General features: G+C 39.2%; 2 protein-coding genes across 7 annotated transcripts; one reads left to right on the top strand and one right to left on the bottom strand.

Moving 5' to 3' along the window:
• The first annotated feature begins 10,558 nt into the window (after positions 1 to 10,558).
• Positions 10,559 to 101,654, top strand: DISP1 (dispatched RND transporter family member 1). Of its 6 annotated transcripts, none has more exons than XM_075749338.1 (9): positions 10,559 to 10,689; positions 66,161 to 66,697; positions 76,927 to 76,992; positions 84,711 to 84,740; positions 88,699 to 88,822; positions 90,070 to 90,197; positions 90,623 to 90,720; positions 92,856 to 92,953; positions 97,997 to 101,654. In XM_075749338.1, exons 2-9 carry the CDS (start codon positions 66,192 to 66,194, stop codon positions 101,633 to 101,635), a joined length of 4,689 nt encoding a protein of 1,562 aa, XP_075605453.1. In that variant the 5' UTR covers positions 10,559 to 10,689; positions 66,161 to 66,191; the 3' UTR covers positions 101,636 to 101,654. The 6 variants fall into 6 exon arrangements, with proteins under 6 accessions (XP_075605453.1, XP_075605455.1, XP_075605458.1 ...); XM_075749342.1 differs by lacking the exon at positions 10,559 to 10,689 and adding an exon at positions 10,827 to 11,059; XM_075749339.1 differs by lacking the exon at positions 10,559 to 10,689 and adding an exon at positions 59,803 to 59,966.
• Positions 101,655 to 132,607: 30,953 nt separating this feature from the next.
• On the bottom strand, positions 132,608 to 135,819 carry TLR5 (toll like receptor 5). Its single transcript, XM_010301313.2, has one exon. It carries the CDS (start codon positions 135,801 to 135,803, stop codon positions 133,218 to 133,220), a length of 2,586 nt encoding a protein of 861 aa, XP_010299615.2. The 5' UTR covers positions 135,804 to 135,819; the 3' UTR covers positions 132,608 to 133,217.
• Between the last annotated feature and the right edge of the window lie 8,360 nt (positions 135,820 to 144,179).

Consider the following 144,179-nt stretch of genomic DNA (forward strand, 5'->3'; position numbering starts at 1 on the left):
ATCCCTCTGCTGACAGTGAAATAGTGGTAACTTTTCTAACAAAAATCAGGCTCATGGCTGACCTTTTTTATTTGAAGCAACATGAAGCTACTTGCTGTCATTCCATCCTCTCACATTAAATGTGCTTTTCGCTGCCAGTGTTTTTTTAAATAGACACTGTATCTCCATATAGACCATTATGGCAGAGCTTAGATTAATTTTTGTTTATTACTGTGTGATATATTAATTATAAATAAAAATTACTACATTACAATTAAACATCAAAAGGCAACTTGAGATGGCAAAATCAGTAAAGCAAAAAAGTATGAATAGCTATATGAAATTCTCATTCAGTCCTCTGTTTTTGTGCAGCATGATAGACTTTAATTACAAGGTCATACACCACTTTTTTACAGAGGATTTATGCATGGAATAGTTAGGCGTTCAAGAGAGTATGGTCTATTTTCAGTGTGTTTTATATATCCGTGCAGCCTGTCCTCTTTTATTTGCTGTGCAACACCAAAACATAGTACAGAACGGGGACTCGTTCTTCTCCTCCTGGGTTCTTGGAGAGTGGGGTCAGGGAAGTATCTGAATGCTCTGCAGATACAACTTTTTACAACACAAAGACAAGAGTCAAGATTGTCAGCAGCGAGCTAACTTAGAGTATCCAGGTAGAAACATCACGGGACATTTAGCGTGTCACACTGTGGATAGTGTTCCTATTGCGTGCCTCTGTAGTGACTATGAATGGCCAACACTTCTGCCAAAGGATGGCAAGTGTTTCGAACCGGAGCTCAGCAAGCACGCATCGTGCAGCTACGAACTGCCAAAATTCACGCAGGGATCATATGGGAGCTGTAGGGCAGAGGCTGCCCTGGTGTCTAACTCCCTGTGTCACCTTTCAGATGCCTTTGTTATAAAACCATCTTTTCTTCTGTTTCATTACTTCTTCCAAGCTCTCCATGATGGAGGGTGGGGTCCTGCAGACAAAGCTTTCCTTGCCCTGCAATCCTGATCCGCTCCAAAGGCAGTGCTCCAAAGTCCTCTCTCTCCAACTGATAAGGAGGCATGAGTCATAGAGGGATAATGACATATTATCACAGTATATACTGTAACTTTTCCATTATTCAACGTAAGTAGGGGATTTAATGAAAAGCTGTAATGAAGAAACCTCCAAAGCATGTGTCTTAACTTTGAACTCTGCCACTCAGCTTTCTTTTAACCAAGTTCACTTTAAAGCACTCTTTTCGAAAAGACTAAGCATGCTGAGAAAAAGAAAAAAAAGTAATTATGTGGCTTGCCTATGTCCCTTCCACACATGAATCCTCTCTTCAGCTTGTATATTTGGATCCTGGGCAAATGTTCAGAGAGATAGCAAAAGCTGAATCAGTGACCATCTCTGTCAAATCTCAAGACTCTGAAAACCTCTAGTTCCTCTGTGATTTACAGCAGTGAAGGAAACAATGAGGTTTTTTTAACATGGACTACAGAAAAAACATTATTTGACTCCTACCCATGTTTTCAAACATTTGGAAGTCCTCTTCTTCCCCACATGGGACAAAATACTTCAGTGCTAACAGCAGATTATCAGCAACTGAAAATAAAGTTTTTTATAAGTGTCAGTGACCTTTATTACTGTATTGCAATCAGCATGACCTCCAATACAGTACATTAATTAGTAGGCAGCAAGTAAGTTGGTTTTGAGCTAAATCTATTGCAGTTTTATGAAAAACAGTTGAGCATCTCAGATTGGACTGGCATAACTAAAGAGAGAGCATGGTGCAAATGTAGAGAGGGTGTAAAGATCAGTGAAGCAAGAGAAACTGGCCCAGAGGCAGGAGCTGAGGCCATAAAGAAAAAGGTCATAGCAATAACTGCTGCCAAGGACATTGTCTCAGAAAGCTGACGGCAGGACTGCGTTGGCCGGGGTTTACTCCAGGCGATGTCTGTCAGGTTGCCATGGGCAGGGCAGTGCTGCGTCTGAAAAGGCGGGGACCGAAAGTAGTTGCAACGAGTTAATTTTCTTTATCAACTGCCTAAGATATAAAAGATGTCAGTTCCATTTCTTATCCCCTATACAGAGCTAGGCAGATATATGTAAGGAGGTGGAAGTGGTAATTGTTCTGAGGTAGTAATGAGGTCGTGTAATGAATTAAACCAAGGTGAACTTGGTTAATTGAAACATAGCCTGGAAGAAATTTTTTTAGACAGGAAATGGAGTAAGTGAGGTATGGCTATCCCAGAAATGCTGGCCAGACTTCAGAAAAAGTTGTAAAGGTTGGATTATGAGGAAGTTTCTCAAGCAACGAGAAGATTTTCATAAGTAAGTTAATTATATCCTGTATCATCTTGTCTGATGATCCTTTATGTTCATATGTATGATCGCTCCATATAATTTTCTGTCATCATGTAAGATGCCTATTGCAAAAAGCCCTTGAGTAGGAGGATGTTCCAGTTATTATTTGTCTTTTGTGTGTTTTCAGCTTGTGAATCCCTTGGAAGGAAACTTGTCACACTGTTTGGACTCAATGAACCCAGATACAAATAGCAGTAGAGGAATACTACAGGACACAGAACCAGATAAATAAGATCTATATCTTGCTGAGGAGAATGGAGAGGATGTGCTTCCTTAGGCTTTATTTAACTCTGCTGTTATGCTTTATGCCACAAAAGCTGATTTCAGCCCTGAACAATCTACCATTGGACCAAATTTGGCTCTGTAATCCTTTTTTCATGGTTTTCCTTAAATCTATTTGAAAGCTTTAGTAGAGCTTTGAGTGTGATTATTACTTTACGTGTCCTATTTATATGCACCAGTCCTCCTGTGCCATGTGTTCTGAAGTCTCTGCATTTAAGCTGTATTTTAAAGCTTTCTGTATTTAAGCTTGATTGTAAATTATATTTGAAAGTGACGAGAAGTGAAGACAACCTTAGGAGTTTAATTCCCCAAACTGATGAGGTGGAGGTGCAAAGGTGATGTAGATGCGTGGCCAGATTGTTCACTTTAGTATCACTTCTGGATACTGAAGAATCAGAAATCAACGTTGGTCTAGGCTTTGGGGCCAAACATCAGCCCCAGTTTTGGGGCCAAAATCAGGGTATTGTGTTAGTAGTACCTCCTGAGGAAGAATCTCAAGAAATAGAGGAGCACCTTAGGAAACAAAGGACTCTTGGGAATGTGAGTGATAGAAAACACCTCCAAAAAACCAAATTCTAAAATGCTTTTCTGACACCAGCTCCCTGAAACCCTCCAAAGTGCATTGCTTTGTTGCAACACTCCCATTTTTATTAGTGTTGTTGGCTCTTGGGTAATCCAGCTGAATAATGTAACGTAATTCCAATTATCCTGTACTAATTCCTGCCAGGAAGAAAATAACCTGGCCTGCTTTGTTACGCAGAGAGACAGGTTATTGATGGCTGTGGCAATGGTTATTGTACTGGATGTTTAGCCAATCGAAGGCACATCCCAGTGTTTCTTGAGGAAACACTGCATAGATGATCAACCAGGTGAAATTTTGTAACTAAGGATGGATGAAAATTGTGGTGAAGTTGAGTTTTTCTAGCAATAAAATTCTACAGAAAAGATGGGTGGGGTTTTTTTAAACATGTGGGGATAGAAGATTATGAACTTTGTCATTTTAAGATCACTTTGCATTGCTGAGGTCTGCCTGTAAATGAAGGGACTCCAAAAGTTGTTGAAACTGTCTGAGTCTGTATTTCAAGTTCTGGTTTGATAGTTTTACACATAATTTTAATTTTAGAGATGAATCAGGCACGAGCTCTTGCAATTTAGGTGCAACACAACTTCCCCAAAGGCCTGAAGTGCCAGCTTGTGCTAGTTTGTTCTTTAAAGTGAATGTCTACTTTGAAAAAGGGCATCTGTAAAAGTGGTAGTGTGGGTTTCCAAATTTTAGGCGTGTTATAACTGAATTTTAAAAGGGGACCTCAGCGCCTCAGCTTATTCTGAGATCTTCCACTTGAGCTTGAGTCTTGTTCATCAAATGCTAGTCATCTTTCTCTGCAATTCTCTTAAATGTGAACCTTCAATACACAAACCTATGTAACCGCATTTTATCGGGCTTGCGTAGGGGAGGGAGTAACTTGAGAGTAAAAGGGTAGCAGAGGAGGCTTCGCAGATGGGACCCTGCTTGAAACTTGAACCAGAGGTGAATGCAGCTCACCTGTCCTGCTCTAACACTGACTTCTTGCAGCTGTTTGCTGCTAAAGCAAAACTGCTCCATTTCTAAAACACAACAGCAGATTTGTGGCTGGTGTTTCCACATTGTTGCTTTTCAAGATTTATCTTAAATACGTTTTGTGGCTTCTGGTATTGTAAATGTCTTGTTACTACCTCACCACATAAGCTAGAGCCATAAGTCAGCCGTATGTGATGAAGCCTCTGTGCTCAAGGTAACCAGAAGCACTGGAACAGCTATCATTTTTAAGTACTCTTAACAGAAGATACCAAAATTAGTTACCTTTTATCTAATGAATGTTTTACTGTTTTGTCTTGGAGACGAAAAACAAAAAGGTGGAGAGAGGTCTGAGAGAAACGACATGGAGTCTGAGTGAAAAAAAACACCTTGGGGTACAGGGTGTTGAAGACAGTTAAGGATACAGTGAGTTTCTTTCAAAGTGCTTTTGCAAATATTAATGAAGTTTCAGAACATGGCCTGAAAAACATCTCAATGCCTAAATACTGAAGGCTGCCTTTCCAATATCTCTCTGATTAAAGTGACTTATAGGCTATGAATGAATCGTTATCAGGTAATGGCATAACACATCTCCTCCCTTTGCCCAGCACAGAGAGATTTTAATGAAAAAAGCAACACAACCACTGGAGAGAAAAAGGAGTTTTGTGAGAAAGTACATGGCCTCAGTGGCATCTACCGCTTTATTTAAGCTAAGGAGATAGTTGGAACTTCTGTCATCTGGTTCACATTTAACTGAAAATCTTATCTTCTGATCCATGGATCTTAGATCTGTTGTTAGCTGATCACTTCTGAATATGGAAAGCTTACTGCTTGGGGTAGTACAGTGCAATTCAATATCCTGGTACACCTAAGTCAGCCTGCAAAGTCTTCTCGAGTTCTGGGCAGTTGCAGATTTTCTTTTCATTCATCAGAGTAGCAGAATGGGAAAAAAAAAAAAAAAAAACCTTAGCTGACTGAAAACATGTAAAATTTACTTTTTAAAATATTCAGCAAAGCAAGTGGCTGAACACTAATAATAATGATTTTATTAATTCTTGCTCTCCACTATCTGTATTTTTTTGTAAACTAAAATGTCAGTCAGTATTCATAAGAAGGTAAATTGGCTTTATAGATCAACCAAGCTAATAAAAGAAGAATATACTTATCCTAGTTGATGTGCTGCTTCAGTAATCTGCTTGTGAGACACTGAGTATTGTCCTAAACTACTCTTTGTTACACTTTTTTGATTGCTTGTACACATGAAGAAAACGAGAAGAACATCTGGAAGAGCGGATAATGGAAAGTACTATGCAAGATGAGTTTTCTGGACAATACTTCTGAAGAGATGTCTAAATTATGCTTTTCCCTGACAGTTTCATGGTAGTTGAGAAAAAACATGTCCAAAATTTGGTTTTGCATGGGCCTGTGTGGTTTCTGGCTGGCTAAACGGAATGAACAAAATTCTCCAGTTGGTGAGTCGTCATTTGAAAATGCAAATCAGTGCTGCTCTGTTGCGTGCGCTAACCTTTTTTCCTCTTTTTTAAAAAAAGGTTATACTGATTGTGATGGTTTAGAGCACGAGGATTTTTTACAGGAGTACTATTACCCCCAAAAAGCTGTTTTCCTTCTGAACTAGTGAAAACCAAGTTTCAGAAATACAATCACCGAAAACAGTCGTTTCATTCATCTACGTGCACATCACCACTATAAACCACGACTGATTCTCGCAGGGAAGATTGGAAGCGACACAACCTCCAAGCAAAACTGGGAGCTCAGCCTATTTCTGCATAACAAGTGCTGTAAGTGGTCGAAAGCCGTGAATTTTGCATCGCTTTCTTGCAGGCCGCCAACTGTCTCGTTTCATCGGCATTTCTGTTTCTTCCTCATTTCAGAACTGGAGAGTTGAATTCACCTTTCAAGGCTTGCTGTATAAACCAGCGGTCAGCATCAATGAATGTTCCAGCTAAGATGGCACACTCCACAGGCCTGTCTGCACTGCTGGATGAAATATTGAAATTTAAATTATTTCCATCACACAGAACTGTTGTCTTGTGATAATTCTGTTGCATATTAAGTCCTGGGATTTGATAAAGTAATGCTGTGGTCAAAGCAGTGGAATTTATTCCCATTAGTCATTCTCTCATCTGTTTTCTTTGTGGCTTTTTTTTTTTTTTTTAATAATTTGACTCTTTCAGAATCATATGCCCACTGGAGAGACAACTCCTAGCTATGCTGTTCCTCGTTCACATTCTGAATTACATCTTTAAGTGAGGGCTCTGATTTTTTTCTTTCAGCTAGTGCCAATGCCAATAACACTGAGTGGGGGAGACTACTGTTCTGCATGTAGAACAATAAACCTTTGGCAAGAAACAACCATTTCCATCATCAATTTTGATGTTTCACTGCAAGGCAGCAAATGCCCTCTGTCCATTTGCTTGCAGAGCTGCTCTTACGGGCTTTCTCCTGATTTCATAATTAAGCGAAGCATAACAGAGAAGGCTCACCATCAGCCATTTCTGTCTGGGAGGCTCCATTTCCACCCTGTTCAGCTTTTGGCAGGTTGCCTCTCTTTGCTGCTTCTAGTTTGTACCTGCTGATACCTTTGTTGGCAAGTTGGGGGTAAAGGTGAGATCTGGAGGGAATCTTTCGGTGAAGGGCACCTGCTGTGAACCTGCTCTGTCAGCTCAGTCAGGTTCCACATGTTGAAAAATCAAATGGAGTTTTTTGCTTTACCTCTTTTTTGAAAGCAATTGAAAGGAGCTTTTTTCTCTTCCTGTGGCATCATTTTCTTGTATTTTGTCATCCATGAGCAATCATGAATATATGCAAACTATTGCTGATAATTGAAGAACGAGCCCACGGGGCCTCAGTGTAACTGCTTTGGTCACCCCAGGGCTCGAGGTTGCAATGTAGGCAGCACATTCCTGAGCCGACATCTCTTGTGTCTGGTCTGATGTGGCAGCAGTTCTATATGTACCTCCACTTCATTCCTGTGCTCCAGCAGCTGTAATTAGGGATCAAGTCCTGTTTTGCCAGGCGTTGCACAAATATGAAATAAAAGATGGTCTTTACCAGCAAGAACCTACTTTTAGTTCACAAGTGATGATAGCAGGTTGTGTGCTGAGAGGGAATGGGCAGCGCTCACGCCTCCGTATGAGCTGGCAAGGACAAAGCTGTCTTCAGTAGCACATGGCTTCCCCAAACCCCCGTGACCCATCTAGCTTTGGACTCGGGCAGTCTTCTGCAGCTTAAGGGATGACAGGTCATAACTGGCACTTTGCCCGCTGGCTGGAAGACGGATATTTTCTAGTTGTGGACAAAAAAAAAGAAAGAAAAAGAAATTCTGAACCCCAGGCTACTTCTTTGTAAAGCATTTAAAATATCTCTTCTGGAGAACAGCTAGCTGCTCTTTCAACAAACCTGCAAAGAGGAGCTCTACCATGACGTTATAAGAAGTCTGCGCTAAATGCTTTGACAAAAACTATGCACACTCCGAAATGAAATCTTATTTACTGTGGTGTTGTTAAAGTGCTAAATAAATAGACAAACTCAGAAGGGCTGGTAGGATGTGGGTGGGTGAATAAATGAGCTTTGATGCTAATGTCAGTCAATGCTAATTCCTATCCTTTGAAGAAAATGTGATAAACACAGCTGCCAGAAGTATGATCTGCAATTGCTCTAATTAAATTAAATTTTCACTGGAATTAAAGCAGCTGACACCTTGCATCATTTCTTTTTTAGCTGGACTAATTCAGAGAATAATGACTTTCCAATTATTTCATGAACTTGTAGGAAAGTAAGGTTTGTTCAATATGTATAAGGATCTGAGTATGCACAAAACTACCGTATGAAATTCTGTATTCATATTCCTTTTATTGTATTTGCTACTCAGGATGTGTATCAATTTAGAATCTGAGATCTTCAAGGTGGAATTATCTGTACTGGCTGCTAAACGCTTTCTTTATAGAAATATGGGGAGATTGTATAAGTCCCTCATAGCGTTTCAATGGTTATGAACTATTTAACTGCTAGTCATGGACTGCAGATGAGGAGGTCACTATAAAGACAGACATAAAGGGGGGAAAAGATAAGAAACTGAAGAGAAGTGATCTCTGGATAATCCCTCATTTTTTTGTCTCCTTGTTTCAAAACCCACCTTGCTCTTTTTTGTAGATGGATTGAAAGATCTGTCGCTCCAAGCTTTGCAATTTTTCTTTGCAAGTAAAATTTTGCTCGGGCTCTGATCTGGATGGCTACTGTCTTTTGGGAGAGCTGAAAATGAAGCAGAGTGATAGATTATTTCAGGGATTTTGTTGTTTTTTGGTTCTGGGAGGGTTTTTTGTGTATATGTCCACTATTTTCTGAAGCAATTCAATTAGCTACAGAGAACAGAGTAGCCAGAAGTAAATAATGGAGATATATATATATATATGTATGTTTGATTTGTGAGTGCTATTGATTTTAAGTAATGTAAGATACATCTATGTCAGAATTTAATAACATAAAATATAAATAGATATATCTCTAGATTTTATATATAGAAATATTTTATTAATTTACAAAGATACCTTCTATCAATGCCATCTGTGAATTTCCAAGATGTGTTTAATTAAGGCAAGGCAATCTGAGGAGAAATTCCATCAATTACAGCATCTCTTCCACGCGTGGACACTAGATGGCACTGAAAGACAGGAGCTGCGGTATAGAAACACAGGCCCTCAATTACTCCAGGTTCGGGTTCTGCAGTGGAGGATCATTGAAGCACAAATGATATCCTGTAGGTATATTTTGTGAAAAAAGAGAAGGTGTCACAGGAATTATAGAAACTGTATTACAGCACGATTAGAGATTAAGTGGCAGAATATGATATTAAGCGATCAGGCGTGGTAGCGAAAGTCCCTCTTGCAGCCAGAGGGGTTGAAGCTTTTTCCTCTTCCACTTACTCATCCTGCTTCGCAGACAGGATCTCTCCTCTACAACTCATGTGCTCGCTCCCGTTCACAGTTGTGTGCCTTGAGAGTAGCTCTAGTGCCAGACCTGACGGGGTCAAAAACATCAACTTCCACAGCATTTCATGCTCTGATCCTGCCTGTCTGACCAAACGCAAACTCGTGGGTTGATACAGGAGACACGCCACTGGCGTTTGGGATGAGGTCTGAGTTAGAAGTCAAGATTATAACGAGCCTTTAATAAAAACCATGTCAAGTGAACTCCAGAGGAAGAATGAAGAGGGAGGGAGGGAGTGGGTCCGTGTCTCTGACTCAGGCTTCAAACTCTGTCTTTCAAACCATCCACTGCCTGACCTGGGGCGTTTCTCATTCCTCAGAGACTTTTAGAGAACCAATTACCCTCGCGATGGCATTAAAGTGTGACAACCTGTCCCCTGCAAGGAATCACTGCAGATTATCCAATGTTTTATTCTGGTCTTAAAAATTATGAAGGTGTACTTTTATTCCAACTGCAAAAGCAAGCACTCAAAGGTTAGGAAACGCCACGTCTCTGAGCAACAAGGAAAACGTATTTCAGCCCCTTCTGTGCACTAAATGAGGCAGAGGTCCTTTGGGACAAAATGGTATGCAATCATATAATTAAAAACTAAAGCATACGCACAAGATAGCACAATTATGGCTCTAACAAGCTTTTCCTAGTAGTTCAGCACTGGATTTACCCATCTTGATAATATTATTTTATGTAATTTTATATTCCATATTAACTTTTTTAAAAGATCAAGGACAGTCCATTATGTGCATGGGGACGCTGCAGGGGCCAGAGAAGGTATCTGTGTTACAGCCTGGGACAAAACTGTCCCGGGGCCGCTGTGGCCCACGCTGTGGCCCTGGCTGAGGAGCTAGCCTGGGCCCCTCACCACACTCCTCTCCTCCGGTCGTTCCTGGCCTTCCTGCCATGTTCCCTGTCTCCCTGTGGGGCCACAGACCCTCTGTGACCACCTCAGGTTACAGGGAGACTGCTGAGACAGACAGGTTTAGTTTCCTTGCTTAATCCCTCCAGGAAAAAAAAAACCAAACCAACAAACCAACAGATTTTCCACTAGTAGCATTATGCTTATTTTCCTTGTAATTTTCTTACACTGAAGAGAACTGTTTCAATCCCAGATATAACTTTCCCTCTGCCTAAATCTCTTTCAAAAACTGTGTTAGGCTGCCGTTCTTTGGAGAGCTTTAGAAAATCTCCATTGGTAGCACCTCATGGGGCTCGGGCCCAGGACGGGGACTGGGACAGGCCCCCGGACGACCCCTTCGCCCGCACCGCCCTGCGGCCCCGCCACACTCAAGATGGCGGAAGGCAGGCGCCGGACCGGGCGCAGCGCTCAAGATGGCGCCTCTCCCCGCCCCTTTCCCCGCCCTCCCGGTGGTGACTTCCGGAGGGAGAGGGCGTCCGTCCCATGGTAACTGCGCCACGGTGGAGACGCCGCGGTCGCTGCTTGCTTCCTGCCGCCACCCGGGCCACAACAACGGGCAGCCGCCTCCGGGGTTCTGCCGCCAGCAGCCACCAGGTACGCACCGCCGGGCACGCCGGCAGCTTTCCTCGCCCGCCTCCGGTCGCGAGGTGAGAGGAGCTCGCTGGGGCGGGCGGGCCCCGCGGGGCGGTCTCTCCGCGCCGCCGCCGCTGAGGTGTGCGGCCCCCGCGGCGGGAGGGCGGTACCGGCCGCGTCAGCCCCAGCCGGCTCCGGCGGGCACCCAGCAGCCCGGCGCGGGCGGCGGCGGGGCCCCTCAGCGCGGTGCGGCAGGCAGCCCTCCCGCCCGCTGGGCTCGTTGCCGGGACCTCTCCCCTCCCGCTTTCAGCCCCTCGGGGCTGGCGGACGCGCCGCGGGTCCCCCGCTCGGTCTCCGTGCGGGAGGCGGCTCTCCCCACCTACGCTTTCGAGTAGGTCGGGCCGGCGGCTCGGGGGAGGCGGCTGTAGCGGGGGGACTAACCCCTTCGCCTGGGGGTAACGCTCCTGAGGGCGGGCGGGCGCGCCCCGGGGACCCGTACCCGCGGGGTACCGGCGTCTCTTCAGCGGGGGAGGGAAAGCTCTCGTTGAGGCGGAGCTGTGCAGGCGGTCATGGTTGCCCTCTCAGCCGCTGGGCAGCCAGCGGTGCCCTTGTGTCTTCTGAGCCTTATTTTAGAAGACTGTAAACACGAGTTAATTTTTTTTTTACGTTCACTTCTGAATTTTTGTGTTTATTTTAGTGGGAGCTGGGGCCTTTTTCATCAAAAGGTGTTCAGGCACTTAACTTTTTTTGTTCATTACGTGCTGAAGTATGATCAGCCTTTCATGTACTTTTAGTCTTTGTTCAGACATAAGCTGCTTGTAGTTGCTGAGTTTATTTGTTAGAAGCAAAGACTGTGAGAACATAAGGTCTACAGGCAGTGGTTTCTAAAGGGTACTCATATGGCACCCTTTGTCTTGGGAAATTAAGCAACAGTAACTCCTGACTTCTGTCTGCACAACCGGTATTCTGATGAGCTGCTTAAGCATTACTTCCATTGGTGATGGCAAATGCTGGAGACGTATTGGAGAGACCATTAAGGCAGAGGTCTGTCCAGAGATATGTACATTATGAGTAGTGCATGAGCCTCTCCAGTTTCTGGATCCAGTACAAGTAACCAGTTATCGTGTTGTCAGTGATGGTATCTGTAACCATTGCGGCTAGTTATCATTATCACTCTACTCTGCTTACAGAATGGCTTAGCTCCCTTGTGAAGGACAACTCGCCTGGTGGTTTCTTCCTATCTTTTTCCTAGTAGAGGAGGAGAGGACATTAGAAGTTTAATTGAAAACATTGCTGTGAGGAAGGCAATAGGACACTCCATCTGTGTTCTCAGCCTCTGGATAAGATTGTAAAATATGATTTTGCAGAATGGTTGATGGTTCATGTTGTACGTCAGCAAATGAGAGCCATCTCCCTTCAGGAGAGGGATGAAGAGCTGTAGTTACTCCAAGTGTATCTGTAGTGTGTGTGAATTTCAAATGAACAAAAATGTCTGATCAGAATTACAGGTAGCTCGTTATAGACTATCTTGCTTAGACATGCCTGTAAAATAGTAACAAACACTTAGGATAAGGCATTGAAATTGTCAATGGGCTTATAAATGTGCTCAGCTTTAAAAGTATTGACTGGTGGCATTGCAGGGTAGTAAAGGTGCAAGAAAGCAGTTGGTACAGATAGGAACTGGGAGGAAGATGTGATTTCTTAACTGGACAGAGGGGTGAGAGCCTGAAGCAAACAGCCTGTGGTGATGAAGGTCGAAGAGATCTGGTGTGAAACAGCCAAGGGGGGGAGCAATCTTTGGAGTGGGGAAATGTGTACTAGGAAAGTATAAATACTTAAAACATCCACACTTATAGAATCCTGTGGCACATACTTAAGTTTGTAATTGCTAAGTTGTTGACTCTAACAAATAATAATGCTTATAAACATTCAGAGTATGTTATAATGCTTACAACATTCACAAGTTTTATTTTACATGTATTTACGTTCATTTTACATTCAGAGTTAAAATGTGACTTGTGCTTCTTTAGTTTTCCAGTAGCACCCAGAAACTGCAACTAGTATTGGGGTGCTGCTGTGCTGAATGTACAAGTGAATTGAGATACAAATTAGAGGTAAACAAACATTCAGGGCTTTTTTTGCTTAAGTAGCTGTCTTTTGAATGATAAGCTTAAAGTAACAAAGCACAACAGCCTTTGACACTAGTATGCTGTTTAGGAATAGAATGGTTGAACTACACCATTATTATGGTATAAGATATTTTGGAAGTCATTAAATAGAAAGGAAAATCAAATTCTGCAGAAAGATTTATTTCCTCCTTTACAGCAAAGTGAGTAATATCCTGTAGTAATATAATAGCCTGGTTTGAGGACACAGTTACTTTGAGATTAGAAGCTTAAATGTGTACGTCAGTTAAAAGCAGATGGATTTTGAAATTGGGACCTGATACTATGTGGTGCAAAATATGGAAGACTGCATTAGGATGTGAGACTTTGTAGCATAACTCAGGAGGCTGTTTTTTGGGGGAGGCATTGTCTATATATAGGGAACAAAACACAAGGACTGGATTTTCCATTTTTTTAACCCGCTTTTGAACTCATTGTAGTGGAGTTAAGGTTGTTTGTGTATTGTATGGTGTGATAAATATGGTTGCAGTGGTGACTGCCTTCATGGAACCTGGGAGAGGGCAGTTTTGGTGGCTGGGCTTTCCTGTATATGGAGCAGTACCTTTTTTCTTCAGTTTGGTTGTCTTCTCTTGCTCAGTAATGCATGAGAGGCATGACTTCAGGATGAAGCACATTGTCTATTTTTCTGCAGACAGAATATTGCTGAGGAAGTAGGGGGTTTCCCTTCAGATGTTTTTTTTTTCTCACTCCTTTCTAAATCTGTTACCATTGCAGATTGCCAAGTCTATTGGAGAATGCAATGTGAAGCTATTTTTGACTGATCAGAGAATTACTGTAGCAGGAACAAAAGACATTGATGAGGAAGATCAGTCCCAAGGGGCCTGGAGAAGAAAGAGATGGAATTCAGATTAGTAGCCTCCAAAAAAATCTTGCTGTAGAATAGGTGAAAAATAAGACTATAAAAGAACAAAGGTAAAAAGAACATGTGAAAACACTTAGTTCTCGTAATGCTACCCTTTCCCATGAGGAGGCTTTTTGAATGGCTTTCATAGTAATGTTTCTCATATGTTGCCCATAGGTTTGAGCAGTAAGCTTTACTTTTCCTCTAAGCTTTTAACAGAAATGATTGATTTATTAGCTTTGATAGAAGTATAGAATTACTTTCAAACTTTAAAATACATAATAAGCACCTCAGATAATTAGCAAGCCTACAACTATCTCTCTTTAAAGTGATCAATGGCATTAATTTGGTTTGGTAACCATGGCCATTTTCTTGTTCAGCAACCATATGGTATTTCTGAGTTTAGTGTGACTTCCTGTGAGCAGTTTTTTACAAAGTCAGCTGGGCTTTGGTGTAAAGTACAGCAAAAATTAAACACTATGGGAAGGTGTGAAAATGTTCTTGGGGGGGGGGGTGTGTGTGTGAAGCAGGTTGCTTCCACTTTGGTGTAAGAGTGGATTGTAGCCTTTAAATCATATGTTCAGTGAGAGTGTAATGCTAAAATAGTCAAAACTTGTAACTACTGCTGGTTTGACACTGAAGTTTTTAATACAAATAACTATTAAGAAATCCATGTTTTGTTGTAAACAAATACTTTGTAGCTTTATTGTAGAAATGAGACCCCTGTTACAGTAACTTACCCTTTTAAGAGGATCTTTTTCTTGAGGTGTGATACACTAATGCTGCTGTTGCATGTGGTTTGATGTTAATAGAACAGCCACATGACATTTCCATCTGACTTCTGATTTTTGAGGTTTGCAGTAGTCAAAGCATCAATTTTATCTGTGACACAATTTTTGGAATACCAAATCCAACAAGTCAAGAGCTTTTGAGAAATGTTCTGGGCATCAAGGAGCACAGTCCAGCTGAGTTGGTGAAAGCTAGAATAACACAGAAGATTCCTTGGTTGGGAAGCCCAGAGCTGTGTGTGAAGCAGTTTTATAAAGGTGAAAGGTGGTTTGTTTTGTGTTGTTTTTTTTTTTTAAGCAGACTTTCACTCTCTGCTTATTAATAGCAGTTTAAATTGCTCTGCAGGAGATTCTCCAGCATGCAATATTAACAGAAATAAATCTGGCTAGGAGAGTTGTGGGAAAGGAGGAAAGGAGAACTGGTGTCAAATAGATATTTTCCTTCCCAGTTCACTAAAAAGTGGAAGCAATCAGGCCAGGTGAATGGGGCAAAGAAAAGCAAGGAAATAGGTGTTGGGAAATTGAGTGGGGTGAAGCCAGGGCTCATGGGAGACTAAAGGTTGCTTGTGGTGATGTAGGGTAGCATAGACCTTGCAAGAATAAGGTTTTCTGGGGAGAGAAGGTGGCATTGAGGAGAGACAGGGGAAGGAACTAGTTGGTATATAGGCAGGGAAGTGCCACTTGAAATTAAGTAGAAATATAATTGGTTTTGTGGAAACAGACAAACACAGCAGGATAAAACCATTCTTGTGTTGTCTGTAATACAAAATAACTCTTGTGCTATGTAGCACAAATTAATAAAAATTATTAAATTAAGCCATAACTATTAGCAGATGGATACTGTGGTTTAGTCTTGTATAATCTCTCCTTGTTAATGAACTTGACATGCAGATAAAATGGGAAGGAGATAGATCTGGCTTTAATAGGAGGAAATGTTTCCGTTTTCACTTGAAAACATGCTTCTGGGTGAAGCGTGCATGTTCAGCAATAGTGCTTTCTTGTGCAGAGCCATAGTGTTTAGAAATTAAACTATTATTCCTGGATTGTCAAGAATCTTTGCCCTGCTAGAGCTTTAATTCTTTATCTTCTGTCTTTATGTAACCAAGGATCGTCAAGGGCTGTAAAGAGCCTTGTTTTAGAGTTACTGGTATTTCTCTATGCTGTTGCTGTCCTTGCATGTGATAAGATGTGCCTGTTGGAGCTGTACCAAGGAGTAAATCTCATAGGCAGTAAGGTTTATTGCCACAGCTAATATTGTGTTTGTGGCTTGCTTTTCAAAAGTATCGCATTTGCTGTTTTCCTGAGTGTTGGAAGAAAGCATCAATGAGCATTGTTTCAGGTTTGAATATTTACGTACAGCATCATCATCATCCTGTAACTTGTACCTGTCTGATCAATGAGTATGCTTTAAAAATACTTTAGACATAAAATGACTAATAAATTAGTTCTTTCAATGCGCATCACTTTAAGGCTTCTTTACCAATGTCGTATTTAATTTTATGTGTAACAAGAATTTTTCTATGTTTTAGCTTAGGGAAGATGCTTTTGCCAGTGCTATGTGTTCAAGCTGCCTTTTGTGAAGTGCTTGTCTGTGATTAAATATTTATACGCAGGATGAAGCATCAGTAGTGAGATCTGAGAAGACACATTTTGTAAACACACAATCCATTCTACCTGGAATGTGAGTGGAATGATACAGCTCAGATTTCACTTGTGCTTCAAGGTAGTGCTGGAATTAAAGCTGGGGTTTGGGGTGGGGGTGGGGGGTGGGGTGGGAGTTTTTTTGAGGCTTCATCTGTGGTCTTCTGAGTTTTGAACTTTCCTATTAATTGTAGTGAGTGCTTGATACCTATAGACTTGGACTGAAGATGCTTCTAGACTTGATGTGAACTTAAAAGACTTAGGAATTTTCTTCCTTTTCTGTTTGCTGAAAGTAGTTGCTATGCTCAGCAATACAGCTGTTAAGATCCATTTCTAAAAGTAAAAATATTTAATATGGAAACACCCTTGTTGGGCAGCAGTTCTTGAAATTGCATGAAAACTAGGTGATGTGGAGGTATCTTTGGGTGGGAGGAAGGAAGAGGAGGATTCTGAGAACTAAGTAACTAATTAAAGATTGCTACAGTTATGATGTTTTGGGCTTAGAAGATTAGAGTACTATGCCACATAGTGTAAATATGTAAGTTAGTTAAAATATTTTCTTCAATACATATGCTGTTCAAAATAATTATATAAAGCTGAAGGGAATTTTTTGCTTCTTGGAATAAACTTTACCCTAGTCTTAAACATATGTTCTCACTTATTGTTGACAGCTTCTTTAATACCATAAAAAAAAACTACAGCAGGTATTGCAAGAATTCAGTAACTTAATCTTAACCCTTTGAAGTTAAATCATGTGAAATGTATATCATGCTGATACCTTTATAAAAACATAATAGAATTAAACCCTAAATCATTATTAAAAATAAGATCATTAATATAGTTTAGAACTCCCTCTGTGACAGTAAAGTCCAAGATCCTGAATAGACATAGAAATTTTGTGGGCCTGAATTATTCATCATGTATTTTCTTTGCCAGTGAAACTTTACGAAATGAAAAAGCAAAATTTGTATCAAGGTTTTTGGAGTATAGCATTTGTAAATGTATCATTGTGTAATAATGTTTATACATTAAGACGGCTGAAGAAAGTAGTGTTATAGTTGACTGTGAACTGTAACTGGCTTTTTTATGTGTAACTGCTTAACTATTGTGTCAGTAAACTGGTTTTCTCTGCTTAATCTGCTGTCAAGGAAAGCCACTTTAAGATCCACTGCAAACTCAGTACTTTGGCAACTTGTTCCCTGTTAAAAAAAGGTAAAGGTGGCATTAGTGGGAAAACAATTACTTGCTTTGTAAGCAGTGCTGCTGAGTTATGACTAAGTACATTGATTTACCTGGCCAACATAAACTCCAGATGGATTTTTTTTTCATGGCCTTTCCACAAGAGGGTCTCGTGGCTGTTTGTTATTGCTTTGGATGTAGTTGAGTTCTACAAACCTAACTGCTTCCTGGGGAAGCTGAGAATTTTAAATTACTTATTTGCAAATATATTTTGATCACTGATGTGTGACAGTAGATGGTATGGGGAGGCTTGTCCCTTTCTTCTTAGCTTTTCAAAATCTGTTACTTTGCATAGCTCTTCAACTTCTTTGTCACGGCTTTACCAGTAACATATACAATAAAGAAGTTATTGACTTTCACAAATATATTAATTTCTAATATTTTTTTCTGTCTAGGCAGGGGAAACTAGTATCTGTTTGCTTGTGCCAGACATGTTTTTGTATTTTCTTAAATTGGCATCTTTTCCTCTAACCCCAAAGGTGATTTGAATATACCGTTCAGAGTTCCTTGCTGTATTTAGAACTTAGGCTGCTAAATCTGTAAAACCCACAAACTGAAGCTGTAATAATGGGATTATGAGACACTGAGGCTTCCTCCTACTTTTGAGGTCCAACAGTAGTTAACAGAGCTCCCTCTTGTCTACCTTACCTTTCAGTATTGTGCTCTCCATTTCAGGGAAGAGTCCAGTGGTCACCACCTTGGTGTCAGAGGTTCCAAGTTAAAATGTAGTAGACTGGTAATAGTGGGTATGAATGATATCTCAAAATGATTATACTGCCTTGCTCTTCAAGAATTAATGCCAGCTCTTTTGTCAACCCTGTCATGTTGAGCTTCTTGTCCACCAACACCCCCAAGTCCTTCTTCTCAGGGCTGCTCTCAATTCATTCTCCGCCCAGCCTGTAGTTGTGCTTGAGATTGTCCTGACCCATGTGCAGGACCTTGCACTTGGCCATGTCCATGAGATTCACATGGGCCCACCTCTCAAGCCTGTCAAGGTCCCTCTGGATGGCATCCCTTCCCTCCAGCGTGTCGACCATACCACATGGCTTGGTTTCGTCAGCAAACTTGCTGAGGGTGCACTCGATCCCACTCTCCATGTCACCAACAGCTATGTTAAACAGCACTGGTCCCAATGCTGACCCCTGAGGAAGGCCGCTCATCGCTGATCTCCACTTGGACATCGAGCTGTTAACTGCAACTCTTTGAGTGTGACCATCCAGCCAGTTCCTTATCCACCAAGTGGTCTGTTCATCAAATCCATGTCTCCCCAATTTACGGACAAGGATGTTGTGTGGGACAGTGTCAATTGCTTTGCACATGTCCAGGTAGAATGACTGGGGCAGAGTAGAAAACAGAAATACAGTAAGCAAAAAAGACTGAACAAAGTAAATATTTTGGTAGCTCTTAAGATGGAGTTATCTTTTATGTGTGAGCTGCTTCTGGGTAGTCCTCCATGATTTACTATGTAGTGTAATAAACCACGGGCAAAACCAAGCACTTGTTATTGCATGGAGAAGGGCAGGTGGGGCTAGTGGGAACTGATGCAGCAATTTTGTTCCACTGCTTAGATTTTTCTTTCTCAGTTACCTTCTTTCAGCAAATTTAGACTTGTACAGACCAGCTTCCTGAGAATCTATAGTTTACAATATAGAGTAATTTTAGTTATAGATGTGGCTGCCATGTGCAGCAGCTGTGGTCTTACTATGAGCAATGTTCTAGGTTGGGATGACAGCACTTGTTTGGAAATACGAATCAGAACTTCCTACTACAGCATGCTAGCCCAGTGACATGGTCTTGCTTTCTGCTTGTATAGTCTTACACTGTGAACACATTATTTGCTAAGCCAGCAGAGAACTACTTGCTTAGGTTAGCTTTCTGGTTAGCAAGTTGAATGATCTCAACGCATGGTCAGATGTACATGGTACACCAGCGTGATTGGTACAACTCAACCAGAACAGGAGGCAAGAGACCTCATTTAGCACTACTGAGGTATTTGGTGATCAGTTAGAACATTTCCATCTCTAACGTAAGGCCTTGTTTTTCTGGTTTAGCAAACTGGAGTATTGATAACTTGAATGTGAGATGCTGCTGGGTGTTTACTAAATTAGGGTGCAGACAACTAATAAGAGCTGAGAGATGAAAATATTCTAAGAAATCAATTTATTCCAACCTTTTTTCAGAAAAATATTTTAAATTTCTAGTTTCATACTTTCATTAAAGTCTGGATTTCTTTCTACGAATTTGTCTCTAGAGAGGTTTTACTAAAGGGCTAGCTCTTCCTCTGTATCTGTTCAGGCATGTTTGATACTAAGGGCATCCTCTTTTGTTTACTGCAGTTAAGATAGTGTACCTCCAGAATAGTTTGTATGGTGATAAAAGTAAGGGGTTGGCCTGCTACTGAGTAAAGAAATGTAACATGATGCTGAGACAACTGTATATTTAGTGCACTTGTTGCTTCAGATTTATCTTTATTGCAGGAAAAGCTGCAATTATATCTGACCCCAGAAACAGAAATGTAGGAACTTTCCTTAAATAAGGAAAATAATGAAGAACACTTACAAAAGTGCTAACTTGAAAAGCAAGTGAAATTCAAACAGGGTTATTTTGCTTCACCTGATTCCTGGTCTCAGAACCATTATCAGTTTCCATGTAGACAGATAAAGTTCTTTAAATAGGGGGACAAGCCAAGCCAGTACCTGTATCTAAGAGAGGCAGGTAGAAAAGAACCGTTAGAGAACTGGAGACCACTTGCAAAAACATTGCAACAAATATATGTTAAATAAACATAAATGTGGATTTTCTCAAAATTCACAAGTAGTCAAATCTCCTTTCATGACTTGGTATCCAGTCTTGTTTGGGAGCAACAAATATGTTCTTAGTTTAACAAGCTATTCTAATGATATTATCTGTATGAAAAGCAAGGAAATGTTTCTGTAAATACCATAAAGTTGGTGAAAAACCTTAAATAGTTTTGTGGATCACTGTCAGACCAGAGAATGTCTAGACCAAATGGTCTCTGCAGGGTTCTGTCCCTAATTTTTACTTAAGTGAAACATTAAGGCTATGCAATATTAGCAGCAGATGGTACCAAGCTAAGAATTGCTGCAAGTGCATTGGAAAATGTGGTTAGGGTTCAGAATGATTTGAAGAAAGTGGAGAAGCAGTCTGGGGAAGAATATGCCTTTTGAGTAAGGACAAGGCTCAAGTTCCTCCATTTATTGATCATCTCTGTGTAAGTAGGCAATAGGGGAGTAGAATGAGTTTTGTGCAAAGGATCTGAGGATGTTGCAGTTAACAAACTGGATGTGATTGTTAACACAGATGTTGCAAACAAGTCAGATGTGCTGTGATATGTAAGCAGGATAACTTTCCATAAATCACATGAATCCTTCGTTCTAGGCTTAGGCATTCCACCTCAGGAAAAGCTAGAGTACTTTGACAGACCATACAGGAAAGAGAACAAATTCTTGAAAATGTAATTATTTTATTCACAGGAAGATTTAGAACTCTTTCCCTTAGAGAGCAGAAGACTACAGGAAGAAGAAAGAGTTGTCTTCAGGTAAGATATAAGCAGGAAGAGAGCATTTTTTACTCTAGCCACTCTGACAGCAGAACCACTGGTAATGTGCTTAAACTGCAACAAAGATGGTGTGAATGAGCACTAGAAAAAATTGTGAACCACTGGAATAGATTGCTTGGGAAAACTGGTATTGCCATTTTTAGAGTGCCTTGTAAGGCACAGATTAACGATGTCTAGACCGTGCTTTTCTCCTTCACTCCTGAGAGTGTGTATTAGCTGATTTATTGAGCTCCTTTCCAACCATTATTTTATAGTATTAAAAATCCTAGGAGGGTGTCTAAAAAGCAAGAGCACACAAATTAAAAAGGTATCAAAGCGGTTAATAGCATTGGGCCCATGTTAATCACTTTCTCATTTTGTGCTAATGGGTCTTGCTATCAAAATCGTACATCTGTGCTCCCTCATTTCCACTCCCTGCTCTTCAAAGAAAAGTAATATTGCATTGGGGGAGAGGGGGAAAATACTTTTATAAATCTTCTGGCTCACTTCCATTTCATGACTGTAAATATTTTCCAATTGATACACTAAGTGTATGCTGGTGGCTACAAACTTCCAGAATCATCTTTCTTCCCCAGCTTTGTATAAAATTGCTTTGGGGACAAGGGAGAAATTAGACTCTTCAAACCCCATGGTAAGTTTGATATGAGATTCTGAGATTTCAGACTGTTTTCTCATTATTCTGAGTTAGAATTAGGATATAAAACATTCCCTCATTAGCAGATACCAGCCTTCATCTTGCATGCCTTTTTTCCTAAAACTAGCAATTAAGAGGCATGAGGTCTGGTAGCAGGAACTTGAGCCTGGGAGACAGAACTGTCAGCATCTTAATCTTAGATATGATGTTGAGTTACAATTTGCTGAAGGGCTTGTTTAATTCCTGGCCCTGTTTTCCGCACAGAGAACATAATGCTGTAAGGATTAATTTTTGTCTGTAGCTACAGAGATGAAAACGCTGGCATGTATCTCTTTCTGCATTAAAAGTTAGTATGTAAGCCCAAGGTTTTCATTCATGTATTCCTAGCTTCTGTTTGACTTCTGCTACAGTATCTTCAGGTTAAAGAACAACCATTTAAAATTTTGATAGGTTAAAAATACCTATCACAGTAGAATGTACAGTGGTATTTTCCCTAGTCTTTGTATATGGAAAATGCAGCCTCTTGTTTTCTTCCTTTGCTTTTTTCCTTCCCTGCTACTGTAATGATAGCTCCTTTCTCAAAACTTCAGATGTATGGTATAGTTGTTTGACTCTAATTTATAAGGGTTCATGAAGTTTTCAGAATTTAAATTATATTGGAATCCCAGTTCTGTTTACTGCCTAGCTTTTCTAAGTGAGGAGGCAGCATCAGTATAAACTGACTTTTAGCATTGTTATAGCAATAGAACTATCCTATGGATTTCTTTAAGTTCCTTAAGAGCTTGGGGGCCATGGTAGTATGACTTCATTCTGGTTTGACAAGCCAGCAGTGTTGAAGAGTGAGAGGGTGTGTGGGGTCTTTAGGGCCATGAAATACCTTTTTTAAAACTGGTAGCATCAGACTGAAATCCCTGCAGGCTTCTTTCTGCAGGTGCAGGTTTGAAGCTAGGCCTCCACTGATGTTTACATTTAAATTTATTATTACAGTGTCACCCTACAGGGTTTATAGTTCTGTCAGTGAATTCTTTGTGAAATAACTGGCATCATCTTTTTTAAAAGGTTATGTTGAATTCTGGTTTCCACAGCACAAGTTGCCATGGATATGTCAGGTTCTTAATGTTTGTTTGCAGAGGAATGAGGTAGAGGAGGTTTATGCTAGCTCTTTTCAAATGAATGTTCTGCATCTAAATGATGCTGTTCTCATTGGGAGTTAACTGGTCAGGGAACGCAAATTCTACTGTCTGCTTTGGAAATGAATTAAGTTCACTTTGGAATGAATTAATGCAGGGATGTTAATGTGTATGTCTTTACTTTGTACTAGCTTGTTGGTTGTTCGGGTTGCTGTTTTCCCTCTACAGTAAAACGAGCCTGCTGATTTTGTGTGCCCTGGAGTACTTTGGGGTCCTGTCAATCAATGTTAAAATAGGTACACAATGTATGTATATGCATTATTGCAGTGCCCAGGAACTGAGGAATGCAGCATTGCCACTGCAAAACCTGGTGTATTTCATATATCTTCATGAAGCAAGGAAAGGTCCTAGAGTTCCCGTGATCTGGGATAAGGGGTTGGTGACTTTTGTCTGGGTAAGAGCTGGCCTAACAAAGAAATTAAACTATAAAACTCCTGCATGCATAGATAGTCTCTCCTGGACATTCAACTTACATAATACAACACTTGAAGTATGTTTCTTGTCAGTTCTCTGCCTTCTAAAACCGTCTGCTTTGCTCCTTCCTAACTGCTCATTTACTCTTCTCCTCTTCCAAAATAAGGATCACAAAGATGAATGTGTCTGTGTAACCCCTCAAATTTTGATTCAGAAATATGGACTGTTGACTTTTAAGCCCATGCAAACTACCTGCACAGCACACCAGACTGTTGTTAAGTAACCACTAGAAAAAGTATATAGTTAAAACAGAAGGCAAACATTAACTTGCTGCTTTCCCAGGTCACACTGGAAGAGGCATGTGCAGGCATGTTTGAAAGCTGAAGAAGATGAACCTTATCTTTGTTATAGTGAAGATACAAGTAGCCTAAATATTGTTCATGTCTCATTCTAAGCTGTGCTTAAGGGCAAGGTGAACAACTGCTGCTGGACACATGGTTAGGTTTTTTGTCTGAGAAGCCAAAAGTCAAGAGGTTGTAGTGGAAAAGAGTGAAAAGGTGAATGTCCTCATGTGGAAAGTGAAAGATGAGTAAAAAAAAAAAGAAAAATGTCTGTTAAAGAAGCAGCTCTATAAAAGATAGATGACCACTTCTAATGAGGCAAAAGAAGCAATTAAGTCATTTTCTTGGTAAAATTGAGCCTTGTGTATGTGCTGAAATAAACTTAATCCTGGAACTCCACAGCCGCAATGGCTCTGTCCCCTTCCACTTCATAATTGAAGGCTGGTTTCTGGAGCAGGGGAGAAGCCTGGACATGATTTTCTGTCTGTGTAGCACTATGCTGTGTACCAATAGCTTCCTATTCTAGCTCTACTGTCAACCTTGTTTTAAAGTTCTCACATGTAAAGCTTATTAAAGGTATTTTGACAGAAGTGTGATAGTCTTATACCTTGTGTGTTCCATAAACCTGAAGTGTCTCTACAAAGGAGTGTCTTGTGTAATTTTAAAATGTGTAAATGAAATACCCTCAGTGTGCTAATTTTAGCATAGTACATCTGAGCTGAGTTTCCAGAGGTAACAAGATGCTCTGAGTTTGGTATCCATAGCAGTAGCCAGAGGTATCTTTGAAGTGATAGGTACAGAGATAGATGTGTTATAAACTATACCTGTTAATAGAAGAGCTTGTTCATTGCTTGTATACATGTAGTGCGAAATATCTCAAATGATTCATGCAAGATAAATACCACTTAGCAGCCACTACCATTAAGATCTTAATTTTCCATTCAGAATCTGAAACACATTTGGTACTTTCTGCACCTGTTTGGCTGCAACAAAGGACCCAACTAAGCTGTATCTCCAAACATCCAGTCACAAGTGTTTGTCGGGGAGGGAGCCTTTATCTTGCAGAACAGTGAGGCAAGATGTAGTCTAGTTTTCTTTGACACAAGTTTAACTTCTTTGGGAAGAAAGTGGGCATGGATTGAAGAGGCTACTATCACAGGTCTAGGATTAAATGAAGTTGTGAGAGTAGTCACTGGAATAGCTGAGAAACACAGATTTCTAGCTTCTGGTTTTGAGGCCTGATAGGGTATGGCTCCCCTTGCTGGCTCTATTATAGCCCATATACCACAGATGTGTAAATTCAGCAGGATGTTATAAAATGACGGTGCTTGGGGATTAATGCCTTTTGCAGTCCATGCTTGTTTCATTATATTAGGTGTTGTCTTAACAACACTAAACTGTTTCTCTGCTGGTAATCACCAGTGACCAAACGCTCTTGGGTTAGTCTGTTTTTGTAGCAGTCCAAGCCTACTTTCCAAGTAGAATTCTAGGTAAAACCCACCTTGTATTTTTTTCTAATCATCCTGTATGTCTATTTTCCATACTTGGAAATTGTGCTGTAGGCAGAAAAGCCACTTGGGCTAGTGACAAGGGAAGAAAACCCAAAGCGCTATATACATCTGTTGGATTACCTCATTTTCCATCAATCTTCTTGGCCTGACCCAACAGCTAGCTTCCAAAGCTGATGCTGCCAGCCATCAAGATCCTACGCATTAATGGAGCAATCTCTATTAAATGTTTGCAGGTTAACCCTTAATGCAGAGTGAGAAAATGCCTCAGGTGCAGAGTGTCGGGGGGGAAAAAAAAAAAAAAGAGATACCAACTTGGAATGTTGTTCCCTTATTCCAAAAGAGGTGGCTGCTCCTGTGAGAGTGTGTCAACATGAAGGAAGTTGAGCAGCCACCTTGTTCTTAAGCTTTATTTGCCTCCATATCACTGTTCTAGAGCAGCTCATATATTAAGAGGTATATTTTGAACTAAACTAAGCAGATGAGGCATTAAAGTGAGAATGCTCAGTCTATGGGAAGTGTTAGGTTCTGCTTCACTGGGGAAGACTTAATATTTATCTGGTTTTCCCTCACAGTGTGTTCATATAAAAGATTCTGTATCTCATGTGAGAAATTGAAGCTTGTTCTAGAAGCCATAAAAATCAGGCTTAATATTCTGAATTTGAGACTTAATTCTTCTGTGTTGTTGTTTCTCGATAATCTACTTTTGTTGTGATTATTTTGCTATGAGAGAGGAATGAATGTGTATTATTGTTCAGTAGTTTCACTTTTGAGAAGCTTGTCCTAAACCATAGGTTAGGCTTAAAACTTAAAATCCCCTTTGTGTGCAGATGGGATGTGGGAGTTGTCTTAGAGCTCGTGATTTGCACTTCTATGCTGCTTTGTGCAAACAGTACTTGATAGTGGGAACTTCTCTCCAACTGTGTTGCAGAGATTTGTTATTCTTTATTTCTAGGGGTATTGCTTGAGTCATACGTTCTTTATTAATCTTCTGTGCTGAATGCCTGAAATAAGATAGGTAGGTATGCTCGGTTTAATAAATGAAGGCATTCTTATATCTTTGAAATTTCAAGAGGACCTCTTTGTTGGCTAGAGCTATGTATGTGACTATTCTGTAAGGCTGCCAGGTTTTGAGAAAATTCATACTGAGAAATGGTATTTTTATAGTTAGTTTCTTGAAGGGTGTGGTTGAATTCATGCTGCTCAGTCTTTTCTCATTTATATAGTTATTTTTCTTATATGGATAAACATTATCTCTTGATTCTCTCTTAAAGTGGTGAGGAGTAATAAGAAATTATTTTTACCATACTGTTTTCATTCACATTTAAATAGCTGAACTACTTAATTACATTCCCTGTTGATTTTAGGGATAGTTTAGCTGAAACTTTGAGAGAGAATTCTTTACTTCTGGTGCTCTTGATGTTATGTCCATCATCTGTAAGCCTCAAAGTTTTGACTAAGGCAGACACTTAAGTCCTTGGATGCCTTTTATGTTGGATTTTTTGTGAAACACAAGTGTAGTAGTCTAAACCATCCGTTTTTCCTGTATTATTTCTTTTTCCCCCTTTTGGGATTAACAGAAAAACATTTATCAGCTGTTAGTACTAGAATTCTATGTTCTAATTTCTTTTAAAAGGAACCTCTTAAATGTTTGAAATTAATTGAATTACTGTAAGCATGTGAAGTTTTTTTGTGAAACTCTGAAATAAGCATGTAAAAAGTTATTCTTTTCGATGTCTTGATATGCTAGCAAGGAGGATTTCTACACAGGGAGAGTTCTACATGCTTTTGAAAGCATGGCGAGAATGTCAGTGTTCATAAGTAAACTTGCACTTTCAAATAGAGTGGCAATGTGTTTAAAATTGATGTTACAAAGCCTACTTCCTGGGTGATTGATGATCCATAACCTTTAATCTCTTGCTATATATGTCTTTACATATCTTAGGGAATAAACAATTGATTTTTAAATGACTGAATCTCAACTTATGTTTTTGAGTTGGAATTCCCCTGTTGAGCAGGTTATTTGCTCTGTTTTATATGTTTCTGGCTGGTTAGCATGGATGTACATGTTAGGGATGAATACTGGAAAGTCTTTGCTAGGGATTTCTTAAGGTATGTACGGCTCTGGAAGTGCGCAGACAGCTTGCATGCTCTCCTGTCCTAGGAACAGTTGTTACACACAGACTGGCATTCTTGCAGACAAAGAAACTGTTAACTTTTCAGTTATAATGATCTTAAGAGAATGCTGTGAAATGTGAATATGTTACTAGAGTATTGTATGTATTTTAATGACTCATACTTAGCAAAAGACTCTGGCTTGCCTCAATCCTACATAGCTGTTGTTAAACTTTTATTTCTCTTCCCTGATATTTTAGACTTTTTAGCAGCTGTCATTAATCGTGTGGTTGAACAGTTTGAAGGCTAGTTGGAAACAGGTGGTGCGTGCTCTAAATATCTTTATACAGATGATGGTCAACAATGTTGTAATTGAAAGTGTAGATATTTTTTGTCAGCCTATGTTGATTTTGTTTTAGCAGAACTTTGATATTCTTTCCTGTGAAGAAGTATGTACTAAGTGTTCTAAAATTAGTTCAGGGGTAAATGTTCATTATAGATTGCTAAGCCTGTACAAAACAAGCATAGAATTTGCTGGCTTAATTGTAGAGGGTATGGATTAAACCAGCAGCAGAATGCCATGACTCTTAGCTGAAAGACAGCTTTGTATCAAGCATTTCATTTACTATTCTATGGTTCCCACCCAGAATATTCCTATGTTTGCTGAATGTGGCATGTGTATTAACTTAGAGATACACTTGTATAATACAGTGAAATCTTTTACAAGCAGACGCTTTGGAAAGCCTTAAACTTCAGGCAGGGTCTGTTACTGTGTACCTTATTTGGATAGTAAAAACATCCAGTTTGCAATAGCTTATCCTGTAGTGTAGCACTAGTTTTGGTTTTTAAATCTGTTTGCAAGTTGAACCTTGTAAACCTGCAGCTAAAAGTGCACAGTTCTGGGTGCGCTGTAATTGAAGACTTTAGAGAAGAACAATCAAATTGAGGCAACTAATTGGGCCTCCTTAATTAAATCTGTGGCTGGAACCCTCTTATAATTAAATCTTTTTAAAGTATTACCCATATCTCTGTACAATGTTGTACTGACTAATCTATTCAGTTGGGTAAATGAAGGTTGGTTCAGACCTTTCTCTTAAGCAAAGTCCCTAGACCATTAAGCGAGCTAAAACAAATTTAGACATTTGGTTTTCATTAGTGTTGTAACTGAAACAAAAACATTTTAATGACTGATCCCGGAGTATTTTGAAGTTTGTGCAATTTTGCTGGGAAGGTATTTAAACTGTAGTATCAGTTGCAAGTTGGCCATAGGCCAGTTTTTCAAAGCAGTTTCAAAGCAAGATGTTGGGTTTCCAGAGTGTTACAAAATGGGAAAACTTTGTGAGGGGAGAAGGTAGGTAGGGTAAAATTTGCACTGGTGAAAAGAAATTATCTGCTAAAAGGAGATAGTGACAATATTCATGCTGTGCTACAGTTTGCTGCTTTGTTAGAGCTGTTTCAGTTACTTGAGAAGAGATACAATTTTGAGCTTTAGTACTTATTCCTTGGTTAGTTGATACTTTATCTGTGCTTTTTAGATGAGTTTTTAGTATCTTAAACTTGCACAAAATGGGATACTACTTCTAAGGGAAAGAACTTATATGTTGCTTACAAGATCTAATTTTAAAAATATTTTTTGGGAAAATATTTGAGTTTTCATGGGAGAAGGTGGCAGTAAAATCTGACAATTAGCATGTGGACTTCTTTTTTTGACAAAGATTAATAAAACATTAATCTGTAGCTGTACGTTCATGGGAGAAGCTGGACACTGTTAGTGCTGTAGGATGAGGATTTCTTATTCTGTATCATGCTGTAGTCACAATAATGTCTCATGGAAAACCCACTGAAGTTGTTGAAATGTTCTGGGTGATCAGGGGTCAGTTGAGGAGCCAGGGACTGGATATCTAGGGCTTCGTCATGTCCAGACCGGATTCTTGTGCTTGCTGCTTAGTCTGGGTACACAGAGTATCAATAGTGGTATGTACCAGAGTTATCTTATCTTAGGTTTTGATGTTTTGTTGTTGGTTTTTTTTTCTTGTAGGTTATTTAGGGTTAAATGGCAATTAGAAAAAGACCAGATTACTTCATTTAGGCTATTAGAAATTGATCGTGATTTGAGCTAGAGCAAACTAGTACTTCGATCAAAAAAAGTACTGCTGGGATGGAATTACTGAATTGTCTGTCTGAACAGGTGTGGATTTTGATGGATCCATCTGCACAGTGTAACCTTAGTGAAGTGATTTAGCTGTAACTGATGAAAATAGTGTTCCTATAGAAATCCATCTGTCATAAGCAAGAAGCAGTGATGCGAGAGTGGCTGAAAATCTCAGTAGCTTCTGAGAGTTTCATCCTGATTTTGCAAGTGATGTTTATACTTGATTTTATGTATTCACCTTTTAGGAATAATGTTCTTATGTAGAATGTATATAGCCAAGCTGAACTTAAATTATTGCTGTATCTTTTGCAACTAATATGTTGTTGCATGTCTGTTCTATTATTTCTATTTACAGTATCTCCATATACCATATATACTTTTTTTACTGGCTTTCGAAGGATTCCGTAACTTCCTCTACTAAGTTTTGAACAGAAATATAGCATCTTACAACAGAAGTTTTACCAAAAGAGGTAAAGTGGTCCTCTGTCTATTTAGGAGAGTATGTTCAGTGCATGTCATGGAAACTGTATTTGAATGCCTGAATTAAAGCTTTTTACAAATGTGAAATAATGCAAAGTTGCTGCCCTTCTAGGAAGGATCTGAAAGGCAGTATGCCTTTCCTTTTCTCCCATATTCTGTCTCTGGGATGTTTCTTTTGTGGTTTCACTATTGGGATGTTCTAGCTGAATTGTCCTGCCTGTTAAAGCTTATAGGGAATAGATGCAATTCTGAGCCTGAATTAAAGGAATGGCCCATTTCTCATGTGTGTGGTGCTGAAAACATTGTGTACTTAGACCCACGTGTTCTGCATATAGAAATAATGGAACAGATGCAAATGCATGTTTACTTTGGTATCTTTAGCTACAGGTTAGAAATCCAATACCATAGTCGCATCTAAGTTGTCTTTGCTAGGCCATGTAATAGTTATCTGACCAAAGGATCATAATAGAGAGATTTTTACCAACTCCTGTGGTTAAACTGAAGATACCTTATTACTCTTTGGTAGCACCATAAGCCTGATACTAAAAGTAAACATTAGCTTGATGCTGGTACTAACATGAAAAGAAACATCAGATCTACCCTAGGGCATGAAAAACCTCTTATTAATAAGGGGAGAGCTGTCCACTACCCCTTTGCTGTATCAATTTATTCACTACTTGACTCTACCAGAATATTAAAACAGAGACAAGATAGAGGTGGCAGAAGAGGGACCATTAACAGTGAGCAGGATGAAAGCAGTTAAGTCCTTATTTGAACAAGGCCTGTCAGAATGCTGGGTATGTATAGGAGGAATGATGCTCTTGCAAGTATAGAGGAACAGAGGAAGTAGGAAGGAAGAGTGCACCATTAAAAAGCTGGAGAAGAAGCAAGTTAGAAAGAATGAAGAAAGTATATGGGATGTCTGGAGAGAAGTAGCAACAGAAAATAAAATCTGTCCTCGGTAGAGAGAGGCATTTAAGGAGTATAGAAATGGCTGTGTTGAACTTGACTTGTAATCTGGCTGCTTACTGTGTTGTCTCTGGTGTCAGCTACTGGCCAGAAACTTCAGGGACTGCAGAAGGTGTTGTGGTAGGTAGTTGGGAGACCCCTCTGCTGGGGCAGTCTTGCCTAATAGTTTAGGAGATGGCTCATCACGGCTAGGTTTTGCTGTTTAAATAGTTAAGGACCTAGTCGGTGCTAGTCATCCAAGCTCCTTTTAGCATAAAGGAAGAGAGACTCACACTTTTAAAATACTGTCTTTGAAAACGACATTAAGACAAATGTTTCGGCAAGCAGTTAAACACTTCCTGTTCTGGGGGTGAAGTTGTACACTGCTGCTAAGCCAGGGCAATAGCCTTGTCTCTGGACCAGCTCTGGCATGCATCAGGTCCACCTTTGAGTCAGCTCAGCTTGCCAGCTAGGGAGAAATATAACCTAGTATGAGGGGATTGGGGAAAGAATAGTTTTCTGTGACCTTTGCAAATAGAAGCAGCTCAGTTCAGGGGCTGAAGAGCATCAGGGCTGCTGGGGCAGGGATGGGGCTGGAATCTTCACCCTTAGAGAGGGTGAAGTTCTTTGTTAGGGTTTGAGCCAGAGACATGAAAAGCTTAATACTTTAAACATCAGATTTTTATGTCTCTTCCAATAGTCTTTCTGGTAATAGTATGAGCAGCTAAATGTTTCTATCAACCATAAAAACTTGTAGTGCACTAAATCTTGCTGTGTTCCACATTTAGCTTTATGTGGCAATGAATTCTAAAGGCTGATTACAAAGATACCAAGATGCCAAATGTAGATTTTTGTTGAATGTTCTCTTGTTGGTTGGACTTGATGATCTTAGAGGTCTTTTCCAACCTTAAAGATTGTATGATTCTATGATTGTCATGAGTGGACAACTTCTGTTGTATTTCTCTCCACTGTTAGGCTGCAAGTGGGAACAATATTCTTTCTAATGAGACTCCTGAGTGTGGAGCTCCAGGCAGAGCAACAACATCTAGCTGTAATAAGGCTTTGCTCTTTCTCCTGCTTTGTGATTCCCACATGCCAAATGCTTGGTGGCTTCATCCAGCTGCATCTTCCTCATAGGACATGAGTTGTGGGGAAGAAAATGAAGGTGCTGTATGCAAACAAGATGCAGGCAGCTGAGGAGGAAACAATGTAAGGTGGGAATATAACATACAAGTCTCATGAATTGTATCAGACTACTTAACTTTTTGAGACAATGAGGACAGAAATTCTCAATTCTAGTTAACTTGTCTGTGCAGTTATTCTCCATATAGTTTTTAGTGTAGTGCGTTCCTTTTCTTTGCAAAGTAAATAATTTCTGTAACTTCACTGTCTGTTGATACAGATGGGGGTTTTCCCTTTGCCATCTAGGAAAGTATTATAGTCAGAATGGCAAGAGTGTTTTACTAGGGAGAGTTAGGATGGAGGTTAGATGGAAATTCTGTGATTTGGAATCAGTTTCGTGGTGGTGAAGAATAAAAGCAGGGGCTTAGATGCTGCAACGCTGACAAGAACTTTCCTTTGAGAGAAGGACCTGAGGAATCACTGAGAGCAATGATGAAAAGGTCTCAGATGACTGTTGTGTTAAAGGTGCATTTTGCCAGTACAGTAACTGACTCTCTAAATAAGCTGATCAAACAAGCCATTAGTATCTCTAAAGAACTGAAAGCAGAGAAGTTGAATGAATTAGATTTAAAAGGCAGTTAAGTAAATGAGGATTCTCTTTACTGATTTTTTTCATTATTTTAATCATTTTTGTTTTAATGATTGTCATATGTGATCAGGTAATGACTCTGTTACAAAGCAGAACAATTAAATGAGTTAAAATATAGTGCAAACATAAGTGCATCCTACTGCAGAGCTGAAAACTTAATGAATGTCCTTGGTGGGTGGGATGGAAGTTGAGTAGAAGCTGTGGAGGATGAGATCCTGCCATAGAGGAAGGTGCATCTTTAAGATTGTATCAATGCCTAACTTAAACATTGATCATGTCCTTGGAAGCAAAATAATTTCCATGTGATTCATGGATTTGTTGAGTTGGGTTTTTTTCTTCCTTCTGTTTGCTCCATTGCTTGGATAAGTGATGGAGTGAAGTCTGGAGGTGAAGGTAGGAACATTAATTTGAAATCTACAGTTAAACCCTTTTTCATTTGACGAAAAGAAATTAGGATGATCAAACACTGGAACAGGTTGCCCAAAGAGCCTGACTGTATGCATCTGTGTTGATATACTACTGTGTGTTCTTTGTATATACCATGCCAATTTTGATCATTTAATTGCAAAGCAGTACTATGATAGGGAAAACATTATCCAACACTAACCACTTCTACAAACTTACTTCATAGTAATGCAAAAATTGCAGTTATTGGAAGTATGAGATGGTTTATAAGAAGTGTAATTTGTTTGGAGATCAGAAAATCTGGCTATATGGTTGTAGAATTAATGTTGTAGAAATGGGACCTGTGCCGTATCTGAAACTTACCTTAATGTATTATGGACTCCACATGTGAAACTTTACTCACACAATAAAAAACCCTTTAATAGTTATGAACTTACAGCTCAGATAACTACGGGGAACGTTTTCACTAGACGTTGTCCATCTTGTGGCAGTCATACTTTTTTTCTGAAGTACGATATTTTCTTGTTTTTAAAGACTGAGAAATACATTATCTTGGGGATGAATTCAGCACAATCATTCCTATATTTGTCACAGATTGTAAATACCTACAGTTGTATATAAAGCAGTGTATAATATTGTAGCTAGTTTCTACAAGAGAAGTGTCTTCATGAGCTACAGAAAGCAGTAATCCACTAATAAGTATGCTTCAGTACCATTGCTAATGATTTCTTGTAACTTGATAAATGCTGGAGAGAAGTGTGTAATTTCTGTACTTTCTGTACATTAATTTACATGTAATTTCTCTTACTGTAGGTGCATACCTGTCTAAAAACATGCAAATCAAACTAACCTGTCTCTCAAATCCTCAAGAAAAAGGACTTCTCTTCTGGAGCAAGGAGACTCTAGTTTTCTTTTTGTTATTGAGCATTCACTTTCAATGGTCAGCTACTGCCATTGATGACACTAAGGATTCCAGAAAGAAAATTTTAATGTGAATAAGCTGAGACATTAAGCAGAGATTAAACTAAAATTTCTTAAGCATTCTTGGTTCATGGAAAGTAGAGCAAATCAGCAAACTGTGAAACAGCAATCTTTCTGCCCTGAAGTTTTAAACTGGGAGTGGGAGTGCTGGAATGCCAGACTGCTGTCTCCACCCCGACTCCTCTGTTACTTTTTGAGACTTTGTACTGCACTTTTTCAAAGAAAGGTCATGAGTAGGAACATAGTCCTCGGCTGTTCCTGAGTGCTCAAAGTCCTCTATGAGGGGAGAGTGAGTGGAGTGATAAACTGCTTTCCCTCTTTCCATTACCTCATCCTTCCACCTCCTTGTTGTTTCAGTCTAAGCCAGTGTTGCAGACACTACTCTTTTTTTTTTTTTGTCTACTCTTATTGTAACCTGATGGGCAAATGGCATGTTTTGATGGTTTAGTGCAAGAAGCCTAGTTTTTGCTCATTTTCCGCTGTAAAATGAGCATGCACTTACAATGATGATGCTTAGCCTAACAATTACAAGAGAAAGTGATGTTTGTATTAGTCTTTTAATTTCTCAAAGCTGTATAAGTATCTTTTCATAGCTTGTTATGGGGCGGCAGGGGAATGCCAAACCACCTCACTACTTGTATTTGCTTTCTACCCCATCCAGCTTTGCTGCAGTCCATAAGAGCATGTTGTGCCTGGGGAAGGGAGCAGAGTTTCTCAAATGCATTTCAGCTCTGAGATATTTAGTGGCGACAGCTGCTTCCATCTGTGTTACATGTGCAGGAAGAGATGTTTAGCTGAACAGGCGGCATTCTCTTTTTATTGTGGTATGCATAATACTAGCATATGTTCTCAGTTTGCAAATATGAAGATCATGGCATGTTTTTTTCTGAAGCTCATTGAAAAAAATATGACTCAAAAAGAGTGTATATATTTGTATTTTAAAAACAAACAAACCCACCCTGGATCTTCTTGTGGTAATTTGAATGACCTATTTGGTCATCTATCAAAATTAGTTTTTGTTGTAAGAGACGGGTATATTATTTTCCTTTCTGTGTATTCCATCCTGCCTTCTGCCTAGATCTCCAGAGAAAGAGCCAGGGCTTTTGGCTTGTACTCCATTTCTGAGAGTGCACCTAGAAGCTATTTGCAATTGTCTGATATAATCTCAGGCAAAGTTTTGATTCATTGAGCCCCATGCATCTCAGTCCACAAAAATGTACTTTCAAAGAAAATTTATCTGTGTCGGAATTGGAGTTGACTTGGAAATCTTTGAGGGAGTCAGTGAACATGATGGAAGAGTTTATTAGGAATAATCAATGTTATATATGGATGGCACAGAACGGTGTTTTCTCTTGATTGTCTGCAAAAGCTTGGAGTTTGAAAGTAGGAAACTAGACTGAAGAAAAGCTGAGATGTTGGCACACATCGTATATCAACAGAAGTCTCTCCACACAGAATACTATATCGGACACCCTCTTTTGAATTCAACCAGGACTAGTTCAGGTGCCGTACTACCTAAGGTCAGCTAGAGAGAAGACAAACTGGATTTGCAGTACCCTGCACTCTGCACAGAAAGATTAGGAACCATGGCATAAATAATGTTTAAAACCATTCTAATTATGTTAAGATATTTTGAACCAGCAGCTAAGTTTTACCGCTTCCAAAGAAATATTTGTATATAGGCATAAATAATGTTAAAAAAATGAAAAGCAGACCTGCTGAAATACTGTCAGCCTGTTATGTTTCTTGTACAGATTATTTTTAAAAAAGATATTTTATTCAAATACTGTTTGAAGTACTGACTTTCCCCTTCTGCAATACTGTGTGTTCCAGTGATCAGTATAGACATGTCCCACTTTGAAGTGGTCTATACTTAATTACCTTGTTGAAATTCCAAGCAGAGCTCCACTTAGAAACTTACACTGACATTCCTTCCTGCCCTTGTGAGGCTAATGGGTTCAGACTGTTTATTTTCAATCCAGGTACAACTATTGCTTTTTAACTCTCTTCCAAACTTTAAGAAAAATTGGATTTCATAGAAAAAATAATTTGGAAAGTGTTAAATGGTGATATTCTGATACTGATAATGAGGAATTTTGTTCTTTCTTAAATATCCTTTGCAGAGATGTCATCTTGGCAAATGGGCACAAGTAGTGCAAGTACTAGCTAATTTTCCACCTCAAGTAAAGAACATACAAACATGAGATCATATTCCAGACATAAATCAGGTTTTAAGAGTATTAGAAATCTGCCATCAGCTTGCACACAAATATTTACTTTTTGATTATTTAAATTATACAGATTTGATTACATTTTGGGTACTAAGTACTTTATTTTCATATAGTAGGCAAGATCAGCATGATGCTTACAGTTCCACTGACTGCTAATTCATGTAGCTTTCTGCACCCAGCACAAAATGCATAGTAGAGGCCTTGATTGGAATATGCTTGGGAGTCTTCTGACCTAGTGGTAATCTTCAAGGTACGCTGACATAACTTCAGGCCATTCTTGAAGGCAAGTCTGCTCCCTTCCCATCACTCCAGAGGCTTTGACTGAGTAAAAGCTTTTTACTGTGGAGAAATGAAATTTCTGTTTAAAAAAAAAAAGTCACAACAAACCTTGTCGATGGTTAACTGCAATGGAAAGAGGCTCCTGTATGCCTAGAAATTCTTGAGTCTGAGACCGTCAGTTCTGAAATTAAGCCATCCATTCAATTTACGTAAGCAGTGAAAAAGTTGTCTGATATGTTTTTTTTAAGCAGATGCTGCCTGAAGCTGGCTATCAACTAACACTTTAGAAAGCTTAATTTCTCACTCCTAATCTCTAAGCTCTATTGTTATTTTCTGAACCATTCCACGTATAGTATACTTCATGTTTTGGTATCTCATAATTTCTCAATCCTTGCTTTCTTGTTAAAGCCATTTAAAAATTTCCTTCTTTTTAATACTCAGAATTATAAATATTTAAATAGGTACTTGTTGATAACAGTTTTGTTTGTGATGTCTGAAGTTAAAGACAGAGGGTAGATGCTGTCATCTTTCACTTTTGTTATAGAAGAGACTTGAAAATTTTTGCTTGAAGATACTGTAGATGAAATAATAAATCCATACCAGTTACTTTTTAGGGAGAAGAGGGATATGGCTTCTAATCTTGTTACGTAAAAAATGCATTTTGGTGTAGAAGTCCCAAGTTAAACATAGTTCTGACAAGAAGTCATCATCCAGGAAAAGTAGTAGTTAGATTTTTAATTGTTAGACAAACTAAAGTAGAGGGTTACTGGCAAAGCAGCGCAAAAGGAAAAAAATAGTGTTACCTGTTTGATAGAGGGGTTTGCAGGAAAATTTTAAGAACTTATAAAGATATTGAGCTAGTAGTAATAGCACACTCTGGCTAACAGGAGAGTGAAGTTACTTGTAGCTCTATGGTTGGCTTAAAGATAGTGAAAGGATATGGGACTCTGCTGTTGAAACACTATAGATATGACTGGTTTGGGTGAATGGTCAACGAAGTATGTGAAGACAATGCCTACAAGCCTACAGTCTCCTCCATTCAGAGAAAAGCTGTGCCATTTCTAGGGCTCCAGGTAGTCGCTGCTCAAAAACAATTCAAGTCTACAAAAACTCTGTAAGAAAGTTCATGGATGTCTCCCAGATGCTACCAACTATAAGGCTTTCAGGAAAGGAAAATGTCCATTTTATCTCACATTTCTGTGATGCCAGTCCCAGTAGCTCCGGGGCAGACATCAGGCATTTTCATAGTCAAAGAACTTTTTGTCTGCTCATCAAGACTGACAGATGAGGAAATTAATGTGACTGTCACTTCCAGGTAATTGAAATTATCCTTGCATCTTATCACTTTAGGTGACTTCTCCAAGACAGTGGCTTTCTTTCATAACCTACACAACATATAACAAACTGCTCTGGCAGTGGGGATGTCTGCTTCATCCCTACTGCCATTGATATCACCAGCCCATTAGTTAGGTGACCCAGCTGACACTTTGCTCAAACTCCTAAAGCAATATCCAGATATAAGAATGTCTGTACTGAACAGTTGTCAAAAGTCGAAGGTAGCTGAAGGCAGCAATGTTCTGCAGGGAGGCAAACTGCTATTGTCGGCCTGTTCAGATGGCAAATTCGGTTCATGTTACTGAGAGAATGTGTTACAAATAGAAGAATGGAGCCAAGAGCTGCTGTTAGGAGTGGACTGACATCAGAGTGTCAGTTCCAAGGCAGGACACGCAGCTCTCCTAGCTGTGTGGTGTAGCAGTACAGGGGAAACAACAGATACCATTTCTTCTTACATTTTTTGGGACAAAATGTGTAGATAACTGGTAATTTGACTTATCAGTTATATGTATCCATGTTTCTCTGTTCTGAGAGTTTATTAAAAGTTTTGTTTCTCTTTTCTTCCCCACAACTACAATGGCTTGTATGAGGGGAAGGAGAATCTGCCCTGACAGAGGAATTTCTAAAATTCATGTTATGCTTTTCCTATGCAAAAAGTATAACCAGTCAAGAGTGGGCAAAAGCTCATGCTAACACAAACAAGATGCTGAACTTGGATGCAGAATGTTGCACGTGACAGCAGTCTTTTCAACACATGCACACAAACAGTGAATCAGCAGTGCCTAGAGCAGACTACAACAGTGTCATGGGGTTTCTTAAAACTGCACATCATACAATAACATTTATGACTTAGAATGTCTCAGACAGTGTTTTAAGGCTATTTCTAGTGTGCAAAAAACACACACAAGTTTGCACATTAAAATGGTCAATATGTTTGCCATGTTAAGCCTTCTTAGGACAGTGAACTTCCATGTACAGCAGTTGAGACACAACCTCACTCCATATTCAGACCTTCCATTTTGGACACTAAGAGTATGTGTGTTTGCATTTATCTCTGTGCTGCCTCTATCTCTTGATGTGCTGGATTTGTTCTTCTGATACCTTTTACTTTTCAAGTAAAACAGCCATAAATGGCTGAAGACCCTAAATTTTTCTGCTTGCTTGGAATCAATTTTGGATTGCCTGGGATGAAGGAAGGCAAGTCAAATACTGCAAAACATTATTCCAAGCTGACAATGCCTGATAATCTTAATAGTCTCCAGTTGATTGAGCCAGCAAAATCCTTCCACAAATATTATGATTTATCTCAAATTGATAACAAAGGTAAGTCAACTTCTTACCTGTGCCAGGCTGCTTTGGGGATTTTTGCCTCCTTTTGTTTTTTGTTTTAAAGGAGGGAAGTTTTCTTTTTAATTGTTATTATTCCTACTCCATATCCTGGCCAATCTTTGGGCTCCAACGTGATGATGATGTTCAGTCTCTCTGCTCTCCTGTGATGTTACTCTGGTTCCTAGGCCAATTCATGCTCTTCAAGTCCTGTAACTTTCTTTTCAGGACCTTTTGTCCAAAAGGATTTACTTTCAAATGCACAACACTTCCAGCAGTGCTTGACTGAACCATTCCCATTAAGGGCAGCTTGAAGTCCTGCTTAGCCGTGTGTATTTGAGTTTTTATTCGTTTGATTTGAATCTCTACCCAGTTCCGACTTACTCTTGTGGCCTTATTGAGAGCCTGTCCTGTAGCTGGTGAGTTGGCGTACCAGTTCTGGTTTGTCTTCTGACCTCCCATCACAAATTCACAGCAGGTGTCTGAGTTTCTGGCTGGCAAGCCACATTTTGGGTGCTAAAAGGTGATATCCAACATGGTGTCTTATTTTGTTCTGTATAGGTAGTAATGTGGGGAGCCTCATGGAACGAGGTGCTCAGAATATGAGCTGCGCAAATAGAGGGTTTTAGCCCAGCCACTGCCACTAAGTGCCTAAACATAGTGTAGTGAAAACATGCCTGTAGTTAAAACCCTCTGATTCCTTCCTTGATAAGAGTCTGTTTGCAGCATAGCCTCCATTCAGTTTCCATGATATTTAGGATTTTTCATGTGTCAAAACTGCAGTGCTCAGCTATGTAACTCTCATTGTTTGGATTTTTTTCTATCTGCCTGAGACTTTATTGCTTTTAAAAATATTTTTTAAAGGAACACTTTCTATGGCACTTTAAAACATGTTCTGTTTGATTATATCCTGAATAATTAAGACAATTTGCTTATATTATCAATAACATTGGTATACAAGTTTTGATCTTTATTTCCTGTGGTGAATGCACTTTTATAAAGACATTTTAGAATAGTGTACTGAAAAACTGCTAAAGACTTATCTGATTCATTTTTTTCTAACTTTGGTGTTGGAAACACAAAATACGTAGATACCCAAATTGCATTCCAGCATGACCTGCTAGCAGGCAAGAGAATTTCCGCTTCAGTGCTGCAGTTCATTAAAGAGTTGTAAACAGAAATGCTGCAAAAGTGTATTGTGGGCATGTGACGAGAGATTTCTGATAACTTCAAGGCTGGCTCCCAAATGATCTTATTAATTCTTTGAGTAATCCGGGGAAAATCAGTAGGGTTTCTTTGACTTTTGCCCTCCGAGGTTGCAGCTTTTACAGCTTGGAGCAGCTATTAGTAACAATAGCTCTTGAAGTGTAATTTAAAAAACCCCAGGAAATGTGTTCCTGTTTTTCTTTCTGATGCAGTTACAACTGACAACTCCTCTTCCTTTAGCCCCTAATTCAGTGTGCTGCTGTTCCTGGAAACCTGTTTGGAATGTTATAATGAAGTTTTTTCACTTGCCTGAAGTACATCAAATGTAATGCATGAGCCTGGTTTCCAGCAGAGACTTCAATTCTGCATGCAGTCAGCTGTTTCTCATGAGTTGCACCATTGGCTGGATAAGGAAGGAAAGGGTTGCTTTGTGCAGGCTCTGGGAAGTTCATGATTTTAATTCTTCTGTATTAGGAAGGCTTCTGTTACAGTTGACAGCTCATTTGTGTTCACGGTAACCAGGACCAGAAAGTGACATCTCTTCTAGCTGTTAGTGACAGTTAAAAACATTGATTAAAATTTAGACTGTAGGAAATCTGGACATAAAGTGTCATGTTTTGTGGTGATGGATGGAAGAAAAGTGCAATAAGCATTTGCATCTTTTTCTTGTGAACACATTCTCTTTTTCTATCTAGCTTGACATTTATTTTTTTTAAGTTTCCCTTTGAGAATTATTTTCGGTCTTGCTCAGATCTTATTGTGAAGAGTAACACAGAGCTATTTCAAATTGCATTTCTCCTTATGCAGCACCTTTGAGTGGCATCATCCTGCCTAGAACTGGACTACCTCTTTCTGGGTGCCTTTTCAACTCCCGTTCCATTTTGCCTCTGCTCTCCAGAGTTGACATCATACAGTCTGTGTTCGAGAGGGCAAGATTCCTGAGAATATCAGACATTAACTGTTTTGAGAGGCTTGTATCTGTGGCCTGGTGTCTGGATGTTACTTATAGTTAATGGTTCTGTATATGTATATTATATATATAAACATTTTCCATTTAAAGACTGTTCCTTACTATGCAAATTAAACTTGACTGTTTTTTTTTTAAAACTGCTTTTCAACTTAAAGTAGGCATGCTTACCTTGCTATTCAGTGTTACCAACATATTTCTTTGACACATATCCATGTAACTTTGACACTATTGTAGTTTTCCAGTTTAGCTAGCTGCCCTGTCTCTACTTTTAAGTCAGATTTTGTTAAAGTATACCCTTTTAAATGAGATAAATGGGAAAGTACATAATTTGATGCAACAAAGAGTTTTAAAAAGTTTGATCTGGTCTTCAGTAGTATTTAACCTTTGGTTACTGCAGTTAGGGAATTATGAAAGGTTTAGATTTTATTGAGCTTTTTAAAATTTTCTGATAATCACTAGTTTTGAAGCCAGCAGCTGTGTTACTAGATGCATCAAACAAGTAGATAATATTATTGTGATTAAACTTATCTTTGGAAATATTTTCCATTGTTCGGTGTCTGTTAAGCCTAGTAATACCAAAGTCACATTATAACCCTAAAAAGTCATAATATTCAGTATAGCTGGTTAATATTATTTTCATTATCAGCTTTGAAAAAACACAAAATCCAGTAATGCTATTAGGAAGCATGGTTGTTTTCAGATGGTTTTTATAAGAAAAATCACCTTGTATAGCTTGCTCGTGAACTAGATAAATTTAGAATTCATATTTGACTTTTTTCTTACTAGTTTTCTTTCATTGTTTTTCAGAGACTGAAAGATAATAATGTCTTCACTTCTGATTTCAAGTGAAGACAAATACAAGTTAACTAATGTGTTGTATTTATATCCCGGGACCAGGCCATAGGAAACATATCACTCTGTTACATCTAGTATGTATAGTATGGCTGTTGACAGCTTGTCCTTTCTGCTTCTCACTTCTTCTAGTTAAAAGAATATAAGATCAATCTTATAAATAGTTTCTTAAATACTGTTAGAAACACATTAAAGTATGTGAGAAGTATTGCCAAATTATAGTTAGTAACCTATAACACACTTTGGTTTACCTGCTTTGTAAACAGGATTCATGATACTTGCAGGGTTTAGATAATCAGAGGAGGTACAGCATTTAAAGTGTTTCACAGTTGTCAGTCATTTTTAATTCTGGTACTCAGACTGATCACAGATCCCACTGCAGATGGGGTTGGGTAATGTGCTTTTATCCCTCCAGGAAGCATATAGGGCAGACCTCTAACTGTTCAGCTATGAGTTTTAAGTGGTAAAGAATTGTTCTTTTTTTTTCCTTGTGACTTGTAAGGCAGCTTTTATAAGTATAAAAATTTTAAGAAAAATAATTATCTAAAATTTTCCAGTATGCACTGTTATTTTTAAAGTTCTGCTTTCAAGGGTTTAAAGTTCTAGCACTAGTTTTCAGTGTTTTTCTTTTAGAAAGACAGGAGCTGTGGTAAATAGCTAGTGTTTGTTCAGTGGTCTTTTGACAGTTTAAGGTTGTTGACTGGCTTGATCTGAAATTGGTGATATATAACTGCATTGTAATTTACCAGTTGAGTAAGAATCATTTAGAAAAGGTTTTCTGAAATATGTTCTTGAAGTCAGTCTGTAAAAACAAAATAATTTTAATGATGACTTTGAGTATTCCAGTTTCTCACTAATCTCATGAACAAAATTTCTGATTTCATCTTCCAATTGTTTCCCTTAGGAGGATAAATAGCTTTGAAATAATCTTAGCCTAAATTGGAAAACTTGAGACATGCCTCATCAATGAGCTTTATGGTGCCTGACACTTCAGTGTTGTGGAAGGAGCAAATGCAGCGCAGGTCACTGCAATGATTAAAAGGTGAAACTGGTTAATGGAGTCTGTGGAACCTGTGTGCCCACAGAAACTTCTTGGTTATATGTTAAAACTGTCCTGCACATCTAAACTTCTTGCAATGATAAATAGTGTTTATGCAGGTAGGTATTCTACCCAGTAAGATTGCCTACAGGACAGATGCGGAGATTTCTCCTTTCCTATCTAGAGTGCTACTTCTAGAAATTAATCTTCTGAGTTTCTGGTTCTGCTGATTCAGAAGATTTTGTAACTAGGAAAACTTAGGAACAGGAGAGAGAACTATAAAAATAGGAGATGAGAAAGAAGCAAAGGTCAGTGTAAAAGACAGACAAATGGTGCTGTACCTGGAGCATAAGGAGAGGCAGTTATTGATAGACTGGCAGAGCTGTGCGAATTAGGTTTGGTAGTAACAACCATACATCTGAAGGTTTTCTTCTGGTTTTATGGAAAATATTACTTGTTCATCATTATTTTGCTGCCTTAGACTGAAAAGCAGATTTTGGCAGCCTCTGCTTTCTTTCCTCTTTACTGATTTGCCCATGTAGTGTTCAGAGTTGGATATTGAGGAACTGTAGCTCCCCGTTGTACAGAGAACTGGTTTTATTTTAAGTTTCATTATATTCCTCTGGCAATTACTACATATGCTTGTACAGGTTCTTAAGGAATTCTGGAATATATGAGGATGGTGATCTTATTTAGATTCTTATCCCCCAAGTTTTCAGCAGCCATAAGGGAGGGAAATCCAACTTTATCAGATGGAATATACACACAATGAAATGTTTGCTTTGATAACAAAAAGATGCTCAGTGCTTAAAAAGATTTTCTGGAAAGATTTCCTTCTAATTAAAATGCATAATTTTACAACTTTACAATAAAGAATACTGTAATATATTGATACTCTTATTCACAGCTTCAGCTAAGATGGCATGATCACCTGCTTTAGCAGGTTTTAATTAGCCTTCTGTCTGTTCTGTTGCAACAGAAGGAATAAATGTCCTGGCAACAGACTTCTGTTAAATAGGAGAATTTAACTCAGTGTGTGCTTACAAAAAGAAGAAAAGGAAAAATGCTTTTTTTTTTTTTCTCAGATTACTCCATAGTATCTTCTACGTTTACATCTCCTTTAGATTTACTGTAGCTTAATTTGTTAGACTATGAGTTTGATTTAATAAATAAATAGGATAAGGAACGTTTCTCTTGTAGATCACTTTGCTTAATGCATGTGATGCAAGCAAAGACCAAGCTGGCTTCCCCCTTCGATAGCCGTGGCTAAGCTGAGCCTGCAGAGACTCCAAAGCATTCACTAGCCATAAAACTGGCACTTGCTTTCCTTTTTCATGTTGTTTAATGTTTGCATTTTGTTTGTCTTTCCTTGGATTTTTTTGATTAAGCTTTTACTTTTACTGAATCCTTATCTACAATGACAGTTTAATTTTTTGGAAGATAAATTGAAGTGGCATATGCAGTAAAATAATTTTTCAATGGCTTAGTGCTAAATGTTTCTAGATATAGATGCAATTTAATCACATCTACTCTTTATGAAAAATGTTAATCTGCAGTTCTCTAAGGAATGTTTATTAATAACTTTAATGTTTATCATTGTACATGAGAAGGTATACATAATCTCTCTGTGTTAGAAAGACCCTTCAGTTTAAATTTATTAAAGATTACTTTACCCTGTCATGAACAAAGTGTCCCCTAAATCCAGTTCCCTCCCATGAAAGCGTGAGAATTTCTCCCGTACTTGGGGTCTGTGCAAATCATCTGCACTACAAAAGAACCCTGGCTCCTTCCATTTGAGGAATCTGGGAAGGGTAAATATTTAGAAGTGCTGGCATAACAAAAGCAGAGGTAGAAGGAAATTAAAGTTTGCAATCCAATGCTGAGACACATTTGGCTTAAACTGTAGGCAGAAAAAAGAAAAGCTTTTTAGTTAATTGATGAAAGGTTACGATTTTCATTTTTGGATTAAGGAATAAGCAGAACTGTCACATGTAGAATAAACTACCCAGTCTCACAGACAAGAAAAGGTAACCTTTTTAGTTCTTGTTAAATGTTTTTTGCTTTTTCTGTCAGACTGGACTAGTTGTTGTTCAGTTACTTTGACAGATCGCAGGAACTAATATTTCACTGAGCAAAGACTAGCACTGTTAAGTGAACAAGTCTTTTTATGGTAGACTACTGCTGGTATGAGAACTTCTTGAATGTAAGACTTAGAAGCTGTAGGTTGAATGAATATATGAAGTAGACTGAAATTAAGACCATGGCATAGAAATTGATTTCATTATAGAAAGCCCGGTGTTTAGGTTGCAAAGTATTTTGCTCTATAAAAGATTTTTTTTGTAGAATCTTAGAGAACTCTCAGCATCTGTTGTTTGCAACAGCTGTTTGATATTGAGCAGAAAGATTCGTCTGTCCTCAGAATAGCAAGAAAAATGTATTCTTTATCTTGATAAATTCATTTCAGGTTGAGTAACTCTTCAGATATTAAATCCAGTTTTCCTGGTGTATTTCACTTATCTTTGGGAGATTTTTGGCACTGTATTCAAATACCTAAACATGTATGTTCTAAAGACTGAAGTCTGTTTCTGCCAAAATTTGCCATGTGACTTACATAGAATCATAGAATATCCTGAGTTGGAAGGGACCCATAAGGATCATCGAGTCCAACTCCTGGCTCCACACAGACCAGCCGAATCAGAGCATATGACTGAGAGCGTTACCCAGACGCTTCTTGAACTCAGTCAAGCTCAGTGCTGTGACCACTTCCCTGGGGAGCCTGTTCCAGTGCCCGACCACATTCTCTGTGAAAACTTTTTCCTGATACCCAACCTAAACCTCCCCCGTTGCAGCTTCATTCTGTTCCCTTGTCACTGGTCACCAGAGGGAGAAGATCAGCGCCTGCCCCTTTGCTCCCCCTCATGAGGAAGCTGTAGGCTGTGATGAAGTCTCCCCTCAGTCTCCTCTTCCCTAGGCTGAACAAACCAAGGGACTTCAGCCTCTCCTCATACGTCTTTCCCTCTAGACCTTTCACCATCTTTGTTGCCCTCCTTTGGACACTCTCCAATAGTTTTATGTCCTTTTTGTACCATGGCGCCCAAAACTGCACGCAGTACTCGAGGTGAGGCCGCACCAGCGCAGTGTAGAGTGGGACAATCACTTCCCTAGACTGGCTAGCAATGCTGTGCGTGATGCACCCCAGGACATGGCTGGCCTTCCTGGCAGCCTGGGCACACTGTTGACTCATGTTCAAATGAGCCTATATAAAGACCATTATAGTAACTTAAGTTGATACTTGGCATGTGTTTATGCAAGACAACTCCAAGTAATCCTTTAACTTAACTTTGAACAGTGCTATGCTTTTTCTTTCAGAAAGATACCATACAGAGTTGGCTGGAGAAAGGGAACTGTACTTTTGCAAAGAATTTTAGTGGTTTGAAATTTGATTTTTTTTTTTATCCAATTTAAAAGTTAAAACAAATTTCTGTGTTTCTTTGTAGAAGGAAATAGAGTTTATCTCCTGAGTGTTTATCTCCACAGGTAGGAGACACCCTGCTGGGTAGCCTCATCTGATGCCCTCAGGGCTCTTAGCTCGCTCGCTCTCAGCTTGCTCTAAGTTTTATGGGTCATCGGAAAGGCAGGGTTCCAGTTAGTTCTGTTGGAAGGTTGTCAAACTTTACCATCACCATCATGTTTTAATAGTATTTTTTCGTTACCCTTCATATAACTTTGATTTTTATTGTTTCCATATGGTAGATAATTCAGTGCAGCCCCTGACAGAGTTTGCTGAATTTCAGATCACCTAGTGTCTTGAAGGCTAGCAGAAGTTGCTCTTCAGATTTAAGTGCCAGCTGCTGCAAGGGGAGCTAGACCCACAGAACTTTGGAACTGTAGTGAAATACATTAGTATTAGTGAAATATAGAATAAGAGTATTTGGAGATAATTGAGACCATTCCAGGACATCAATGCCTGAGTTTTCTTACAAATTTCTCAGTATTTTGGTTACCTACTTAAATAGATATGTTATCTTGAAGTTTTGTTTGTGGGATGACAAAACACTTCAGTGTTTAAGTACTTGACCCCTCTTGGCTGAATATTACTGAGAGTGCTCTGTGAATTCTGCAAAGTGGAACAATTCAAAGAAATTCTTATTTCAGTAAGTTCATTTGTTCAACCGGGGCATCTGAAGAGCTAAACTCAGTGCCAGGAGGCAATTGAACAATGTGATCTTCCTCTATACCACAATGATAAACTGGCACAGCAGAGAAGACATTGTTTGCCTGCTTTTTTCAGAAGCAAGTGTACCCTGCACAAAAGATGATTAATCAACTGTGAGATTCAGTATCAAGTACTTTTCCAGACTTTTGCATCATTGTCTGTTACTGGCGTATCTCTAGTTATTGCGTGAGTTGTGTTAGTTGTTAAAACAAAATCCCTTAAAATATTAAGCAGAAAAAATAAATTTCAGAAGGAACCGTATTTTATAGAAACCTGAATTTAGACTGTGAAATCTGTGGTAATTTAGTCTGTCTCTTAATGGCTTTTAGCTAGGATGGTGTCATTACTTCTAGAAGGTCTTCTGACAAAGTATATTAGAACTTAGGAGGGACAAGAGAGATGAAGACCATAATTGCAGTGGGGAGGAGTGGTGAGCTTGGTATTAACAAATGCAACACTCCAGACCCCTTGCAGTCCAAGCATCAAGGTGTACTGATGTGTTGTAGGGCAGAGACTGTGCCCGGTGCTCTTGCTACGGATGCTCCAGTGTCGTAAGTTCTCCTGCAACAGCAATGTAGAAGTGTCTCTGAATGCCTTGCAGTGCTCCCATATAACTGCTGGGCAGCTGTATGACAACCCCAAGAAAAAGATGTGGATTTTATGCTGAACTCCATCCAAAGGATTTCAAGCTCAGGTTTCTCACTGAGTAGTGGAGATTTACCTACTAAACTGCTTGGCCGTTTACTAGATTGGGATCAAGGGCATCCTTTGTTCAACTAGGAATGCAAAATTTACAGGACCAGAGCGAGGGGAGAGCGCAAACAAGAGACAGGACTTTGTAATCCAATGAAGAGGTCTCACCTGGGAGGGGGAAACAGGCAGTACTTTGGGGACTGTACGTGTATTTTACATGGAACAGTACACAGAGTTTATTAGCAGTCTTGGAAGCTTAAACAGAACTAAGCGTAGCCTATAAAGTGGTGGATTGAACAATTTCTAAGGTCCTTTGTAAATAATTGAGCGAAACTTTAAAATGGCAGTAATAAATACAGAATGAAAGTAAGATTTTGTGCGTGTGGTTTCTTGTTTTGTTCCATGTTCTTGATACTTGCAAAATTGATTCATTTCATAACAATTGGTGAAAGCTTCTGTTTAATCCTATTTTAAACTTCTGTTTAATCTCACTTTAAATGTACTGATCTTATTTTAAATGTACTGATCAAGCTATGGTTTGTGCACTTGCCAGAGAAATTATTCTTGATTTCTCTTATAGTTTTAAGAGAAATGAGCATATTGAAAATCAATAGAAATTCTCATCCACATCTGTGGATATAAAATGTTGATGTAATAGTGGTGCATGCCAGCACTTGTGTATTTCTCAGTTTATAACTTTGAAGTGAAGAAAATGCCAATGTATTGTACTTAAGTGCATGACTAAATTAGGGTATTAAAACAGCTTCTTTATTATGTTTACCTCTAATTTTGATGGTTTAAAAAAACTCACTTGTGAGCTAAATTTACAATGGCAGTTTTAGGTTTCTAGGAAGCTCTAGTGACCTCTGTAGAGGTAATTCAGTGAACCTGTCACTAATAATTTCATTCTGCAGCTAATAGTAATGGGTTTAATCCAGAAATTCTGAGTGGGGCCCCCCTTCCCTGAGGGAATGATTTCTTTCCATCTTTAAATGTAAGGGGGTGAGTGTAGTAAGTTTAACAGGATCTGGCTGTTCTTTTATTTTTGAAGTCTATGAGGCTTTTGCTAAGTACTATATAGAATTCAGTAATACACAGCACAATTTTTTTAATTACCTCCATCTGAAGGCACATCTGTGTTTCACCCATGCTGTTTTAATAGAATACAGCTTTGCTGTCACTCTCGTGCGTTTACCTGTGGGCTTTGCAAACTAGCTCATGATGGCTGGTATCCTTTAGATAACAGTGAACAAGAAGCCTGACCATTTCAATCATGCCCTGACTGATAATTTGAAGAGTATGGGTGCTTCTGCTCAGTGTTTACAGTAGCCTCACAAGTAGGGTAGTAATGCAGCACTTGTGAAGAAAGTCATAGAAGATAATGACACTGTTGAACTGTTGACTTTTTTGGCTCTGAAAGAAAAAGTGCAGTCATTCAACAAGAAAGCAAGAAACCTGGGAAAATGCCTTCAATGGCTTTACCAATTGTACCCGACTATGTTTTAGTATTGAATTAGAATGCTAATCACCGAGGAGTTTTCCATCTTGTCCTAATGAAAGAAATCCCTGTATGTAGGGGAATGGAATTTTAATTCGTAAGCATTTCAAACACAGCCTTTTGTTTCTGCTTTGTTATTTTGTGAGAATTCAAACCTAGTTCAGCAATAACTTGTTTTCTATGAAACGCACAACCAGAAATTGTCATGCTTATCCCTTCGATTTGCAGTTCTACTTTAGTTATATTCTGTGTACTACATGCTTTTTCTTAAGCAAATTTTTTTAAAGTTTTTATTGAGAGCAAGTATTGACTCTAAAGTCTATTGCTTTTACAGTATGTATTATAATATACGCATTATATGCATCTATTCTCCATAAGTACATCTAAATCATCAGTGCCACTGAAAGAAGCGCATTTCACTGCTCCTACTGGTTATTCTTGACTGTTATGGTTGCTATCCTTACGCCAGCAGACAAGCTTGTGCAGGTATATGGTGAGTTGAATTTAGAAAACTTACTGAGATAAAACTAATCAATGAAGAGAAAGTATGTGGGTGAGAGTCTTAGTGCATGTTGATGTCATAGACACTTGCCTTTTAAAATTATCACCTAGCTTTGAAATTCCTTGTCCTCAGACCTTGAGCCGAGTATTCCAGGTTCCTTTCTCTCCGTTTTTCCCTGCCTCCTTCCCCTGAAAGGTGCAGCTTGCTCTCACCCCTGGCTTATAACGTGCTGGTAACTAAGGAGCTCAAGGTCACCTGTTTCCACTTGCCATGCACAAATACTGCTGCTCCTGCTGACATCTCCCACTCGGTTGTACTGGAAAGGTGGGAAGAACACTGGCAGATATTACAATCTTTTCTAATGCCTAGCAATAACTTTGTATGCATTTGGCTTTGAGTACTATGACCAGATCCACGTGATACCTTTTTTGTTCACTGTGAGGAAAAAAACATAGTGGATATGTCATGCAAGAACGAAGAACAAGTCATCCAAAATTGAGTGGGATGCTTTCTTCAAGGTTAGATTTTTTTTTCTTATCTTTCTCTCTAAAGCAAACTCTTTGGGAAAGATTTTTTCTTTTTGCTGGTAAACTTATACATAAATTGGTTTAGAAAGGGTATATGCAAAGATGAATATCTTCTGACAAATTGAGCAATCTTTCTGTGGCTGCTTTTTTGCTTTCAATAGCTGATTGGGCCATGAGTTCTTGCTGGGAAGGTCAGTATCTTATGCATGCATTGCTCATGTTAAAATAGTATCTGACTGACTATTAAATACTGTAGACTAAACAAGGCTGTTCTGTTAAATAAGATTTAAAATTGTAAAAAGAATATTCTGGTTTTAATACCTGAATACTGCTATAAAGGTTCAGTGGCTTGGTAGTAAACTGATTTCTTAACTTTATTAAAATTAGCAGTGCCCATGCCCTGGAACAGGTACCTGGCCCAATTAAGTGAGCTGAAGGGCTGGGGGGGTCCTGCAAAGGGACCAAACTTTTCTCTTAGCCACGGAATGGCTGTGCAGCTGCTCCTGCTGCCGCCGCAGGGCAGCCAGAAGTCTTCAGCAACTGCTGTATGCCTGTCTCTGTGTCTGATACGGTGGTGGTTTACTGGTGCTGACTTTGTACAGCTGTGGTACTGCTGGCATACACCCAGTTACTCTTCTTTGCCAGGATATAAAAAAAAGTCTTTCCACAGTTGTACTCTGTAATGACCAAAAGCGACTAGTGTTCTCTCAGTTCCCATGCCCTGGTTTCCTGTGCAGATTGGTATCAGTCCTCCTGCTTCAGTGTCCTGGAGTGCTTCATGATCCTCAGTTCCTGGGTAGGGAAAGAAACTGTACTCCTAAATACATTTCAGCACCTGGTCCTCTTCAGATTCCTTAATTCTTACGTGAAGAGAGTTAATATGATACTACAATCCATGTAACCAGTGGAGGACCAAATCTTATTCTGGTGAATTTCCTAGAAACAGAGCATGTATAGTACATATAAAATGGGTAGCCTGTAGTAATTGGAAAAAGCAGTATTGTCTAACTGAATTGGGTACATACATCACAGACACTGTAGTAGAAGTAATGTAATTGAAGTTTGATCTTGAATTTGATCTATAAATAGCTACCCAACTGTACTTATTGAATGCAAATCTCAAGAGGTACCATCAGGTTTGAAAAGTCTTCAAATACATAATCTTAGACATCTGGTTAACACTGTACATCTTCAATGTAAAAATTTGTGTTGTTAAATAGACCTCATGCAGAGAAATCATATATCTGGGTTTGTAATACAACTGTAATGCAATTTCTGTATACTCTGTGCTTTTCCAAGGGATTTTTTGATTTGAAAATTGATCAGGAAGGTATACAGTTGCAGTTGTGTACTGACAAGAATATAGCTCAGAACCGTGCAGCTCCAGGGAGCCTGTGTGCACTGCAGAAAACACCAAATCAGGTTTTTGAGAGGATACACCTCAGTGTCCCTAGGCATAGTGTAAAGGGAATAGAGATAGCATTAAAAAATTATGTAGGGGAATGTTACATAGATGTCTCATAGTTTAGGCTTGTCTCAAGGTTTTTGACTTGAAGTAGGAGGTAAACCAGACACGTCTCAAACTTACTTTAGCGAGCAGCTTTGGAAATGATGTGACTTGTGTAGGATAGGCAGTAACTGTAGTTGAGTCTAAACAGGGTGAAATCGGAGGGTCCCAGAGAAATCTGGCATCTCCTTCTAAAGCTATGGGAGGCTGGTGCTCTGAAGGGTCTGGTTCTTGATTTATCTGAATGTATGAGGAATTCCCAGGCTCACATCTGTTTGCTAAGAGACAGCTAGAAAAGATAGACTTCCCATTGCAGGAGCTGTGTTTGGGTAACCCTCCGGCAGGCAAGCAGCCTAGTGAGCAAACATTGAGTTTGCACTCAAATAGCATTTTCTCTTGCCTTGTCTGTCAGGCCTTCGTTAGTGTGTCAGTAAAGCTCACAGCAAATAAAAGCTCCTCTATGGGCTCTAGCAATGCTTGTTTACTCATAACACTTAGATATTTTTTTTTTTCCCCTAAAGAAAAAAAAGATCAACTTCAGTGCTTATTTCATTTTGCTAATGAGGAAAGGTGAAGATATGATGTGGGTTGTGCACAAAACAGGAGGGGGAGCTTTTCATGCATTATTTGAAGGTTTAGGCAATTAATTTTGAAAATCCTTTAGAAAAATGAATAATTAAGAAGGTGGTAGGGGTTTTCTGTCCTGTTATTTCTATTAAGCTAAGGGAACAGCATGCTAGGTTGAAGGTTGAGCTTGCAATAGGTAGAAATGTTTTGGAACTAATTGTAACCTAATTTGCTGTTAAATAGCAAGAACCTTCTACTTTACCAGTGAAAGTGAATGAAAAGAATAAAATGAATAGTTTGATATCTGCAACATAAATCTTTATTTTGCATGTAAGTTTATATTGCACACATATGGCAATACTTATGCAGTTGCAAGAAATATTAATGTTATGTTTTTAGTGGCTCCTATCTTAAAAACAATTAATACCTTAGTGTTTTGAAAGAATCCCTTATATTTCAAGACTTTGCTGTTTGAACGAAGAATATTAATCTGAAAAAGTGACTTTTGTGTTGCTTCTCTAGCTGAAATAGAAATAGTGGTAGTTGTGTTTTCTGGATTGTTGCTGTATGAATTCCTCCAAATGATGGGAGAAATGCAGTTTTTTGTTATTTGATTATAGACAAGTTAATCTGGTAATTACTGTAACAACACTGGTAAAGTGCATTTCTCCTGTCATTTGGGAAAAAAAATATACTGCAGTAGTCATTTTTGCTGTAACATCAGGATGGTGGTTGTAATTTAAATACTGGTGTCGTACAGGTGATGGAATTACTGCTTTTTATGTCACTTGTTTATTTTACATTCAGATAAAGCATTCTGTTAGTTTTTCCCTCTGGTCAGTCTGGACTGTTTTACAAGTGACATTATACATGTGTGCCCTTACATAAGATACACTTAAGTGTAGTTAGTTCGTAGTGGAAAAGGTACACCTGTGAGAAAGGAATGTGAATGAGAAAATGTAACTGTGTGTAAACATGTTTATGCAGCTGCATTTTAATGTAACTTACTGGAGTGCTCTGTGTAGAGAATAAAACTGTTGCAACTGAAGACAAGCTATTAAAAATTCCTTCGAAATACTGAGAGTTGTAGATAAATCAAAAGTATAGATCTTCAATTCTGCTTCCAGATTTATTTGTACTTTAAACAAGATTTCTTCATATTAGTAACTGAAAACTGAGTGCTAATAACAACCTTACAAACTTTCCATATTAAAGCCTTTTTGCAGAGTATTAAATCTGAGGGGTGGAGTGGTGTTGGGTTTTTCATGCTTAATACACAACTTTGGTTTTTATTTTAGTAATGTAAATAACTGCTTCAAAGGTGAGGAATTTTTTAAACTTAGTAGCTTTTCAAGATTTTTGTGTGATGTGGGACTTTAGTTGCTATGGAGCCTCAGATATGCATTTCAATTCGGAGTACATGTGATTTGGAAACATCCAAAATAAAAGATTTATCTCTATTAGATCTTCACTGAAAAATCATTAAATTAATGTTAGTATTTCTGTTCTGTAAGTAGATAAGACAGTCTTACATTTCATAAAACTCAACCTTCACATGACCTGGTTTAAAACCTCAGGATCTCAATGAAAAAAGTTAGAGAAATACTGCTAGAGTGTCTTGTTTTTCAGTTGGAGGAAAAAGAAAGACTGGAAAATGTCACTATCATACTTTGAGAGCTTTTTAAAAAAATCAATAAAGGAAATACTTTAGAAGCCTGCTCTATTTGTTTGCATTATCATACTGAACTGAATCTTTAATTACACTAGGGACTGAGAGCACATTGTTCTAGGCGCCTTGTGGACAATGAAAGACCCTCTTTGCCCCCGGAAATTTATTTCTGTGCTGTGACTTCCAGTGTTATTTAAGATGATGTGACCTTAAATTTGTAGCTTCCAGAATATTAAAAGAATGTGTTGGTATCTGTTTTATTGACTATAGTGTTTAGAGCTTAAATTTCCCAATTACAAGCCAGAAGTCTTTTGTTTATCCAAAAAGACGAATAGAGCATGATCAGCAATCATGTCTAACGTTTCTCCTATTGCTAGTGCTGGAGAAGACTGCTTTGCAAGGCTTAAAGATTTTTCAACCTCTGTACTCGCTTAATTCTCAGCGTTTCTTGAGGTTATCAATTATGAAAGATTTTGTGAAGAAGTCTGGGTGAGTGGAAACTGGAGAAGGACAGCCAATTTACTTCACGTCATCTACTGATCAATGTTTCATTCTCATGGAGCTAGCAGACTGAAAATGGAAGGCTCAGTACTTAAGGCTGCAGCCATAGGTATATGATGATATTGTCTCAGTTTTGCTTATATTATGACATATATTTATATGAAGGTTTGTCTCATCCACCCCCTGGGGGGGGGAAAAAAGAACATAAAGAAGAATGCCAGTGTAAGAGGATGTGAATTTTTACATTTAATACCTCATATTTCATTTGCTTCCTTTTCTTTACCCTGTGTCTCAAAGAAATAAACCCACAGATCTAAGTACAGGGTTGGGTTTTTTTTATTGCTGGGTGCTTTTGTTTTTATCTTTTACAATATTCTCTTCCGTCTCTGGGTGGGTAACACAGGTTATGAATTAACTCCACTGTCTCTTCAGAGGCTCCTAAATGCCAGTTTTGAGAGTTTCCACCTCGGGGGTAATGCCTCATGAACACGGCCATTCTGTTTTCAGGCTCAGTTTAGGTCCAGGAGCGGATGACTCACATTTGTGGCTGCAGTCTCAGATAAGTCAGTTTGTGCCTTTGCCTCATATTTCTGGACCCAAGAGCACTTGGGAGCACCATGTAGGCACTTGGATATCTCTGCAAAATTGTCAGGTGTGACACAATCAGTGGCAGTCTAGACCTAGTAATCTCTGATGGATCAAGCTAAGTCAGTCCAATTAACTGTCTCAATATTGTGCTCCTGGCATTTCCCATGTACTCCTAGAATCTGGAAGATCCCAATATGTGCCCTATAGGCCTCTGAATAATTAAAATAGCTGCCACTATCTCTGTATTACCTCAAGTGTTGCAAGAAAATATACTTCAATATGAATGTAGTAAATAAATGGTTAGTCCCTACCACATTTCTCCCACTGCATTGTTTGTTTGTTTCAAATGGCATTTGGTAAATTGCCTACTGCAAATACTCTGCTGTAACATCTAAGATGCAGTAGAGAATATTGTGTCCAAGAAAAAAACACCAGTCAGGAAATTCTGTAGGTGGATAGGAATTGTAATAATTCAATGTAGCTATAATAAAATACTTGCAGAGTACATATGCCATGTACAGACTCATTCTGTCATTTTTAACCTTTAATTAGCTCTTTACTTCTATTCCATATTCCCTTATTCTTCCCAGTTCATTAGCAATTCAACAGAATTTCTACAGCCCCTCTGGTGTCCTCTGTCTGGCCTTCAAGGATTTCAAAAGCCTCTGTGGTTTTTCCCTGAGCATTTGCATAGTCCTGCAGCATCAGTTTGTCCCCAGAGCACCCAGAAAGGCCACCAGCTCTCCTATTAACAACCAGCACTGTCAAAGTCCTTCGGCTTCTTCTGAATCTCTCTTTGTTTTTAAAGAAAGTGCTATGACAAGAAGAATCTGTGATTAACATCATATTAAGCTCAGAGAGGCATGTGAGGCATCCAACCAAGAAAAGGTGCAGAGAATAGCTGCAGCTAGTGTCAGAAGGGTGGTAGCGTGGTAGCAGCTCTTGATCATGGGCAGACAAAACTACCAGAAGTGGCCGGTGCTTGATGGTGTTGCCTGGGGTCTTCTGTTTAGGAAAGGCCATGAAAGTATCATGGACAAGAATTGCAGCTCTTTATATCTTGTTTGACTATTCTCTCTCTTCAAATTTCATATATTACAACACTGTATGTCAGCTGTACTTTATAAATACAAATAGAAGCTTCAATTTTTTTAGACTTTTCTTATACAAATTGTAATTAATTTGAATCTCTAATACGGTTATCATCATAACAATATTTGGTTTTTTCGTGAGGATTGTATATAGAATTCCGGGAACTGTTAGTATTTTTATTACTACTTGATTTTTATTAGTTCAGCATACTATGTAAAATGTTATTTTAAAATCTCAGTAAAATAAGCCGCTTACAAGTTATGATAAGAGATGGTTTGCCTGTGTTTCCCAGTTTAAAGGATGTTTCTTTGATCAGAATATGCAAAGTACTTTTGTTTGCCCAGAGTAACATGTCTGTCTTCAAGGGCTTGAAGTTCAAATCACAAATTTTCAGGTAATCCATGACATCTAAAAATTATAATTAATCTTCAAGATGGTATAATAGTCAAATTTTATTCTGCTCATTTTCTCTTTAATACATAGTGATGCTTTGAGAGTTCATTTTATTTATGATAGAAATTCTATCACTTATAAAAATGTATCGATAGATCCATAGGTAGATGGAACTTCCTGGTGGATCAAAGATCCTATTGACTTACACCAAGGCTGAGTAAGTAGTGCAGCTGTCCTGCAGATTCTCTGCATATATGCATTTCCACGTGGTGGCTGGAGCAGTGTTACTCATTTATCTTCTCAAGGCCTCCACAGACCAAATTTGACATCCCTGATCTGCATTGAATCAGTCTAAATTCTTGCATTTTCTTCCACCTTCCTGTACCTGCACTCCATATGCTGCAGAGCTCAGTTGTATTTCCCAATCACTTACAAATGAAGTCAGCATGTGTCCGATATTGCTGGAGATGAACAATGGAATAAGTACCAACATTAAAAGTTGAATGTAGTGCGGAAGGGGATGTTAAAGGGTGTATGATGGAGGTGTCAAAACCAGGAGTGTGCTGGGGGCACATTGGACAATTAAGGCTCTGTGGGAATAGAGCGTAGCATGGGGGAAGGGTTTCTCAGCCCTCAGTGCTGAGTTTGCTTTTCAGATACTGTTAAGGCAATAATTGACTACAAGTCTGTAATTCAAATACATGATACAGTATTTAAATCCAATTTGCACAAGAATAATTTTATTAAGCGTAACCTATGAACATATATATTCATTTTACTATTGTCCTTGGGAACAAAGTATCTGCACTAAGTTGATGTGCAAAGATATAGTAACACTATTTTGTGCAGTACATATAATCTAAGAGCTTTAATAGATTGTAATCCTTTAGGTTTTTATAGTACTTTTCTTCCTAGTTATCAAAGCAGTGAGCAAACGTGCCTTTTGTCATTTCTTTGAGATGATTAGCAAATACTAGTGATACAGTATCTGCAGTGACCTGATAGTCATATTTACATATTTAAGAAATACTTTTATTAATAGATAATTTTTTCTTCAAAAATACGTAGGGTTTTGTGGATTTGGAAAAGTAGCTTTGAGATCATTCTTGTGACAGTTCTGGGCATATATTACATGTTTCAGATATTCAGAAAGTGAATATCATATTGTAGTTCTACTTCCATTTTTTAATTATATTTTAGTTATCTGCTTTGTAGTATTGCTGTTTTGTTCAATACTGAATAAAATATCTGTATCGGAGTTTCTTGTATGAAAACTGTCCTGGATCATTAGCACTGAATGGCTCTACACTGGATGGAAAGCAAGTTTTCTGTTAGAGAATCCATTAATCTTAGGGGGGAAAAAAATTACGTTCTACATAGGATGCTGATGGTGTGTGGGATGTGGAGACAGACCTGCTGATGCCAGTGAAATTTTCCAGTTGAAACAAAGTGAAAAAGGCAAGAAACACTGGTTTAAAAAAAGAAGTTTCCTCTTAGATGTGGGGAAGCAGCACAGTCTTTCACCACCTGTTAAAGACTAGATCCAATGAGCAGGAGGAGCTGCCTTGCATAAAAGCTTGGACCAGAATTATGATGCATAATTCTAAGGTCACAGTGAAGGAAATTGAGCCCCAATGTTTCATTTGGTATGATTTTTTGCTTTACAAAAAGTAAAGATTCTTGTAGATGAGAAATTCCTTTTGCTACAACCAGCTCCACTTGACCCCGAAATCAGAGTTCTTGTATTTCAATTGAGGGGAGAAAGAGCTCTTCTAAAAATCTGGTCCCAGGTGGATTGTGACCTGCTTTGGGGCAAGGGACTGGCTTACAAAATCTGCCCCAGGAGGACACCAGTTCTGAGATTTGCATCTGAGATACCCAGAGCTGAGGGAAAACTAGGAGTTGCCTCCTAAAATGTGAGGCTTGTGAGCATGTGAGGTTCGGTAGTTAGTCTGAGCATACCCTGGAAGACCAGGTTGAGACCAGCTTGTGGCATTTCCCGTAGTAGTATTTTAAATAGTTCTTTGTAATAGAGCTCTGCAAGTTGAGTATAGTGTTGCTCACCTTAATACCAAGCTCTTTCTAAACATGACCTGCTGTTTTATTCTTGAGGCCCTAGAACTGAGGGTTTGAATATCCCCAGAATTTGGCAATATCTCTTTTTCATTTTCACTTCTAAGTGACCAGCTATCTTCTCTGCTCCTGGAGTTTTCAGCTTTTTTTGCATTAATAGTCTGTAATAATTCAGATTGTATTTATAAAGTCTTAAAAAAAAAAAAGTCTGAGGACTATGTGGAGATACTTGCTTTTGGACTACCAGGTCCTCAAATGCTCAGGTGTGAAGGGAGCTCAAGAAAAGGCATTTAAGGTACAAATATCTTAAAATCTGGTGGGGGGGAAAAGCCCTGTTTTCCCAAGTAATTTTTTGGTGTTGAAGTGTCAGAGATTTGTAGCCACTCAGAGATATTTTGTAAGAAATGCCTGCCAACCAAATGATGAAGTAAGAGTAAGACAAGACACACTGCCAGGAACTAATGAGGGACTGAAGTGAGTTGGAAAAACATATATCAAATAATGTTTGGTCTCTATTTTTGGTGTCCTGCCTTCCTCAGCTCTTTCCATTTCAAACATGCTGATGTCAAGGTGATGCCACTTGTACTTCCCACGTAAGCACGCGTGTTGGAGCTAGACCGAGAGCAAGGCGCCTGCGGTTGCGGGTCCCGCAGCTTCAGTGGGCGCAGGCAGATGAAGCTGCAGAGCGCGGCTCTAAATCTCCAGATCAGCCTTAACTAAACCAGATCAAAAGGGGCTGGAACCAAGGGCGGGGGAGCGGCCCCGGGGCTCCCCGTAGCAGCAGGGGAGGAGCCGGCGGGTCGCTGCCAGCTCCCTGACCTGCCGCGGGGAGGGGCGGCCCCGGGCTCGGCTCGGCTCGGCTCGGCGCTCCCCGCTCGTTGGGCCGTTGTTGGGGCGAGCGGCGAAGCGGGTCCGGCTCCCGGGTGGCTGCGGGGAGAGCGGGGTCTGTAGGTGAGGGGATACCTGGATCAAGAGAGGGCTGCTTTCTCCTTCCTGCTAATCTTCTCCGGCTCGGGTCCGGTAAGTGTTAAGAAGCGTGTTCTGTTGGATTGCTTCAGCTCTGGTCGTGCGTGCCCGTAGTGTACCTTAGGTTACAGCTGAGACAACTCAGGCTTTCGGAAAGCGTGAGGATGTAGGTTTAACTAAGACTATCGTGTACCTTCAGTTTATTTACACTAAAACGCTACTTTGTAATGCAAGTAGACTCCTGGGCTTGTAAAAGACTACAGCTGGGTAGAAATGCCGGAGAGCTTAGAACGGGATCCTGCCGGCGCTGAGGAGCCTGGTGAGAAAGCAAAGCAATCCCCCGGACCCGAGGTCCAGCCATCTCGACAGACACGCTTTATAAAAGCGGTACATGGAGTTTATCGTTTGGTCTTCAGGGCGCAGCTCAGCAAAGGGGCACTTAAAACCAACATACACTTGGGAAATGAAGCGGGGGGGGGGGGGGGGGGGGGGGGGGGGAATTGATCCTCACTTGTTTAGCATTGGAAGAAAATGATTGTTGGACTGCTAGTGTAAAACAGCAGTCTTCTGTAGCTAAATGTGAAAAATACTCTGTCTTTCTCAAATAGGTGTGACTGCTGGTGTGTACCTGCTTGATGTGCCCTGGCATTCTCACAGAATGTTTTGCTTGTTTAATATACAGTAGTTGTAAAATTATGTTAGTGCTACTATTACAATATGAAGGGAAGAAATGCTATTATTAGTAACAGATTTTTTAAAGATGTTCAAACATAAACATAGCTTTTAAATTTGGACGGAAAACAAAAAATCTACTTCTAAACAGATGGCTGAGAAGTTTCTTAACCTCTTACGTGACACTATTATAGTCAGGATGAAGGTAGGCATAGCTGGAGCTGTATCCTAAAGACTATTGCTTTTGTGTCCCTTTACAGCTGTAATAATTTACATGGTAATCCCACAGCATGATGAAGTAAAAACCTGTGGAACTTTCAATGCAAGTAACTCCTTTTGCATCCAGAAAGAGATGTATTTTGGGTGTGTGTAAGCAGGACTAGAGCTTGGATCAGAATATTTGCAATTACAAAAACTTAAATGTCTTTCATATTGTAATGGAAAGTCAGTAAGTTGTGTAAATAAGACTTGGTGTGATGACGGCGTTGCACTTGTAAGCAATGTTTGGATTTTATTTTTAACAGCTTTCTATGCTCTTAAACCTGCTTTCCAGAAACTATGCACAGTTTTTCTTGTAATAGTATGTTTTGTTCTAGCCATTTCTGTTTGTAGCTCTGTCTCTTTCCAAAACTCAGAGTATTTGAAGCTTTTTCAGATTTTTTTAATACTTCCCCCCCATTTCCCCTACATATGTATGATTGATTTTTTTTTGATAAAATTTTATAGTAATGCAAAACTTGTGCAAGAGGATTTTCAGAGCTCCTTGTTGTTGCTTCTATCTGTAGCTTAATTGTACTGTGAATTCTGACTTTAAAAAGACTTTGTAGTTAAAAGTACAGCAATTGATTTCTTTAGTCAAAGCCCTGCAAGTGATTTCTGTAAATGATCTACTGTTGTTTTACTGTTTGTGCCAGGAGAAGTAGCTTTAGCTTAAAAGCAAAGCAAAATCTATTTCTGAAGTTCTGGAGAATACTCTTTTCCCTTACACTTCACAGGCTTTCCCAGCTCCTTCACCCCACAGCTGTTTGCTGGTGGGTCGGTTTGTGTGCCAGCATGGCAACGCTGGTTTGCTAGCGCCCATCTCTAGCATGAGCTGTGGTCCTGGCACCGTGACATCTGGAAACTCCCCGTCACAGGAATCGCAATTCCCAGGCCAGCCTGTGACGCAGGAAATGAACTCATGGTGTCTCGGGTTCAGGACGGGACAGCTTCTCAACCTCTCGGCTGCTGAGGGATGGAAGAGCTAGCTGGCTTTTGAAACGCCTGGTACAAAATGGAAGAAGGGAAACTTCCCTTCTGCAAACCTCTTCTGCTTTGTAATTGTCTTCTAACTGCTACTGTATGGTAAAAGTACTCAGATAGCTGAAAATCAGCTCGTTAATAGGTTGAGAAAGTGGGTATCTGTAGACTGCAGAAAATAAGCTGGCAGTAATGGCATGTCTTAAAAATAGGAGCTACATTGTAGCAATCCTCAGACTGAAGCAGTTGCGTTAATAAGTATACTGGGTAAACTGATAAAATAAGAATTAAAGAATCTGCTTGAAAATGAAATGTATATATATTTAAAATCCACTTTAAATACCTGAAAAATAAGTGGAAAGGACAGGGAAGGATTTTTCTAGTAAGCATCTATATTTTGTCTAGTGAAAGCTTTTCAGGGAAGACCTGGTGGTTAACAGCTGAAACGGAAAAGCAAGAATCAGGGTACTGAGAGAAACCAAGCACCACATATGAACACATAGGAGTAAGAGCTAGAGAATTTGAAAAATGTCTAGCTGAGAGCCAAAATGGAGATCAACAACCATAAAACATTAAAAAGCTGTTTGACTTACTAAAGACCATTGCAATGATAGATAACTAGACGTCTCCCATAAAACCCAGTATCAAACACCAGGCACCACCTGTTACTCCTGCGAGCACTGAGAAAAAGCAAAGATGCAAAGAATTTGGGTGATGTGTGAAGGAGGAGAAAACACTCCTTAAGAGTAGCTGCACACTGGCTGGCACAGCAAACCAAGTCTGGAGAGGATTTAACTGAGTTTATAGATTGAGACTGCATAACCCATTTGCCACATTAAAAAAACTTAAGTGTCTTAAGGGACTATAAGTCCATTATAATATTTCACATGGAAGGAGACTTAATAGGTAGCACTGGGATTGTTAAACATTGCTTATTTCAAGAAAGCACTACTTTTAAAACCAACTGTTTTAGATGAACTTTTGACAGGAAAAGACATTTTTGTTACTTCGGACATCACATTCATCTCGGAACCGTGATGCTTTGTAGCTGACAGGTCTGCAAGGTCTGGAATACCTGGACTGGTTCAGCTGGCTGAGTGGTGTGATGCTGACTGCAGCTGAAAGGCTTTAGATAACTTTTAAACGAAATTTGAGTTTTGTTCAACTGTAAGTGAAAAATGTAAAGTCTTATAACCAGCTGAGTTTAAGTGCAAGGTACAGGTTTTTAGGATTTTTTTAATTATAGGGTTAAAACAACCTTCAACATGTAGCTGTTTTCTGTCGTCTTCTAAAGATCTATAAATTATCTATACTAATATACTAGGTTATACTAAATTTCCACTACATCATTCCCTCTTGAATTTTCACTTCTGTCATTCTCAATTGCAGGCATTATGAGTCCAGATGGGATTTGTTGAACCAATGTTTTTTTAAGTCTTTTTTTTTAAAAAAAAAAACAACTTTAAAGCAAAGAAAAAAAATCTTTCAGTTGCAGCCAAAGGAACAGGTGAACTTAATCCAAGTCTAAAAAGAACATGCTAGTTAAGGAACACCAAATCCTACATAGTTTTAGTGTGGTACAGCATTACTTTATTTCCTGAAGGGCTTGCAATGCAGATGGCAGATGTCTGCTGGGGTAAGCTGTGTTCATTGTTAGCTCCACAAATAATAGAGGGATTACTCCATAAAACTGTCACTAAGTACCATTGCTTCTACAGACCGTGGTACTTTCCAGATATGACACTCTTCCAAGCTGTTATTTTGAACTGCATGGCTAAAGTGCTTTCTTAGCAGTTACTGTAATCAAGCATGCAGTAGTTAAAGATAATTCTAGTTTTCTTTTCCCAGCTATTCAACTGGCATAATTTCTAAATAGATGTTAGTTTAAAATACCACGTGTCCAGTGAGAGAGGTGGATATCTGTGTGATGTATTAAACATGTATGTTAACACTTTTTTCTAATTGTATTTAATCTTCTGTTAAGTAGGGCTATTTTAAAACCTGTATTATTTACAACCTCATTATTCAGAATACCTGTCCACTACTTCAAAGCCTTCAGATGTAATTTGGAATAAGTCTGAAAAAACCCACTCTTTTGGATAATACTAAATCCTAAAGCGTGCCTTGTGCATAAATGCTTGGTTTCCTTTATAAAAAGTGATTTGAAATAACTATGAAAAATTATGTCATGTTATGTCAATTGTTGCATGCTGCAGGTGTCCTGGGCGTGTCTGTCATCTTGAAGGGCTAGGTATTTGCAGTGTACCCACACCTTATTTTCAGTTATAATGGTAGTCTGTGGAACTGTAATTTTGATCAGTGGACAGCAGTCTCAAGCAATGATATAGATGTGTCTAACTTAGACATAGAAATGTAACAACATCACTATGCAGTCTATCTCTTATGTGAATGAATGTGAAAATAAGAAGCCAGAAATTCCTAAGATGCTGCCAGACAACTCCAGAAGAGCTTTCCATGCCTTGATGTCCAGCTCTTGCTCTGTCCACTTCAGCAGGCTTTGAAGCTGCCTATAGTGCGAGAGAGAACCAGACTGTTCAAACCCAGCAGTATTTCACATAACTAATGTGTCTCTTCAGACTGAGAAGAAGTTTAGCCAGCCGCTTGAATTTACTCTGCGTGCTCAGCAGAGTCCTCCATGGGCTTGACTTGCCTGGGCCAGGGGAGGGGGTACCCGGCAGGAATGTGTGGAATTAGACGCTGGAAAAAAAAAATGCTCGTTGAGCAGCGTGTTCTCCTGTTCTGAGCGGTTATCTAAATGAAAGTGATTTCCCAGGGCATCTGGCTCTGCACATGATCTAGAACAAATAGCAGAGGATTAATTTTTGTTTCAGAAGTGAAGGATTTAGTTATGTCTAGGGGAGACATGCGGGGGGGCTGCCAGGGGTAGCATTCCACTCTGCAAAGCACTTTCTGCTCAGAATTAGCATTCAGGCAATTAAATAGCTCAGCTGGCTGGGCAGGCTCAGCTCTCTGAGCACTCAGCAAAGGTATTGGGGAAGAAAACGAGTTAGAAACTTCCTCACTTATCTGTCTTAATCTGTATGTTGTGTCTTTCTGCAAAGTTCAGTGTCTGTAATACAAGCCTTGCAATTTGGATTTGAAATGTTGTTGATTCAATTCAGTATTAAAAAGGTAAATTAGCCAAAGCAGTTGTAATTAACTGATTCTGTTTTTTAAGCAAGTGTTGAATTATTCTTCTAAATAGTACATAATTAGTGTTCTTCCTCTTACTCCTTTCTCCCCCCTCCTTCCCCCCCCTCCACCCCCATGTAACTTGGGAAACAAATTCTTACATAAGTGTGATGTTTGACCTTCCCAGTTGTTCATCGAAATAATAATAATCTCCAACTTATTTAAAATCTTATTAAAACACGATTATAGCTAGTACAGGGGGAAATTGGCTGCTGTGGGCACCTCAGACAAGTTTTGATTTTTGAGCCAAGCTTTTCAGTCACCTTTGCAGTCTTAATAGTTTTCACTTAATTACATTTTTCTTGAAAAAAGACAAGACTGTAGAAGAAAATGTTTAATATCCCATATTTACAGCACAGTCGATTTCTTAACTGCCTTTGGAATACATGTCACTTGGAAGCATGAACTTCTCAACCAGCAGTAATTTGAATCTTGGGATTATTTTTTTGTAAGCTTGGGAAAAACATGTGGTTGTATTCTATCTTTTTAGTATCCATAATAGTTCATTTTGAGCTTCTGCTAAAGACCTAGTCTACCATCCAGAAATTTTGACAGGTGTCTGCTGAAGTGGCTTGATTTAAGTAAATAAGCCATTTTAAAATAATTTCTTCAAAAATACAAGTAAGCATCATATTCAATAGAAATTGGAGATAGGAAAGGTGGTTACTGAAACCAGCACATTAATTATTATTAAACAATCTCTACTGCGTGGCCCTGTCTCCTGCTGGCTTTCAAAGCACATAGGCAAATTGCAGTGCAAGGTGTGGATGGTTACGCAGTTTATACCAAAATCTGTTTTCATAAATAGTCTTGTGCAAAATGATCTTGTTCCTGTGCATCTCGACCATTACTTGTTAGCTGTTACCTAGAGATGGTCAAATGCCTATTAATTTGACTTATATTTTCGTTTAATCACTGAGCATTTACATAACTACACTCAACTTTTTGTTGAACAACTGGAAGTCTTTCAAAACATTCCTGGCAGTGTGTGTGTGTGTGACTCCTTTCTATTTCCTCGTGTTGTGAAAGATGAAGATGAGAGGAGCTTTCCTCATTTTCATCTATATTTCTGAGTATCTGAAAACACCACAGGTCTGTAACCTTCACTTTATTTGTTTGTTTAGGAACATTGCGTGTCCATCAAGAACTTGGAGCATGGCTATGAGCAACGGCAGTGATTCTGTGGTTCTGAGCAATGGCAGCATCTTGTCAAACGCAACTGGCCCAGGTATCGTTGCAGCTAATGACGGAGATGTTGCAATCCAACAACTCCCATCGAAGGAAACACCAAGAACAAAAGCAAGTCCAAATGGCTGCCTGCAACTTAATGGTACAATCAAACCATCCTTGTTGCCTTTAGACAACCAAAGAACTCAGCAGATGATGTTGCAATGCTGCCACCCTTGTCCATACCATCATTCTTTAAGTAGCCATAATAACAAGCAAGAATGTCATTCAGTGGTTGGCAGCTCAGCACCATCTCCTGTGACTTCGTGCTGCATTCAGCCACACACTGAGTATTCAGCATCTATTTGCCAAAAACACACCCCCATATATCAGCCTGCCTGCTGTCTTCAGCCCTCCCCGTCCTTCTGCCTTCACCATCAGTGGCCTGACCATTTTCAGCATCAGCCTGTGCAGCAACATATAGCTGGGATAAGGTAAGCGGGTTGCATTCATTGTTAGTTCTCAGTATGGGTAACCTTTTGTGTAACTATTGCGTTTTCTTACAAAAGCAGAAAATCAAAAAGGAAGATGAACCAAATTTCTTTCCCAGTGTTTTTACAAATTAATCTTTGATGCATTACCACTTTAGTTTTTTTTCGGAAGAAACCAAGTCAGGAAACTAGTTTTGCTGTGCTACGTGAATATTTCTGAAGTGAGTTAGGTCTTTCTTGGGGGGGTGGGGAAGGCAGTTTTCTTCTTGGGGGTTGTTTGGAAGCTTATTAACTCTTTTACCAAACAAGGTGTACACCTACATTGTGTGAAGCAAACCAATGTGGAGATAGCTAAGACAGCACTGAAAGAACCAGTATGTCTGTATAGTCTACTCAAAACTGATATTTCCTCAAAAAGATGCACTGAAAAATACTTTCAGCAATTCTCTTCATAAATGTACTGGCTGTTTTTTCTTTGTCAGACCAGCTGGTTCAGTGAGTTGCCCTCACATCTTTCAGTGTATGCATCTGCTAAATTTCAAAGTTGTGCTCGAATTGAGAAATTTTGTTCTAGCTTTTAATCCTTTCTGTCTTCATGTCATACAGATTTGCCTCTTTATATTGGTTAGATTTGGAGTTTCAGTGACAGTAGTCCCAGCTATGAGGAGCAACAATCACAAGGAAAGTTTTCTACAGTCCTGGGTAAAATCAGTTAGTCCGAGAGGCAATTTCTAAAAATCAAATTCCCCGTTGTACTTAGACACTTCGCTTTTATGGAGGGTTACTTTTTTCTGAGTTGCAGCTGAGCCAAACTGGATGATTTTTCACTGGGGTAATAAAAGTTACCCTTCTCCCTGTCATCCAACATCTGCGTCCTTGCTCTAAAACTTGGAGCTACGAGTATTTCTCAGGCAGTTATAATGATTTTGTCTTGATGAAATACACGACGAACTAATTTTAAACTTCTGAGAATATCAGACTGGGACAAATATGTAATGTGGAAAAAGTCAAAGCGAATAAAGCTTTTTTCCTTAAGGTGAAAGCAGATGAAAATAAGGATAATAATACAAAGTGCAAATCAGCTTTCCCCTGCCAGTTATTCTTCTTACAAATGGAAAAAATCTTAGTTGTTGGAACTGCTTACAATCAAACATGTTTTTTTCCACCCCATACTTGTTTAAATGTTAAGTAAAGATGAAAACTTTTATATAATTTTGTATGCAAAGGTATGCAGGAGGTTGAGCAATTGCAGAATCAGTCAGTCATACTTTTCAAACTGTCAAAGTGGGTGCACTAATTTCACTGGTTTTCTCTCTGTGCAGTAGGACTGTTAAACTTCATCTGTATTCCATAGTCTTGAGGAAGGGAACGAACGTGATCCATAATCTGGATTTCTGTTCTTACTCTAGAAAAAAGAACAGTGAAAATTTCTTCCAGATATGGTAAAGTAATGTTTTCCATAACACTTCACAAATACAAAGGCTTTGTTTGACTGAGCAGTTTGAACTGCTCTGATTAGGATCTCGAGCTAAGATGCTTTTTTATCTTGCATTTCCTCACTGTGGTGTACATTTGTACATAAATGTATGTAAACTATAAATAATGATTAATGCTAAATGTTCATCTTACTGTTAGCAGTCGAAATAAGGATACAATCTGACCTTTAAAGCATCTGTAGTTATTAACTCAACTATCTGCATTAGCACACTCTACGTACCCGTATCAAACAGTTGGTGTTTCATTGCTGGACTTCCTTCTAGCTAAGGTAACTGAATTTTCTCAACGAGAAGAGACTTGCTTTATAGGTCAGCAAATAAAAATCAGTCCATCTTCTAAAAGCCACCTATCCTGTTGTTGTTGTTACCTGTTCTTTTGGCTCTGAACTTGTGGTAAATAGGACTCGGGTCCCATGGCATGCTGGGAAAGCTAGACTTCTTGTATACATTTTAATTCCCTAAACTGGCTGTGGCTGCATTAATGGACAATGCTTAGATTTAATGGTTATCACTTGTGTTGCTGGCATGGAACCAAAGATGACTTTTTCTCTCTGAATAGTCCACAAGGTGTGTCTAATATTATAGCCTCCTGTTGCATTGTGAATCTAGCTTATCATACTGTGAGGCCATTGCTAGCGAAGATGTGCTGGTAGGTGGTAAAAACAGGGGGCAACTGGATGCAGCCTTGGAGGTGGATGGTTACATGCTCAGGAAGAAGCAATCTGGCTCATTGGTAGTTACTTTGAAGTGCTGAAGAGAATAGATGATAACTGTATGGCCATTTTTGACATGCTCAGATAACTTTCTGTACTCAGATGAGTAACACTTCTACATGTGTGATATTTTTACACGATCTCTGTTCCACTCTCTAATTTGATTATATTTTGAGCCTATGATCTGCAGCTTCTTCTCCAGATATTTTTCTTACAAAGCTAACTGGAAATCATCCAGCTTGATAATATATGCATGTTTTAGCAGGGTTATTTAAAATGCAGATTCTCATATGATACATTAATGAAATTCAGTGTGTAGTCAAACTACATTCATTTTGGTTCTTTGTATTTTTAAAAATAGCATTCAAATATTATTATAGTTTTAGGCGGGGGGAACCTGTGATTAGATAGAGTTGGGTGAACGCTCTTTGCAAACTGTATCGCTAATGCTTACAGCTCTGGGCAGGTAACCAATTGTTTCAGCATGACAGGTTTTGTCAGGTTTTGAAGCCCAAGGCTTAACATTTGTCAGTGACCTAATATTGAAGGAATGTGGCTCTGGTATATCACTGTGGATTGGAGTGTATAAAGAAGACAGATTGAAATAATGCCACACTTGTCCTATCCTCTTAAAGCTGGCTGGATCCGGAATCTTGTAGTGTATTCAGCTTTGAAGTTTAAACTAAATTACATGGAAATGTCATCTATACACCATAGCTTGAATGTTTGGGCAACTGGTAATTTTTTTTAGATTGGTGAAAAAGGATTGTTGCATAAAAGAAAATTATTTCTAGTGGTTGGTGGTTTACAATGTGATTGTGGCAAAAGTTTCTATTGCAGAAGTAGGTAAAATAGGTCAACTGTTGGTCATAACAGTTGTGATGATTTTTAGGTATTTTTCTGAGGTTGGAAGATCTTGAGCAAAGTTTTTGTTACTTTGTGCACGTATTTAAGATGTAAGTCATTCAAACATGTTCATACCTCTTTCAGTGGGCATAATATCTCAACCACAAAAACACTCCCTGGGAAATTCCAGCTGCCTCTCCATATCAAAATGCAATTGTCTAGGGACTTGATTTGCTTTCTGACAAATGGTTTCTAAACTTACCTGTTTGGAGCATGGTATGATTAGTTCTTCTTTTCAGGTACTACTGGAAGAATTTTTTTCCAGCCAGCCCCTTTGGAAGGCTCATGTTGAAGTAACCCTTTTAGACTGAATGCACTTATGTATCTCAAGAAACCTGTGGGTAGTTACTGTCCCTACTTTGCTACCATCTGCTTCTGTAATCATCAGCAACCCTCAGTGAGTAGACAGTAGAACTGAGGAAGAGGAACTGGGCAAGGCTGTTAATCTGAAGAAGTGGAAGAAGCATGAAGACTGATGCTTTACAGCTGGAAGCACCGAGTTAGGAGTCACTAGGGAAGAATAAAACTATGCAGCCCAGCAGCATGTTTAGTGGGATGAAAGGAGGCTAAAATAAATAATGGAGGGTTGCGTATTCTAGCAGAACTAAGCACTGCAGTAAAGAAATGGAAAACCAGGAAACTCTTAAAATTGTTTCTGGTATTTTTCAAAATCTCTTATTTATATAGGAATGTATGCATGTAAAATAGGAGCAGAAGAGGAAGAATGTGCAGAGATTATTCAGTAATGTTGTCTCGGGTGCTGTGCATGCCTGTTGTCTCTGCTACCAAATTGAATTGCTTCTCTCAGACTGGTATGAGAAAATACCAGTTAAAAACTACCTGTATCCTTGCTAATCTTGATGCTGACTCTTTTGGAATATCTCTTTTGCAATACAGTTTAGAAAACTTTGGTCTATGGACTTGGAGGCAAAAGGTAAGGGAAGAAGAGGTCGGGGAGCCGCAAAAGAACTGATGGTAATGCTGATAAGAAAACTGCTCCAAACTGCCAGTGCATGTGGTATTTGCAGTTCTGCAGTACTGAACTGATAAATTCATACAAGTACTCTTTGCTTGGAGTAGACCTGCTCTGTGTTGCTGTTGTGGTTTAGTCCCAGCCAGCAGCTAAGCACTGTAAGGCTGCTTGCTCACTCCTCTGCTCCCTGCTGGGATGGGGAGAATTGGAAGAAAAAGGTAGAATTCGTGGGTTGGGATAAGGACAATTTACTGAGACAGCAAAGGATGAGGGAAATAACAGTACTAATAAAAGAATATACAAAGCGGGTGATACACAGTGCAATTTGCTCACTGTCCAGAACCTTATGCCCAGCCTGTCCCTGAGCAGTGATCCCTCCTCCCTGGCCAGCTCTTCCTTACATACTGAGCATGACATCATATGGTATGGAATAGCCCTTTGGCTGGTTTAGGTCAGTTGTCCTGGCTGTCTCCCTTTCCAGCTTCTTGTGAAAATGAACTTTATCCCAGTTGAAAACCAGGACAGTCACCTACCATTATTTACATTTCAAGACCATATTATTAATGCTTTTGGCTAAAGCAGATAAGAGAACTGTTCTGAAAAGCATCTGAATTATCTCTGGTAAAAAGCAGGTTAAAAGGACATGTGGGATGATCTCTCCGTGATCATGCAGTCATCTCAAGCTTGAACACAAAAATAAAATCAGTTTACAGCCTCACAGAATCATTAGTTTGGCTAAGATTTAAGACTTTGGGATATATGTAAATCGCTTCTCATCCCCCACCAGCCTAGTTTGGAGGTTTTAGCTCCCAAAGCTTAGTTAGTTTGAATTGCTGGATTCAAAGTTTTCATTTGCTAGACCAATTTATATTCTAAGCAAGGCAAAACCCGTAGTACTTCAGAGTCAGGAAACTAGTAAAGTATTAGTGTCTTCAGACTTATTGTACATCTTCCTTTCAGTTAGATTGAAGCCTTCTTTGGAACTGTTTTTGCACTGCAGATTTATGTGATGGTTCTGGGATTCTGAGTGCTGCTGTATCTCAGAGAGTTCTGTGCCACACAGTTTAAACAGTGTTGCAGACATACTTGAAAACTTACACTTTTAATTAGTACTTTGAAAAGGAGACCTATACAAATGAAAAGCTGTCAAGTGAGGGTAGAACATTATGGCTGCCTCTTACCCATTTTATGTTTTCCTTCTAGTTACTTGGCATAAAGACTAGAATGAAAAAGAAATAAAAAGCTCTTGTTTTTTCAAAAGGCATGGGAATGTTTGCCAAATACCAATCTTAATAACAAGACTTTGTTATGAAACAGCTCCCTGCTTGTTCCAGGAAAAGGATAATTGTTATCTAGTACATTCTGTGTGGCTTGCAGAGCTGATTATATGTATACATGTGTATATGATATTTTCAAATATTCTCATTTCAGCACATTAACTGTTCAGAAGAACTCCTACATGGAGTTTTTTAAACAAACTATTTTCCACCTATCTAAATATTTTCCATTTTGAAAATTGTTAGCTTCTGCTGTATTTGCATTAAAAGATACTTTTGTTTTCACTTTTTATATAAAATGTGTACTAATGTCTTTTGTACAATATACATATGCATATACTGTGTTATAGATTAATAAGACACTCCTTTACCCTAGAAAGATTAAAAATAGTTATCTTTTTAAAAATCCTTTAGGTCAGATTTTTGAAGGTTGTTTCTGAAACTTATCAACCTTTAGTGACTAAAAGGCAAAAGCTGTTACCATTATTTCATTCAGTGTTCAGGATGCTGCAAATATCTTGATTCATACAGTAGATCAAGTGTTCCTGTGTGTGGGTAATTTGTATGGAAATAGTACAAATTCTGGTTCTATTCTCAGTTAAGCCATTTATTCCATGCTAATGTAGGAATTCTTTATCCAATAGTTTCCCAGAAGGAAGAGGCTAAAGGCACATGGGAACCACAAACGAGATGCTCCCTTTCATGTTGCAGCACTAACAGCCTGGTGGCATACTTGAGGATTTTGATGTTGTTGAGGAAAGGAAAGGGAATGTGTCTGTCTCATGCATCCTTCTGAATCTGAGCCCAAATGTGGGATTCTGTTGTGCACATGTGGAGGTGCAGCTCTCCCTGTGAACAAACAAATGAACTGGCTGCTCTTCTTTCTCTGAAATAATTTTTCATGGCAGTCAATAATTTGAGCTGTACTTTCTCATTTTTACTCATTTTTACTTTGTCTTACATTATCTCTGAGTGTGATATCTTAAAAGGATTATTCTGGTTTTATTAATTTATTTACTGTTCTCGTGATGATTATTGTGCATTGTTGGCTACGCAAACAACATGCTGCGCTTTCTATTAGTCTTGCACAGAGCTGAAAGCAAAGGGCTGACGTGCAGAGACCAGAATACAAATAAAATGCCATTTGTAATTCAGTGGCTGACCAAATTAAAAATAATATGCCTAAAAGAATATTAAGTGCACTTAAAAAAAAAATCTCATTAATTAGGCAGTCCAAGGGAATTTTTGTGGGCTTTTGATTGTACTGATTAAGCATTAGTATTTGTCTAGGCTTTAGACTGCTTTGAAGCAAGCATTTTTGCAATAGGAAAAAAGACTTGTAAGGTTCCTGCTGTGGTCTGAGTGCAGCTGAGGACCAGCCTCGCTGTATTTTGACCTTTAGTCTCTGCTGCTTACGAACTCCAGGTTCTGTGTGTGCTTGAAGATGAATTTCCTGTGCCCTTTATCCCTCACCTTTCCTTGAACAACAGAAGAGCTAGTACTTAACTAGCATTCTGCTGGACCTTTGAACTGCAGTCTTCAGAAGACATAAAGCTGATAATGTGAGGGAAATAGTAAAAAACATGGATCCTTTCTTTTGTACTAAATTGACTGGAAAACTAGCATCAGCTGTGTTCCTTCTTGAAAAGGACAATCGATGTAGTTCTTGAGATAACTTTTAAAACTGACCATTTACATACATGTATTTAGAAAAAAAACCCACATGGCAGAACAGCCAGAAGGACAGCAGTTTGATGGAATGCTTTGACCCTGTATAGTTGTTCTCACATACTTTTAGTAGTAGGTTGTGGTAAGGTTCAAATATGAAACAAGACAACACTAGACAATAAAACCCAAAAGTCTAAACTAAATGCAGCCACTGACCTGATTTTCAGCACCCTTAAAAATAGGGGATTTGAAAGGTTTGGGTATTCCTGCTTAAGTTTTCAGTCTTATGATGGGTGAAAGTGCAGAATGAGGAACATCGCCCTTGGAAAGCTCTTTGTAAGTTGCCATAATTGTCTCTGTCTCTAGCTTCTTCCAAAATCATTTGTGCTTCTTCTCTGATGATATTTCAGTGTTGCCTTTATCTCCTAGTAAGTAATAATTGATGTGCTTGCTTTTTAGTCAGTAGTACTTGAACAGTAAAACAAAAGAAAAAACCCCAAACACAATGCCAGAGGGAAATACACAGGGCACCTGAGCAATTGTGGCATTAATTTTGCCACACTAAGATTGCTGTGAGATTTCTGCCCAGGATGTCTGCTGAATAAAGAAATCTCTTAAAGCCTTGACTATCAATGCAAAATAGAAACAAGGTGGTACCACTCACAGATCAGTACAGGTAAGGGAACTTACAAGTAGAAATCCTGATCATGTTTCAGAAAGCCTGGCCCTTCTATTTGGAAATTAGGGGGGTTTTAATAAAATCATAAATAGATGAATGTACTGGACTAGAAAAGCTTACATGCATCACTTTGCTCACTTTTCCAATATTTTGGGATGTTAATGGGATACTTTTCCACAAAATTCTTGCGTTACATTTCCAGCTTGTAGGATGTCTAGTTCATTCAGTCAAGTGGAGGAATTTCTGTTAACTCGTTGCTGAACAGTTTTGATTATAATAAATCTGGTTTATAGTCTGTTTAATCGTGCAGTGCTTTTTTGATGTCTTAGCTGCAATATTGAAAACTCTTAAAGGTTCAGTAAATGTTCCTCCTTTGGCTTGCTTTTACTGAGCAAACAAAACAAATTTAATCTCAGGAGGTACAGAAGGTGATGTTGCATTATATATGTACAGTTTTTCATCTGTGTCAGCATAAGCTAAAGAGCCGTTTTTGTGGAATTACTTACTAAATCCTTTTAAATCTTTTATTTGTGTTGAATATATACTTGTTTTATATAATTTTAAAATTATGACTTTCTAAGTGACTAAATTCAGCCATTAGAACAGCTCCATACTGAAATGTATCTTTGAAGTGAAATACCTAAATTTAGAACAAAATTGCTTCAGTAACAGTATTTTTATTTGTTGCAACAGATTAAATATGTAGAATAAGCTAGTGTTTGTCCCCATAGTTAGTCTAATAACTTAGAGAAATTGTAAGGGCTTATAGTCTACCTTCAAAAAAGATATGGTTAAAGGAGGATTGCCAAGAGCAAAAATGAACCCCCTTGTGACTTCCATTCCCAAATTCTTACATCTGCATAGGAAGGAAGACTGAAGCATGTACCAGTTGAAGCATGATACATGACAGTCTGAAGTCTCCCTACTTGAGTCAAACTTAGATGTGCTTAATGTCAATCATTAATGCCTATAAGAACATGGATTTAAGCCTTTGCTTAAATTTTGCTTGGTAAAAATAGATGCTCTTGTACATCTGTTTCATTCTCTTTGGTATCATGGGATGGAGGTTTTCTGGTGTGTATGTTGTGATTTCTTGGGTCATGTTAATTTCCTGTCTGTCAGAGAAATACAAGATGTGACTGTGACCTTGTGTTGCTCCATTCAACTGGGAAGTGTAATAAAAACAGCTTTGAAATAAAATATTTCTAAGGAAGGAACTTTTTGCCAGTAAAAATGCTGAAACTACTCTAGTAATCATTTAAATCCCAGAACATATCTATTAATTTCACTGTAATTACCAAGAAAAGAAAAAAGACTAATGGTTTTAGACTTGTGAAGGATCTTGAAATAATATTAGTCTGCTCCAAATTGGCTGTTGGCTTGTTTTCAAATAATGATTCATGGTGGTATTTTACTAAGCCTTTTTTATTGTCTTGAATAGTTCAAACTTTTGTTTAACTTGCCGAGGAGTACTATATGTGGTCCTGCCCTTAGTGCTTCAGAAGTTAAAGGAATATATATAGCTTCAATTAAACCTTTGAAGAAGAATATACTTTAAATTATGTATAAACTTTGGCCATTTAAAGCTAGGACAATCCAGTTAAAGTACGTTTGATGGCAATTTTCTTATTGACAGTTTGAGAACTGTGTTTAAAAGTGGCTATACTCATTGGAGAAAAGTTTAGGGAAAGAAGAATACAAGAAAAATATTTGTAGGGTGTATATTACTTGGCTTCTTCATACACTGTCAGATTTTACAACAGAGAAGATGATTTACTTCCTCTTCAAGGCAAGTGAACGAGGTAGATGCTGTTAAGGAAAAGAGCCAGCTTTCCTAGCAGTTGATAATATTTAGTCAGTTGTTGAAGATGAAAGAGCGAAGGCATTAGAAGTCAGTATGGCAAAAATGAGGTTATAAGGAACCTTAAACTGAAAACTTTATGAGTAAATCCTGGGCTCCTGCATGTATACATCCATATAGATCAGTGAAGAAAAGGGTGGGACAGGAGGAACCAAACCTTGGAGATGTTTATAGGAACTTTTCAATTTCAAGTCATCCATATGCTATACCTTTATAGACTTCTTACTTTAGCATAATAATATTGGGATTTTAAACTTATCAAAATAACTTCTGTATGAAAATACATATGTATAGGATGTCAGTATGATTGCATTGGCCGTTTGCCATCTCTGTTGACTTGATGGAAACATTTTCCTGTTGTATGTTGGCATGAGCTAGAAGTTTGTAATTGGGACATGTCAAAACTACCTGTTACTTTGAAAAAGTAGCTTAATAAAGTTGAATACTGATTTCACAGCAGAAAGAAAGCGAGCAAAACCTTGGCTTAGTTAAGTATATAGGGTTTGCCACTGACATTCAAAGAATCTGGTTTTACCCAGTGTGCCTGCTGAAGGTCAGTAAAACATGCACCTTTATGCTAAATTTAAATCAGAGCAAGAATCACTTGGACAATGATCTTATCACTGTTAACACCTTGCTTACAATTGCTTTCCTTGCAGAAAGGCAATGTTATTTGCTCATACTTGCTGTGAACATAGAGCAGCTCCTCAGCTGGAAATGAAGAGGTAGGTAAGAATACAAGAAGAGCAGACAAGAACCCTTATAAAGCTTGGTATCTCAACTATAAAAATGTGAATGGACATCTATGATACAGTTGCCAAAGAGCATGTTGATTTTTGGTGTCTATACTACAAAGACTTTTATTTTGCTTGATTTTATGTATAAGAATAGTCTTAGCAGAAATAATTCATAAATATAAGGTTAAGCAAAGCTGCAACATTGAGATTTCACACTTTTTAATGGGATGAAATAGCAGTTAGTTTCAGGTCATCTCACCCTGATAATCTAGAGATAAAAAAAAAGATCCTTTTGGATCGTACCTTGACATTTTATGTGGGAGAGAACAAGAAAATTCTTTGCATTTTTCTTGCTTTCAATAAAACCTTTAAAAAAAGCAACTTACCAGAAAACTTAATTCTCTGTCATCTTTACAATATCCTTCTGCTATGGGTTGTCCTATTCTTCCTTTATAGATGTAAATAAGTAAAGCTAAGTGCAGATAAATACAATAAATACTACATGTTTAAAAAATAGCTAGAGAGAGTTCATGATTAGAACAAGGGAAACTCTATACATCACAGCAAAAAAAGAACATTGGAGGCTTGTAAAAAAAAGTTTTTTTGGCAACTTAATCTGTTGGATTTGTTGTCTGAGTGATTGTTTAAAAATGATAAAGCACATAGGTGTTATACCTGATATAGCAGCAAAAGCTAGCTTGGTGTTTAAGAGTAATTCAGATTGTTCTCATGGGTCCAATGATGTTCTGAAAACATGAGGATTTTCTTCCTCTGCCGGGATTTAGTTTGTATTGTATGTTCTAATGGAAGGTGTACAATATGATGCATATCTCATTCTGTCCTTCAGGGATTTAGCTTATTCTTGAGCGTAATAATGACAGAAAGCTATGTTTTATCGTTTCTTGTAACCAGATCTACTAACAAAGGGAATAGCTTTCTTCTGGCAAAGTAAAGCGTTGAGGTTAAACACCTCATAATCCTTGGACAGGGGAGTCTTTATATTGATTTTTTTTTTCCAGTAAGTACAGCTATTTATTGTAACTTAACATTTTTAACTCCAGTGAATCTTTAAATGAAAGGCAAGAGTGCAAAATTAGTTTTTCTGCTGTTGGCTTTTTCATGATTTTTTGCTATCGTTATGCTTAGACACCTGTGGTATATGAGGTGCTTCAGAGAGAAGATACCAGTTTGTGTCCTAAAGAGTACACTGTACCACAGATATGCTATGTGTTTTTATGAATATAATGTTGTTATTTGTATCAAGAGAAATATTACATCCATTTTTGTGAATACCTGCATGAAGAGAGTAGAATTAAGATTATGTGAAATGGTGCCTGTCCATACTGCCAGAAACTTGAAGGTGTTACAGATCTACTGCAATGTCTACAATTTCTATTATTCTGGATCCCATTCTGTTGGAGCAGTTGTCATGATTGCTTCTGCTGTGTTATCTGCAGTTCTGTTAGTGATCATTTACAGCCCTGTAACAACTACTTTATGATAAATAGCTGTAAGCTATATATTTGTTTTCAAAATTTTGTGTGGCTCAGTGCCAAAACGAAGGAGACGGCCACCTGACCAGTTAGTTTTCTCTGAATGATTGTTTGAAAAATTGAGCTTTTCCTAATTGGTCATGTTTCTGTCAGTGACCGTTTCCATGCTACACTTGTGCCTGGGTTTGAGCGCTGAAATTATGGTTGGCTGTCACTGTTCATACTGAAACATCACCAAGCATGGATCTCAGCTGGGTTTGCTAAGGGATGGCATTTATTGGCAGTCAGCACTTTATCATCTGAGACCGGTTTCTGCAATGAAGTAGGAAAAGTGCTTGCAAAGACCAGTGCGTATCTTTTTTTGCAATGCTTCTAGTCCATTCAGCTGGAGGATTCCTAGTAAACTGCTTGATGGCAGGCGATGGTCTGAAGAGCGGTGCTTCCTCAGCGCTGGTTCCAGCTGGGAGATGGTACCTCTTCAGCCAAGGCTGCAACGGGCTCAGTTACAGCAAAGCACCAGAATCAGCTGCATATTGGTGCTGGGAGCGCAGCTTTCTGCTTCCCTTAGCTGCTGTCTCCCAGGAATGGAACAGAGGAGAAGCACCTGTACTAACAGTTTCAGATTTAGCTGTGATGCTGTTCGTTGTTGCCTTACACCTTAGAACAGGATGCAACAATCCCAGGCAGTGCCTATCTGCTGCCCGGTGTTGGGGGGTGGTAGCCCCACGGGCAAATGAGAAAAGTTTTCTACATCCGAGCTCCAGTCTCTGCATCTGCACACTATGAGAAAGAAATTAGTTGCATCCAAGTGTCATGAAATAACTCAGAAGTCAAATGTTCAGCCGGAGAAATATTCAGAGTTATAATAGGAATTAAAAATGTTTTAGGAAGGCATTGTTTGGATAAGTTAATACAAAAGTATGTTTGACACTTTTTAACTGTTTAAAAAAACCAACCACCTACTATCAATGTAGACAGGAATATTGATGTTCAAAATCATTTCAGTATATTTTTCAACCTTTAAGGATGTTAATAGCCACTAACACTTTTTTAAAATGTTGGTTGCTCTACAGCAGGTAGAAAACTGTCTTCAAAATATGCTTCAAAACACAGCCCATTTTCCTAATTTTCTGTTTCATGGCTACCTTCCACAGAGTTTCTTGCACCTGCTGAAGAAGCAGCTAGCATTGATTTCTTGTGGTGTGAGGCAAAGGTGGTTACTTAAATAGATACCTTTCTCATGACTGAGGTTTGTGAAGAAAGACTGCAAAAGAATATCTTGGAATATCTAGGTACTTTCATTGTCCTTTGACACATTCAGGTTTGTTTTCCCCTGGAATGCATCAGATTAATGAAACAAATACACTGCAAAAACAGTAAACCATCCATAATTTTATTACTAAGTGTTAAGCTCATGTGGAATGGTCCCATGCTGAGGAACATGCTCATGAAATGTTGCTTTGTGCCATGTAATGTCCAGGTAACATGAAGGTTATATTACTAGATTTAATACTTACGATTTCCAAAACCTTGCTTTCCATTGTGATTCTTGAAATTAGGACCAAACTACCCCTTCTGTTATACCTGTGCCAATCCATTAACTTCTGTGAGAAAATCCCTTCAGTGCTGTAACTGAAAGGACACTTTGGCTTCATGGAGAATCTGAAGGCAGGATGTGGCTGAGTGGCACAGCATGTTCCCCTTCAGGAAGCTAGAGCACTAGTCGTTGTCTTTCTTAGGTTGAAAAATATCTAAAACAATAGTATTTTTTTTTATGTGTGAACTGCCCCTTTTCAAGTTGGTATGTACAGAAAGGCACAAATGTTTTCTATTATATCTGGTCAAAATATTGGTAGAGAAGCTGAGGTTAAGTGCTTATTTAGGCTGGAGAAGTGGCTATTAGAGCTGTAGAAGTCCAGTCCAAACTGGTGCCCTGATCCATCCTCCTGATACTCTTACTTCCTACAGTAAACTTTCAGATATTATAGCAAAACTTTTCAAAAGCACCACTCTGCCTTTTCACCATGTCGCACAGCAGGATGCTGGTCAACCAAATACATTTCATGTTGAGAAACGTCTGGGGTTTTTAAACAATCTATTTATCTTTTCTTTATGTAGTCCCTAATTGTACTTAGGAAAGGACAGGATGAAGCAAAGCATATGCTGGACAGGGGCTGAGGCTTGCAGTAAATGGTGGTAGAATAGAGCCTGTCCTTTTCCTCCCCCTTCCTTTCTCCTCCCCTTGGTGCATAATATGTATTAGATGATAATCAGTGACTGTAATACATGTAATAACTTGGTTGTGCTAGTCCTGTCACAAACAACTGTGATTGTCACTTCCCGCTATCAAACTTGTGAGAACTACGTACAGAGGTAATTTAATACATGGATCAACTTGGCTTTTGTCCCAGCAAAATAATGGAGTTCACTATTTCTTTCTCATGAAAACTGATGAGGATTTTTTTTGTCTAGACTTTTTTTTGGAGGCTAGTGGTGTTATTTAAACTGGCTAAATGAAAGTGTAATACTTCAAAAATTAGATACAGCAGCATTAATTAAGTGGGAGAGATCTGGTTTTGCCATGCATTTCTGTATTTCAGAGCATAACTAAAGAATTTTTGGAGCATAGTTTTCAGGGATAACTTTTCCTATTGACTGATATAATAGAGTCATCACAACAGCTGCAAGGGATTGGTTACACTCCTGGAATTCACCCAGGTGTACACAGGTTTTTTTAATGCATGCTTTTCGAAACAAAACAGTTTGATAGCAGGTGTGACCTTTAACCCTCCCTAACTTTGAAGAACTTCATCATCATCATTTGTTCAGCAGTGAATATATTTTGCAGGTGGAGGAAACAGAGGGAAATGTAGTTTGGTTTTGATGGGAAAGAGGGAGGATGAGGAATGGTTCTGTTTGTATTTTTACCCCTTTTGTGTAAACCAAATTAGGCAACGTTAATTTTTGAAAGTTCTATCTGAAACAAATTTTACGCTCTGTCGACAAAATCAGTTTTGTCGTATAGTTAGAGACGTAATTGGAAGACAAAGTAAAGCTTGAAGAGATTTAAAACATTACCAATCCACTAAGATTTTGCATGCAGAAGGGGCTGGGAGAGCTGTGGAAAGAGTGAATATACAAGAGGATACATTGGGAAGGTGCCCACATCGTCCCCAGAGTGTTACCAATTACACCTTGGTCCTTCCCAACAAATGTTTGTCTTGCCAGCTTTATGAGGACCTCAGATGAGGTTCTGTACCTCACTGTCCAAGCAAACCCTTGGATTTGGTGGGAGTGTGTACATGGCGCTCTGGATGAACCAGCTAACCCTTTGTAGAGTCATGGAGATCACGGTAATGATCGTACAGCGTGGTGTGTGATGAGGAGGATAGCAGTGCTGCAGCCTGTGCGGAGGAAAACAGTGTCCCTGTGGGAGTTCATTCTCAACTAAAACACCTGCTTGTTTTTTCAACCTTGTAAATTAACTTTGCTGTAAAAGTGGGTACTAAAATTGACAAAGTCCAAGGATACAGAAGGCAATTTTCTGTGTCAATATAAACTGGAATTGTCATATAAACCTTTATACAAATCAGCATAATTAAAAAGCTTGTACTATTTGTTGTCCTTTGGCTGTTGGTTGTGCCAAATAGTTGTATGGTGTTGCTCATGGTAGGGTCCATTATGATGCAGGTGAAAACAGGACCTGCTTTCACAAGTGACTGAGCATATATGGAAATTCAGGTCTTTGCAAATAAGAGCTAGAAATTCATGTTTGAATCACTATATTAACAATAAATATGTCTGTACATATTTCTCTCTAATCCGTAAACCCAAGACTGTGTGCTGCAATTACAAAAATCTGTTACAATTGACTCTGTAGCTGTGTCCCCTTTTTCATACAGGCATGGAAGCACACATTCAGTTTGTGCTCTGCGTTGGTGCTGCATTAATCCATGAAAGAGCTTGTATGTTTAAGCATTTCTCTTCATACAGAGTCCTGTTAGTACTAACTTCGGATTCAAGTTTAACGAGTTCTTACTTCAGTACTTAGTTTCTTATTGTCCAGTCAAGCCTTAGTTGAGAAAAGTTGATTTTGTGATTGAGGCTGCAGACAGGACAGCGAGCAGTCCCCTGAGCCTGCCGCAGCTTCTTTTCAGCCTCAGGCAATGCACTGCTGCAGAATCATTTCTGAACTCAGGTTATTTGGATTTCTGTACATTTTGGCTGCTGCTGAGTCTGTCCTTCTTGTGGTGGTACCAGAAGTTTTTGGCATCAGTTGTGAAACTGAGTAAGTTCAGTACCTCTGAAAGTCAGATTTGTACATCTTGGACTACAGATTGATGACATTTCATAAATTTAATCTTAATTTGTGTGGCTGGATTTAACAGAAAATCCTTGTCTGTACATTTCCTTAATCCTTGAGTTACTGCAACTGCAGATTGGTTATTTTTCTTTTCTCCTCCTCCTTTTCTCCAGCTTTCTCATGGCTGCAAAGAACAGTTTTTGCTACTGTGTACTACCTACGGGCATGTCCCAGTTAGCAGCTCCACTGCTCCATTGAGTTGGAGTATTTCCAGATAGCAATGAATTGCAACTGATCGAAATGCGCTTTTATACCATTCTTATTTCTTACAACACTTAAATTGAAAATGTATTTATATTTCTTGAGGAAGTAAATATAATAGCTTTATATTTCTTGATGGAATGTTCCATGATAGCTATATTTATGTGCTATATTGCTTGAGACACACCATGAATGAAGATAAAAAGTAAAAGAGGGCTTAGCATCAGTGTTTAGCTTTGCTAGTTTAATTGATTATTTCATCCTCCCTGCTGAGGAAGAGGATAATAGGAATGGTCACACTTATATTAGACTGTCAATTACATTTTCATCACCCTTTTGCTATTATGTTAGTTAGCAGTGCTTTGGATATATGTCTGAAGTGGCCTATTACTGTGTTAAGAGCTGGTTTGCATTGAATTATACTTTTTGACGTAACAACACGGTGTTTCCGAGACCCAGTTTTATATGGATTATTTCCCCTTTACAGTTGCTCAGAGTTAGAAATAGGTACAATCTAGCAGTACTCACACCTAGTATGGGCATGGTTGCAGCTACCTTGAGATAGCGATGCTGGAATGTTTTGGTTCCCCTGGACTAGAATTTCAAGTCAGTATGTTGAACCTTATCCTTTGAAGGACAGAAAAATCTCATTCCTGAGAATTAATTAAGCTTTAAACTTTTCTGAAAATCTCCAAGGAGTCCAAAGTTTGAGCTATTTATCCAGTGGTATGAAAGTACACAAATCTTTACTCTTTTGGAGACCTCAATGTAGAAATACTAAGTGATGTATTTTATAGAAGCAGCTGTTTCTTAATTCATTGCTTTCTATTCCTTTTTTAAGAAGTAATATTAAATACGTCCTTGGTGGTAAAACAAGTCCATAACTTAAATGAAGCCATAGTATGGTCACATCTGTGGAGTGATTGTATGCCACATTCATAGAAGGGAAATTCTTGAAAGGACTTACAGATTCTTCATGGGAATTTTTAAGTGAAATTTATGTGAAACTTACTGATCCAATAGCTAACAAAATGAAGTGCTCCCTGAACAGTGGCAGATATGAATAATTTGTATTTGGGTGTGCAGTCTTCTCAAAGTAAAAACGAATACAAACGACATTAACAAATACTTGCACAGAAAAGTTATTTTTTTATAGGTACCTCTTGTCATTCAATTTCCTGCATTATGACAAGACAGAATTTATGTCCAAAACCATTTTTTTGTAATGAAATTACAAAGGACAGTTAAGGAGGCTTGTGAATTGCAATGTCAGAACGTGGTGTTTTGGTTGTCCGTTCCCATCATGTGCAAACTTTTTCATGGTTTTCAATGGTACTGAATTTTTATCATGTTTATTTGGTCTCTTGTTGAAAACTGGAAAAGCCTTTTAAATAGTAATCCCAAGAAATCAGCTGCATAAAATACCACTTTTGAAAACCCAGCTGTCTGTAGCTGTAATTATTCTCTGAATTACTTGTTTGCAATGACTCAATTGAATATGATTGTATGCCTTTTAAAATAATTCAGATTCTAAAATATCTGATATTTATAATTTAGCTGCTTATCCATGTATTGGAAGAATTAAACAAATTGGCACATGCACGTATATTTCATTTATCTTCAATTACTCTCTCTTTTCTTCCTTTCAGGCCAGCCAGACCTTTCAAGTTACCAAAAAGGTAAGGTCTAATACTGTCACATGGGAGGTTTGCAGAATTGTAAAGGCAGTAGATAATGTGATGGCAAAACTCTTATTCCCTACACAATGCAAGAGTAAGGAATGTTCAAGGAAAATAATAAGCAATCAAAACAGATTTTAAAAAAAAAAAGTATTTCTTCATGCAGTGGGTAGTGAATTTCTGAAACTGCCGCAGGAGATTGTGGAGGCAGATAGCATCCGCAAGTTCAGACAACATTTTGAAGAACTGATCTGCAGTGAGTCTCTAAGTAAACACTGAAAGGAGGAGCCAGGACGAGCTTTTTAACATCCCTAATCGCACATCTGTGAATCCTGGGGGAGCAAGAAGGGGACAGACCACAGATGGTGGCCAAACTCTTGTGCTCCCCCTAAGTAGTCTTTCTGTAAATAGCTTCTTTTGGACATGCTTCTGGAGACGGCGTGCTGGGCCAGAATTTTAAAATCTATGCAGATTTCAGTGTTCCTTTTTGGCAAATATCTTATGGTATTTTTTTCTATACTCCATGCCATTCTCTTTGTTTGTGCATATGCTTTTTGCACAAGCATAAAAACCCTGTGACTCGGCACCTTTTTGATTAAGGGTTTGAGAAGCAGTTTGATTGTATTAATAATGATAAAAAAACCTGACAGAAAAGTTCAGAATTTTCATTCTAATGATCTTTTCTTCTTCCTAAACCCAGAAACCCCACAGTCAGGAGCACTAGATTTGGAACGCATGTGCTCTGAAGAACGGCAGGGTCAGAGAAAACAGGAGAGCAACTTACCTAAAACTGTTACGTTTTGCCTTCAGTAAAGAACAAGCCTGTTAGCTAAATAGCTGTTTTGAGTTACATAAATGTCTTTGTTAACTACGAATTCAGCCACACAAATATCTGTTGCTCGTAGCAACCTCTATGATATGGAAATGATAAAACTATCCATGTGTTACACTATAGCTTAAAATGAGAAGGAAAAGTGGAGACCTATCTCTTTTTTTTTCCCTTTCTCCTTTTTAAGAAAGCATCTGAGGTCTTAGACAACCTTAGGGCAAATTGCTTGAAATGTCTCTAGTAGTGCTAAATGGGTGAGATAACTATAGATTAATTACTGTATCTCCTAAGCATCTTTAATTGTTTAAAACATGCATGAAGGGAAAAAAAAAAAAAACCACCAAAAAACTCAAACCTTTTTCAGGTGTGTGGAAAATAGCAGAAGAAAAGAAATTAATGAAAATTAATATGTATCTTCATGGTACAAAGCAGCTTACAGCAGTGTTGCCATTTTAACTACTAGATTGAAAGCAGGGGGTGAATTGGCATAAAAAAGATACTTCAGTCAGTGTCATAGTCATTGAGAATTCATAATTTAGTGCTTGAATAGCTTGGAGGAAAAAAAAAATAACGTATTGATGTAGCCATATGCCCAGCTGATTGACCAACTGTAGTTTTAATTAGACATCAAAAAGTAGGATTTAGAATAGTGCTAAGCATATACTTTAGCACTTAGGATGTGCTTTCTGAATGTCAGTGATTCCTTGGCTAAGCAATTGATTTGAGTGCTTTCCTCTGGGACTTGGACGTTATCAGCAAGTGGTCGTTTACATAGAATCTAAGGGCAGTGGCTTACTTTTCACAGAGAAAATAACGAGTAACTGAATGCATTTTACGGCTTTTTAATGGGTGAAAAATAAAAATAGTGCCATGTGTTTAGCCATTTATGATGGGTTGGGACTGAGGCTGGCTGTAGGCAACTTGACTGGAGCCAGAGCCCTCAGCAACACCCCATGATGCTCGGACAAATGAAATTAAAATATAGTGTGGTTAGTCCTTTTTGATGTTCTAGCCCAGGTCTGCTTTGCTTATCTGAATTTCAGAATGTGATCCAAGAAACAGGACAAATTTGAAGTTGTAAACAAGCACTTACTCTCTTCTTTAGGTGGCTTATTAACATGTTAAACATGGCAACTAGGACATAGTTTTTTACAGCTAGTGACCGGAGAATTTAACCAATTTAAGAGCTGCTCAGCTGAGAATGGAAGTGTAGAGACAACATGTCAAAGGGGTAAAGCTGGCACTAGTGATGAATAGGAAAAGAAAACCTTTGGGTATAATTTTTATGACTTCAGAGCAAATGTCTGTAATAGCTAGTCAATCTAGCACTTGGTGTTTATGAAAACATTTAGTCCTATAAATAGGAAAATTCTATTAGGTCATTTACTTCCCTTTACTTCTACTTTGTACAATTGGTCTTTTGGCAAGCTGCCCCTTTGTGATTCATTTTAGTAAAAACTTACACTTAAGATTGCTTTTCAAGCTTTTGCTAATTAAGCTCTTTTGTGAGAATGTAAGAATTATTTCATGTTTACCTAATGGGAAATTGAGATACAGCCAGTGCTTTGGGCTTCCTTGCTCCTTAAAGCTGTACTTGGACCTCTAGACCATACCTATTTCCACATGCTATGGAAAGTCAGCAAGAAGCTTGGTCACTGCCGTTGATTTTACAGCTAAAAAACTGGGAAGCTATTGCTGGAGTGAGGAGCTGGGTGTTACCTCCCTTCTTAACAACGGGACAGAAAATTTCTGTAGAGCAAATAATTGAATTAGATAATGGGTTGCTCTGAAACTGAAGAAAGACCCATAATATTTTAAGACAGGAGAAATAAGTACAGAGGGTGCTCTCCTATAAAGTTTCATGTTACGTTGTATGGAAGTTGAGGAGGAAATAACAGTATAGATCTTCTCGATCAATATTTAGTGTGTACAGAGACTGTTGGTCTGGAATGATGCATAGCCTATAATTATTTTTCTAATGCCTCTTAAACTTTGTGGAACTTCCTATACTCTCTTTGCTCCTAAGATTAGACAATGTCGCCCTTGAAACATAAATTCTACAGATTCAAGTCTTTACTGTAAGAAAATTTATTAAGAAATTAAGATTTCTGGTTTTCATTTTATTTTCTGATACTTCTCTGTCAGTTTAACAAAAATTAAAGTATTTTATGAAAATAATGAAAATTAGATTTCATATAAAAATTCTTGCACTCTTAAAATTTAGAATGAACTTGGAGTTAAAATCCAAGGATGTGTGTTATACTAGAAGACTAAATAACTAAAACAGCTAATGCTGATTAGTTTATGCATCATGTCGCAACTCCCTTGCATCTTAGAATTTACAACAGATTCTATGGATCACTATTTGATAGTTTGAGTATTTTTTAATGACTGTTTTAAATATAGAGGAAATGCGTTCTTTTGGGTTCTACTTTACAATTGATTTTTCTTCTCATTTATGTTTTTCTTAAAAAAGCTTAAGCTTTCAAAGAAGAAACTGATGTTTTCTATCATTAAATTTTTAACAAAGCATCTATTTTTCTAGTGTTCCCCAACCATGGATATTATCCATGCTAAAAGTTAAGCATAAAGTTAAGGAGAAAGTATATAAAAAAATTGGATTTAGTCTTAAACAACAGTTTTCACTTCACATGTGCTATTTTTGTTGCCTATTTAATGTAAAAACATTTTGTCAATTATTGCTATGATAGTTTTTAAGTACTGAACATGTACTAAACAATAGAAATATCTATTTCAGTAGCTCATAGTTAATCACCTCTGTAGCAGCACAAAGAAAATGTAAGATAAAGCCTGCAGTTTTGTCAGAAACCTGGGGAAAAAAATTATAGCCTGATTTGAAAAGCTTTTCTATGTCAGAAGAGAACATTTCAGTAGGGAGACATGATAGTGGTGGGTATTTTTGTTTGTTTTCTTAAAAAAAAAAAAAAGTTTAGAAATAAACTCTTTCCAAACTGTTTTACTTGTGTGATAGCTAGCTTGACTTCATATATGGATGAAAACTAAGAAAATGAGTCAGTGTTTCAGCATGGTTCTTTAAAGAAGTGTGGGTTAATTTTGTGTACAACTTTTATTTCTGTAACATCTTTTTCTCTGCTCTTCTCCATGTAGCTATGCTGCGCTGATAGCCGACTGGCCCGTGGTAGTCCTGGGCATGTGTACTGTGTTAATAGTGGTGTGTGCCCTAGTTGGAATATTAGTTCCAGATCTTCCAGATTTCTCTGATCCATTGCTGGTAGGTAAATATAATCAGTTGCACTGTCAAATAAGTATTTTTGGTTTGCTGGGGTTTTTTTCAGTCGTACCAGTGAACAGCAGATGCAAGTACAGTAATTGATACATTCCTCTTAAATTGAGATCTGCCCAGAGGAAAAAACTGACTCTTAATGTGCCTGAAAAGGTTCCCTGTACTATGAATCTGTTTGGGAATCAATTTTCAGAGACATTCAATTGCTAGTAAGTTCTTGCAGAAGCAAGTTGTGTCTAATGAATCCACGAAAGAAATGAAGTGTTAAAAATCCTTGTAATTCTCTCATTGAAGAAAAAAAAGTATTAAATCTTAACATTGGAGCAGCTAATGGTGATACAAAGATGCAGTTGCCATCAGAATGCTGTCCACTAGTTTAAATTCCTTCTGCATTTTGCTATTGAAAGCTCATGTCCTTCAACAGAGCTGCTGTACATTGAATAATGTAAATTCATCCCAGTTTTAGATGTACAACATAGTGCAGCACAGGCCGTACATTCTAAATCAGGTTTCAATGAGCGAGGGCCAGGATCTGCTGAAGAAAAGACGATTCTAAGTGCCTTCTGGGGATGGAATGATATCCATACTGAAAGTAATTTTTATCAGATTCTATTAAATACTGCGCTCGTTTCTTACCTATCTTACCCATGAGTAGCTTTCAGGACTTCTATTGAAAATACTGTGTTTAATTATTATTGTCAAATAAAAATACACTATCCCTATAAGTTATTCTTATTTATACTACAGTAATGTATATCTGTACATACCCATATGTAATGGATATTTCTTGAAAACAGCCAAGTTATTAAAATTCTTTCAGAGTCACTTTCAGAACTATTTAAAGATTTGCCTTATTCTTGGAGAAATAGAGAAGATATACTTGAGTATTTTTTAATCACGTTTAATCAATAAAGAATGACAATTGAGATACAGAAGAGGACTTTGTAGAACACCCTTGCTCTGAAAACTAAGTATGGAACATTGGGTAGACTAAATCATCATCGCTCCTCAGGGAGAGGAGTAGTATGTGCAAGAATTCTTAATCTCTTGTCACTCTATGCAGTTGGTTGTTATTTTGTCTGATGTGTCATAAAGTATTTTACCTTAAAAGTAGATGCCTGGAGTAACTGTGCTTCATAATGAAAACTATCCATCATTTTAATCATGTTTCCACTTTCCCATTTGAGCTAAAGAATGCAAAGTATTAATGGAATTTTGTGATGCTTTTCTCTTAGGGTTTTGAACCAAGAGGGACAGCCATAGGACAAAGATTGGTCACGTGGAACAATATGGTGAAAAACACAGGGTACAAAGCAACACTTGCAAACTATCCTTTCAAATATGCAGATGAGCAAGCTAAAAGGTAAGAATTTCTATTAAAAATGCATTTTATTTCATTGGGGGGTTTTGTGTGTACGTAACACTTGCTCCAGTACCCTCTGAAGTTAATGTATATACTGTGTTGATTTCAATAAACATTGAATCTGATCATCTACAGTTCTCAAGGCCTTTCACGTAGAACTAGATATTTCCCACTGCAAGCTTTTTTTAAAAAGTGTATAATTTTAGTTTTCTCTTTGAATTGTGGATCTTTTCAGTACTGGGCTCAATGTCATTTCCTTTGAAGTCTCTAACTTAAACAAAAAATTCAGTGACTGTTTCAGGTTTTGTATACCAAAGCCACATTGGTAAAAATGTTTTCTCACATGTAAGAGCTATTAAGATGTGTTTGGATGCTCCTTCTATTACCTTTGCTAAGGTAAGGTGAAACTATTTATTCTGTTTTAGTCATCAAGATGACAGATGGTCAGATGATCATTACGAAAGAGAGAAGAGGCAAGCAGACTGGAACTTTCACAAGGATACCTTTTTCTGTGATATTCCAAGTAAGTGGAGAAATGATGTAAGAAAGGCTAAAAAATTCTGCCGGTTGAACGATTTCTGAGCTCTTCTGTATATCGTATGCCTTATTAGGAAAATATTTTTTGCTTAGAATATTCATAAGCTTCTCCTTTCTTTGTGCAGAAGTCTTTGAAGAAATTGGGCTGATATGTGTTGTGTTAGTTCTTCCTAGGAACCAACTATATTTACTTAAAGTGCTTCCTTTAAGTGGTTCCGTTTCTTGTAATGTTTTTTATTAGCTATTGGTAATGCTGATCATTGTGAAAGCAGTGTTTTGTGTATGACTATAGAGGTAGCACTTAATTCACACTGGGGAAGAATTTGAGTTTTATCTGTGCCGTTAACTCTTAAAAAAACTAAATCAAAATACTTTTCCTGTATGTGTACTGAAAGACATCCACAGGTCATATCTTGTACAGAGTTTGTGTGTGTGTTTAGGGGAAAGAAAAAAACAAACAAACAAAAAACCCACAACCAACCAAACGAAAACAAAACCACCACAAAAAACCTACACACACACAAAAAAACCCTGCAAACAAAACACCCCCCTCAAAGAAAGAAAAATAAAAAACCACCCCCACCTTAAAGTGCTGAAGCTTTATGAAGCTGTCTAAGTTAAACTAGAGGAAAAAAAGACAAAGAAGTCTTTATAGACTTTTTTACAAGGCATACTGCAAAACTGTGCTAAGTCATGTTCTGGCAGAGAGCGTGCATTTGCAGATGTAGATCTTGCCTTTATTCATATAATGACCTGGGCTCTTTTGCAGCCACTACAATATGTGAGGACTGATAATAGAGCACAAAAACATAATTGTGAAATTATTTGTTTATAGTACTTGATCTGAGAGAGCAATGACTAGTAAAAACCAGGGTGAAAACAGATTTATGATTATTTTTTTCCCCCTGATTACGGTATGGTCTTACATCTAAGAGAGAGGATGTGAGCAAGGTCGTCATTTCTGCTCCTGTGAGCAGAACCAAATTAGACTGAGCATATCTTGTGTAAGGAAAAGGAAATGTACTTGAAACTCTACTGAGCATTAACTGCAGCTTGAAGCAGAATTAACTCCTCTTATCCTGCCCGCTGTTTCTGCATATTCTCACTCTCATTCTTTCCACTCCTGTTTCTGCATAGTCTCAGTTGTGACGGTCATGAAGGAATTGTGCTTCTATGGGAAAGTCTGCCAGTCCATTATGTAAAGAAAACAGTTGATTTCCTCTTGACCCATTTTTGTCATTCATGGTATCTTTCTTTGTCTGTCTGCTCCAGGATCTGCAGATTCCAGTTTCCTTGATCCTAGAGCACAGCCAGAGATCATAAAGCTCTAGCCCAAATCTTTTCATTACAGTCTTGTGAAAGGCAAACATTCTGCACATTCACAGCAGTGGGAAAAATTCAGCCTTTTGGGTTTTGGAATATTATAATTAACATGATAAGCTTTCTTAACCCAAAGTACCATATTGTGTTATGCAGTACTGTATATTTGTGTTTGTATATGTGTTTCTCTTGTTAGCTGTGCATAAATATTTCACTGCCACTAACTGATTATTTCGTTTCCTAAAAGCTGTCTTCTAATAAATGTGAGCAATTTTTAATTTAAGCTGTGTGTGTCTAAACTGTAGAATTCTTAAAAAACGTCCTCAAGGATATCACAATTTCCACTGCAGTCATTTGCTTCTAAAGCAAAAACATTCATGTAGAAACAGCTTTATAATTATTATTTATATTCCCAAATGACTTACTAAATCAGCCTTTGATTACTATTATCTGCGTACTGCCATTATGCTGTGCCAAGAATTTCATAGTTTGCTGATTAGATCTTTTGATTTTTATTTGTTTGTCATATTTCAGAAGATAGTTTGCTTGAATAGAAGTCTGTAGAGCTTCTGAGTGGTATATAATATTGGAGATGCCATATTTACTATAAGCACTTTAAGGAAACTGAAGCTTTCATGTGAATGGAGTCTTACAGATAAGTAGCTCATCTTGAAAAGGAGGTGGATTCCCATGACCTGACAAAGATTTCATCTCTGTCACTTGAATGGTGGGATTTTGCCTCAGTCTTTGATAGCAGACACACCCAAATAATCTGTAACACCCCCTCTCCTGTAATTGCAGGTGATCGCTATTCACGAGTGGTGTTTACATCAACAGAAGGAGAAAATTTGTGGAATTTGAATGCAATTAAGTCAATGTGCAATGTAGATAACTTGAGGGTAAGTAAAGATGGCATTAATTTAACTTGCAGATATGAAATATGTATTTGAAACCTTGTTTCGCTGCCCATTGCTATCCAGTAGCATATAAGAGGACTTCACATTGCCCACATCCTTTTTGGATGGTCAGTCAGCATGCAAAGTCAAAAAACAACTTTCATTTTGTACAATTGGATTATATGGGGGAATTTATTTGGTTTTGCTACTACATCCAGAATGGATGCAGTTGCTTCAGAAGTTTCTTTGCAGAAAGGATTATCTCAACTTTTTCTGTGTGTTTTCTCTTAGAGTATTATCCCATGGATTTTTATTCTTGTTTCCTAGCAAATACTTTTATTTTTCTTGCATTTTCACCTTCTGGTGAAGTGGCTGCATCATCATAGCATACACAGTTTTCTTTGACAGCCAGTGGGTCACTCAGATTTTTATTTTTTTAATTTTTTTTTGGTCAAAAGAGAATAGGTTGGCAAATGGACATCAACGGAACACAGTAGCTAGAAATATAGCCCAATTAATTAGATGTGGATAGCAATACTTTCAGAGTAATATTAATTTTCTCTTTAAAACTGAGAAAATTAAATAAGACATTTCAACCTTGTCTATCTGGCCCCACTGTAATTTTTCTTGACTTTCCTTGTATTCAGTACCTTGCATAGTTAAAATAACCATTGTAATAACCAGCTTCAGAGGTCACCATAGCTTCTTTTACAGGTGTTAGAAGATGTTAGTGCACTCATTGAAATTGATGTCTGGTTTCAACTGATGGAAGTTAACTGACAAAGGCTAAAATAAAATAAGCAATCAGATGGTACATTTGTAAAATACAAGCTTGTCACTTGCTGGAAATGAGTACATTTTTCTCCTTTGAGCTGCTGAATAACCATACATTTTTGTGTACTGTTGACTTTGGAAATAAAGCAATGTATTTTTCCTCTGTTAATAATGATCCATTTATTTCCAATATTTTCTCCTCCAGAACAAAAATAATCATCAACAATTAACTTCATATTATACTACACTTATTTCATGAGGAATACTTTCATTATTAGATTTATCATTGCCTTTTAGACAACTGTATTAATTTAGCAAATTCCCAAACTCTTTTCCCCAACAGCTGGCATTTGCTTGCTTAAAACATTGAGCTGTAGTGAAACATTGTATAATGAATCTCCCTTGGCAGGCTGTTGACAGGCGGTTTGTCCTGGTTGGCCTCTGGTTGGTGTAAGTCGTTTTTGTCCTCACAAGCTCATGAAATGTTCCTTATTTCCCCATCAGAGATAATTGGGCCAGCAGGATGGCTCATGTGATTATCCTTTATCTCTTTTGATCAGAATGAGCCAGGTGAGCAAAGTACAGTATTTAACCTAACCCAGCTGAGTCTTGAATGAACTGAGCTAAGGAGTAATCATATTGCCAGTTCACTAGGGAGATACAGTGGAGAATAACCTTTTACAAGGGTAAAAATGGAGAGTTAGGGAGGAGATGCTGATCTGTGCATTTAACTGTAGAAGTTTAGTCACATAGACAGCTGATGCAGGTAGATCCCAGGTAGTAGAGGTCATTGCAAAGCAATGCAATCTGAATAAAAAAGGAAAAATATTTCTGTATAGCAGAATAAAGACAGTTAATTACCTCTGAGGAGTGATCTTTGTAATGGCTGCATTACTCCTGAGGAGTTTTTCTTTTTTTCATCCCTATATGCACACTTTGATAATAATGTATTATTTCAAATACTGTTTTACATTCTGAGGGAAGGATGAAACTATTTGACTTCAAAAAACAAGCACTATCCATCTTGTATCCATAAAAATAGCTGTTCTTCCTTTGAAATAAGAACACTTCAGAAAATTAAATGTTGGCTATTTCAGCTACACCCACAGTTGTGTAGATCTTTATAAAGAATATTGTTGCAGATAATGTTTCTATGGGTGTTTTTTGTAATTTAGGTTTTACTTAAGAATACAGTAATCGAACATCTCAGCTGAGCATAATGACAGTGCATCATGATAGCAGCATTGATTTTTAGCTAGTTAGTAGACAAATTGATATGGTTAGGTTTTGCAATTATTGCTGGTCTATATATGTAAATTTATAATAAAAATTAGATACTCAGGGCTCAGAAAGGCCTGAAGCCTTTTTCATTAAATTTTAAAAAAAAGTGCTTGTTACTTACATGTAACATGTCTAAATGATTTTAACACTTTCTAACAATTTCTAAGCACTTCTAACACTTTTTAGAACTTATGAAGTGCTGCCATATGCCCCATTTCTGAACGCTAAGTTCTGGTAGCAGCCAGTCCCTAGAGAGGATGCTGCCTTGCGCTGCAGCTATCGGAAGAAATTGATGGCTTCAGTGACCTTCTGCTCTTACAGACTCTTTTGGCTGTAGTTATTTTTATTGTTGAATTCATACTTGTTTAGGGCCACAATTCTGTTGAAATAAGTGGCAAAGTTTTCCGTATTCAAAGACAGGAAAATCAAATGCTATTTTCTGGAAATGCAAACCTTAGCATTTATGTATTTTTCTGATGATAAGCAGGATTTCGGCACCAACTACTATTTGCTTTAGTACGAGCTAACAGTATATCCCCTATGTGTTAATTGTATTCCCATCTGCTTGTAACTGCTTTAACTATATGTTTTACTGACACTTAGGGGCTCCATCCTGCAGCTGCTTGGCATATGGTAGTCCTATAATCTTCATGGAAACATTATATACAAAATAGCCATAGGAGGTGTTCAAATTTTTTACTACTTGGATAAGAGGAGCCCTTTCTTTCACCTGTTAATTGCAGAATGTTTTCCCCATAAAAACTGTAAACAGTTATTTTTATAAACTTTAAAGACTGTAAATGATCTCCTCAGACTGCTTCCCCAAACCTGTGCATTTGTGATTCTCTGTCACTGTGTAGACTCATTTGGGCAAATCTGCCCTCAGATACAGAATGTACGCAGGTTGCACAGCTTAGTTTTCTTACTCGTTCCAAAATAAATGAAAATGTTGCCAGTGGCAGACCAAGTCTGGCAACAGCAAAATGGCCTTTTCAATTCCTTTGGATCGCCAACAAAGCCTAGTGCTACAATATATTAATTTTTTATGTAGTATTTTAATGAGCTATCCAGAGCTAAATTTTGTATTTTAATTTCTAATTTCCAGCTGCCAGCTCATGTTACTTTATCTTTGGCAACAGTTACTTTACCAGTGAATGTTTATGGCCTGCAGCAAGTGTTGAAGAACAGCGTATAAACCTCATTGTCCCATCCTGAACTTGAATACATAGAGAAGACAATACAATCCTTTCCTCCCAGTTTGCCTATTATATCCTCATAGGATTAACCTGGAGATGTGCCATCAAAAATACACATATGCTATTCCAGTGCTTCCTTTTATTTAGTAGGTTGTTCAGTTATTCCTGAGTTTGCGTGTGTGAGTGTTTTTATCTGGAAACAATCAAATGTGAATTATCCTGGGTTTTTATGAATGCCAGTTTGTTATTGTTCAGAAACTGGTTGACAAAATTAAGTCCATATTAAAGCTTTTATAACTGTCATGAGAATCCCCAAGTGTAGGTTTTTTGTCTGCATTATAAAGAATTGTTAATAATAAACCTGTGCAATTTTGCTTAAATACCACCCAACCCACAAAATGGTATATTTCAGATCATCTAAACTTAAAACATATATGGGTAATGGTTTCAGGGCCCAACTCTGTAATCTCTTAAGCACATGGCTTATTAATGTGATTATTAATATGTGTTCATTCTATGTAACTTGATTAAGACTGAAATTTTACATATATCTAACTATTTGAAGGATTAATTCTAATTTGTTATGTATGAGAAGCCAGAAGTTCTGGGTTTTAAGGCTTAAAACCTTTCCCCTCTCAGGATTGAGTTTTCCCAACTTGAGAAATATTCCCTGATCTAACCTTGTTACTGAAGAGTTTCAGTTCTATTTTATAGATACTTTCAATTTTGCCTAGAAGCACCTTATGGTGATTTAGCTAAGTTGTGCTCTTACTGACTTCAACTAAATCGGGGATATTCTTGAAGTGAAAGAAGAGTATCTACATAAGGGATTAATGCTCATTTGGCTGAGTCCTTAACCAAAACGTTCAAATTGCTATCATTTTTTGTAAAGCTCTGGTAGGAGTTCCTAGGCTTTGGGCAGTCACTTGAGCTGACAGCAGAAGTCCTCCCCCATGACTCAGCTCTGTCCCCTTTCGGCACTTGCCACTGATGCCTGCTTGTCCCCGTGACTTCTCTGGCCTTGCTGCTGCCGCCTCTTCCTCCACTCCACTTCTGAGTCAACTCTTAGGACTTTGTCCCACAGTGGGTGCAGCATTCAGAGGCGTGACCGCCGTCTCTGTGCGGCAGGGCTTATTTTGGGGTGCTTCATGCCACAGTGGAATCATCTTGTGTTTGAGCCTTGGAAATCCTGCCTTACTCGGGGACATGCAGTGCCTGGGTGGCAAGCTGACCTGGTTGGGGGGGAAATGCCTGTCGGCTGTACAAGAGCTAAAAAAGACTCATAAAGTGAAGTGAGGGTTGTAGAAGAGAGGCCGGATGATGGAAGTCGTTGTAAAGCTGTCACATCCTTTCTTTCTGGATGGTAAGTCCCTGCCTCTCCTAGGAACTTCAGTATGTGATTCCAAGCAGAATGAAACTTCATTGATGTATGGCTGATGGTTTATTTTCAGGAGTATAGCATGAGATAATAGAAGAGAGTTAACAGTCCTCAGTCTGGAAATAAAACCACCCCAGTGCATCTTCGAACAATAGAATTACGGTATTCTTAATGCTTCTGCCAATTTTATGCCTCTGTGACAACTCAGTATGCTGAGTTACTGCTGGTTTAGTCTGCTGCATGTGAGAGGATACTGATCAAAAACAATGTGTGTGGCAATAAGAATTTAAAATGATAACAGAAAAGAACCGTAAGCTGAATTTTCATTACTTTGGGATTTTTTTTGTGGGTGAATGTTTCTAATAATTCAGACTGTTACTTTAAACTGGATTTTTTGCCCTGCCTGTCTTTTTACAGATCAGATCCCATTCCCAGTTTGGCGACCTCTGCCAGAGAGCCACTGCTGCTTCGTGCTGTCCCAGCTGGACACTGGGCAACTATATTGCTATTCTAAACAACAGGTCATCGTGTCAAAAAATTGTAGAACGAGATGTCTCTCACACCCTAAAGCTGCTTCGCACATGTGCCAAATACTACTACAATGGAACCCTGGGGCCAGACTGCTGGGATATGAGTGCCAAAAGGAAGGACCAACTCAAGTGTACAAATGTGCCTCGCAAATGTACCAAGTACAACGCTGTTTACCAGATCCTTCACTATCTAGTGGACAAGGATTTTCTAAGCCCAAAGACAGCTGATTATGTCTTACCAGCTTTAAAATACAGCATGCTCTTCTCTCCGACTGAGAAAGGGGAAAGCATGATGAGTATTTACCTAGATAACTTTGAGAACTGGAACGCTTCTGATGGTGTAACAACTGTCACAGGGATTGAGTTTGGAATAAAACATAGATTGTTTCAAGATTACCTGTTGATGGATACTGTGTATCCTGCCATAGCCATTGTAATTGTTTTATTAGTTATGTGTGTATACACGAAGTCCATGTTTATCACGCTGATGACTATGTTTGCAATAATTAGTTCCTTGATTATTTCTTATTTTCTCTATCGGGTAGTATTTAATTTTGAGTTCTTTCCATTCATGAATCTCACGGCATTGATTATTCTTGTTGGGATTGGAGCAGATGATGCTTTTGTCTTATGTGATGTTTGGAACTACACAAAGTTTGATAAACCTCATGCTGGAACCTCTGAGACAGTGAGCATCACATTGCAGCACGCTGCTCTTTCCATGTTTGTCACGAGTTTTACTACCGCTGCTGCCTTCTATGCGAATTATGTCAGCAATATCACAGCAATCAGGTGTTTCGGTGTTTATGCCGGCACTGCCATTTTGGTGAATTATGTTTTGATGGTTACATGGCTACCTGCTGTAGTTGTATTACATGAGCGATACCTTCTCAATATTTTCAGTTGCTTTAAGAAACCTCAGCAGAGGGTATACAACAACAAAAACTGCTGGACAGTGTTGTGCCAAATGTTCCGCAAGATTATTTTTGCAGTCTCGGAAGCATCCAGGATATTTTTTGAAAAAGTTTTGCCATGCATTGTTATCAAATTTCGATATATTTGGCTTTTCTGGTTCCTTGCCTTAACGATTGGTGGAGCGTATATTGTCTGTGTAAATCCAAAGATGAAATTGCCATCATTGGAGCTCTCTGAGTTTCAGGTATTTAGGTCTTCTCACCCCTTTGAACGATATGATGCAGAATACAAAAAGCTTTTTATGTTTGAACGTGTCCACCATGGAGAAGAGCTCCACATGCCAATTACTGTAATCTGGGGTGTCACTCCTGAGGATAATGGTGACCCTTTAAACCCTAAAAGTAAAGGAAAACTGCAGCTAGATAGCAGCTTTAATATCGCTAGCCCAGCTTCACAGGTTTGGATTTTGCATTTCTGTCAGAAGTTAAGAAATCAAACATTTTTTTATCAGACTGAAGAACAAGACTTCACAAGCTGCTTCATTGAAACATTTAAGCAGTGGATGGAAAATCAAGACTGCGATGAGCCATCTCTTTACCCCTGCTGCAGCCACTGGAGCTTTCCATACAAACAAGAAGTTTTTGAATTATGTATCAAGAGAGCTATAATGGAGCTAGAAAGAAGCACAGGGTACCATTTAGATAGTAAAACCCCGGGGCCTCGCTTTGACCTAAATGACACCATCAGGGCAGTGGTGTTGGAGTTCCAAAGCACCTACCTCTTCACTCTGGCTTATGAGAAAATGCATCAGTTCTACAAAGAGGTGGACTCATGGATTTCAGGTGAGCTTAGTTCTGCTCCTGAAGGTCTTAGCAATGGTTGGTTTGTGAGTAACCTCGAATTTTATGATCTTCAGGACAGTCTGTCTGATGGTACTCTGATCGCCATGGGTCTTTCAGTTGCTGTTGCATTTAGTGTAATGCTTCTTACAACTTGGAATATAATCATAAGCCTTTATGCAATAGTGTCAATAGCTGGAACTATTTTTGTCACTGTGGGTTCTCTGGTTCTTCTTGGATGGGAGCTAAATGTGTTAGAATCTGTCACTATTTCGGTGGCTGTTGGCTTATCTGTAGACTTTGCTGTTCATTATGGAGTGGCTTATCGCTTAGCCCCTGACCCTGACCGAGAGGGAAAAGTCATTTTTTCTTTAAGCCGTATGGGTTCTGCTATTGCAATGGCTGCATTGACTACATTTGTAGCTGGAGCAATGATGATGCCCTCTACGGTGTTGGCGTACACACAGCTTGGCACTTTTATGATGCTTATAATGTGCATTAGTTGGGCTTTTGCAACGTTCTTCTTCCAGTGCATGTGTCGATGCCTTGGACCCCAGGGCACTTGTGGCCAGATCCCACTACCAAAAAAATTGCAGTGTAATGCCTTCTCTCAGACCTTTTCAGGAGCCCAAGGAGGCAGAGGTCAAAATAAATCACATCCTGTTAGCAAGTATCAACTGGACTCCAGAAATCAAAAACCAGAAATGGACCATGAGCACTATGAGCTTGAGCCTCTGGCGTCCCAAACCGCTATCCCTGCAGATAAAGTGACTTATGAAGAAACTCATATCTGCTCAGAGCTCTTCAGCAGCAGGCCCCAAAACACATGTATGCCTATGCATTCAGCCTATAATAGTGAAGTGAGTAAAAGCATAAAAAATGTTGCTAGTTCAGCCATGCTACAGACATCTGTTGACCAACACACCATATGCCCAATTTACTCTCAAAACAGGCAGTGTAGCTGTTCTGATGCATACAAGCAAGTGGCGGTGAAGTGGAGTCCACGCTCACGTCAGCAGTTAAGTGACACCTTCTGTTACCAGTGTTCTCCTTCGCAGGGAACCGTACAGATCCAAAGCTCTGTAGCTCCCATAAATGCTTTACAGCAAGCGGCCGAAGGTTATGTGCATCCAGTCCAGCATGTCCTCCACTGCAGTTGCCTTCAAGGAAGGCTCAAAAGAACGATGACGCAGAACTCTCTGCCTAAAAATTTTTTCCTCCATTCCGTGCAACAGTTTCAGGCGCATCAAAGAATAAATAGGGCAGATTCACATGCTCATCAAAACCCAGAGGAAAACATAAGAACTGTTCCAAAGGTGATGAGCTCCTCACAGTTTCTCTGCCACAACGCAGGACCTCTGATAGTACGTTGCTCTGAATGCGAGAACAGTGTATCAAATAACCAAAAGGGATTCTGTCAGCAGACAGACAAGTGTGATGGAAAGGGTGGTACAGAAGCGAATGGGGTTGAAAGCAAGAAAGCCTCTCTGTCAAAGCAGAAAAAGAAAGCTGAGAGCAAGATAGATCAGTGTTCTTTGCAGAATGACTGGGTTTTGAAGGCTGACCAAAATGATAAAAAACATCTGCTGAATAGGTCAGTGGGAGAGGCTCGCTATGAGGGTTGCTGTGAAAATTCACACTGTTGTAGCAAGGCTATCACAGTGAAGTGCAATTCTGTTGACTGTCAAATGCCAAACATCGAAGCCAATGTGCCTCCTATGTTAATGCGCCCAGAACTTTCCAATGAAAGTTTGTTAATAAAAACACTATAATAGATCTTTAATTTGGCAATCTTGTGTCTTTCTTTTAAAAGTTAGTTTAAAAAACTAAAAAGGAAAGTCCTGAATAAATATGAATTATAATTTGCATTTTGGAATGAAAAATGTATTTTATAGAACAGTAACATTTATACACTTCATAAAGCCATTACATGTAGTAAAACCTGATGTTGTCCAGAATGTTTTTTTGCTGTAGCTTATAAGATGGATTATGCTTAATTTAGTTTTTCTCCTAGGGCATTAGTATATGAATTTTCCTTATAAACTATCTCAAGAAATAAAAAGCATTACAAAGAAACTCTCCCTTTTTTGAAGCCAAGGCTTGTGAGATTGGTAATGTGTGGGGCGGACTGAGATTGCCGCGTTTTCAGAGTACATCATTTACCTTTATTCTACTGCTGCCTTGGCAGGCTTGTGTGTACCTTGAAACAGCAGCAGGACTGTAACTGTTTTTATTCGTAATTGTTATTCTAAGAAAATCTAAAGAAAAGCTCTTGGAGGTCAACAGTGCTTGCACCACCGTTGTGTGTCTGTGTATATAGTGCAGTGAAACATTTAAACTGCCCTTTCTGGCAGTTACTGTGTAGACTTTCCATTAAATACCAGAGAATGCAGGTGGAAACAATAGTAAGCAAACATTATTTACTTCTCAGTGATGACATGAAAAGTATAATTCACATGTATGACATGTATATAAAATTAGGAGTTACAAAATTGGGCATGCAGTGCCTTGCAATACTGAACTTTTTCCCACAAAGTATGGAAATTAGAAAGTAAATCTACTGTAGAGAAAGGCATGGTTAATGCATGCATTCTAAACTTACTGTCAATAGTATCAAATTAAGTCAATTGAAAAGGCTCAAATACATAGATTAAAATACCATACTCTGAGTTTTCTTACCTAGAGAAGTTCCAAGATGTAGTTACAAATACTGAACTAAACCATGTAGCCAAGACATTGGATTTCAGACATTGTATTTGTGTAAGCACAGGGTTTAGTCAAATGACAGCTGTGGTTTGGTCGTGGGAATACGTGCTGGTCTCATTCAGGCAGAGTGGATTTGAGAGCTGGAACTTTGTAGTAATCACAATTGGTATACACTTTAATGACAAATCTTTCTTCATATAATCCTTTGGTTATGCTGATGATGTTGATTTACTTTACACAGATAACATTTCCTGGACTGATGTGATATCGTGTACTTGGTGTGTTATGAATCACTGGAGGAAAAGTCTGCTTTTTTCTGTTCTGTTGCTCATGTTGGAGGGAGGTAGATTAGTATTGTATGACTAAACCGCTTTGGTTTGGGAGTAGTGATGTTAGTGTTTATGTATCCCAGTGACTGGAACAGAGTAAAAGGTTGAACTCTACAGAAAAAGCTGAAATGGTTTTACATGGTTTCAGAAGAGTAGCATTCTTTCTTAGATATAAAATTCACTTCTAGCTCTCTTAAAACTCGTAACTCAATTTAGAGCCAGGTTCTTTGAAAGTGTTTGTAATGAGAGCAATTCAAGGATTTTCTGTGCACCGTAGAGGCCATTAATTATAAAGAGGTCAGACTTACAGTGCTAGCAATCTAAAGAAATTAAAAGGGATAAGAAAGAAGCTGGGCTGTTGCTATTGTCCAGCTTTCTTCTGACCACTGCACCTGCTTCAGTGCAGTTTCCGTGAGGGGTGTAGTAACATGCTAAGCAATAAATCGTTCCTGAAATAAAAACAATGTTATGATAGTTTAATTGACCTGCAGTCAGACCTTGCCAAAGCAGTGTGTAATACTTATGTAGTGCCTGTCACATCAGCTGTCATTCACAGCTGTGCCTTTGAGCCATCAGCCTTAGGGGAGGTCCTCAGCTAATGCATCCACAGAACTTAGGACATTTTCAGCTGGTGAACTCAAAATAGAGGGTTTTTTTCCTAAGCTAGCTTTCCACAACTGCACTCTGTGTAAGGAAACCCCTTCTGACTGCTTATGTTAATAACAACTGCCAAGGTAAGTGATAAAGATTAATGTTGTATTTTCATTATGATTTGTATGTTCTTAAAGGCTGATACAGTAAAAAAAAAGGGGGGGGGCAGATAAGGAGTTGTGATGTAATGTACTCTTGGAAAAGATTAAAATGACCTAATGTACTTGGCTAGTGAACACTATCACTGTTGTATTTGCCTTTTGTGACTTTGCCATTGCATCCCAGCTAACTTCTCTATTCTTTCCAAATCATTTAGCTGGACAAGGAGCAATCACTGAAATAGATAAGTTTAATATTAATGTATGTAGCACCACGTGTGTGTGTGTGTGTGTGCAGCATCTATGTCAATTCATGCATAGACTAAAATCCAAGGTGATACAACTCCTGGAGAGTGGAAAAGGAGTTGGTTCCAGTAACAGTTGAAGGCTGGTGAGACTATGAATTACCTTGTCCCCAGAAAACTCATGAGAGGAAAAAAATTAAATATTAATAGCAAAAATTAAATATTAATGATTAAGTTTTTACAGGCTACTAGGAGCAAGCAAGGAGAGGTGGGATCCTGTTCCACTGTAGGAGATCTTAACAAGGACCGTTACATCTTATTGAGACATCTCTCTAGGAGTTGCCAGCGATTGCTAAGTCCCAAGGGAAGCTGTTGAGCCTCTAATACTCTAAATCCCATTAACTGATTTGCTGTCACTGGGGTCTTCCCTTGCACTGGGATCGCATAGTGAACCTGGAAGCGTGCATGCCACGCTGGCTAAGTGTGGTGCTTCTCTTGCAGGCTGCCCGCTTGGGGAAAGGGCCCTGGCACTGACGAGCGCTTCCTCCATGAAGTGACGTGTTCCTGGGCTTCAGAAGATTTAGAGCTTTATTTCTACAGAGAATCCATGCTGGAGTATTTACCAGATTGGGCAGGGTGTTTGGTAATTGTTCTGGCAGTGCTGACGCATGTAGCTTGGGACATGACAGATTAGCTTTCTGCCCTTTCAAAGTCTTGGAAAGACTTTACTGTAACTCGTACGTGTAGTGAGTCTGTAAAGTGACATCTCTTTGATTATCTAAGGGAGGAAAGAGAGACTTTATGTGGGAAGACAGAGATCCCTTTGTGACTCTGAAGTTGCTAGTACGCTTTCTTCAGGAATAAAAAATACAAACCAGAATCTTCCTGGGAGTGGGACTTGCATCTGAGACGAACTCTCTCAAATTGACCTAACCCAAGGAAAAAAACCAAACATATTTAACATACTAGATACCTTAGTTGTCTGTATTGTCCTTAGAGTCTGTGTTTTTCAGATTACAATTGCATTTACAGTGTGGGTAATACAGTGATTAGTTTAACAAAAGATGATACAATAATTCACAATAAGTCCTTTAAAATATTACACCAGGCTCAATACGTAGTCACTCTGAATGCAGCCACCGTATACAAAGTACTGGTAGATGGGTAGGTAGCTGGTACAGTAACGTAAAGGGGTTTTTTTGAAGTTTCTGTTTCATTGTGGTTTTTAAGAAAATTAATATCCATCTTTTTACAATTACTTGCAATCACTTAAAGTTGATCTTTTTTAATTGATGTGGGAGAATTGCTTTGAAATGCTTTGAATTAGGAACATTTCTAATTTTGCCAGATGGAGCCCTGGCAGTCAGTCCAAGAGAGCTCTAAAAATACAGGTTGACAAATGACAAAAATTTTAGCGCTGTAAGAAATGTCAAACGTGATCAAAATTGAATATATTTTATTTATATAGAGAATGTTATACTACTTAATATAGGTAGCAGATGGGTGATTCAGGCCAAAATCACACTGACTTCATTGAATCGGACCTTAAATTTTTTCCACATGCTGGCGAGCTATATTAAATTTTACTTCTGCCAATAATATCCAAAGTGCCTGTACATCTAGCATTTGATTTACAATGGGGAGTTGGGACACCATACTATTATGTGTTGCATATTCCCGCAGTGTGAAACACCACTTGGCTTTGCAAAAAAACCCCTCAGTCTATAATAAAGTAAGAGGGACTGCAAGAAAGGCAGTAGCTTCTCTGAGTTTGTAACAGATCTCTGCAGACTCCTCAATTTGGATCTGCTGTCACTATCGCAGAACTACCCTCGCTTTAACGTTATTATCCTTTGACTCCTTGTTCTTGTACGTAGCGTCGGTCTGGCATCAGTCGTTCTGCCTCTATATCTCACCGGTTCGCTCACTTTATCAGAATAAGATCTCTGAGGTCTGGAGAGCCTGTAAAATAGATCGCGCACAGCTTAGGGAGGCTGCAGTTTTTAGGCACTACTGTGCTATAACTTCTGAATACTAAGTAGTCTTACACACCGAGGACTCTGACTTTGCCGTTTCCATTTACTTGGCAGCTTGTAACGCGGAGTGTTTTTTCTAAGGTCTCCACTTCAGAAAGTTGCATAGGCTCAGGTGCCTCCTGGAGACACATAATTTTCTGTTGATTCCTGAAATGTATTAAAGGTAATCGGCCCAACTCGGATTTGGATTCTGTTTTTTAGGTTTTGATAAATGTCACTTTACCTGCAAATGGATAGACATATTCCAGAGAATATACATAAAAATGTATGTTGAGTCTAGTTCCTAAACCATTAAACTTAATTCAAACTGGTGCTGATTTGTCTTGTTAAAAGCAGCGGGGATAACACGTGTTCTCATGCTGCGGGCTGCCCACAATGATGGCAGTGTTAAAAGTTGAACTCTTCCAGCAGTGAGTCTTTAGAGCAGATGGACGGTTTTGCTTTGAGGCCTAAACAAACTTTTGCTAAACCCTTGTAAAGCCTTAACAAAAACGGTCCGTAGATTTATCTTAATAGCAATTCTACCACGTTTCTCTGTGGTTTAGGAAAGGAGCAGTTTATTTATAACTGACTCTTTAGTAATGCTGGCTACATTACAGTGCCTTGATCCTCAGAAAACAGTATGACTAAAATATAAACTCAGTAATGTCAGATCCTTAAAAAATTTGACCTGAGCCATGCCTTCTGCATATAATAGTATTCAATAATAAGAAATATCATAGTTTAAATCTTAAGATGGATGATGTGCAAAGATTATTACTGAGTTTACATATATTTAAAGTAATTATCAGGACAAATGAACGATAAGTGAGGACAGCGTGGCTTGGGATGACTAACGAGGTGGCACCTCTGGTTGTCTGCCCTCACCCGACCGTAGCAGCAGGTCCCCTGAAATCACCTTGCTGTAACAGCAGCGTTCGGGGCAGTAACTGCATCAGCCTTTTCCCCTTCTCTCACCAGTGAAGTTCTTCATTTTGTAATGAGAAAACCTGTGTGTTGCAAGCTGGGACAATAATTCAACTCTCGCTTTAATGGTATAAATCAAAAGTAAGTTAATTGGAGTTACTGGAGTTGTGTTGGCATAAGAAAGAGAGGTATCAGAACTGCCGAGTTCTCGGCTCTCATAAAAATTCCTGGTATGCTTTAGTGTTTGGCCCGAAGTCCACTTGTCTAAGAGATATGTTTATGTGCAAAAGCAGAACCCCTGGATGTCCTCCGAGTCCAGGTAAAAATGAACAGAAATAGGCAACTGAAGGCACGTGAATGCAGTACTGAAAAGATTTGCAGCACGGAAAGATGGGTTTAGCAGTGCTTTGAGTGGAGAGTTCTGTTGGTGCTATCCTGCAATACAAGGTTAGATATTCTCCTTCACTTTTTCTTACAAAAATAGTCTTGTTTAAATATATACTTTTAAATATGTTTTAAATATTTGTTTTAAACATCCATTTTATAATAAAGTATTGCTCCAAATATTTTCCAGGTGATCTGATATGGCATGGCTGAACATCAAACCTTTTTCCTACTATATGTTCTTTTCAATCTGACAAAACATAAATTCATGACTGTCATAGCAGTAAAGCTGTCCCAAGACCCTTATTCACCCCTTCTTCTATTCTCTGTTCTTAGTTAGGGCTCTATCTCAACTGACCCTAAAATTTGGGGCTTTTCTTAGTACTCCAATAGCTTGATTTCTTTCCTGACATAGTACTTGAATCTGTTAAGTGCCAAATGTAGCTCCCTTTGACATTAATATACACTAAAGGTAACCAGTGTTCCCTGCATTTCATGTGTTCATAAGGCTGCGTGTAGCCGGTCTGCCTCTCCTTTTGTTGATTCCCATTTTTCTGGAGTTTCTGAAATACAGCTTGTGTAGTCGTGTAGCATAATCTCTTTGATCCTTTCATATTAGAAAGGCTTTATTTACATTTAGAGAGTATAATATGTCAGGTTTTTAACAGTTCACAGCAGTATTACACTACTAAATAGGGCAGAAATAGAGAGTACTGTGTTACACTGACACTCGTTTGAATACTTCTAGCAGTAGGTAGTTACATGATTTGGAGGCGTTTTATTTGGCATAGCACTGAAAGTATAATCTTCACAAAGATGGGCATTATGAATTTTGTAACATAAATGACAGATGATGACTTACTCTCATCTTCTTTTCTGTAGCATTATCTTTGCACAGAGAAACTTAAGTAATTCAGGAAGTATTAAGCAAAGCAACATAAAAATTGAAAAATGCTAGGATTTGAGTGGCTTGCCAGGAGGTAAGCTCTGCTACTTTCTCAATTCTGTAAGGACTTGTAAAACCACCTAGCTTAATATGTCCCAGGTGAACAACATGTTGTTGTTGAATGAGAATTCAAGAAACTGTCCTCTGATATCTCTGACGGTATTGCTTTCCAGAGGAGTTTCAAATATGTGAAATAACAGCACTGGGGAAAGACACCTTACCAAAATAAGGTGTCATAATACAGACTATCATTCAAGTGTTAATCTGGCATTTTCATCATTTGCAGCTGAGAAGCAATGTGGGACTTGAACTAATGTGTTTTAACTGCCAGATACTCAAGCCCTTACGCAAGAATTTGAGACAGCTCAGTAGGTGCACTGGGTAACTTTAGATATCTTAACCTTCGGTTAGTCTAGTTAAGATGGAGTCGGAGAGGGAGAGAGACGTACTCCAAATCTTTATTTGCATTTAAATACTGTTGTATATGATACAGAGGGAGTAAATGTCTTAGAAATGTGTGTAAACCGCAAGATTTGAGACTACAATGGCACTTACGATCTGAGAGTAATAAGCACCAGACAGAGTAGCAAACAATAGCACGTACAAGGTGATTGATGTTTAATTAGGGAATTGTAAGCTTCTCTGCATTTAAAATCAGTGGTATTTAAAAAGGACGCATTCCATGAACCTGCAATAAACGTTGGTACTTGTTCAAGATGACCAGTAACTCAATACATCCAAAAAGTTTTTAGTGCTGTAGCTTTGATGTGCTCCACTCGGCATCTGTTATGCAGGTTCACAGGCACATCAGTGCAGCGAACGTGGCCGTCACCAGTCACTCAGGACTTTGGATGGAGACTGAATTTGCCTCCTGATCGAGCAGCTCAAAATGAGACCATCTGTAAAAGCAGAATGTGAGTATGCCTGTCGGTCCTTTGCCCGATACTGGCTTGTTATAGGCAATGGAGGAGGGAGGTTGAAATCTGTACTTCTGTTTGTCCCCTGAATACAGAAGCTGGTAACTTTGACCAGCACAGGTGTTTCAAAATTCAAAAGACAAATGAAGTCTTTGTGATGCTGTGTACATGTAGCTGAAGCCATGTGTGTGTGCTTTGGTTTCTTTGTGTTCCAAATACATACTTGGATTTTTGTAGCTAAGAAGTTATTGTCATTCAAAACTGATTGTTAATTTTTCACTTCACCCTGGTTAAGTGTAAAAAGTGGCCTGATCTGTTTCTGTTTTGGTGCGCTCAATGAAATACTATGCTCTGAAGTTTAAAATCATATTTATTTTAAATATATAAAATCTAGAATAATATACCCCAGTCCTAAAGTCCTATTATTATCATCTGATGTTTAATGTTATCATGGTCCAGCACTGTAGGGACATATAAACTCTGTTTTCATTTACCATTTTTAGTACTTTATGATTGTATTTCATGATGCCTTTAAAATAATAAATTCAAAATGCTAGGCCTGGATGTATAGCTGATTCAAAGTACCTACAGCTAGCTTTAAAACTGGGGCGAGGGGAGGGAAGACAAAACACTTATAGCAGTAAAACAAAAGCCCAATATACTTCATTGCTAGCGAGTCTGTATACACATGCCTGACATCTAGCTTGCCCTTTTCACAACCCTCCTTTCAAGACTACCTCCACCTTCTTTCTGTCTTCAAGTTCTTCCTTCCAGCTCAGCTCTGGTTTCCTGAACATGAATCCTAAAGGACAAGAGCTGATTTTCATACTGCCCCAGTTCGGAGGGGCTGCAGTTATGCCATTGTGTGCCTGCTTTTTAAGCGTACGTTCCCAGACACCGAGCTTGAATAAGACCCACTATTATATCTCGCCTAGTTCTCTGACCAGGAGGGAGTGATTGATCCCGAGTGGCAGAGCAGGTGTGATGGCCTCTGCAGCAGGGGGGCCCTGCCCCATCCAATCCCCGAGGATTAGTCTTCAGTCATAAGAACTCTCAGCAATTTATCTTTCTGATATTAGGTCTAAATTTGCCTTTTGTCCATTGTCATTGTGCTATTCTGCAAGTTATTCCCCCTCCCTTGGGCAACTGGGAGCGGTTCCCTCCTGGTGCTTGCGTTCCTCAAATCCTTGCAGTTGCTGCTGCATGCAAAGAGGCCCTGCTTGAAGGAAGGGCCCCTGCTGCTTGTGTACAGCCTTGTTGGAGCCCCTTGTCCATGGAGGAGAGCTGGCGGGATTCATTTATTTAAGTGGCCTTGCCCCAAAGATGGCTATTGTTTGTATTGTAACCTCCTCTGCCACCTGGGGACTGGGAACGGAGCAGGGGCAGCGTGAGCTTCTGAGGTGGACTGTAAATCTTAGGGCTGTGGATTTAAACCTGTTTTGTCTTCTGACTATGCGAGACCTCAGAAATCATCCTGCCATCTAACATTTGCTGTCTCACTCCTGTTTTTTGATACGCTTTAGCCTGAAAAGCCTGATTGACGTGAAGCCCTGCTGGAGTCTTCAGCTTTCACACTCACTCTGGTTTCACATTGTTGTATTTTAAGATTAGGAGAGCAAAGATTCATGTCAGAGGTTGTTGCTCCTAGTGTCTTCCCCCTTCACTCCACCCAAGTCCATGCTATCTGGAAATGGGTCCACCCTTCCTTAGGAAGCCTAGACAGCGAGGAAGCCACAGCCTCTTCGTGTTTTTACATTTAGATGTGCCTGACTGGTAGATTTCCTCAAAGCTATCGCAGCTCTCAGATTGGTTTGTTTGTACTTCAAGAGGATCTGAAGTTGTATCTCAGTATATCCAACTAGACGCAACTCTTGTTTGTAATCTGTCTGACAGTGGAGGGGAAATGGGGAAGACAAACTGGAACTGTGTCAAAAGACTCATTCTCAATTTCCTCTATCCCTTCTCTGTAGGACAGTGGCTGATCTGTAATTGATGATGTGAACTGAGAATTTGGCTCCCAGCTACCAACTTTTGCCATATACTGAATTAGTTCAGTAAAGTGAGATCTGAGAGCTCTAGCCTGCCTGGATATGGATGCAACAGACAGAAAGTATGCCAGCACCTAGAGCTGACTGCTGCCACTAAGAAAAAGCACGAGCGTCCTGGGCTGTGGTGTCCTGCCCGAAATCCCTCTGTTCTCACTGCAGAAAGCCCCCAAATTAAATGTGGAACTGGAAGCTACTGAATGCGTATTAGCAATTTGAGATGTACTCCCACTGTCTTCTTCAGGTGTCCAGGTGCAACTTTCTGAAAGACTATACAGAGATCCCGAGATCCTAATTTAGGAGCAGTGAATTGTACCTAACTTGGAGCATCACCCACTGAAGGTTTCCAGAGGTTGTGATGTCTTTTTGGCTAACAATGCAGTGTAGTCTCTTTCCTGTTAACTAATGTACAAGTGGATTGAAACCTGAAACTGGAATAACATGGGAAAGTAGAATAAGCGCAGGAACAGGTGAAATATTTCTTTCCTCTTTGAGGCAGCAAGCTTGGCAAAGGGGCTACTTCGCTTCCATGAATCTTTTTATTTCACCAGGCAAAGGCAAGCATTGGCAGCCTTACCTGAGCTACTTGCCCTGCTCCCCTTAGCCACCCAAGGAATCGAGCTGGGACAACACAAGCTCTGGACTGGCTTATTTATCCTGCCTTCAGTACTCAAGCTACTACGTGTATCTCTGCTGTGGTCGGCAATATGAAACTTATAAGTCAATGTTGACTTCTGTTGGAAGTCATCCTATACAATGGTCTTTAGTAATTGCTTTTTAGGGACAGAACACCTCCTTTTCTGGGGAGCTGGTTACCTATTTCATGATAGGGTAGAATCACTGGTTATGGTAGTCTCTGAGCCCAGTGCTCTGAGCCCAGCTCCTGTCTCTTGTCTTCCCCATGCTGATGCTTTAAATCCATTTCATCTTCTTGCTAGCAGTCAGCCAGCAGCTGTGTGCTGGCTTGGGAAAGCTTAATTCAGTGGACTAATCTATTGTTCCCATTTGTTTGTTTGTGTAGGTTTTAACAGGAAAAGGCGTGGGTTTTAGTCTGTGGCAGCAGACAGCACTCACCCAGGACACCTGCTAATATTTCTTTGTGTGCAATATGCATATTAATCAAAAAGTTATAAATCTTGTGTGCTTTTTGTAAATTAAAATACTGGATTTCCAGTTCAGAGTCTTCCAGTATATAAATATAGAGGCTAGAAATACAGATGATCTCCTCTTGTTCTTACAGATCAGCAGTTTTCTTGCACACCTCTGTACTTACACATAGGAGCCATCATTTGATTTTGGTTTTGAACAAACCCTCTCTGACCCTGGAATTCAGAGTCATCCTTTCTTGTAAGAAATGAAATGAGTAATTTCCAGTGGGAAAGTGTTTTTCTGGTAAAGTTGTAGCATCTATACATATATGTAAGCATGTGTATAAAATATAAAATACGCAAGCATAAAACCCAGATTTCTTTAAAGGTTAGATCTGGTCATAAAGGTTGAGGCTGTGGAAAAAAAAAATCGTGTTCGTACAGTGTTTACTTACAGCGTTTAGGTCAGCTTGGAGCTTTGAGACATATCAGTCTACTTTACTTGAGGAAGCTTTGGTTTACATTAGTTTCTAAAAATGTAATCTTTCACTTCCAGCTTTCTTAGAAAGTTTGGCCTTTCTTCCCTTGCACAGAATCTGGCCACATTATGCCAATTCATTCATCACCTCCAGACTGTGTTGCTGTGATTTGTTTTATCTAAAGCTGGGTTTGAAGATGATGCACAGATTTCAGTGGGGACAGCATGTGATTTCCTGCTTCAGGCCACGGTGGGCATCTAAAACCTGCTCTCTGCTGCTTCCCGTTTTGTTTCAATACTAATTTAAGGCACTGATCTAATTTTCAAATCAATAAATGGATCAAGCTTCACCCACATTAGAAGCTGAATATTTATGTATGACTGTGACTGCTGCATTGTTGTAGGACCACACCAGACACACTTGTTCTCTTGAGGATTGACAAGGAAAAACCTCTAAAAAGACATTAGATGAATCTAGAATCAGAACTCCCTGAGGATACATTTCAGAGCTTCCTGAGAAAGCTCTTTTATAGTTGGGTACTTAAAATTGTGAACTTCATTCTTGTATCTCTAAATCTTCTCCCACGTGCCCTTTCTCTACTAAAATATTTACCCAATGAATGTTGACCTTCAAGAGGAAAGACTGTCAGGCACTACATGGTATCTGCTTCATTTCTGCAACATTACAGATAGGGCAACAGTGCAAAGAATGTCAAAATAAGGCAGATAGGTTGGCTGTCCAGCATTTTTAGTTCTGTATTGCTTCTGCAGCCTTTTGTGGATGTTCCAGGATTTACAGATAAATACAAGGTCAAGTCTGGAAGGCAAGGATATTACTACAGAGGAACAGATACAAGAAGTAGGGAGAGACAGGTAATTAACATATGTTAGCCACTCCTGTTTCAGAATTTGCACAGCTCCAGGAGAAGGCACCATCTCATAAATTACATCTCCACTGTGATTGCATGATTATTCTTATTAAAAATAGTGTACGAAATAAAAAAACAAGCCTAATTCTCAGATGATGGGTTAAATCTACAGCACTGGTAGCCAGCTAAATCTTTCTTCTGCCTTGTAAACAAAGCAGAGATAGAACTAGCTACTCAGAGGTGTATTTAATATTGGCTGAACAAGGAATAAAAGGGACATACGTAGAGATGGACTAGCTGAGCCTGAGCTGTACGTGTGCCTCTGAGTGTGTAATACTGTCTCGTCGAGTAGCAGACTTTGTTGCGTTAGAGTTGAGTTAGGAAGAACTGCCAGACATAACGAAGGCAGTTTGACCTTGCAGGACCAGCAATTAGGACAAGTAGAATTAAACAGTGTGTGCAGCACTGTAGTGAGGGTCCTTGGTGGATATGCAGACTGTAGTACCTTAACAGACACTCATGAATGTGTTGGCATGAACTGCAGCAAACAGCCACATGTGGCTCATGTGCCAGCATTTCAAGAGGAAAGCCAAAATTTCTTTATTACCTTAGTCTGGATTTCTACCCTGTCTATTTTTTGTATTGCTATAGGAATTTTTGAGACGAGTGAGTTGTCTAGTCCAGTGTCTTCTTTCCAGTGCTTCCAGTTGTGGCTGCTTCAAAAAAGGTTTAAATGCCCATTGTCTTCCTATTGTAATTACAGTGAAGTGTTTTGTGGGTGAGGGTGGGGAAGCTATTTTTTTCTTGACCTCAGCTGGCGATCAGTTTATCCCCTTGAAGCATGACAGTTGCTATCTTTTGACATTTTTCATTAGCTGCTGTAATATTAGATACTATTCTTATTCGTACAAATGGCTAATCCAGCTTTTGTTCTCTGAGCTGGCTCTGCCAGAGGATATCCGAGCTGAAGAGAGATGAAGAACAAGGAAGACAGTGTACTGATGCGATGCGACTGATGTTACAGGGAATGCGTAACAGTAATTGCAGGTTTTTCCTGCCCTTGTCTCCTCTTCCTGTTGGTACTGAAGTTAATGAGGATTTGAAATAATTCCTCAATATTGTGTTTGTATAATAATTATTGATATTATGAACAATGAAGGCTTCAAACATGCAACATACTGACATCCCATCAGGAAATTTTAGGTGGTGTTGCTGTGGGTGGTGGGGAGTCACACAAAATACAGTGCAAACAGTATTTGTTCAAGTGAGGCAGGAAGTCAAAACCTTCACCGAGCCTTTATAGTTCAAGAATTTGTTCTAAATTTTGCCAAGAGAGCAACTCTTCTAAGAAAGCAGTTTCTGGAGTAAATCAAAGTCCTTGTTGCCCTTAGGGCCTCACTGAGATGTTCTTCTCGCATATCAGCTGCATGAGAGATGAAAATAAGTGTGTCTGACTGCTGATCTACCCTGTCTGTCCAGCAGCCTGGAAAGCATTAACAGAATCACAGGCCTGGAATGAGCGTGGAGTTGTCAGAAATCTCAGTATCTGGGAGGCCCAAGCTTTAAGTGAAAACCTCAGAACATGGCTGAACTAGAAAACTCTTAAGAAAAACACAAATACGAGAAATGGAGCCATTTAAAGTAATAAACCCTGTTTATCAGCCCTAGAAATTACTGTCTTTAGCTGTGTCTGGCCATGGATTGGCAGTAGCAAGTGCTAGTTTTGTTCTGCTTGCCATTCAGCAAAAAACACTAGGCAGGGATAAGAAACAGTGAGCCCTGAACTCCTGTAAACCTTGTCCTTAAAAAGAGAAGCTGGAGAGAGAATAAGAAATAAACAATCATGGTACGCACTTTGTTCTCAAACTGATGCTGAGCGATACCTGAATCCGGAGACTCCAACCTCCATGATTATTGTTTGTTTAAACTGTTATTACTACAATTTTATTCAAGTGCAGTTTGGAAAATCTTGAAATGTCAGAAATGCTTTGTAAAACTCGGAGTGCTATTTTAGGGCTTGTGAAGTAATGATGGTAGAAAAATTATCTTTTAAAATGTTTTAATTTTGAAGGCCTTTGCATATAGCATAAACACCTTATTAATTCAAAATATTTCATCAGCATTTGTACAGAAAATGTCCAGGATTCTTTGTGGCGGCTTGAAGTTTTGTCTTTTTCTCTCTCTCTCTCTCCCTGAATCTTTCTATTTTGCCACTGAAAAAGTGAAAGAAATGGAAAAATGAAAAAGAAAATCAACCAAACAAAAAAGAGAAGAAAACTGAAGCTTTCTTTAATCCAGGGTTTCATTTTTTAGGAAGATGATTCTGACAAATAAGATTTTTTCCTGCAAATTAATATTTTAAATGTTTCCTGAAATGGGGGGGGGGAAAGCCCCTCAATCTGATAAGGGTAGTCTGTTCTGTTTAAGAACTTTGATCTCCTTCTGCCCCTGGCCTTTGGGCAGCTTTGTGTCCCCTTTGTATAAATCACAGGCTGGTCTTTTCACTCCAATTTAGGAAGAATGTCAGGTATGCCTGTGTCAAATTGCCCATGTAACCTTCACTGCTTTAAGGCACACACTGACATTAAGTTGTCTCTGTGTGACGGTGTCCAAGGTATCTGGTTTATCTCTCTCACCTGAAGGTAAAGTCACCTTCTACACTGACTTTTTCAGGTAACTTGATGAAAATCAGTATCTGCCCAGACTTCTCAGCTCTGCCATGCGTGCCTAATGGCATGGCAACACGAGTCCCTGCACACAGAGGCCACAGATGAAATCCTGCTCCAGTGAAGTCTGAATTCCTGTTGCTGAACTTTCTCTACAGAGGTGCCTGGATCTCCAGAATCCTTCAACTTCTTTCCTTCTTTTCTCTTAGGAAAAGTTGCATCTTCTTTCAAGTGCTGGCATCCCCACAGCCTATCAGTGCTTAGAATAATCAGAGATCAGTCTGTGGTTTCCGTGCGGTTTTGATTCTCATCAAGACGTTCATACAGTGTTGTGCCAATTTCCCTTACTGTATATCTTAATGTCTGTTCGCAATTTCCTTCTAATCTCAAATTAGAGTGATACTTCGTTCTGCTTCTTTGTTTATTTCCATGTTTCACACAAAAACTGTTTATGATATTTTGCTTAGCAAAGGTACTTGGAAATTAGGGGCATTGTAAGAAAAAACTGCAGTGCAATGAAGTTTTTTAAATCTAAACCAAACCTCCCTCCCTGTGAGGCAAAAGCTTTTACAAGTTGAAAAGAGGCAGGTCATCAAGACCATACAGTGAAACTGCTATCACAGAAAACTGCTTGTATTCCCCACTGAGGTGTTTGGTGTGTCCACCCAGCCCTTGGGCAAAAACGGAGTTCAGTGACTTAAGTTGAGCAAAAATTAAACTATTTGATTATTCTTTCAAAAGATTTTTGGATGGTCCAAGAGGTGGTTAAAGCAAGATAATTCAGAGAACTGAGGAAAGTTTACAGAGTACTCTGAAACTGCAGAACTGCTGTTATATAGCACAAATTACCAACAGCTCACCCAGCAGATTTTTCCTAATCTGCTCCTGAAAGAGACTACTTAGTTACTGAAGGCAACCTACCAAAAACCCCAAAGTGAAAAATCTCATCATCTCCTAATGTCACCGAAACCCAGGAATAAACCTCGTAACACCAAGAAAGCAGGCATTCTTTATTGCAGTGCTGGATGCGTGGGGGATAGCTCCACCCAATGTGCATGCCAGGTGATCACCAACACACAGGTTATGTAGGATCAAAATACACATATTCATCGTTTTTCTCAGAAAAGGCAGTCCTTTGATAATAATTTCTTGGAATTAATTTACATATTCTCCTCCCCATCACGCACGCTCAGTGATTTGAGTCGGTGGCCTTCAAGGGGTCTCTGGTGGTCATCGGTGGTCGCGCACCTGTGTCCGCTGGATAACCCTCTTCTTGTGGGCATGCGCAGTATCATTGATGTGGATGCACCTGTCCCTTACAACTTACTTCAATAGGTTCGGAGATACTAATCTTATGTTCGGTTTGGTAGGGACTGTACGTGGAACATAGCAGCATCGCACCTTGCTGTGGTCACTTAGCTTCATTACCTATTACCTTGGTTACAAACTAATTATCTCAAACTGATTCTGTAGTTTCTGTTTCACGGCCCCTATCCCACGGTTACACTAACACAGATGGGATGATATGGCCATGAACAAATGGAGAGGAAACACGCAGAGATGTGAGCAGAATTTTATCTTGCCATTGCACAGTTCTGGTTCCAGAGCCAGCAGGACTGAGATTGGGTCTTGACTGCTACTTTGGATTTGTCTTCTGTTGGAACACCGATTTAAACCAGTATCATGAGTTTTGGAGTGGGTTTTTTTCCTGTATGAATTCTTTAATTATTCCCCCAAATTGTGTAGTTGATTCCATTTCATGCCTTGCAGCTCTTCAAGATCTTTATCCAGTGTTGTCATACTTGGAGATACATGTTAGTTTAGATTCATCCCATATGTCAGATATTGGAAATGAGATAGAAACCACTGGGCTGGAATGTGACTTCTTCCACATGATATTAATGCTATATAAAAAAGAAATTATAGATGTCAAAAAACTTCCATGACTTAACTGATCTCCCAAGATACTGGCACTTAACCACTCTGTGAATCCACTTTGTCCTAGGTCAGTTGTATTTGTGCTTAGCTTTTGGAAATAGTTTTGGTTTGTAGCATGTGCGAATGGAGTGGAAGTCACAGAAGCCACTCAAGTATAATCCAAAGCCCAATATGGTACTCAAAACTCAAAAGAATTTTGCCTTTAAAGTGTCCTTGATCGATTACCCAGTTCTTCCTGTTCCAATAATAGCTTCTCTGATTCTTTCTCTGAAAAATGAAATCACATTATGGAATTACATTAGTGTGCATTGAGAGAGTACCAGTTATCTGATCTGACATTTTATATATTGATTGAAACGCTGAGAGACAAGAAAGTTGTGATTTATAACAGTACAGTGAAAAACTGAGAAACAGATGAGGTAAGGTCACAAAACATGAACGGTAAATGGGAGCTGAGCGCGCTCAGCTCCTGCAAAACACGAGTCTGACAGGGCTGCTCCGTGATATTAAGGATATCAGGGGTTCTTATCCCCTAAACCAAGTGTGGTTTGCTTAGCTGTTTTATTTTTCTCTGCAGTCTTACCAACCTACATGGAACAAAAACTACCGATAGTAAGACTATGTAGTAATACCTAATCCAGAACTTCTTATTTATAGGTCTCAAAAATACTGCAGAAAAGGAAAGCAACAGAGATATCCCAAGGTAATAACCAAGGAGGTTGGTGGGGGAGCCAGGACAGCCTCCAGCACTCATGAACCCCAGTCTAGAAGTTTGTCCTTCTGACTGAATTGCCTCTAATCATGAGAGCAAGGAAGGGTGATGTCAGGATTGTGTTGTCGTTCACAGTTTGAAATAGCTGGGCAAGTTACATTTAACTTGAACTGGTTTGCGTGGCACATTTGGCTTTGTCAGCCTGCCAACCTCGGCCTCGAGGGAAGAGCACAGAGTATCTGTTAGGGGAAGGTTTTTTAAAAACAAGATTTTTGTTTTAATTGCTATTTACATGTTCCACCCTTTGCCCTTTTTCAGCTGCGGGGAGATCTTGTTCTATTTTAAAAGCTAGGGCAGGAACTTGAGGCTAGAGACTTCAGCCAAATCAAACAGGAATCTCACCAACCTAATAGCGGGTTGGCTGATAATAAAGGCTATCTTCCCGAGCCTTTAAAGCTCTCTTCTTCCAAAGACACTCCCTTATCTGAAGCCTCTGGCTTCCCATGAGAGGGTATAAACATCTCCCTATGCGGCAGGGTACCCTTTGACATTAAGAGGAAAGTACAACTCCAGATAAGTTGAAGAGGCTTTTATGTCTAATCTCAGTAAGCATTCAGAGGCTGTGAATGTCTTTTTATCCTGAGCTGTTGGAGTTTGTTTTGTTTTTTTGGCTAGGAACACATTTTGCTTGGAGTTTTATTACATCCCTCATGGCTTTTTTTTTTTTTTTTTTTTTTCCAGCTGAGCTGTCAGTGCAGTACTTGTTTGGTCAGGACTTCTGTGTTTACTTGGCATCTTCAGTATATAAAACTAGTGCTGTTCGCAGGGCTTCATTGCAGCCAATTCTGCTAATATTTTAAGGCTCTGACTAATGTGGCTTGAGGGTAAATGTTTTCTGACTTTGACATTGTACCTTGCTCACAGGAGCATGTTTTGATGGCTTTTTTCATTGGCAGAGGTTTTAATGTAGTCAATTCACTGCTATTCCTTGTTAGAGTTTGGCTTGTTTGTTTTTTTTTTAAAGAGGTGGCAAAGATTTAATTCTTTTTTTCATAGGTGTTGGGATCCCGTCAACGAACAGCTCATAGAAAGCCCAGCTCATTTCATACAAATGCATTAGTATATCCCTATGATTGCTGAAGGCAAGACCCCTATGGTCCCGCTGTATTAATAATCTGCTCTTCCAGTAGTGCTGTGCTCCCATGCGCTTTGTGGGACCTGTTCACTGATTCTTGTTTCATGTCCTTTCCCAGCCCTTGCATCCCAACCACTGGTCTCCTGGCTGATGCAGAGCAGACAGGATCTCATTCAGAGCCTGGCACAAGCAGCTCTGTTGTTGTCCTTAAGGGCTGATGCTGAAGGATGTGAAGTGCTTCGTGCCAGCCCAGGGCTGTACGCTTGGCTTCTGCTGTGCTCCAGACTGTCTGGCTGGGAAGATACTGGAGCTGACCTTTCCCTCCCAGCAGCAGTGTCACGGGCCTCTCTTCTGCTCGCTGGGAGCCAATTAGAGAGAAAACAAAGACATTTCAGCATAAGATTTACCCCTGTGGCTTAGCAGCAGTGGTGAGCATCAGTGAAAGCTTTACTCAAAGGCTGTCTTGAACCTCCTCCTCCTGTCCCATGAATGAAGACTGGGAGCCCCTCACATGTTCCCTGTAACCACCAAAGGCTCTCCACACTGGGTGTTCCCCCATGTTCCAGCCACCTTTCAAGTCCCTTCATTTCTTTCAAAAGGAAAACGCCCCTTGAGGCTCATGACATGAACGTGTTTTTAGATAAAGCACCTGTATTCCACTACCATAATTAACCTTCCATTTTAAAACCTCCATTTTCAGATCGGCTCCCTACAGGCTAATTTTTCTGTTTGCAGGAATGAGTGAGTGATGCACAGATGCTCTGTCGGGATACTTTACCTATTCATTAAGTTTGATTAGATAGCATTTGCACTCTACCATCTAAGAGTGCGCCACTTTCTGATATAATTAGTGTTCCTCCAATTAGGATAAATGGCTGTTTCATTACTTTTAAGTGGGTCATTAAAGTGCCATTCCTGTCTCATGCCTCTGGAGCTGACAAGGGTACCTGCACACTCCTTTTTGCAAAGTCAAACCTAATTTCAGAAGGCTAGTGGAGAAGGTAATGTACCAGGGCAGATGTTGCTCCTGACTCCTGCTGAGAGCAATTCCCGGGTAGTTGATTTTCCTGTGTGCTTGATACTCTGATTTACTGACAAAACAGAAGTACCTATTTGCTAAGGCACCTTCTGAAGAAGTTGGAGGCATCAAACACTGGGAATTATTTAAAATACTTTCCCTTACCATATGAATTCCTGTTATGACTGTGGACATGTGTGGCTATCACAGGGAAAACACAGAGAATGTGCCTTATCAAGAGCGATCCTTGCATCTCTGTGTTCTCATTCCCAGATTCATCCACAAGGATGTCTTCTCTCCAGGGCTCGTCCTATTTGCTTGTAACCTGGGTGTAGCATCCCTTTCTATTTCTCAAAGAGGCCTTGCAATTCCTGAATCATTAGATACTGCAATGCTACAAACACCACATTCTGAGAATTGGAGGGCAGATTTCTGGCTCACATCAGAAAATTGTGACTCATATTTTAGGAAGGGATAGAGACATCTCTTTTTGCAAGGGAGATTTGAGAGCAGTGACTCACCATGGTGGTCTCTTTCTGTGACTTCTTTTTAGATGTGGAATTCACAGACGGCTGGATATTTTAAAAATGCTTAAGGCCACATCTGCAGGAGAATAATCTTGATCAGTAAGTCAGAAGCTGGTCCAGGGCTGAGATCATCTGATTCTCCCCGTCAAAATCTAATACTGTTTTAAAAATTCCTCAAGAAGGGCTAAGATTTTGGAAAACAAAGATTATAGTTCCTGCTGTGGGATTAATCTACTCAAGATGTAGTAAAAATGCCCTTTTTTAACTAAAAGATTTATGGAACTCCCTAGGTATCTTTTTATTGATGAAACTGGGTCAGATCTTAGATTGCTTAAAATATAAAAAAAACCATTTGTTTTTCTCTGCATTTTTTGTTTTTTTCTCTAGTTTTCTCTGTTTTTTCAAGCCCCTTTGTGGTCCCTGCTTCTTCTTTTACCACAAAATAATTGTGTAAGACTTCGCCTCCCCGGTTCATCCAGCTTACAACCACCTAGATATTTCTCAGGCTGTCATCTCAGATGACTAATCAAAGCCCAAACACCTATTAATCAGTCACCATCTTACTGATTAGGTTTATTTCTATTAAGTGTATTAGTACTGAAGAAAAAATTGTTCAAAGATGTTTTTCCCATCCTCCTCAAAGTCAGTGGATATAGGGCAGGCGGGCTGCAACCATTATCCCCTTCAACCACTTCTCAGTGGGTAGATCAAAACATGCAGAGTAGTCACAAAAGGCAAGTGGGAGCCAGGCAGGAGGGATTAGGGCTTGAGGAATTTTATTTAATTAACCTTCCTGCTAAAGCAATCACATCTCACTTCTCAGCCTCTTACCCTTCTAGGTCATGTTTTCTCTATCAAACTGGGAAGTAACACACAGAATTATATAGCTTTCTTAGTATATTTGATTTTTAAAAGAAATAATTCTGAAGTGACATGAAAGTATAAATAGATGGAGTATGAAAATACTTACTACTGCATAAACAGTTATCAGGCTGACAAAAATCTCTGCATCTGCTGGATCTCTGTGGGAGGCAAGCCTGACTCTCGCACCTTGAGCCGCTTGTGACAAAGGTTTGCATTGATCCCGGATGCTACTTTGAAAACTGAGGCTCGATACATCTCTAGCCTTTGCAAGAAATCAGAATAAATCCACAGCTTCTTTCTAAAATCTCTGCTGGTTTTGCTGTGGATGATATTTTGGTGGCATAGCAGCTTTTAGTGAAGATTCTGGCTTCAGATACAGGAGAACAGAATGATATTTTGCAAAGCCGAATTTTGGTGACTAAGGCATCAAGCACACCATGACAGCTCATCAGGCATTATTAATGCATGTATCCTGGAGCTCTAAAGATGAAGGTCTGGCCAAAGGTTCATAGGTTCAGGCAGGATGCGCTGCTTTGTCATGCCAATGAAATACAGTCAACAGGATATGGGGAGAACTCCAACCTGAGTGTAAGGGCTACAAAAGGGTCACTGAAAAGAAAGCTGCTGCTTCTGTATGTGAAGTACAAGCTGTATCCCTTCAGAGCATCTCCTGCGAAGCTTCTTCCTTCAAGGGGGTAAAGCCAAGGTCAGAGAGCATTAAGTTGTTAAGTTAAAAATTCTGAGGTCATCGGAGAAGCAGCAGAATCTACAGCACGGCAAAATGAATAGTGAGGCTTTGCTGAGAAAAGCAGTAGTTGTGCTTCTGCAAGATGTAGGTCTGTTTGGATTTCATCACCCATTGCTGTGTGTCATGTATGCCAAGTATGGGCCAGTTTCTTGACAAACAGCCTGCTCCCATGGGAGAACAGACATAAGGGGAATACCACCGTTCTTGGAAAATTGAGAAGGCAGAACAGCCCAGCCATAGTGGTTACTTGCAGCTACCTGCTTCGTAAAATATTTTTCTGCAGATATTCCTGATAGGTCCCTAAGTTATAGTGCCAGACCTTTTTCCTAAGGGCTTGCAAATACTGAGTACATGGAAACCTGAGGTGAGTTAAGGGATCCTTCATAAACCATGGACCATGCAAGCAGCCTGTGGAGAGTAACTGAGTGGCAGAAAGTATCATTTCCTAAGAAGAGTGTCCCTGCTCCCTGAGGTCAGTCAGTGGTGTCTGAGCAGGTGCGTCAGGTTGCCTTCTGAATGAGAAGGACAAAGCTGGTAGAGTGGCCGCTGCCACCTCCACACTCTATTCTTTCTAATTTTTATTTAAGTAGCTTCTTAAATTTGGCAGCCCCACAGTATCAGCAGGACGGACCATCCCTGGGCACCTCTGCTAAAAAGGTGCCTCTCTGGTGCCTTTGGTAGCTGCCAGGAAGTCTGCTGGACCTGTGTGGAAAACTGCAGCGTCTTATTTGTTCTTCTTCCTCGGGCTTCGTATGACTGGGCAGCCCTTTTATCTCCTGTCAATTTTAGGACCATAAAATGTACGCTGACATAGTGGAGTTGTGCAGACGAAGTGTCAGATAGGCTTTGTAGCTATGTGCTTTATAGCGTTGTAACGTGAATAAGATAGTTTAGTTCTGTCCCCTCAGTTGTGTTATAACCCATCCTCAGACAGGCTAACATTTTCTGTATATGCTGGCTCTTCCTTCTCGCAGGGCGCAGTATTGGGAGCGGCAGACGGTTGGCCGGCTGCAGCCTGACCTGCCTCTGTCTTCAGGGTCAGGCTGTTGGACAGCGGGGTTGGTCTTTCTCAAATTATTTACTACAGCTATTCTCAAGCATTTTAGGGGCCTTCCTCTTTATCTCTTAGCTTGCAGGTAGCTTATTCCTCTCTCACGAGGTGTACGGTACGCGTTCTGATGGCGCAGATGTCCTGGTGTGGAAATAGTCATGGTGCCAAATCCTCTAAATATTGTAAAATTCCAAGACCCAGTCCAAGTCTCCTAAAATAGCACGTCTGAGCAAACTTCCTGGGGCTTTTTAAACAGCCTTCTGATGTGTGTGCTGGGGTATGAATGGAACTGCGGATTTCTGGAGTGTCAAGGGGGCGAATGTGTGTATACCCAAATGAGAACATTATGAATGAGTCTCTTCAGAAAAGAACACTGATGAAAAGGACACTGTTAGCAAAAATGACCACAGAAGTATGAGCAAATACTCGAAAGGAAGAACACCCAGGGGGAGTGGGTTCCCACTTTCTAGTGAACGACATTATTTTCTTTTCAGAAGTCATGCTAGGTAGGAAAGACTTTCTAGTTTTAGCAAAAAACTGAAATAATGTCTGTCCTCATTGAAGGTTCTGGGTGTGAAGACAAGTGCCAGTATACTTCGTGGCCATAGGACAAGCCTATGGAGTCCTCACTTAAGAGAGGGGAGTAAGTTAAAAAAAGTTAAGCTCTTATCTGTCTTCTATTATTACATTGCTCCATCAGCAGGGTGTTTAAATGTCACTCAATTTTAACGTATTTACAATTGCAGCACCCTTAGGGTAGAGGGCTTGTGCTAGTCTTCCCATGACAGAGATGAATTGAGGCGTGAAGAGGGTGATTTGCAGAAGATTCCTTAAAAGTTGAATTTGTCTCCTTTATTTCAGGTTGTTGGCCTCTCACACCATTCTTTACCTTTCATTTAGTCCCTGCATCTATAATATGAATAGATAGTAAGTTGGCAGGGACAGTGCCTTCTGTAGTAATGCAGCTCCTATTTCTTCACACTGGAAACTTCTGCTAGTTTCAGATATAATTTTCTTGCAGCCGTTGTTGTTGGTAGTTCTTTTGCTTCTCTGGGTTCTTTAGCTCTTTCAAATCAGATTACTGTTCTTTTGCAGCCTGTCTTTTCTTTCATGAAGTGACTTGTTTCCATCTTCAGCCAGGACATAGGCTAGGAGAATTGCACAAAAATGGAAAACAGGGCAGAAAACTGAATGGGCTTTTCTAAAGCCTCTCTCAAGTTTTTAGGAACTTGCATTATTTAAAGTAACCAAGCTCTGTCATTCCCAGCTGGAGTCTGTTCTCCATCAAGTCACATTCCAAATTACTCCTGATAAAGAATTGCAAAGACAGAACTGAGTGAAATACCACTAGCTTTGTATTCACCAACAGCCTACATATTCCTCTTGCTGGACGTGCCCCTGAAGAGTGTCAGGGGATTTTTGTAAAGGTGCTGTGTGTTCTGGATTTCTCTTTGTTCCATGTGAGCTTGTATTTCTCCTTGTACCGTGAGGTCTGTCAGGGGCAGCTCTGGCTGCTACAGCTGAAGGCTGAGCTGGCATCTTAAAAAGTTGTGCCTCTGGCACGAAAAGTGCAGCCCAGACTTCAGAGACATGGGGAAGGGCTGTGATTAATCTGTGAGTTTTCTCAGAAATCTGGGTAGTGATTATAGTAGACATACCGAGGTAAATGGTTTGTAGATCTTTCCTAACTTGTATTTAATCGCGCACACGTTCCTGCCATGCAGCGTACCTGCCAGCTGTTGTCAGTCCTCACTTGCAGCGCAGGAGGGTCCTTTCCTGCGTGGGTGCAAGTCAATTTGCAAAAAAAGATGGTCCAGAGATGTTTGTCAGTGTGGAAATAGGGCGGTTACAAAAAGGAGCTACAAAGCAGTTTCAGTTTGAAATTAAAGAAGCTGACACTGAGAATTGCAAGACACTTCCAGCAGGAGCAGTTGGAATGCATTCACGGTGCCGCTTGAAGGCTATTCTCCCTAGGAAAACAGTGAGAAATTCAAGGCCTGCTTTTCAGGAGTGTTGAATGTTTATTTCAGGAGGGCTGCAGGTGCTAACACTCTTAGAGCAAAGTGAGTGATTCACCCTGGCATTTCTCACCTTCCCAAAGAGAAGGGTGGGTGCATGGGCCTGGGGTTTTCCTTTCTGATGAGCGGCTGTGGGAGTAACTTCCAGAACATCAGATCTTTGGAAGAAGGAGGTTGCAGGTGGGATATGTTTGTTCATTTGCTACCATTAATTGTCTTACCTTTTTTTTCTTCCTTATTCACATTAAATTCTTAGGCTTTATTGTTTTGAATCAACATATCCAAATGGCTCATTCTAAAGCTTTTTCCTGATCATTGATGAAATTTTAGTATCTTAGCATTCTCAACAGAGAGTTCATGTGTTTAAAAATACTTTGCCTTCTCTCTATTCTCCCTACTCCATTGCTGGCATTCCCACAGGTGCATCTTCACCTGGACTAGGCCATATGTCCTCCACTGTTTTTCCTATTGTTCTTAATTTGCAAGCCATTGTCAGAAATACCAGCCCATGTGGCTATCCATGTTAGCAATTCCCAGTGAAATGCCCAGTGAATTGTTGCTCCTATCCTGAATAGGCTCAAAACATCCCAAAATCATTGGCACTCCAGTTGGCAACTCTCAATGAATCTTCAGCTACCTTCTCCTCCCTGTAAAACTAGTTTTGCCGCACATGGGCAAACTGGCAGCACCTTAAGTGGAGACCTTACACTGTTAATTAGTTCTGCAGATAAATAGAAGACTTTAGTTTCCAAGGTAATAAAAATGCATGTTGTAAAACTCCTACAAAACAGAGCAAACAGACCTAACAGCTTATCCTTTGTCAAACCTGAGTTATCTTCCCAGCGCTGCCCATGACAAAAGGTACGTAATTCATTCTCTCTACCTCAATTCCTCCATCTTCAAAGAGAAGATAATAAAATGCACGTATCTTTATACAGCACTTCTGGTTTCACTATTACAAGGTACCACATGTACCAAATATCTATGTTTTGATACAGCACTGTGATTAGATGCAGAAATTACATTGCCAATTCACTTTTTAGGAACAGCGTCAACAGACTTCATGGCTTGAAGTACTTAGCTTTGGGTGGCAACATGAAAAGGTTACACAGCCTGGTATGTGTCATCCTGACACAAAAAAAAATCCTGCCACAAAAACCCCCTGTCACATCAAACTGTTGTTTTGTATAAGGATTCTCTGTTTGCTCCGCTCCTCTCCATCACAGCCTTCCATGCAGGCTTGAGGCAGCCCGATAATACTGGTTTTATACTGTGGAAGCTTGCATACAGGTGATCAACCCAGTGCAATGACTGCTCATAAATCCATTTTTGCAAGAGGCTGGTGAATTGGTAAAGATAAAGATACTATAAACAGCAGTATAGCATTTAGGACACTAAATAGTGAAGCCTTTTTTTGATACCTACTGATGTTTACATACCATGTAATTATTATTATCATTGAAAATCCCAACTTCCTTTCTTTGAACATAATGTCTAAACAGGAAAAAGCTAACCTTCCTGTTTGGAGAATTGTTAGTTTCAGAAGAAATATATTTTTCTCTCTTACTTGCAGTTTTCAAAGATTTTATTTTTAATACAAATGGAAAAGACAAACAATAGGCTATCTAAAAGGAAGGAAAGCCACATGTCTGAAACAAACAAGAGTCTGCTATGAATAGATAGTCTTTGCGCTATGAAATAACTCATGTCATACCTATACTGACTTTTGCATATTGGGAAAGGAAATGTAGACTTATTTTTGGCACCCACTACGCTGTATGTATGGAATACAGAAAGCAAAGGTAAGGTTAGAAAGGGAAGAGAAGCCTCCTGTCAATCTGTACAAACAGCAAGAAGGAATCATACAGGAGTTGGATTGGCCCAACAATAATGCCTAGATGCAAGGTTGACTAACAAGGTTGAATTTAAAATTTCTGGTACCTGCTTGGCATCCAGTGTACTCTGTGGTTCAAGTCAACTCTGTGGCCTTCTGGGTAAATCTCAGCTCCTAAACTTTGCTTTTGCAGCTTTTGTTTAGTTAAAGGACATACTGGTGGAGCAGCACCTGCAGTTCTGTTCCAGGTATACTGAATATTTGACGGCTGTCAGGAGCAGCACAGTGAGACTGAAGACCAAGATGCTCAGCTCATCTTTGTGAGGGACAAAACAGAAAACAGGTAACTAAAAGCTGTGTATGAAAAAGCGGTTGTACCCAAAAGCAAAACGAGCTGTTTGGCACCCCAAAGGTGTTTGCTACCTTCTGAGATACTGAGAAACAGCCTAATGCAATAACCACCAGAAGAGGCTTTGTAAGGACTACTGATATAAATCTGTCTGTATGGGAAATCTTCATATTGTCACTTCTCCTTCAGGTTATTTCATTGCAGTCAAGGCTGTAGTTTTGCTGATCCTATTTATCAGAAACAACTAAAAATTCTTGCAAGAATGAAAGAGGATATATGTGATGTAAGACCACTGCCCAGAGTGAGCTGGGAAGCTGGAAAGGCCAGCCTGTCTTTTCTTCACCATCTTCCTAAAGGTATTCCTTATTCACGGCCTCAGATGTACTTCACAGTTAAGCAGAAGTCCTGAAATACTTGGATTATTTCTTAAAGCCTTGGCTCTTGTATTCGTGGGTTGCATGAATATCCACCTTCTTAAGATCATGGAGAAAGGTTAAAAATGTAGTCTTACAGGGTCAAATACCAGACATTCATAATTATTTTCTAATCTTTGGGTTTGTTTTGTTTTTTTTTTTTACAAGAGTCTTCTGATTTTGGAAGCCTTATTTCATACAACTGTATGCTTGCTATTGGCAAGCTGTACTATACAAGCTACTGTATAGTGCAAAGAAACTTTGCAAATATTTCCTAGCACTAGTCCTATTTTAAGTTAAATCTGCTTACGGTACTAGGACATTATGTTTGGTCATGTTTGTAGAGTCGGACCGTAAAGATACCTGTTCTTCCTTGTCTGTCTTTGCTTGCTTCAAGATTCCACATCTCATGGAACTCAAGTCCCCTTTCGATGGCAAGATGGTTAGCCTACCATACGTACCCTTCCTAACTTTGCTGATCTCCCAGCGATTCGTGTGTTCTGCTTCTGCTCCATTTGCAGCGTCTTCACCACTCACTCTTGCCATTAAGTGGTGCATTGCACTTCATCGGTAAGTATTTTGCCAGGTATGGACCTTGCTTTGTGATTTAACTGGACTTGCTATTCAGAGTTCCAGCAAGAAGAGAACATGTTAAAGCCATTGTAAAATAATCAGCACCACATGAAATTGAGAAGGTGGGATCCAATAATCTGAAACCCAGATGGTCTCTGGCAGTGAGAAGTAGGAGAGCTGTCATGCTGAAAAAGACCCAGAAGTCAGCAAATGGGCTGAGTTAATGATGTGACACAAGAAAATGAAAGGCAGAGTGACTCTGAGCAACATATGTAGGAGTGTCCCATTCAAGAGATTGAACTCTCTGTAGTCTTACTACGCCAGTGTTCTCCACACAGGTAGTACAGCTATTGGGGTGGGAGCAATGGTGGATGCTAACTGTAAATTAACAAGGTGATACATCTACCAGCATGTTGAACAGTCTCTCTGAGGAGGGATTAGCAACTGGGATTAGCAAATACAATTGGACAGCACTTTGCTGGGACTAGTATGCATGTCAGATGGGGTGGGGGGGGAGGAGAAGCCTGATGTCACTGTGTGTGAAATAATCTTGTAAAATGTGAAATAACGTGGGCATATCATTGTTGGCTTCACTTACCCTCCATAGGGACATGTTTGTAGAATCTGGGTTCTGGTCATGAGTGCCTTGGTTTCGAGTAGAAGCCCATGCAATCTTTGGACTCTGACAGGCTGGCTAGCTGTTGAACAGCACTGCCTGCTTGAGCAGTCAATGTTTATAATATATGTTGCAATGGTGAGGGTAGGCTTTTACTATTAAATATCTGAGCTGGTACCACGTGGCACTGAGTCACTGTCCTCTGAATATTCCCTGTGCTGCTACTGCAAATAAATTCACCAGCTTCCACCTTAATAGCTTGCTTTAGAGCCAGTGTCACACTTCACACCCTATTCTGGACAGTCTCCAACAAGTTAATGTCTTTCACTGAGGAAGGTGAGTAAAACTGATGACAGTATCCTTAACTAAAGAGCCATAAAATCCTAATAGAGCAGTAATGTTCCCAGGGAGCCTGAAGGGAATCTGATCAATAGTTATGAGGTTGAGGCTCAATTTATGGTCTTAATTCATCAAGCATAGTCATTCTCCATTTTTGTACAGGATGCTTTTGTGGTTCCTGCTGAGCAGAGTATAAAGTCTGCACAAGCCCTTTCTTAACAATTCCCCAGGCTTTGTCATTTAAGAATAGGTGACTCTTCAGAGGTGGTGATCAGGGTCCTATGATCCATTTGAAGTCAGTTTTTCATTGTATAGGACAGACTGTACCAACTGCATTTGTTCCAAGATTCTCAGGCTTAGAGTGGTTTCACAGTGAGGAAAACAAGAAAGTTATTTCAGATCTCTCTAAAATTTGACACTGCAGTTATTCATATGCCTGCAAACCACTCCACAATCAGGAATTGTTCAATAGCATGTTCACCAAAAATCCTTTTACTGCCTTTTGTAGAGCCCTTGCAATAGAACTTGCAAGGGGCAGATGGGGGGGCTGGTCTACTTCTAAGCTGCCTCTGCGGTAGAAAGAAGTTTTCCCATCTGCTCCTGACACACTTTGATCTCTTTAAGTTTCCAAACTGGTATATAAGCACAGAGGCAGACAACAAAATCTCATCCAAAGGCTTTATTAAAACTTTTATGTAAAAAGTCAGACCTTTCCAAAGACTGAGGTAAATGCAAGTTTTATGTGGCTATCTCCCCTACCAGTGGCATAAGCATGAAGTAAACAGAAACATTTCAAACAAGACGGTTAAAGCCATCTCGGTAATCTCTGCATCTACTTGTCATTCCTGCATACATAGGTTAGCAGAAGTAAGTTTTTAAGTATCTGAAGTGATAGGAGTGTCTTGGAAGTATACAATAAGGTCCTAACTGGAGAGGGCTCTCAATTAACACTTGACCCAAAATGTTTTGTGATGTTCATTCAAATATAATTTGTTAAGTATGCTTTCAAGATTCCCATCTCTTATACCATGTACAGATCCATAGGCTAATAGCCTAGACCTGCATGTGGTCTTCAATGTACATATTCATTCCTGCTTTGGCTGTCCGTCAGTGATTTTTAAGGTGAAATACTCCCTGGTATAACCTCTGACTTTAAAGGATGCCTATAAATATTTACACTGGTTGGGGAAACAAAAGGAGAAAGGTTGGACATTTTCAGAGAAATTTGAGAGATGCGGAGAGTTGAAACGCAGGTGGTGGCTTTTCTGACAGCCCACGGGGGCCGAGGGAAGCCAGGGCTGCTGGTGCCTCTGCAGCAGCATTTTGTCTGCAGGAGGAGTTTGGGAAGCCCTTAGCTGGTACCTGAGCCAACAGCGACACCCAGGGCTTCATCTGCACAGTCCAGCAGTCCCTTTTTTTAATCTGCTCCTCCCCGCCTCATGCTGCCTGGAAAAATCTCCAAGGTTTAGCTCTTTTCTGTTCCTGAATGACTACACTGATTGAGAAGAAGGAAATAATACTTTACTGTAGTAATTTTATCAATAGAAATCCTGTATACTGGTGCACTGAGAGTACCTTAGATGAGCCACACACACATCTACATTCGAACAATTGCATTCACATGAAGTGGATTGTACTTTTTCATCTCCATCAAAATAGTTAAGGTGGTGGTATTTGTTTGCAAAGGTCAAGACAGCTTATAAAACTTCCCATTCCTGCTTCCTCACTACAGCGAAAAACTCACCAAGGCCATACTGAAATTATTTTGGTAAGCTTTTGTTGAATAAATGTGTAAACTGAGATGAAGAGTACACTCAAGGAGTATGTCAGCATTGAAATAATAGGTGCAGGTTCTAAAACAGTGAACACTGGGTCAGACTTTTATTAAAATGTCCCTGAACAACCCACTGAAGACACATACCTGAACAAACAGCGGCAAAATGATTAAAGAGGTATGAGAGTACCCGGCATTAATGACTCTAGAAAAATATTCCAACAGAAGCAGAAAAGCACGATAGAATTGATCAGGACACGGAATGTGCAGAGAACAACTCACATCACGCACCAATTGTCTGTACTTTCCATTCCCAGAATGTAAGGCTGTCTGGCAGTCACTGGGCTATTGGCCATGTCACGGCTGCTGAGGTAGTTTCTCGTTTGCTTTTCGAGCCCAGGCTTGCTTCCTATCTGAGGGGGATCCCCTCTGCGGGGCAGGAGGCAGCTCCACTGAAAAAGCAGCAGGCTGAAACAGCAGCAAATGAAGTAGACCGATGACTGTAGTTTTACCACCAAGCAGAGAAGTTGTGGAGGGGAAGGGGATGAATGAAGTTCAAAGTTTGTACATTCCAGTTGAGAAGCTGAGGCTAATTGAGTAGAAAACAAGTAAATGAAATCTGTGTTAGAGCATGACAAGTTACCGAGCTCAGAAAGCACAGGAGCAAGTAATCCATGACCCGATGGGCAGGCTAGGCCATACATGGAATCATACTTGGTCACTTTGGTACCATGGGCTCTTTTTAAAAAACAACCATGGGCATCCTTCTCTACCTGAAACAGACCTGTAAATAAGTAGTACTTCGGAAATGAGGACTAAAGTGTCTGAAGCTGAGCATTCAAAAAGTGAAGCATCTGTGATTCATTTAATTCTTCTGAAAATGTGTGATAGTCCATAAAATAATTGTACTTTCATATATCTGCTGGTTGCTTTCAAGCTGTTTCCATCTTTAGTAGGATTTATACTGAAATAGTTATCTATCTACCTGCTTTTTCAAGGAAAAAGGAAGCAAACTTCTGTTTATTCCTACCATGGCACAGCTGGAAATGGGATATTTAGAAAGCCAGCAACCCGTACGCCATCAATGCGAGAGTGTTGCTACAGTCTGCAGCTCTATACCACTGGTTTTCCTTCGCACTTTTTTTTCCTTCAGAATTTGGCAAGAAAGGTTATTTAAAAACCAGTCAATATCTTGATAATCTTCTGGCCACCGCAAATAGTGACCCCTTTGTAAAAAGTTTCGAATTGGTTTGTGTTTCATCAGTTGATACTGAGAAATTGACCCAACCACTACCATAATGAGGACATCTTTCAGATCACAAAAGTACCTGCTCTGGGCAAAATTAAAGGCTTCCACACACCACCCATCTTTCAGAAACTGCCTGGTCACAATGCAAATTGTTTTCCTGCTGTTCCAAATGGCATCACGAATATTGCTGATATGTTCTTTCCCAGGCAAGAAATCTCTTTCCTCAAAGCACAAGGTAAATCTGTTTTTATCAAAATACTGTGAATCCAAGTGCTTTAGCAAAGAATTCTGGACCCATTCAAAGTCCTTTTTGCTGTAGCACAAATAGGCATCATATCTGTATTCACTTTTATCTGCTACTTGTGGATGGCTGTCTATAATTTTTTTGATAATAGTTTTATACCAGACAAAACAAATCCCCCGACAGCGAGTAAAAACAATGGCTGCCATCAGAACCATTAGAAGAGTGATGGAGATGAAGATGAATACTGAGAATCTGAGTGTCTGCTGGAGTTCATCTTCATAGCAACCATCATATATTACAGATGACAGTTGTACCCCTGCAAATGCAGGTGGGTATACACAGTACCTGTCAGATTGGGAGCCAGCTAGGGTTACATTGGTTTCATTTAGCCACATGAGTAGGCTCTTTAAAGTACAATCACAGACATACTTATTATGTGTTATATCCAGAATACTCAAAGTCATAAAGACTTCAGGCTCGGGGGAAAGAAGCTGGTTTCCAGATAAGTTTAGGTTTGTTAGGCTTTGTGGAAAAAGACCAGGAGAAAGATGAGACAATAGGTTGGAAGCCAGATTAAGTCGTTTTAGGGATGTTAGACCTCTAAAAATCTCCTGTGGAAGAACACTAAGGTAGTTGTTATTCAGATGCAGAACCTGAAGTTTGGACAGTGCCCTGAACACATCCAAGCATAAATCTCTCTCCCACACAAGCTGTAACATATTTTCACCTAGATCCATATAGATTAACTGATTGTTTTCTATAACGTGATCACTTTTCACACAGTAAGAGAAGCGATTCTGTTTTAAGAAGATATACTGTACATCTGGAACTTGGAAAAGAATATAGAGGTCACCCAGGTTTGACAACCAATTTCTTTCTAATTCAAGGTGAGTTGCTGCTATTTTTGTGCCAACTACAGACATTAGTTTATTGTCACCTAAAAAGACAGAGGTCAGATGTGGAAGGGAAGGGAGTTTTTTAATGGCGTTGTCTCGGAGATCAATTATTTTCAGACTTACTAAGTTACTGAATGATTTTCCACCAATCATCCCGATATGATTTTGCTGTAAATCAATATACATTACACTATGTAGACCTTCAAATGTATCATCGTACAACTCGCCTAAAAGATTACTTGAGAGATTGAGACTTTTTAGGTTTCCCAAGCCAAAAAATGCATGCCTTTGGATTTGATTTATCTTATTTTTGAAAAGGTTCAGGAATTCCAGATTACCAAGGCTTTGAAAGATGAAAGAATTGAGAGAGAAAATGAAACCATTTGAAATATCAAGCAAATGCAGATCACTTCTTGCTAGTCCAGCAAATGTATCATTATCTGGATTTTTTAAGTTATTAAAGCCAAATCCCGAACCCATTGTATGAGAGCTAAATGTTAAAGAACTGATTTGAGTCCCTTTAATGGCTGCACAGAAATATTGGACTTTCCCTGTGCTCCAGCCATTGTCACTAAGGTCTAGTGAGTTAAACGTAATATTTCTGAAAGGATTTGGGCATTTGGCCCAGGCCATTTCATCTGTCTTGTACAAATTATTAGAACTGAGGCTAAAAAATAAAAAGTGCTTTCCTCTGAAGCTGGTAAGATTGCTTTCACACAGGTTGGATATCTGGTTGAATTTCAGATTCACGTTTTTCAAGATGGTTAGATTATAAAATAAGGAATGAGGCTGAAGTTTTGTGATTTGGTTCCCTGATAGATCCAATTCTTCTAACGAGATCAAATCTTGAAGGTAACGTTCCTCCAGGATGGAATCTCCAAGGTAGTTGTGAAACAGACGGAGTACAGTCAGACTTGGCAAGCCCGCAAAAGCATCAAGATCCAGTTGAAGAATCCTATTGGATCCCAAGTCTAAGACACGAAGGTTTGGCAGGTTCCTGAAAGCTCCTTTTGCTATGGTAACAGGATAGACATATTGCATTCCAATTTCCAACAACAACAAGTGCTCCAGCAGTGGAAAGGAAGTTGCAGTCACTTCTCTAATATAGTTGAAAGTTAAAAAAAGCTTCACTGTATCCTTTGGCACAAGTGGAATATCTGTGAGGTTGCAGAAATAATATAGGGAGACTTGGGCTTCTGAATAACAGTTTCTAAATGCACTTATATCACTAGTCAGTGATATTCCAAAGATGAGTACTAGCTGTTGACGTAACATCATGAATCTATGTGAAAAAAGTGAAAAATAGTAAGCATTGATTTCTGTAGTTGGCTATCTATGCAGTAAGTTGCAGAGCATGTTTTTAACAGTTGTAGAATAAAAGACTAATGCCACACTAAAATTGGCTAGTGATTTGGGATTTATCCTTTCTCTGAAGTCTAACAGGCACCATCTGATAGTCTGGCTGATCAGAAGTTGGGTCCCAAAGACAGGTGAGCACCTCCCGCCAGCTGAAAAGTAACCCTCCTTTACCTTAAGGGCAGCACCAAAACCCCACTAGGTAAGCGTGAAAACCTTGGCATAGCTATTTAATTTGTGTCATGGAACTGATAATACTGGTGATTAATTCCTTAATCAGTTATCCAAAGCGATTTAAACCAGTTATCCAAAGAGGTTTAAACAGTTTGGATTACCAAAGTAAGGTGCATTCATCCAGTCATCTCAACAGAGCAGGCCAATGCTGTTCTTTCCCTGGGTGCTCTCCTTGAGAGGGCAGTCACGCTATTTGGAGTTTAGATTGCTGTCACATAGAACCGCCTAACAGCCATGAATTTTTTAAAGGAGGACCTCTTTTGGGCCTCCTTGAGCCTCAGATTAACCCTGCAATGTGAAATTGTTCTTGAAAGGGTTGTAAAATACTTTTGAAAATATAGGCAGGAAGAAGGCTAACGATGAAGGAAAAGAAAAAACGCAGTAGCCTGAAACTGCTGCAAAATGTCATGTATTGTGAAAAACTACATTTCCTGAACTGTAAATTCTTAAGTTATACAAAAAGGTGCATAACATAATTTATGTGGCTTTATTAATTTATTCCCACTCTGGATTTTCCTTGCATTATGCCATTTGTCTGCCTGTCTCTCTATCTGAATCAAAAACCTCTTCAAAGCAAGGAAGGTAATTTGTAAAGAACAGAGCAAATTATCAGCTCTAAAGTGGTTGTTTATCCACTGTAGTTTAAAAAAAACCCTTGTAACTAAGATTGCAACCATCTGCCTCTCCTTTTAAAAAAAGCATATATTGAATTGAAATGACAATCCAATGGAAGAATTTTTGTGACCTCCAGCACAATCTGCTTAAAAATTGGTAAGTGTAAATCATTGTGGAACCAAACGCCCAATGGCCAACTAACGGCTGCAAAGTAAATCTACTTCAGAGAGGGAAAAAGTTGGGCTTTGAGCCAGTAATTAAAAAGAGGTAAACCTCATTAATTATTATTATGATTTGAGCACACTGTTTCTTTAAAGCACAAGTACAAAATTCTACGCAGAATATTGCACATCAACTGAAATCATCTTATGCTTGTTGCCATCATACAAAGTGATTTCTGGGAAATAAAAAAGTACGTCAGTAGAAACCACTATATTGCCATTGCAAATACCAAATAAAGGAGCTAGCCATTTTTTAGAGACTATCTGCTAAATAGGACAAGATCTGATTCTTGAAAGTACAAGAGATTATAATATATAGGATAGAGTGCTAAATTCTGAAGTCCTGGCATTCAACTTTCATTCACATTTTGTCTCATTAAGGAATTTAGAATGTGCTGCAAAGAAAAGCAAATTGCAGGCAGTGAGTATCGAAATTCTGTTTAAAGATTTTTAACTGTCTCTACGGAGAATAATTCCTAGTACTAGAAAATAGTTGTGTGTCCTACCCTCTTTTTTGATCTAGCACTGTTAAAAGGGGACATTATAAACAGTAAACTATATAATGTTTGTCTTTGTGACTACAAAATGTTGTAGGTTATTAAAAAAGACACAACTAAACATACAGCAGATCATTCAGCATCTTGTTTACTTTTTACTTTTCTCTTTGCTTGAACCATGAAACAAACCACCAAGTTTCCCTTTTATTATTTGTTAACTGTTGTTAATGGTTCTTGTGGAGACCATAATGTAAGATGTTTAGCACCAATAGCTTTAAATTACATTTATATTTCAGATGTTTATATTTCCATTCCTTGTATTTGCCCAAATGCTATGGCTGGTTTTTAAAGTTCCGGCAAAATCACAGCATCACCAAAAGCAGTGGCAAACAGAAAGTACTTTGGAAGTCAAAATTTAATAGACATGTGTATCAACTTACCACAAGTAAATCTCAAAATGTTTAGAGTGAAAGAAGTAGAAAACATTTTTTAATTTAAAAATGTAGCTTTATTTTTATTATTGGAAAATAAGAAAATGGTGAAATATTTCTAGCCACCTTTGCTTTTACATTTATCTGCTTTTCCACATTCTTGTAAGTTAAAGAAGTCTCTAACAGTCTCTCAACAGTTGTTACACTCCGCCTCTGCCCTGGCTTGGTGACAAGGAAGACTTTGTAAACTCTTTGCTCCCTCATTTTTTTTCTGTGTAAGTTACTCTCTTTTCCCCCAAATCTTGGCCCTCCATGAGCAGGGGGAGGATGCTGGCAGTAAGTAATGCCTCTTACTGTTCTCATGAGGACAGCAAAGATTTTTAATTTAACAGAATCCCTCCATGTAGCATTTTATACATCCCTTCACTATTGTACATTAGCACCTAAAACCTTTTGGGAAGAATAATCTTTCCACAAAATGACGATCAGACCATTCAGTTATGTGCCTGTGCACAGAGATGAAGGGATGTGTAAATGCTTCATTTCTTATTGAAAACTGGAGCAATGAAGTTTAGAGAACCAGAGCTCAGCATGTGAGATTTTGTTTCCTTCTGCTGCGTTGGTGTCAGAAGGGGTGAGAGGTAAAGGGAGGAGGGGAAATGCAGCAAATGCTTTTGGGATGGAAAGTCCTAAGCAGCATATGTTTCTGAGCAATGGAAAGAACTTTTACAACGCAGGGTGGGATATTCTACTTGGATCTAAAGGCAGCAAGTGAGTACATACAGAATGTAAATACTCTAGCTCTGGTCTCAGCCTCCTCAGGAAGTGTGCATCTGGAGCAGGGAAGGCCAATGCACATGCTTTGAGTCATCTGGAACTGACCTACACTATTGTACTAACTTTTTTTTAAAACTCAGCTTTGTTAACTTGGTTTTAAATCACCTAGAAACCTTCACTAGCACAGCAAAAAAGGATGGGAACTGACAGTACCCAACAGTGGATGTTGTAGTAGTGCCTGTCCATCTCAGCACAGCTGTGTACACCTTAGGGCATCCACAGAGGCTGTCAGTAAGCAGGGCCTGAAGTACAGCTGAAGAGGAAGACTAAGGCTGTCTCCTTTTTGATGTACACAAGCCAGGAAAGAAGTTAGAGTAACAACTCTCCCATGGAGAGTTAGAAAGCACTTGCCCTTCCGTTTTCCACACCCCCAAGAAAAATGCACTGGAGTCCACACAAAGAATGGGTTACATACCTTATTTTTGTCCTGGCTGATGGCCAAGAGTATTTGCTTGCTTTTTAAAAGAGTGATCTGAAAGGAAAATTTCGTCTCAGCAATGGTTTTTTGCAGCATTCAGTAGCATGTTTCCTCTCTTCAGCAGCCTCCCATGCTTACGCAACATAGCCCTAGGTCAAACGTGAAGCAGCACACACCAGTGGAAGCGAACAGACATCTACGTATGTGCTTATGCAAGTGAGCAGCAGGCCTAAATGGTTCTCAGTTGTCAGCCATAGGTTTTGGGCAGCCAAGCAGCAGAGGTGCTGGCTATCTGGGTGGACTCTAGAGAAGACCAGTCTGATATAATGATCAATAAGATTTAAAGAGTTTAAAAATCTTTTCAATAATCTATTGCAGTGACCATGATATCTGCCTAAGGAGATTTTTCCTAGATGACAATTCAGCCAGAGGAATTGTGTGCCCACCACAAGCACAGATTGCTTGAAATAATTCCACAAAGATGAAGTCCTGTGACCAAGAATACTGGTCATTTAGGTGCTTGGGATGTGGTCAGTGGATTAAAAAGGTAAAGACAAAGGTAAAGCTGGTAAATTTTTCATTATCTGCACAGGAGGAAAAAAAAAAAAGGTAAATTTTTTGCTCGTGCTAATTTTCACACAAACATCCAGACCATTTTCTGTAGGTCACTGAATCACAGAGGACTAGGGTATATATATAATAAAGGTAGCAGTATCTTTTGATGAGTGTGTGAGAATCTCATGTCTAATTGCCGCCAGCCAGCTTTAGGAGTAAGGGATAAACATTAATCCTACTGCTAAGTTGGAAGGCTTTTTTTCCCTTTAGGTCCATAGCTAAGGGTATTGCTGTTTGGACAGCAAGATGTGAGAGCTCTCTTGGAGCCTGAATGAGTGCTGCTGTTACCCTGATGTCTTTCTGTGAAACACCAGTAGTTGTCACAGGTAGCAGAAAAGCTTCCCAGAGAAAGGGAAAAAAGACAGGATTAAACAACTTCAGGGTGTATTTCTTGCCTGTAAAATCGATGCACAGAAGCTAGTCCGCTTTTCTGTCCTCAATACCAAAAAACATTAGGCACTGAAGAGACAAAGACCATCTTAATTGTCCCTTATTTTTTTTTTCTATAGTGAGATGGTTTTGTTTATAAAATTACACTGATTTAACTTAAAATTAGATATGCATGCTGCTTTCATCACTGCACAACTTTTCTTGTGAATGTTCTGAAAATATATTTAAGCCAACTTCTATATGTATATGTCCAGAGTCCAGCTAACTGAACAGAGACTGTTTTATATTCATCTAACCTAAACTACACTGAGTTTGCAGCAGTGTTGCAGAGTAAGTTTCTAGACAGACTGATGCCACACTTTTGCTTTCTGCAAATTCTAAGATTTGAAATAATTCTCTGGTTTCAAATCTAATCAGCAATTGATGTTTGTGTAGAAAATCATATAATTTCAAATGTTTTGCTTCTGATTGTTAAATACTAATATAAATACATTCTTGCCAACTTCTGCCCCTCTCGCATTCACCAGAGTAGCTGCCCTGCCTGACAGAGATGGACATGTTTACAGTTTGATATAATGAATTGGGGGTCCTGCCCATATACAGCTTCTGAATTCTGCTTAAAGTAGTTATGCTCTTAGTATGAAATTGTTCTGGCGTACTGTGCCTCCACATAGCATCCAACATTACTGACAACAGTTGCAGGATGTCTGTTGGGTTTGCATGGCAAGGTTTTGGTAGCGGGGGGGCTACAGGGGTGGCTTCTGTGAGAAGCTGCTAGAAGCTTCCCCTGTGTCTGACAGAGCCAATGCCAGCCAAGATGGACCTGCCGCTGGCCAAGGCCGAGCCAATCAGCACCTCTGTGGTAACATATTTAAGAAGGAAAAAAAACAGTTAGAGAGCATTTTTGCAGCCAGAGAGAGGAGTGAGAAGATGTAAGAAACTCTGCAGACACCAAGGTCAGTGCAGGAGGAGGGGGAGGAGGTGCTCCAGGCGCCGGAGCAGAGATCCCCCTGCAGCCCGTGGTGAAGACCATGGTGAAGCAGGCTGTCCCCCTGCAGCCCATGGAGGAAGGATGAGGGGGTGTAGAGATTCCACCTGCAGCCCATGGAGGACCCCACGCTGGAGCAGGTGGAGGCACCTGAAGGAGGCTGTGGCCTGTGGGAAGCCCATGCTGGAGCAATCTCCTGGCAGGACCTGTGGACCTGTGAAGGGAGGAGCCCATGCCAGAGCAGGTTTGCTGGCAGGACTTGTGACCCCGTGGGGGACCCACGCTGGAGCAGTCTGTTCCTGAAGGTCTGCACCCCATGGAAGAGACCATGCTGGAGCAGTTCATGAAGGACTGTAGCCCGTGGGAAGGACTCACATTGGAGAAGTTTGTGAAGGACTGTCTCCCATGAGAGGGACTCCATGCTGGAGCAGGGGAACGATGAGAGGAGTCCTCCCCCTGAGGATGAAGAAGTGACAGAAACACCGTGTGATGAACTGACCATAACCCCCATTCCCTGTCCCCCTGTGCCGCTGAGGGGGGTGGAAGTTGAAGCCAGGAGTGAAGTTGAGCCCGGGAAGATGGGAGGGGTGGGGGGAGGTGTTTTAAGATTTGGTTTTATTTCTCATTCCTCTACTCTGTTTTGCCTAGTAATAAATTAGATGAATTTCCTCTCTCAGTTCAGTCTGTTTTGCTTGTGATGATAATTAGTGAGTGATCTCTCCCTGTCCTTATCTCAACCCATAAGCTGTTTGTTGTGCTTTTTCTCCCCTGTCCAGTGAAGGAGGGGAGTGATGGAGCGGCTCTGGTGGGCACCTGGCCCCCAGCCAGGGTCAACCCACCACACTGTCCCAGACCAGAGACAACAGTCAGTTGTTAAATTCTTTTGGGACAAGAGATAAACCAATTCCTAGAAGAGTTACTTAACCTTAGATCTTTCTGCCAGAAGCTGGCAAAGTGCAGCACTCGCCAACAGAATCAATAATCAGCTGCCGGTACAAAGCACATGGGCATGAAAGAGCCACTGGGAAAGGGAAACAATGAACAGGAGGGGTTTGGAATCTTTGGGTACATGAGGATATTTTTGCTTAGTTTCAGGTTAAGCTTGACTCAGTACAGATAATCTCAGCTAGGTGGACTCTCAGATTTCAAAGTGCTCTTGGTTCAGTCCACAAGTTCTGGAACAAGAATCCTGACAAAGTCAAAGAAATCCTTTCTTTCTTCTCTCCTCCTTCCTCTTTCAAAACCAGTTTACTTTTAAGAACAAATGTTAGGCAAATGTTTCATGTCCTGATAGTATTAAAATTTAAATATCTCATCTTTGTACATCTGTAACTGATCTTTGGCTGTGTTGCACACAAGGTGCTTGGAACAGCTCCAGGAAAGGGGTTATGGTAAATACAACAGTCTATTACCACTCAGCCATGCTGACAGGACAAAGCTGAGCTGTAAGATAAAGAAGCACATACAGCTTGTTGGCAGTTAGGGCTGAAAGGGTCTCACAGTTCAGCAGTGTGGGACGGCTGAGCCAACCCAGAAGTGCTGCAGGAGCCTATGCGAGACTCTGCTCCTCACCTGAGACTTGGTATGTCAGTGAATGATCTCAGCTCACATCTCCATCTTCTTTTCTTCAGTCCCTTTCTCTTTTCGCTATACTTTGGCATAGGCATGGACCAAGTGCACCAGCATATAAAGGGGGTCTAACTCCTACATTAGTATGACCTACGGGTGCTCCTACCGGGGTGCTCCTGTGCAACGGCTTACACGTACTTGAAGAAGCAGCAGAAACGGTGGTACCATGTGGGTTGATGACTGAAGGAAGGGCCTTTTGGATGGGATTTTGGGAGCTTGGCTGCCTAAAATCTACTGAAATTCACCTGAACAGGCTAATGTGTCTCAATCTCATTCTTCAATTCTTGGGTCCCTTCCTGCCATCCAAATGAAAGTGTCTCCCTGATCAGTTTTCCCTATATATTCACATGTCACAATTCTGTACGGAATTAAGAATCATCCCTAGTTCTTGGAGAAAGTGCATAACAAGTAAAATATCTTCATCTAATACCCTAATATCCTTAGTCTTTTCTTCACTCATGGCAACAATTATGGGCATCTTTCCCAGGGGCTGGTGATACACACTGACTGTGAATGACTATTTGTGTTTGGCACTTGGTAAAATTTCTCAGAAAAAAAACCCCAAAGACCTTCAAAGAGAACTCATTTTCTTTTAATCCAACATAAAGCCTACTGACAAGGAGTTTGTAATATTTATCTAGGCCATAAAAGAGATCTTGAAAGCTATATCGCAAACAGTAAGACTTTGTTCTTAGACTGGCCAGATAAAGGCCAACTACTATTGTGAAATTTGTATTGCTGCTGCTATCTGATTAGATCAAATCTACTTACTGAAAAAAAAATAAAGCTCCAAGCTTTTGCCTAGGCTCTAAAGCCATCACAATATATGCATTTGTGTTCATAAAAAGCTGTGCAGTGTAAACACGCTTTCCTTCATGGGGCTCCTCTAACCAATTACAATGTAAAAAAGAAACAATTTCATTCAGATGATTAATGAGCGTGCCTCTCCTATTCCCTCAGCCTCTCCCTTAAGTTGCTAGGATGGTTAACTCAAATACAACATTTTTCAGCTTAAAATCAGAAGCATGTTATAGGGCAAGTTGAGTACTGTGACAGTTCCTGTCATTGATGGGGAAAACCTAAGACAATAAGGCATTGAGTGACCTGACAGAGCAGAAGGACCATAAAGAACAGCCACTGGTTTGGGTGATCAGAAGCTACTTATGGGATGTAATGATCTAGTTCCTGTTCATCATCTAGATTTATTTGTTTGTATTTATTTATTTGTTTTGATATTGCCTCAGATTATATGACAAGATTTGGACACACAAAGACAGTGTGTTCTATTATATTATAACAGTTCTTTAAAAGAAAGCAGTCTCCAGAAGGATGGGAAAATAAACTTGAAGGTATAGAATAAAACATGCTCTGGGATATTTCTCTGGAGGACAGGAGTAAACTGGATAGGCACAAGGAGGGTGCT

Source organism: Balearica regulorum, chromosome 3, assembly GCF_011004875.1.
Source record: "Balearica regulorum gibbericeps isolate bBalReg1 chromosome 3, bBalReg1.pri, whole genome shotgun sequence".
NCBI lineage: Eukaryota > Metazoa > Chordata > Aves > Gruiformes > Gruidae > Balearica > Balearica regulorum.

Bases quoted from the DNA above. Each gene is read 5' to 3' on its own strand.
- TLR5 (XM_010301313.2), bottom strand. From the start codon at position 135,803: ATGATGTTACGTCAACAGCTAGTACTCATCTTTGGAATATCACTGACT.
- DISP1 (XM_075749338.1), top strand. From the start codon at position 66,192: ATGGCTATGAGCAACGGCAGTGATTCTGTGGTTCTGAGCAATGGCAGC. The intron at 66,698-76,926 runs GTAAGCGGGTTG...CTTTCCTTGCAG, and splicing joins CAACATATAGCTGGGATAAG to AAAGGCAATGTTATTTGCTC. The intron at 84,741-88,698 runs GTAAGGTCTAAT...TTCTCCATGTAG, and splicing joins CCTTTCAAGTTACCAAAAAG to CTATGCTGCGCTGATAGCCG.